The sequence below is a fragment of the Drosophila rhopaloa genome, unplaced genomic scaffold (genome assembly GCF_018152115.1).
Source record: "Drosophila rhopaloa isolate 14029-0021.01 unplaced genomic scaffold, ASM1815211v1 contig_2, whole genome shotgun sequence".
In the NCBI taxonomy this organism is placed as follows: domain Eukaryota; kingdom Metazoa; phylum Arthropoda; class Insecta; order Diptera; family Drosophilidae; genus Drosophila; species Drosophila rhopaloa.
Genome location: NW_025335083.1, coordinates 15,182,159 through 15,308,825, shown reverse-complemented (window position 1 = coordinate 15,308,825; position 126,667 = coordinate 15,182,159). Strand labels below are relative to the sequence as shown.

The window sequence follows — 126,667 nt, the reverse complement described above, 5'->3', positions numbered from 1 at the left end:
TGTCTGTTTCTACGCAAACTAGTCTCTCAGTTTTAAAGCTATCGAATTGAAACTTTGCACACACCCTTCTTTCCTTTGCACGCAGTATATAAGTCGGAACGGCCGGGATCGGCCGACTATATCCTATAGCTGCCATATAACTGAACGATCGGAAATGCCATAACTTTGGTGTTTGTAAAGTTAGGAAGTTGGGATTTTATATGGGTGTTATATTTGGCCAATCAATCCGACCTACCAAATTTCATAAGGATCGGCCGACTATATCCTATAGCTGCCATATAACTGATTGATCGGAAATGCCATAACTTTGGTGTTTGTAAAGTTAGGAAGCTGGGATTTTCTATGGGTTTTATATTTGGCCAATCAATCCGACCTACCAAATTTCATAAGGATCGGCCGACTATATCCTATAGCCGCCATATATCTGATTGATCGGAAATGCCATAACTTTGGTGTTTGTTAAGTTAGGAAGTTGGGATTTTCTATGAGTTTTATATTTGGCCAATCAATTTGACGTACCAAATTTTATAAGGATCGGCCGACTATATCCTATAGCTGCCATATAACTGATTGATCGGAAATGCCATAACTTTGGTGTTTGTAAAGTTAGGAAGTTGGGATTTTCTATGGGTTTTATTTTTGGCCAATCAATCCGACCTACCAAACTTCATAAGGATCGACCGACTATATCCTATAGCTGCCATATAACTGATTGATCGGAAATGCCATAACTTTGGTGTTTTTAAAGTTACGAAGTTGGGATTTTTTATGAGTATTAAGAATGCATCATATGAATAATTTTGGAGAATATAATTTACAGAGTATTCTGCAAGGGTATATCAACTTCGGCTCCGCCCGAAGTTAGCTTTCCTTTCTTGTTTAATTATTACTTCACTTCTTTCTTTTGTGAATTACCAGTAGGTATTTGATTTTAAGGGCAATCCATTATAAAGAATACACTTTTTGGGGATTCTTTAAAATGCCTTTGATTTGTTATATTCATTGTCTCTGATTCTGGAATTAAATTTTTTTAATCTATTTTGCTTTCTCAATTTAATGTATCAATAACGCCAAAACTCTTTAGGAAGTTTTAAAATATCCTTTTAAAACCTTTCAATTTTATTGTTTCTAACACATTTTCAATTTTCAACACATATGCTCTTAATCCATATTCTTAAAGTATCTACTTTTCAGTGCAATTTTAATTTCAGCAATAACTGATTTTCTGCTTGCTATTCTGACATTTAATTGTATAATAAAAATAGTTATTTATTTTGATCAAGAACCAATTTCATAAAATTCGGTCTCTCCTTTTTTTGTGTATTGGAAATAATGCTGATAGCCGATTTGGCGCCTTCCCAAGCCAAAATGTTTGTCATTTTCAATTGGAAATTCTGTCAAAATTTCAGCATGCGAGGGGAGGGGAGGGGGTTAAGTGGTGGGGAGGCGGCTCTTGGCTCAACTTGTGTGCCGGGGGAAAATTCGCTTAGCCAGCCACTCCAGTGAGCTGCTGCATCTACGGGTTAAATTTAATTTCCAAAAAGTTCCACTTTTGTTATTCCTTTTTCTTGTCGCTTTTTTTTTTGTTTTTTGTTATTCGCGGCGCTTTGTTTTTGTCGTTATGCCAAAATCCCGCACAAATCCTTTGAGCTAGCACACGAACAGCTGCTTTTGGCCAGAGTCATATTGTTGTTGCCTCGCCGCTTTTGTTGTTTTAAGCGTTGCTGCTTTGGTTGCAGATTTACGCACCAACAAATCGTGGAATTTTATTTTGCAGCAGAGTAGTACGGAATTGGTTGGGAAAAAAAGGGGCAAGGGGGCAACCCAAAGGGCGCGACATTTTCAATTTCGCAGCTGCATTTCGTCCAACATACATCCCAATGCCCATCGATCCGATCTTGATTGCATTTTGTAAATACAAACAGCAGTAGGCTAGACACAACACACACATATAGTGCAAATGTCTCCCAGTTGCGGCAACAATTCAATCAATTTGGAACCTGATAATTAAGTTCAGGTGACACTTCTCAGCCGGTCTCTGTATCTAATTTGTCTTGAACAATCCTAATTATTTAGCTTCAATAGCTGTTTATTTTCAATAAGTTTATGTGGTCATTTGGTTAGCCAACAATTAAGACATTACGTTTGAAGTTTCACCAGCACCACTTTGAAATTGGCTTAAATTTGGTAAAGTTATGGACTCTCGAAGACCAATTTTATTGTAAATAACTAACATGAAAATGTGTCAAAAATTTGATCAACGTTAAATTGAAAATTTCGAATGCATATTTTTTGAGAATCGAGTCACAAGTCTTTAGAGGTATGCCACTTTGGAATCGACTTAAATTTGGTAAAGTTATGGACTCTCGAAGTCCAATTTTAAGTCACTCTTTTACACGACATCGGAAAATTAGAAATAACTAACATGAAAATGGGTCAAAAATTTAATCAACGTTAAATTGAAAATTTTAAATGCAGATTTTTAGAGAATCGAGTCACAAGTCTTTAGAGGTATGCCACTTTGGAATCGGCTTAAATTTGGAAAAGTTATGAACTCTCGAAGTCAAATTTTAAGTCACTCTTTTACACGACATCGGAAAATTAGAAATAACTAACATGAAAATGGGTCAAAAATTTGATCAACGTTAAATCGAAAATTTTGAATGCAGATTTTTAGAGAATCGAATCACAAGTCTTTAGAGGTACGCCACTTTGAAATCGGTTTAAGTTTGGTGAAGTTATGGACTCTCGAAGACCAATTTTAAGTCACTCTTTTACACGACATCGGAAAATTAGAAATAACTAACATGAAAATGGGTCAAAAATTTGATCAACGTTAAATTGAAAATTTTGAATGCAGATTTTTAGAGAATCGAGTCACGAGTCTTTAGAGGTATGCCACTTTGGAATCGGCTTAAGTTTGGTGAAGTTATGGACTCCCGAAGTCCAATTTTAAGTCACTCTTTTACAAGACATCGGAAAAATAAATAAAAGAGTTTTCTAATCACTTTATGCTAATAGTTCCAATGCTTTAGCACGTCTTTTATATATATATAGATATTTTGCAAGTAATTTATTTTCCAGTAACCGTAATTTCAAGGACCCTCCATGAGGGCTCGAAACGTTTTTAATTTCTAAATAAACTTTGCGGCTGTGGGAAGGATGCCGTGTTGGCGATGGCGTGTCAGGAGCAGGTCCTGCCACCGGGAACAGCCTCCTCTGCGGGCCGTCGTCATTGCAGAGCCTTGCAATCTAAATAAAGCCGAAAAATAACCCCGAAACCCTTGAACCGAACTTTTCCCACTTGCAGCGGCGCAAATGAAGTGCCACATGAGCAAATGCGAATGTGAGTGTGAGTATGGGTGTGGGTGCGGGTGTAAGTGCATTTGAGCGAGTGAAGGGGCGAGTGTGATTGTGCAAGTGTTTTTATTAAAACCGAATGACAAAGTTTTCCCTCGAACAGAAGCCAGCGTTTTCCACAGCCGGAGAGCCCAAAACCCAACAACGTCAACAACAGCCAAAAGCTAATTTACACTTTTGTTGTTTCGGCTACTTTATAGACGGGATCGGGTGTGTGTGTTTGTGTGTGTGTGTGTCTGTATAACGCCATAATGGAAAAACTATTTTGCGAGGAACAAATGTTGTCAAAAAATTTGTGAATGCTAAAAAACAGTCAAGTGACTGTGAAATAAAGGAGGCGGGTCTGCGGTTCGTGGGAAAAGCGGAGAAAAAATGTATAAAAAAAAAGCGAAAACGGAAGGAAAAAAACAAATCAAATGTGTGAACTTTAACACTATTTACCGCCCAAAGAGTGTGCAGCGGAAAAAGTTTATTCATTTAGCTCAACGAGCGCAGACGGCAGCAGCCAACCGCCAATCCTGTGCCACGCCCCCATTCCCCATTCAACTCCTTCCACTTGATGTATAGAGCATTTCGAGCTCATTTTGCACACAAGTGGTCTCAATTTAAATTACGTATGCCGTGTAAGCTCATTAGACTTGATACTGATACTGATGACAACATATTCACAGAGAAAGTTTTTTTTTATTTTCAGCAGGCTGTTCTTTGTGGTCATACCTTTGGCAAATGTCTGGCAAAAGGGATAAGTCTCAATTAAAATGTATTTTTATAACCTTCATTATAGCATTTCATTTTAATTTCGAGTGCTGTTGCTTTATGGTAATGAGATCTCACTAAGATTAAAATCGTATCGGTAAAAGCAGTATTTATAATTTAATCTATACAGATACAAAATAGATTATGTAAACCTTAACTTTAAACTAACAATTCTCTGTATTAATTTGTGTATAAATATACTCAATGGTAACCTCAATATATCTATATTAATTTGATGAATATACTTACTAATAATAATTCTTTAAAAATGTAAATGTATGAATATTGATCATGATTTCCTAAATCTGATTTCTGGGCTTAAAAATAATATATGTTTGCTTCTAAAAACATGTCGCCCACACTGGTTATGTTGTTGGCACCCTGTCAGCGTTGAACAATTTATGTGGATGTGAGTGGAAAAGAAAACTAGCCACCTCCCACGAGAATGAAAACGGGGAAAATGCTACAAGCCAGCCAGTGGGACAAAAAGAGCCTGCTGTCCAGGAAAGTGTTAAAAAAAAAACCGCGAAAATCTGTGGCGAGTCAATGTGGGTGACCAACTCTTTTCCATTTTTTTTAGCCAGCGGGCTAAATTTGTTAAGGTGTGGGTGGTCATAGTTATTCTGGCGCTTCTAGTTGTCCTGATTCAACTCGCTTGGGTTAATTGTTTTTATTTCGCTAACTCGCCGCGAGGAGAGTGAAAAAATTCAACGAAACGAAACCCAAACAAGAGAGAACGCTATAGTCGGGTGCCCCGACTATCAGATACCCGTTACTCAGGTAAAGGGAGTGCGAGGGAGATGGAGATAGAAACTTTAATCACGCATAACTTTTTAACGAATGGTCCGATTTGAAAAATTTCTTCTACATTTCGATAGGTATTGATAAACACAATAAAACTGCATTTTTACTTTTCCGAAATATTTAAATTTTTAAAATCGTATATAAGCGATTGTGGGCGTTAAAGGGGGCGTGGCACCTTTTTGAAACAAACTTGCGCTGCGTAGGAACTCCTAGAATCTACATGCAAAATGCCAATCTTCTAGCTTTTATAGTTTCCGAGATCTCAGCGTTCATACGGACAGACAGACGGACAGACAGACGGACAGACGGACAGACGGACAGACGGACAGACGGACATGGCTATATCGACTCGGCTAGTGACCCTGATCAAGAATATATATACTTTATAGGGTCGGAAACGCTTCCTTCTAGCTGTTACATACTTTTGCACGAATACAATATACCCTTTTACTCTACGAGTAACGGGTATAACCACCGCAGAGCTTTGAATAACTTTCAGCTGCCGCAAAATATTGGCTTAACGTGCCGGGCGTTATATTTTCGGTTTCCATGCAAGCCAAAAAAAAAAGTAGAGTCAAACAAAGAGAATATAAGTAAGAAAGAAAGAGACCCGTGACTAAGCCGGACTCTGCGGTGTGGCCAAAAGGGCAGTCTCCTCACCAGGACCCCACCACCCACGTCCAAGTTCATTTGCAGTTTTTCTTGGCTGAGCCAAGTACAACACAAATAATGTTTAGGCTTCTCAGGGACTCAGGATTGCAGCAGCAAAAAGTTATGAATGGGGCGAATGTGAATGATGAATAATGTTGAGCTCAGACTGATCCAAAGCCAATAGCTTCCGTGCATGATAAATGTAAAAGTCGTGACATAAAAAATGTCCTACGGCTGTTTTAAAGCCATTCAAATTTTGTGCAGGATCCAAAGTTCTAGTGGCAAATTAAAAAAAAAGCATCTTAAAAAAACAGAATTTTTAGATCAAAATTCATTTCGAAATATTTAAAGATATTTTAAATATAATTTGCATCTAATTAATTTAGCTGAAAAGAAAATAAAGCTATTTGGATAAAAGATTACGTGATTGGATATTATAACCTATTTTGACTTTTAAATTATATATTTAATATTATACCTATCTGCCAGCCGATCAAACAAATAGATCTATAAATTTATGAAGACTATAGCCCTACTTATGCCGTACTTAAAAACTATTACTCACACGTCTGATGGTGCAGAAAAGTTTATAGGTTGTTTGTATCCGATTGTTTAGCTAATTTTATATAATTGGAATACCAAACAAACACATTGGCTATGAAATGCAATATCAGTTCGAGTAGTTATTTTAATCCTTTTAACAACTTACCTCGCTATTGACTTAAATGTATTTATTTTGAGGCCTTTTGTTGGCTGGTTTTTGTTTTTGGGTGTTCAGCGCAATTACACAGTCGCCTATGTAGTTAAGCCCTTCTTTTTTCTCTAGCATTTTCTCGTTTTTCAACTTCTCCATTGCAATGGCAACAATTGTTGTTTGCTGCTACTGTGGTTGTTGTCCATTTCTCCCCTAGAGCACATGTATTCCCTATAAATTTTTTACGATTTTATGCAATTGTATAGTTTGCGAAAAGTTTGTTGCAGCCATTTTTCGGTGCCGTCGTCGTGGCATTGTTTTTAACAAAAACAACAATGCCGACTACAATGCACCAGTCGACCCAGAGCGACACGCCCACAGGCCGCCCAGCCGCCCTTTTACATCCTTTAACCATGGGCCACCGCAAACGCGCCGAACAAATGAACTCGAATGTCCTTTATATGCGTTCAGTGTTTATTGTGCCATTTTCTATGCTTTTCTGTGTCCTAGGCTCTGCGCTAGAAAACTTGGCAACAATTTGTTGTAGCTTCTGCTTCTGCTCGGGCTGTTTTGCTTTCGTTGTTTGCTGGCGAGAACAACAAAAAAAGAAATGCATCTTCAAGGCCCCACCGCGGGCCCACCGACCAACATCGATCCGTTTCGCAAAAGCTTTTGGATTAAATTCTACATAATTCATGGCATTTCTTGCGTCCCAAAAAAACCCTAGACTTTAATGCGGCCAAGTCCTAGATGAGTTCGGCCGGAAGTTGGAAGTTAGCGGAAAACTTTGTGACACATTGTATCCCTGCTTGTTTGCTGACAAAATGTCCTTGCTTGCCCTTTTACTTGATTGCACTAGTCTGTGTTGTTTTGATTTAAACGGAATTGATCTTTAAGAAGTTATATATTCTTTCAAAACTCCTGCCATTGTTATATTTTCTTAATCTATTTATTTTGGTTGTCTGAAATATAAATCGCGTTAAGTATTGACAAGGCAAATCAAATTTGTGACATATTAAAGTAAAAAATGGACTTTCATTTAAATGCTCTCTTATGTATAAAAATACAAATTATACAGCTATCTGACTCGTGTTTTTTATTTGAGAAAAATCCCGTACCATTACTGATCTTTTCACTTCTTCGCTGAAAACTATGCATATTTTGTTTGGCATTAAAAAAATACAGCATTCTGCCCCATCCATCAATTAAATATTTCGCTTGTTCAGCTATGTTCCGATGGGAAGGGGGATATCGCATTTTTTAAAGCTTTATTAAGCAACTGCAATGGATCCGATGTGGAATTATATTGGCACTGCCAGCCGCCAACTCCCCCGCTCCCCTTCTCCAGTTGTCGCGGCATCCTTTCATAGACAAATATTGCACTGGCAGATGCCCTGCGGCGGACTTTCTGCACTTTACCCATGAACAGGCACGTACTCCTATACCCTCGCAGTGGATATTATATTTTTTTGTGGTAGTGAAGACATTTCTGGTTTATAAAAGTCATTTCAGTCAGATTATTATTTTATTACTTAGTCACTCTAAAGATATTTACGATTTATAGCAAATGTTAGGACAACTGAACTATTGCCTTAGTTCTTATGGAATAGGAAAAGGCGTACTTTAGTCCACATAAATATGAATAAATGAATGTATGTTTATTCTGGAGCAATATTTATGAGTATATTCATATCAATGCGAAAACTATCATAGCTTTTATCTGAAGACCATAATAGGTTTGTTAATTATAGAAGCACTTTAAGTATTGAAAAACCTCAAAAAAATTAACATAAATTCAATGGTCTGAAAAATGCTTCTATAAAATGCATCATACTATATTTGGGGTCTTCTTGCAGTCTGATTTCTCGTGTGAGATGATACTTTTGTTTTATAAATATTAATCAATCAACTAAATATATAATCACAATTAAATGTTCAAATACCAAGAAGAAATTTGCCTCCGAAATTAGACTGTATAAAAAATGTTTTAATAATCACAAAAATAGGGTAATTTGGGTATAAACGAAGTAAATTTAGGGTATATAAACTTTGCCTTTTCAAAGTGAACCGACTTTACCATTTTTTTAATGCCGCTTTCAACGATCTGTGGAGCCTCACATGCCACCATGTTCAGCCCCCATTTTCCGAGGGCTTTCCCCCTTTTACACAGCATGGAAATGTCGCGGCTTTTGCTTTCCTCGGCTTTTATTTCTGCTGATTTTTTTATTATGGCTCTCTTTGTTTTGCCGTGCCGCTGTTGTATTGCCGTTGTGTCCCTGGCGGTGGTCAGTTACGGCCACGATGGTCACGATGGCCGCGGAGAACGTTCGGTTTATATTGAAAAATTTGAATGCTAGTTAAAAGTTTTAATTGTCGCCGCCACGGCTGTCACATGTTGGCCTGCATGGCGGGGTCATTTAAAAATGCAGCCGCCACCGATGCCGCCGCTGCCTGTTATTGTTAACAATATTTTTCAATACAATTTTCCCTTGATTAAAATATGCAATGCACTTGTTTTCCGCCGGGGCATTCGGCCAATCTATGCCGGCTTAAAGTCACTCCTCCTTCTCCTCCTCCTCGTTTACTTAACATTTAATAGTTTTTTATGTGCTGAAGAGCATGTGCCGAATGCAAGAAGCATTTAAAATAAATGTACATTTTCCAAATAAATCTGCCAGTCTTATTGGCCCAATAAGTTTTCCCCATCCTGCTCCAGTTTCATGTTTCCGAGAAAAAATTTCTCGCCCTTTTCGTTTACTTTGTGCATTTATAATTTACACTCTTCGCCTTGTCTTGCTTGTTGTTTATCTCCCGGCTCGAAAAGTTCGAACTGGCTAAAAGTTTTTAATGAGCAACGACGTTGGACGTCATCGTCTTAGCCCGCTTCTCTATCCCACCAATTGCACGCGGAATTTCTTGCTGAAATTTGTTGTGCATCTTTGCGAAATTTTTGGAGTGAAATCGTGACAGGATGATGGGTGGCTTTGCGGGGGACAAACAATTATCAATAGCTTTAAGTTTTCACAGAAATGTTATAATTTAATCAGAAGCTTATCCAATTACGTGTGCAGACAGTAACTTGGTTAATCTTAATTTACCTTCGATACATTGCAAAACAACTTTAATTCATTTTTAATACATTTGAACAACCTACGTAAATAAATCATCACTGGTTATAGCCACAAAAAAGTGAGTGTACTCACAGTTGCTTTTAAAGAATAATAGAGAATAATGCTTTTAAAAGTCGATTCAAATCTGTTAGTTAGCGGTTTTATAAATATCATATGTTTATAATGAACTTTATTCAAATATTTGTTTAATAACTCTTTCAAGCTGTTTATACGTAAATAAAAGGAGCAGTTTGGCTCAAGTAAAAGTCATATACACAAGGTTGTTTTTAAACTTAAAAAGAATACTGTCTTTTAGAACTAATATTAACTATTCAAATCAATGTTTCTTTAATATTAAACACATTTCATATATTCCATTTGCACTTGGCAATAACTTTTTGCAATCAGCTTATGACGTACATCACATTCTCGCATTCAGCTTTGTCCGAATCTTTCTAGATGATTTCCTGTATTTATCCTGCTGACTTCACATTTAATCATTCAGGTTTTCAAACGGCCGGCTTGGTCTGCAGTTCTGCTCTTTATTTATTATGGATGTGGGCGCTGCATGTTAATCTCTTAAGGTCCTGCATCCTTTCTGGCGGCGGAGGACGAAGTGCATTCAATTCCAAGTGCAGGTCAAGTGGCCGCCAAAGCAAAAGCCGCAACGTGAGCACATGGACGAAAACAAAAATCTCTCCTTCGCCAAGGAGCAGGTTGCTCTTTTTAGTCCTTTTTAGTACATTAAAAGCTGCACATGCGCAAAGAGTGTAAAATTATAGTGGGTTGTGGGTCGTGGCCACTTTGGGGGGATTACTGCTCCTGTCTTTGGTCTTCACTTTTGCGGATATTTGCGGCATTTGTTCAAGGTGACGGCGGCATCTTTGTTCGCCGGCAGCGCATGCAAATCTGTCAACAAATTGGCGGCGATTAGAGACACTGGCCACTTCCCACTCCCACGCAACTGTCATGTTTGCCGGTCCGGTCAACAATTTAGACATAATTTGAAAGCCCCGCTTCGTACCACACGCAATGTCGCTTACGCAATGGCCACACACATCCAAATTATGCATAATGGCAAGTGGGCAGGTGGGTAAGCCGCCAGGTGTGATGGCCTCCAAATCCACCGTTCCCCGGCCCATGACCATGTTAGTGCCCCCATAAATTGGCATTAGTCTCGGTCGTGGTGGCCATTTTTAGGTGCAACATCGCCGGTGGGCAGCCATCGGCAGCTTAATAACTTTTATGCGTGTTTGCATATCGCTCATGCATCGAATTTGATGGAAAATAAACCTCTTTTCCCCAATGCACCGCTGGGTACCATGAACAAATTGCTAGGAAAAAAGTGCTTCAAAGGGATTGTGTTTGGGGAATTCGATTAAAAATTGTAACCAATGAATTTCGATAGAGTTGATTGGTGTCCGAATACCAAACCGATTTCTTTCATAGCTTTTTAAGTGGATTTAAACCTCTTTCAAAACCCAATAAAAATCCAGCCGTTCACTTTTTAAGCAGAGTTTGAAAAATGTGGTGTATTTCGCATTATTCAGATTATGGTATGAGCGATATTTATCACCACACTTGCACCACACTGTCACCAGCTTATGATGAAGTGAACGTTACGAGGGGTGTATGTAAGGCAGAATATGTTAAACAACTCCAGGTGTTTGACACTTTATGATGGGTACATGTAATGCAGAATATATTATGATACGCACAGGTGTGCAATAAACGGCAACAATGGAGAAAAATCAACGCCAATTTTATTATTATATTAAGTAGTTGATTTGTTTACCGGGTATAGTCGGCATCAGGATTTTGTTGACCCATTACATGCATGGACAGGGTGTCACTCTTATCTGACGTACAGCAAAATAAATATTGAATATACATCGTATTATATTATCATATTTGGGGGTAGAGTGTTGCACAGTAGAGTCCTACTTCTCCGGCACATTGCACTGCTGGCAATTCTCCATTGTGGCCACATAGTCCTCGATCTGGATGGTCGTTTCGAAGAAGTTGTAGCGCAAGTGAACCGCCGAGGTGGCTGCATCCAGGATTCGTTTCGGATTGGCATTGGTTGCTGTGCGGAGGAGAATGGGAAACGATTAGGCGGTATCAGAAGGATTACACTAATGGGGGGCAAGTCCATTTCTCTCGCGCTCACTGGCTCTATCAAAATTGTCCACGCTTAAAAAGCCATTTCAAAAATAATTAAGCTAATTGCTCACTGTCTGCTCATGGACATGGGGGAGGGGGTCAAGAGGGGGCCAGCTTGGAACAACAACAAATCCATTGGGATAATTACCATCCATGACCAAAAGTGCGACCCCACCAGCCACCCAAAAGTCCCTCACCCCCTTCCCACTCCGACAAACACATGCATCAGGGCCAAAGGCCGCCACCCAACGACCTTTCTGGTCTGATTCGGTTCGGTCTGGTCTGTTTTGGCCTGGCCCGTTCTGTTTTGGTCGGAAGAGGCCGGCCTGAACGCCGGGGGCAGCTACTTACCAATGGCCAAATGCGCAGATAGCGCCACTTTATTAATGCTCAGCGCCCAGATGCGCAAATTGTGCACCCGCTCAACGCCCTCGATGCCTTGGAATATCTGCAGCACCTCGGCATAGTGCATGTAGTTGGGCGTCCCCTCCATAAGCACCTGCGGGGATAAACAACAAACAGGTACACGGGTTTACAAGTGATTTGATAAATCTTTGTGAAATAGTGAATTCAAATGAAATAAGTGCAACAAATTATACGATTTTGTCTAAATAGGTGAGACGGATATTAAAAGGATATTATTTTCTTTTATAAAGTTGACTGTTTACTATAAGGGGTGTGCTTTAGCCAAATAAATACTTATATTCACATTTGAATCCATTTATTTAATTGCAGAGTGGCTTTTAATGGTAATAAATAAGTAAATTATAAATAAATGCTGAGCCTATAGTTAAACTTAAATGTGTTAAATAATGAATGCCTTAAAATCTTAAAAAATCTTTTGCGAGATCGATTTCCATTTTGCAATTAGAGTAATGGAGTTAAGCCGGCCAACTTTTTGGGGTATGAATTATTACTAGTATATTAATAGTTTATTTATTGTAAGTTTGTTCTTTTAAATTTAACTTTTTAAGTTTTGTTCAAAATCATAAATTAAAAGGTTAAATTTTATAAAAATAAACAATTAAACTTTTGCCAAAAAAAAAATCATAAATAAAATAATTCATATATGTACATATATACATATTTTGTATGGTTCAAAATATTGTCACATGCTAATTATTCCTAAGCTATTAATTCCCAAACTATGAAATAAAATTCTAATAAAATACCCATTGAATTAGATTGATAAATGATGAAGAACTAATCATCAGTAAACTTTCCCTGACCACAATCTTCCACTTACCAGCAGGGCATCCTTCATAATCGTGAACGTGGTGAAGAGGACAATGATGGAGAACACAAACGTGCAAATGGGATCAACGATGGAGTACTCCGGCCAAAAGTAGATGACGCCGGCGGCCACAAAAACGCCCACGCTCTGGATGACGTCGCCAATCACATGGATGAGGGCGGCCCGGACATTCATGTTGACCGCCTCGCGTCCAGCCGCTCCGCCGTGATGATGTGATCCGGGTGCTGTCTCGGCCAAAACGGCGGCAATTTCCAAATCCAAAGCGGGATCCACCAGCTTGGCATTTTGGTAGGAGAACGTTGGCAGTCCGCTGCCGGGCAATTCGGCATCCTCGGGCGCAAAGGCCACGCCCCCCTCAATCCGCTGGTTGGGCGAGGCGGAGCAGGGCGTGGACGTGGCATGGGCGTGGGATGGAATGGATGCGGGGGTCTTCTTCTTGGGCTTCTTGGAGCCACCGCCGTGGCTGTGGCCATGCCCACCACCACCACCTCCTCCCAAGCCATGCGAATGACCGTGCTGCAGTTGGACGCCCATTCTAGCCGAAAAACGAGTTGGAGAGAGAAATTGGAAACGTTATCACAAATATTTAATATGCTTGAAAATGTTGCAAGCTATTTTTGTGCCAGTCCTGCAGCCTCATGCCCCACACCCACAACCAAAAAAACCCATTCCTGTCTGGGGCACGTTAGCCTGGCCACAGTATGGAAACAAAAACGCACCCAAAATGTTTTTTTTTTGTTTGTGTTTTCTTTGCTGGCTGAACAGTGATGGGGAGGGGGAGGGGGGTGCTTGCAACGGTATGCGGGCAACGCTTTTGCATTGTTTGGCATTTTATTTCAGCATTTTAATGCACCAACAACAGTCGCACCACACAGTCAAACAAACACACCCAGGTCACGGACAGTGGACCCAAATGACCAAGAAAGTCCCCAAATGGAATCTTCAAATGGAATTTAAAGCTCAAACTGTCTGTTCTTGCACAAGACTTTAATGAAAAAGATTTCGGAATGGACATGACCTATATTTATTAAATCCAATATGTTTTTTCCTATAATATATAAAAATAAATAATTATTATATTTATTTATAAGCTGAGTAGAAAACATTCAGAAAATAACTACCTTAGGCACACTATAATATTCATGACTTCTTGTTAATAAGTTGATAAAAACCTAAAATGGCTTTTACATTTTCCTATTAAATCTCTATATATTTTGTAATATTACAATATATTTTTTTGGCTGTCCTGAACAATTTGTATTAAAAACGGATTGCTTATAAAAATATACATAACACTATATTATCATTTTTTTCGCAACTTTTATTTTATAGCCCATATTTGTGAGAACCCTTTAACTAGACTTTATAGGTTGTGCAGTCATTTCCATAAATCAATTACACTTTTCTTTTCAAAATAAATAATTTTAGGCACTGTACAGTGTGCCCTCCACGCTCTCTTCTCCTCCTTCTGCCCGATGCACCATCCTGAATCCTGAATTCTGAATCCTGGGTTCAGTGTTCACTGTTCACTGTTTTGCTGCTCTGTGTACCGGAAGGTGTGTGCGAGTCCTGTGCAAGGGATCCTCCGAAAGAGCCGACCGGCCAAACTAACCGCTCCTGTCCGATGATTCCGACCCCAGGCCCATCTGGGCTGCTCCAGTTGAGTACGTCCGGACACATTGCCGCATGCAAATACAAATGTATTGTCGAAAATGGCAACCGGTTGACCAGGCCATACCCCACCATCTACCCCAACCCCTCAGCTCACGGCATGGATCGGCAGTTAATAGCTCGGCACATTGACTTTTTATTCATTTTAAATGCTCCGACATTGCAGATTTATGGCTTTTCTATTTGGGGAAAAAGGCCATGGTCGACCAACCCACCGACCGACCGACCGACCGACCGACCGACAAGCCAACGGACTCTCCGTCCGTCGCCGTCGGCTGCACTTAGCCGGCTTTTTGGGGAAACAATGCAGTGCCGGGCATCAATAAATAAACTCGCATAAATTACGCACAACCATTGGCGGAGGAGGAGCAAACACAAAGCACAAAGTGAGCAGCCACGGAGCGGAACCCACCATCTAGCCATTCTTATGGACCAGGCCAAAACCCCCCCCACCCCTCACCAGTGAAGCTCTGCCACGACGTCGATTTGCGGCTAATTGACGTTCCCAATTGATGACTCAAAGACATTTTGATGGTCTTAAAAAGACTTTATGCTGTACGTAACATTCATTGATGGAAAATGGCTTTCTTTTATGGGAAAGTTACGTAAGCGTATAAAGAGTATTTTTTCAATAAAAACGACATTTTTTGCATTCCAATAAAGTATTAAAACTCTTATATAGTATCTGAATGGACGGTTTTTATATAGCGCCATAAACGTGTCGATTAAAAAAACGAATTCTATTCATAAAAACCATTTATGTCAGATGCAAAGTATAAGGTTTAAGAACCGTTTAGTAATGAAACTGAATTAAAGGCTTAAAGACTTATTTATTACAATAATTGGAGGAAATAAAATAACATTATATATACCAGCTTCAATTGGATAAATGGAAAGAACAATTGATGTTTTAAAATAAACTAATTACTAAATTAATAAAGAGAGAATCCGAAAAAATGTAAAATCCGAACTTTAAATAATAATTATTTAAATTTTATACTTTGACTAGTGAGTACTCTGCAAAAATAAATATTCATTATAGAAAGAAATACAAACAATTTGTATTCAATAACATTAAATAATTAGTAAAGCACTTGGCAAAACATTGGCTACCTAAGGGCTTTCAATCTACTGTACAAGTTAATTTGAAAACTATTTTTTGGGAGATTTGCAGCGGCTGTCTCAGACACACCACTAGTCAAATAAATAACAGCTCTGGGTGTAAAATGCGCGTTACGATGAGTGCAATAAACGTGTCCTATTGTCGTTATCCCTGGTTTTGCTCCATGGCTCCTTGGCCCGGCAGCTTAACGAGCAGCTCATCCGGGTGACATACCACACCGAGACCGAGACCGAGACCAAGACTAGGACCAGAGCCAGGACACCAGCACACCAGGACCGGAGCTCCCAACATGCCCCAAGTCATCCTTAGTGGCTGGAAATCCTGGCAACAGTCACATACGCGACCAAAGCCAAGGCGAGCTGAGTCAAGATATGCGCTAATATTTATGTTCCTGTCAATTAAATCAGGACATGGCATATACGCCACACAGCCGGAGCTTTCCCTCTTGGTCCTTGGGCACTCTGCCGGGTCGCAGGTCCTGGCTCGCAGCTCACAGCTCACAGCTCCCGATTTTCCCGACTTTCCCGACTCCTGGTGTTGTCATGGCTGCTGTCGTTTGTTGGCCACTAACGAGGCGAGTAAAGATGCCGCAAAATCAAGGGGAAATGCTTCATTGCGCGCTACAAATTACAGCGCCACAGTTGGAACAACAATGCCGGGTTGGCGGGACATCCAGAGTGGGAAGGTGGGAAAGTGGGGAAAATGGGGGGCTGCTGATGGCTGGGGAATGTCGCTCGCATTGGCATTTTTTGCGCTCGAGGACACACAACGCAGGCGGGGATCGGCGGCGGGGGAGGAGGAGAAGTGGCCGGGGTAATGCCTCGGCAATCGGATGTTCAAAGTCGAAAAGCGTATGTGCTCGGCATGGAATCCCTGGCGCCAACATGGACCGCCATCACTGACCGACCACGTGGCCACGCTGGTTAGGAGCAAAAAAGGCGGAGTTAGGGTCCTAACAATGTGAGCTATTTTTGGGTACTGCAAAATGCTGTTCTAGGCGGACCGAATAAACTGTGTTTTGTTAAATGTTATTTAATATCGTACACAGATTCTATTCTTAAACATATTTGAATTAATATTTTAATTGAATTTCCATTAAAATTAATTTGTTTTAATACTCTATTAGACATACTTTGCTGTGAACCACGACTAAATTTTATTTTTGCATATATTCGAGTTAATATTTCAATTGAATTGCTATTCAAATTAATTTGTTATAATTCTTTATTAGGCACGATTATAAATACATTAATTGCACAAAATTAGATTTCAGATGTTCATTTTATTTTATGAACCATAACAATAAATTTCTGGCCAAACAATGATACTTTGACTATTTGCATAATACCTTAATAAACTTTAATTCTTCAAAAATAAGAAGAAAATTTGTTCCTATGCTTTTATGGCAGCTTTTATCCAAATCTGAATGGTTCTAAGTTCCAATAAAAAAAATTTAAAAAGTAGAGAAAAGAAACATAAAGGCAGACGATTTATAGTCTTATATTTATAGGGTCATTCAATAAGTTGCAAATACCCGATTCTAATGAAATGATATCGGTGTTTTGCTCCACTGATTACGATTCTATGTTTGTCGCTCCCGTAAAAAGAGCTGATTTGGCACCACTACCACTGACTCCTGCAACTGGATCTGGTGCTCTGTACAATTTATTTAGTGCCCATCAACGAGATGCCCCACACGAAGCGGCAGCCAGCGCTTCTCCTTCTTCATCACCGTTTATATTTATTTCATCCTTGTGTTTCTCTCCTGGCGTCTCCTATTTTTTTTGCTGTTTGACAAATTATGGCCACATTTGGCCTGGTAACTTCTTCGAACCGAGCTGGCCCGACCATCACAGCGTGGTCTTAAGAAATTGAAAATGAAATTGAGTTGTCAGGCTAACAAGCTTTTGGCCAGCTTCGGTCTCAAGTGGCTGGCCAAATAGGAGGATGGATACTGAGAGCAGACGACCAGGCTCAATATTCACATAGTGAACACTAAACATAAACAAAAATAAAATATATCAAGTGGAAGAAGAGAATTTATAAAAGAAAATGTGGAAAATAATGGGAGCAAAAACAACAGCATTTTTAAATTCTTCGGTATTGAAAATTAAAACAAAAACATTTTCAAATACTAACTAACAATGTTTGTAAATTATTTACGGCTTATTTAAAACGTTTATAACGAGCTGATAAAATGTTCAATAAATTCAGTTTTCTTAGGGTGAAAACTAAATTTATTACTTAATTTAACTTTTCAGCTTTATGCTGCTCTTAAGTCTATACACATTTTAGATTTTATCTAAAACAAGCATTTTTCTTATTATAGAAACAAAATAATTTAGAGGTCTACATTTTTCTATTCAGAAAATTAAAAAGTTTTTAACATACTATTTAAATTATTGTTATAAAAAAGTTATAATCACCCTTCTAATATTAAATGTACAAAATAATTCAACTCAATTTAAGTTTAGATTAAATATTTCTCGTTCTAAACCCCAAAAACAAACGATGCTCTGTATCAAATTTATTTGATTGCTTTAAAGAGAAATATCGTTGTGCATTCATCCATCCGTCCTAACTGCCATTCCCATTGCTAAAGAGCCTTCATCTCCGCACCCTGCTTGTAATTGCTTTAGCACCTCGCTGCCCCAGTAGTTGCCACCGCCTTCCCCACCAGAATAAACCTCTCATATTTCACTGGCATTTGCTCTCGCTAATGTCCCACTTGCAGTTTAAGGTCAGGCCCTTTGAGAGTTCGAGTGTGATTTCGCACAGTACGAACTCTAAATAGCAATCAACAAAAGTATGAAATTATTTTTAAATTAACAACATGGTATTTAACCAAGCAACAAATGTATTTGATTTTATTTAAATATGATTTGATTGGAATGGCTTATCATAAATAACATTTATAAAAGTTTTGTAGAAATACAAAAATTAAAGCTTTTGTGGAAATACAAAATGGAACCATTCCCATACAATGACTTTAATTTGGGGTTCCCTGATGTGGCGTGCTATTGAAAAAAATTTTTACAAAAATTACGGTCTTTTAAAAACAAAAACTCGTTTGCTTAGGTTTTATAAAATGCATTATGAAATTTTAAAAAAAAACAATTCCGGTGCCCCTAAATTTAATAGGCTGAAATTTAAGTCATTCAGATTTTCAATCCTAGCATTTTAAGAAGTTCAAAATTTAGTTTCGGGAAAAAAACATATTAAGTGAAAATATAAGAAAAATTGTTTTGCCCGACCTTATATGAACAAATATCTTGAGAAAATAAATAAAATAATAATAATAACATAAAATCAATAGTATGTGGCAATTTGTGTTCGGAATAATTAGTTTGAGCAAAAAGTGAAATGAAATGAATATCGAAGCCGAGGTTCATCCTACGCAATATTACGGTACTTGGGTTAGTTCACTGTTTCTTCTTCTATTTCTCGTTCTGTTCCTCCATTTTCCCCGCTTTTGCCCTAATGGGCGTTTTAACGATGTGAAGTCGACGGACGTCGTTGGCGCCACTCAAAAGTTAACCCAAAAACAAAACACAAAGCGAATCCGGGGAATCCTGTGCGTGTGCGTGTGTGTGTGGGTAAAGCGGTTGCGAGCTATTTTCGGCATTGTGCTAATTGAACTAAAAACTCGCAAAAAATAAAATCCAGAGAGCGCTCAACAACTAAATGAAACTAAGTAAAAAGCCTTCAATAACAACGAGAGCAAGCCGGACTGAAAATAGTTGAAACTTGCTGCAAACTCGTTTGGTCGAACGCATAACGGTAAAAGGTGGCCATTTAATTCCGTTGTTCGAACACAGGTCGAAGGAACACTGAAATTAAATGCTGTTATTTTAAAAACGTTTTTATTTAATATAACAAGAAACGGAATTCCTAAAAAAATCGTTCAGTATTCAAACATATTTAAAAAGTTTTATACAAATTTTTGTAACTGAATTTTTGGGAAGTTGATAACCTATAAATGGATAAGTCGGTCAAAATTTTTATCAAAATTTAATGGCCATACTCTCAACCGCTAACTATTCGTTTTGTTTTATTTTTGGAAAAATTGTATTTAACGTTTATTACCCATACGCCCTGTCGCCATGGTGTCGTATACGTAATTTTAACAACAATCTTAAGAATATTGCGCAACGCAATGAATTTTTGATATAATTCAATTAGATTTTTTTGATCTATAATTTTTAAAAATAATCACATATTTCATTGCAAAAATCGGTAGAAACTTGTTGATCTATAATTTTAGAAACTAATTATAAGTTTAATTGCAAAAATCAGTAGAAACTTCTGTGGCAGAAATAAACGATACATTTGAAGTCTAAAGAGTATCTTATATCAAATTTTTGTTTTCTATGTAGAAGAACAGGAGGAAGCAGCCGTATTGACTTGACTTAACTTCCTACTTTTATGGCAGCTTCCAAAGATGGCCACAGCCACGCCCCCCGGACTGCGCCCATCTCCACCAAGTCCGGTCATCTTCTTCTTGGCCAAATCTGTAAGCCAGGAGAGTTGCTACTGCTGCACGTTTTTCACAATCAATTCACGTAATCAAACAATTCAAGTGGCAAACACTGAAAATGCCAACGTCAACTGGAAAATTTTTGCGCAACCGCCCAAGTACCAACAACAACAGCTGCACAACACTCGTGCAGGAAAATAGGTGAGCTGAGATGGGCGTGCCATGGGGAGGGGGATTTGGCCGGTAGGTGGTGAGTGGGGGAGGGGAGGTCGGGGAGGGAAACATAACGTGTGTGTGAGCTCGGCATTGAACGTTGCGATTTATGCGCCAAAAACTATGCTTCGACAGCCACATGAATGAGCATCAATGGGGGAATGGAGGCGGCGGAGGGGGCGTGGCAGGACAAGGGGCGAGGGTGAGGCAGATGCTTGCAAGTTCTGCACTCGACGAAATCAAAACAAGCGAAGCGATTAGTAAATGATTAAACGAACAGAGAATACTCTTTCACAAACAATTGTTGTCGACCTTAAAAAAATACTAACCACGTTTTCTCGTTTCAACAGTAAACTAAAAGTAAGTAATTTGTAGTTTTAAACCTACTATTAGTTTATCATAAACACGAGAAATAAATTATCTTTTATAAAAAATTAAAGGCTGTCAAAACGTTTTGCATGCCAAATTTTACCTCCAGTTAAAAAGCGCAGCGACCAACATGCTAAAAAATTATATCATTTAAACAACTGATGGAATTTTAAAATAAAGTGTTTTTAAAGATCGTACAAATTTAGTCAAGTTCTCTTCTAAAGATTTCTAAAAATCTTTCGAATAATAGCAAATTGAGTTATACATTTTTGATTAGCCCCACTGTCCTTTCCTTGAATTCGTCAAAAGAGTCAATTGAGAAATTACAATTAAATTAAATAAAGCGTTAAACTTTGCTGGCCTCGATTTATTTTTAGCTACCCGAAATGAAATGAAATCCAATGGCTGGGGGAACTGCCGTTTGGGGCATTATCGAAACCCTCCTCGATGGCACGTTACCCCATCCCGCCTAGAGAATTTTCCACCTTTGCTGCTGGCCAACGCAAACACAAGCAAACTCCTCGACGCCGCCGCTTTTGGCTTTTGTTGACGAAAAAAAAATATATATAGAAAGGAAAAAAATCCAACAAGAAGAATTTCTAAACTTGTGGAAAAAGTTGTCGCTAAATTGTGGAGAAAGTTGCCGCAACAACTGGCGGATACGTAGGGGAATGCCATCCAGGAATCGGAGTGGTCCTGGGATTGGGATTGGGATTGGGATCGGGAGACATTTGCAGTGCACTGTGTTGACCCATTTGGTGGCCCAAGCCCAGGACAAGTTGATTGCGGCAATTGCAATTGGAAAACTGCCCAGGGGAAAACGGGAAAACTTTGCAGTCGCACGGGCGGGCAGACAGAGTGCCATTTCCCCAGACGTCCAGCAATCAAAGATCTGCATATCAGGGGGAAATACTATATACTTTACTTACATGACATTTACCAAGATAGCCAGGCCCGAGGTGATCAGCATGATCTTCGCATTCACTTCATAGTCGCCGCTAATTAGACGTCCGATGGCCAGCCAGACGAGAATCCCTGTGATGACCCAGATCATGAAGACGGAGGCCATGGCGCCAATAACCTCAGCCCGATACCAGCCGAAGGACATCCTGTCAAAGATAAAAGGGAGTCAGCTTAATTAATGTGAAGGCAGGTGAAGATAATGAGTTTGCGATGGGAAGGAGAATAATTTCTACTTGCCACACGATAGCGTTGGCAAAACTTTGTTAGTTTGGCGAGAAAATAACTTTTCGAACTAATAGTTTGTTAGTTGTGCATAAAACTAGTCCGCTTTAAATTTTCAAGTAATTATTTGGTTTTTAAACATTTTATTTGTTTTAAATTTTGCTTGATTTAAATATGAAATTCTTTAAATTTTATATACTTTCTGGTAGTTAAATTTCCCGTGCTCCAAAAATTCTTAAATTATTTATTGTTTCCACGTGGTATTACAATTTTCACTCTTCCACAAGTTGTGCATCTACTAAGTCTTTACTAAAAGTCTTTTAAACACGACCCAGCTAAAATAGCTTTATGTTAATACATTCCTTTAAAGTTATAATTTATATGTATTTTATATTTTAAATAAATTTGACAAGCTGTTTATGTTTAATCAATAAGCCCAACATTCATTCGTCACAAGTGAAACGCTTTCCAATTACCGAAATGTGTCGCCTTCAATAAAATGATATCCTCTTTAAAAGCATTAAAGCAAATCGGATGTCAAAAGCTGAACTTCTCAGCCACAAAACGAAACACAAATTTCTGATGACATGAAGTGCGGGAAATGTGGGGTAGTTAAAAATTAACATGACTTGATAAATGTGACCAAAATTTGTCAAATGCTATTTTAATTTGAGTTTGTTTGGGGGCGCGGCAGGGCTTTTCCCTCAGATGATAACTTTTGGCAAGGAAGTGGGGAGTGTTCCCGAATTTCCCTAATGTAATGAGCGTTTTGCATGTGCTGCCCCCCTTCTCATTTTTCGTGTATTATTATTTTTATACCATTGCAGATGGTATTATAATTTCAGTCAAAAGTTTGCAACGCAGTGAAGGAGACATTTTCGACCCTATAAAGTATATATATTCTTGATCAGGATCACCTCCTGAGTTGATATAGCCATGTCCGTCTGTCCGTCTGTCCGTCTGTCCGTCTGTCCGTCTGTCCGTCTGTCCGTCCGTCCGTCCGTTTCTACGCAAACTAGTCCCTCAGTTTTAAAGCTATCTGCTTGAAACTTTCCCAAAAGTTGTCTTTCTATTGCAGGTAGTATATAAGTCGGAACGAGCCGGATCGGGCGACTATATCATATAGCTGCCATATAACTGAACGATCGGAAAAGCCATAACGTTGGTGTTTTTAAAGTTAGGAAGTTGGGATTTTCTATAAGTTTTATTTTTGGCCAATTAATCCGACCTACCGAATTTCATAAGGATCGGACGACTATATCCTATAGCCGCCATAAAACTGATTGATCGGAAATGCCATAACTTGGGTGTTTGTAAAGTTAGGAAGTTGGGATTTTCTATGGGTTTTATTTTTGGCCAATCAATCCGACCTACCAAATTTCATAATGATCGGCCGACTATATCCTATAGCTGCCATATTACTGAACGATTGGAAATGCCATAACTTTGGTGTTTTTAAAGTTAGGAAGTTGGGACACATACATCATATGAATGATTTTGAAGAATATAATTTACAGAATATTCTGCAAGGGTATATCAACTTCGGCTTCGGCCGAAGTTAGCTTTTCTTTCTTGTTTGTATTTTTTTTGGTTGGGTCAAAGTCAACACCTGAACGGCGACGGCGACCAAGTCGAGGGTTGTTCAATTAAAGCCCAACCCAGACCAGAAAACAAACCAAGCCACATCAGAACGAGGACCAGGAACAGGACCAAAACCAAGGACCAACCGGTAACCGACAGGTGGGGAACGAAGTGGAGGAGGGTGACTACCACTCTCGTTATAAAATTGAAATAATGGCAAAAGGCAACAATTTTGCCAGCCTGCTAACTAATGCGATGCCAGAAGGCAGCAGGCAGCAACAGCAACGAATGTCTCGCCATAATAATACAATTTAATTTCCAGCAAACATCCGTCGTATCCCCACTCCACCGCCCGCCCCTAAAAAACCTTCAAAACCCCCCACCCAGCAATGCCAATGTATGGCGGAGCTTTCTATATGTGTATATACAAATATATACGCAAGTTAGGGCTTGCAGTTGGCGTTGCAAGTGCAGCCATTTGCTTAATGACCGCCTGCTGCTGGCGGCCCACCCCCTCGTCCTTCGGCCCTTTCTATTCCCAGCGGAGGAGCAGCAACATCGCTACCTCAATGGCGGTTCCGGGCACACTGGGATCGGGTGCGATAATTAAAAGAAAGTAGCCAAAACACTTAATTGGGATTAGCGATAATGAAATATGGTAGTGTGTCCCGCCAAGCAAACATTTTGGCACGGAACAAAATGAATTAAAGGGCACTACGAAGTAAAAACAATGCTATTGGTAACACACACAAATATTCTTAAGGTTATTGAATAGTTTAATAAAATCTTCATTATTTCACTTTCTTTCAATCAGAAAACTCTTGAATTTAAGAATGACTATACAATATACTTCTTCAAATCAGCCCTTTTGAATTCCTCTGCAAAAATTGTTTGCATCGTACATTAATGAGAAAATAAATTAATTTCATAACCATTTTAACATAAACGATATTGAAAATTATTTTTCAGAATAATATAATCGTTTCGTAATATAATCTATGTTTGCCTTAAAACATTTCGAAAAAATATATATTTCTATAGTTTTTATCTTAATAAATAAAACTGTTTGAAGATTAGTTCTATAATTCAAATTTCGTTAAATAAAAATTCTAGTAAGCAAATGCACTCCAAAAAACATATATTTCCATCATTCATTAGGACGAAAATTACGGTTATAATTGAATCAATCCACTGTACCGTCCCTAGCTTTTTCCTCGCTCTGCTCTTCGTTTTCTGCGTTTGCCTTTGCAATTGTGCAAATGTGTTTTGTTTTGATAAATTAGGCTTGTCAACTCGGCAACGGCAAAATGGTAGGTGCGGGCGCAGGAGCCAAAAATAAGGTAGAAGGCTGCGAACCGCACTGAAACCAAACCCGGCCAGAGGACCAGGCCCAAGGAGAGTGGCATTCAGCCAGACTGAGACTGGGACTGCTGCAACATGCAGCAGCAGCAGCAACAGCAGCAACAGCAGCAACAGCAGCAGCAGCAATAGCAGCCACATGCAGCACAAGAGCAACTGGAACAGAAACAGAGGCAGAAACAGAAGCAACATCAACGCACAGGAGACGAAGGAGACCCAGTCTGAGAGTCTGGTGGCAAGAGCGAATTTACAAAATTACCATGCAACACGCTTGAAATTGCAAAAGTTTTTCATTATTCACTTTGTGGCTGCAGTCGAGTCGTCGAGTGAGTGAGATTTTTGCATGAATGAGCAGAACGTGCCGCTTTCCCTCTCCTTCTTCTAGTTGAGCCCAAGATGGATGCTGTGGCGGAAAGAGGGGGCTGGAATGTGGGGCGTGGCAGATACAGGAGCGGGGGCAGGGAGGGGACCTCCCAAAGACCAATTGAAAAATGTGCAACGGCCGAATGTATAGTGCGCAGCAGCAACAGCAGCCAACAGTGGTGCCAAAAATCTTATTTTTTTTAACCAGAAAGATCTAACAAATTCAAATGGATATAGTTTTATGAAATTTAAAAAAATATCTTAATCTTTTTCTAAGTTTTTCAGCTAAAGCTTTGTTTACCATCAGATTTATATATTTTCATCGAAACCGTAAATAAATAAATATTCAAAATATTAATAAATATTGTAATTGACTTGTTTTAAGCATTTTTATTACTTCCTCATTTCTGCAATGATTTTTATCTCAAATTACTTAAATTAGAGAAGGTTAAAATAAAGAAGAGTTAGGGATTTTTAAAATTTTACAGAATTTGAGACCGTAATGAAATCTCCCAGAGACTTTAAAAAGTGAAGCCATATGCAAGTATAAAATATGACGATTGTCAATTTTATAACTTTAAGGTTTTTAATTTATATTTGAAAGTATATTCCCACTATTATAAAATAAATAATAAAAAACAAATCTTGCAAATCCAAAATTCCCTTAGGCGAGTAGAAGACTACTAACTTAAAAAGGGTCAAATCGCCATCTCTTTCAGCAATAGCAACAAAACCATCCACAGACGCTGGAGGAAGGCACTGAAAATTTGGGAACAGGCTTTTCGCCTAATTAGACGATGGCGAATGGGAAATGCAGGCAGCAGCGAAGGATATGGAGGATGGCCAAGTCGAGCGACAGAAATTATGGAGGCAGCGCAGCCATATAAGAGTGGAATATAAATTGCAGGGCAATGCAGATATACTCGTTAGAGGGCGACATTTTCTCTAAGAGCTTATTTTCTATAAGAACTCATAGAAATAAGTCCTAAAAAGATATTATCACTAACTAAAATTGCTATTTCATACAAAATATTTTATATATAAGTATACAATTTTTAATATTGGTTGGCATTCCTCCTGATATTTCCTAGTATAACAGTGACTATTGTAAGGTATATTTATATACATAATAAAACATTGAAATAAAGATAAAATTTATATTCATTTAGGACTTTTCAGAAAAGCAATAGCTTACTGTCGTTTGAAATTAAGGCTTTTTAGTTTCCTGAGTCTTCTTTAAATGGCTATACCCCAGCTGGAGTTAGTATATTCAGGGAATAGTTTTATGTTATTTCCCTAAGCGGGCTCTCAAGTCACCCGTTTCGGTGATAAAGGAGGACGCACACGAACCGTCTCCTAAGGAGTTTTTGGCATCAGCCAGGAACAAAAGGAAATGCGAAAAAGATTGAAACTTTACGTTTTATTGATTTCCCTTACCGGCAAACGACTTTTGGCAGTGTCTTCATTTGGCGGGTAGTACTTACCGCTGCGTAGATGGGCGTCCGGCAATCCAGATGGCAAACAACGAGATCATAAAACTGGCGAAATCGGTGAGCAAATGTGCGGCGTCTGTTGCGATGGCCAGACTGTTCGATAGGACGCCACCTGTTCCAGGTTCCGGGGTGAAAGTAAATAAATGCGCAAAAAATTAACTCGGCAATCTGTGGAACTTGTGGACGTTGATTGGGGGCTGAATGGAGGAACGGAGGAGACCGGGTGACAATCCCCCACCGGCTTAAGTCGGAAAACATTAAAAGGGCGGGCAGCTGGATCTCTTTCTCTCTATTTTCCATTATCGCAACAACGATTTCGATTTGAAAGCGAAAGAAAAGTGCAAAGCGGGTGGCGCAAAAAAAGGGGAGAAATCCTTTCGCCCCAACTGGGCACCACCTCCTTTTCGTCCTTGGTCCTTTTCCGGGCGAACATTGTAGGTAATTGCAAAGCGATTAACGGCAACAGCCGTCGAAGCACCGACGACGACATCGTCACCACTCGAAAATTAAATGTTTATTGTATAACCAACCCCAGTGTCGTCATAAATGGGGGAGGGTTGACAGGGCAGACAGTAAGCCCTTCCGGTCGCCATATTGTTGCACTTCCGGTCCTCAGTTTTTAATCGTCTTCTCGTCGTCGTCGACGTCGTCTCCTTCGTGTCCTTTTTCCCTTATTCCTTCCTCGTTGCCCGCATTGTTTGACTTAACTTTTTTTCGCTTTTCAGTCTTTACGTTTTGTTTATTTGTTGGCTCAGATTCTCAGAGGTGAGCAAAATTAGTTTGGGAATTGAGAGGCAGACAGAAGAGAAATTGCAAAAGGAATTGATGGAGAAAGAGTCCTTTGTAAAGGATGAATTGGGAGCAGACGGCAAACGAGGGCCCAAATGTCGGAAGTTTCCCTAGTACATATATCAACTCAACTCACCCACGATTTCGGCAATCATGAAGACCAAACAGAGGATGCTAGCTATGATCAGTTTCCGGCGAGCCTTCACGTCCACGCCCTCGCTGCGGGCCCGATGACAGTGATCTCGGACTGAAAAATAATTAAAAACGGGAAATTAATCATAACATATTTTAAATTAACTAAAATAGCAAAGGGTTTATAACTAAATCTCGTTTTAAATTTCTACTTTATCATTATTATTATTAAAGTATTATTTACTACACATAATTAGTTAGTTAAATATATTTTAGTCAAAAGTTTGCAACGCTATGAAGACTATCGTTATTTGATAGAGAAGAATAAATATTGGTTTTAAGTATTATTCAATTTTTTAAATGGGACCTTGAAGAGTTAGTGTATTGACTAACAAACTTTTCTTATAAAAACTTCGTTTTGCCGAAGCTACCCTTCTTTCTTGTTTTTTAATGTACAGAATTAACTGATATCATGAAACAAGACATTTATTTATAACTTATTTGTACAACAATAGACTATCATTAAAGAACAAACTTTCATTTCATCCCAACTCAATTACAATACATTTTATTTCCATAATTGGATTGTAACTTTAACAATAATGAATCGCCCATTTTTATTGATTTTAATTATTTGTTGTCGTTTACAAACTTGATCGCCATTGAATAAATTTCATGATCTTCTTAAGCCCGGCTTAAAACTGTTAAGCCTTTTTTCTGCGAAAGTGTTAAATTAACAATGTGGCACTGCACACATGCAAAGCGCACTGGATTCCCTTTGGGGGAATAAGTTTTCCCTTTTGCCCATCTGTTATGCCGCTGAGCATGCAATACATATTTACAAAACAGGCATTTAAATTTATTTAACATGGTACGTGAATAATGACCACCAGCGCAGCTCCAGCTCCAGCTCCAGCCCCTGATCCTGCCACGCCCCTCTCATATGGATACGGTATATGTATATGGCCCATTTCCGGGAGTTTCCCCGCTTGTTTTTTATGTTATTTCTACATTTTTTTCCTGTTGGTTTTATTCATTTTGGGTGTCAGTGACAGGCGAAAGTTGGTAGTTGGTAGTTGCTTGGCTTGGTTGGGTTCGCCAGTTGTGCTGGCTGGTTGGTTGGTTGGTTGCTCTTGGTCGGCTAGGAGCAGTCTATTAAATACTTTATTGCATTTGTCGCAGCCGTATTTCATGCTTTGTCATTTCCGCTGCATTTTCTTTGCACTTGCTCTGGTCGCCACCGCCCACTCCTCGATTTTCCTTGCAGCGCAGCTTTCCATTGTCCGGAGCGGGAAAAGCGGTAAAAGCTACAGGAGCACATACATGTCCGTATGCATATGCTCCGGTGGCTAGCTGCTCTGCCAGAGGAAGCCATAGAGATGAGCACTTGCTGACTAGTTTAGCTTCTATTAATTTGTATGATGTATACTTAAATTTCGCTTTCATGATAAGGCAAAAGTAGAATTTAAGCAGAGAAAATCAACGGTTTACTGATATATTTGCAATAAAAGATAGCTTTTAATTATACCCTTGCAGAGGGTATTATAATTTTGGTCAAAAGTGTGCAACGCAGTGAAGGAGACATCTCCGACCCTATAAAGTATATATATTCTTGATCAGGATCACCTCCTGAGTTGATATAGCCATGTCCGTCTGTCCGTCTGTCCGTCTGTCCGTCTGTCCGTCTGTCTGTTTCTACGCAAACTAGTCTCTCAGTTTTAAAGCTATCGAATTGAAACTTTGCACACACCCTTCTTTCCTTTGCACGCAGTATATAAGTCGGAACGGCCGGGATCGGCCGACTATATCCTATAGCTGCCATATAACTGAACGATCGGAAATGCCATAACTTTGGTGTTTTTAAAGTTAGGAAGTTGGGATTTTCTATGGGTTTTACATTTGGCCAATCAATTTGACGTACCAAATTTTATAAGGATCGGCCGACTATATAGTATAGCTGCCATATAACTGAACGATCGGAAATGCCACAACTTTGGTGTTTGTAAAGTTAGGAAGTTGGGATTTTCTATGTGTTTTGTATTTGGCCATTCAATTTGACGTACCAAATTTTATAAAGATCGGCCGACTATATCCTATAGCTGCCATATAACTGATTGATCGGAAATGCCATAACTTTGGTGTTTTTAAAGTTACGAAGTTGGGATTTTTTATGAGTATTAAGAATGCATCATATGAATAATTTTGGAAAATATAATTTACAGAGTATTCTGCAAGGGTATATCAACTTCGGCTCCGCCCGAAGTTAGCTTTCCTTTCTTGTTATACCCTTGCAGAGGGTATTATAATTTTGGTCAAAAGTGTGCAACGCAGTGAAGGAGACATCTCCGACCCTATAAAGTATATATATTCTTGATCAGGATCACCTCCTGAGTTGATATAGCCATGTCCGTCTGTCCGTCTGTCCGTCTGTCCGTCTGTCCGTCTGTCCGTCTGTCTGTCCGTCTGTCTGTCCGTCTGTCTGTCCGTCTGTCTGTTTCTACGCGAACTAGTCTCTCAGTTTTAAAGATATCGAATTCAAACTTTGCACACACCCTTCTTTCCTTTGCACGCAGTATATAAGTCGGAACGGCCGGGATCGGCCGACTATATCCTATAGCTGCCATATAACTGATTGATCGGAAATGCCATAACTTTGGTGTTTGTAAGGTTAGGAAGTTGGGATTTTATATGGGTGTTATATTTGGCCAATCAATCCGACCTACCAAATTTCATAAGGATCGGCCGACTATATCTTATAGCTGCCATATAACTGATTGATCGGAAATGCCATAACTTTGGTGTTTGTCAAGTTAGAAAGTTGTGATTTTCTGTGGGTTTTATTTTTGCCCAATCAATCCGACATATCAAATTTCATAAGGATCGGCCGACTATATCCTATAGCCGCCATATAACTGATTGATCGGAAATGCCATAACTTGGGTGTTTGTAAAGTTAGAAAGTTGGGATTTCCTATGGGTTTTATTTTTGGCAAATTAATCCGACCTACCAAATTTCATATGGATCGGCCAACTATATCCTGTAGCTGCCATATAACTGAACGATTGGAAATGCCATAACTTTGGTGTTTTTAAAGTTAGGAAGGTGGGATTTTTTATGAGTATTAAGAATGCATCATATGAATAATTTTGGAGAATATATCTTGCAGAATATTCTGCAAGGGTATTTCAACTTCGGCTCCGCCCGAAGTTAGCTTTCCTTTCTTGTTTTAAATGAATTAGCTCAATTTATAGTTCATTTAGGCTTACATATGACGACTACAGAATATGTTATAGACACAAATTTTTGATAGAAGGATATGAAACCTTAAGAAATTATAAATTCTCTACTAAATTCATCACCTAAATTTTGAATGAAAATTATAATTTCGAAATCAACAAGAAAGGAAGCAAACTTCGGCATGCCGAAGTTTATATACCCTTGCAGTTATAATAATTATTCAGTGTATTTATTTGGTCAGAAAGAAAATGACAGCCATCAAATCGCGTAAATTGGCCTTATATTTATACCCGTTACTCGTAGAGTAAAAGGGTATATTGTATTCGTGCAAAAGTATGTAACAGCTAGAAGGAAGCGTTTCCGACCCTATAAAGTATATATATTCTTGATCAGGGTCACTAGCCGAGTCGATATAGCCATGTCCGTCTGTCCGTCTGTCCGTCTGTCCGTCTGTCCGTCTGTCCGTCTGTCTGTCCGTCTGTCTGTCTGTCTGTCCGTATGAACGCTGAGATCTCGGAAACTATAAAAGCTACAAGATTGGCATTTTGCATGTAGATTTGAGCAGTTCCTACGCAGCGCAAGTTTGTTTCAAAATGGTGCCACGCCCCCTCTGACGCCCACAATCGCTTATATTTTAAAAATTTAAATATTTCGGAAAAGTAAAAATGCAGTTTTATTGTGTTTATCAATACCTATCGAAATGTAGAAGAAATTTTTCAAATCGGACCATTCGTTAAAAAGTTATGCGTGATCAAAGATTCTATCTCCATCTCCCTCGCACCCCCTTTACCTGAGTAACGGGTATCTGATGGTCGGGGCACCCGACTATAGCGTTCTCTCTTGTTTTATCATGTTAATATATAGTAAATGAACCTATTTAATTTTATCGGATTGTTGCTAGTTTCAGTGATATTTATTTCGAAATTCACGTACTCAGCCCCCACACCACGACAAGGTCTCAATCCACGAGGGGGAAACTATATTTGCTTAAATAATAAAGATAAATACAATTAGAATATATATACAATTATCTTTTTACAATTTATATTATATCTATTTATTTTATTTATTTACAATTGAGCGCTTATTATATAATAGTTATATTTCTTTACAAGCTATAACTGAGGAAAATTCCATCATGATGACTATATGGTGTTTCATATATGAGGGCGAGGGTTTCCGGAATTCGAGCATCAGTAAATATCCAATCAATCTGCGTAAGGTGTTTTGTTGTTGGAGAGCTGTTTGTTCCAAAAAGGTTATACGCATTTAAAATTGCCTCCAGAGAATCAGTTCTTAAGTATCTGCAAATATTAAAATCTCCTAATATTACCACTTTATTATTATCTATTCTGCGTACTTTTTCGACGTCAGCTTTAATTTCATTTCGAAATCTTGTAATAGGAAATCTAGGACTCCTATATACAATTAAAAATGACGTGTCAAGAAATTTAAATGCAATTGATTGATAGGTGCTCATCGGGCTTATTGATTTAGTTGTTTCGAACAAAAATACAACATTTTGCGAAATACTCTGCTTAGCATAGATGAGTATTCCGTTCTTCCCAATACCATTCAAACGATTGCTATCTATTCTCCTTATAATGTCAAAATCTCTTATATTATACTCTTCATGTGGAAGAGTCCAGGTTTCAACAAAACATAAAAAGTTTGCGGAACAAATAATTTTGTCGTTGGCAATATCTTCGTGATGAGCACGAAGAGACTCAACATTGTGGTAATACAATGAGATGGCATAATTTCTATTGAACAAGAATTCGTATTGCGTAGTCAAAGCCTTTTCCCCTCTTAAACATTGAAGTTCTTCTTGGACATTTGTTGCTCCAAATCTAGTTGGAGGAACAAAGTCTCCTAAAAGGAAAAGACCCGATGCGCATGTTGCCCTGCTGCATCCTACGTAAAGCGAAGCTCGCTTAATGCCTCTTTTAAGATGCACTGCGACTTTGCTGTAGGTTGCTCCTTGGCTTTTGTGGATGGTAATAGCCTCAGCAGGAACAACTGGGAATTGCTTACGATCAATCGAAGAATGTCCTGAATTTCCGCACTGAAAAACTCGGGCTGTTTTCTGAATGGGAGTCCAACCGGGATTATCATTCCTTCGAACTTTTGACCTGGCTATGGCCCCAACCGTAGGATCTGAAAACTTTATCCACAGTCCTGTAACTATATGGGAGCCGTTAACCATGCAATGGTCAATTTGCATTAATTGGCCAGTTGCACCATTTAGTAGTCCGTCATTTGTGTCTATATTGACGGTAACCATATACTTTGCCGTTGTTTTTAGCTGAAGAATATATGGTAAGCCCTGGGTTTCTGAGGTTTTCATATTTTGGGCCATTCTTAACGTCCTGACTCTATTGCTTTCTGACATATTTGCTGATTTAACAGTATCTATGGCAGTTGAAAAGAACTCTTCAGTCTGAATTTGGGCAAGCTTAAAGGTATTATAATGGGTAACCTCATCATTAGAGCAGAACAAATGAATTGCGTCATCAGCAACCTCGGTGGGTGAAACAACTCTTTGCCTAAGAAGCTCTACATCTGCGTCTGTCATATTAGCCTCGGACATATTATTTAATGCCAAAGCAAACGCGTGATCGTCCCGTTGTCTCATTATTTCAGTTAACTCAAAAAACTTAAAATTATTCCAAAGGTTAGCTCCGGCAAGAATGTTATAGGGGTTATTACTATTTTCTAGGAATATCCACCGATCCCCAACTGGGCTAAGCTGCTTCAGATCTCCAAACACTATTATTGATTTTCCACCAAAAATTAGATCTTGAGTTCTAAAAATTTGTCGAAGTCTTTGATCTAAATACCCAAGCATTTTCGATCCGACCATGGAAATTTCATCTATAATAATTAATTGGATGTCAATTAACTTGCAATGCAAAGTGTTTAAAGAATCATTATTTAAGGGTCTTAACGGACCCGAAGATTGATTAACAGGAAGGGAGAAAACAGAATGAAGCGTAAGTCCTCCAATCCCAAAAGCAGCTTTTCCAGTAGGAGCACAAAGTAAAACCTTTGCAGAATCAGTTGCCCCAGGAAGCTTATTCGCCCGCCACGTTATAGACTGATATATTGTTGAAATCAGCCTACTTTTTCCGACTCCAGCACCTCCACCAACATATTCATAAAAAATGTTCTTTGCTGCAACATTATGCATTACATGGGCGTAATACTGGCGTTGCTTAAAGTTAAGCGACCTAGTAAGGGAGCAAAGTGTGTCTTCAGATACCAAAGGAGGAAGTCTAATAAGTTGAAGTTCTCCATCCTCTGGGTTATTTTCAATGTCATCTTGGAGTACATTTACGTTTTGCCCAACGTTTGGTACTGCCAAGGCTCTAAACTCTTCATCTAGGTATTGGGAGGCAAGCCCCTCAGCAAGATGACTGTTTGGTTCTCTATCAAAATTTTGCAATTCTTGAAGAACCCTCTCCAATTCCATATCATCAAACACATCATATTGCTCTTTGTTGGCCTTGATTATTTCAAAATTATTTCTGAATGTACTTTCATTGTCATTTAAAATAAGTTCCGATTCCTCACTCCTCCACGGAAAGAAAAGCATTACATGCTCTCTAAAATAATCAGATGGGGAAGAGTTTAAGCTAAAGCGAACCCATCTAAGAATTAAGGCATGCTTACGCCTTTTCACACTACCAGTCCCATCTAGCAGTGCGAAACATTGTTCAGCAATGGCGTTTTCCTCATCTGGTTCCAAGTCGATCGGTTCATCATAATCTTCGTTGGACCTTTCTGTTCGAGAGTTGGACTTGCCGAATTTGTACCAAGCCGCAAATTCTGCAAGACATATTGACTCTAATTGTTCATGCCTTTGTACATACCGATCAAGTAAGTTTTTCTCAAAGATATCAGTGGAGTTTTCAGGAAGCTGTTCTATTTCCCTATTAGATCGCACTATCCGCACTCTTTTATCTGGATGGCAAGTGTTAACAAAAATATTTCCTTCGCTAGCCTCTGACATGTGTAATCCCAAAATGTTGTAGGCTGCTTCTTGGGCAGAAATCTCTGTAGCGTTAATGAACTTGCTCCCGAGATGCTGCAGTTTTCTTTTAACTGAAATATTTCCGTGACTTATTTCAGTCATTGCTTCGCGAAGGAGTTGCGACACTCCACGGTTGGATTTGTTAATGTAGTTAACTATATAACTACAACACGCGTACGCATCTAGGATAAATTGAATATCCATGTTTGCTCTATGTAAGCCCAAAATATTTTTGTTGTAAGCATTTAACAACCTGTCGGAAAATTTGCGACGAAGAAATATCTGAGGTTTTTTTAGGCTGGAGCGAATGGCAAACTTATATTCTTCAAATGTAGTATCAAGGTGGGTCAGGAAAAGGTTAAAATTATTAAAAGTGCCTGCTTCTTCATCGGAACTAGACTTTAAAAGCTCTTTAATTTTTTTAAACAATTCTTTAGAATGTTCAACATTGGTTTCGTTTTCTTCTAATGGATATAACACCAATGTTTCAGGCATTGGAGGGTATGGCATATTGAAGCGGCAGAATTCCTGGCCACGCAGCTCTCTTAAACATGAAGAGCTGTGCTTATGGCGCTGGTATTGAATAAATTCTTGCAATTCAGGATCTTCTCCGCTAGTAGTAATAAACCGATCAACAAAACGTATAACTTGATCGCAATTCTCTGCTCCGTCCAGCCTTGGAGCTTCAGAAAGCCAGTACATGCCATGAGAGTGTGGCGATCCCCTGTGCTGAAACTCGATCCTCCAATAATAGTGGACTAGGGTATATTCGCCAAATATCTCAGAACTTTTGAAAACTTTCAGCAATTGTCGGAGCCTGTAGTCAAAGTAACGGGAGCATGTTACTGGGTCAGATCGGATTAAGCGAGCTTTTTCGGTACTCGAAAGAGCTGCCGCTTCGTCCTCATTTATATTTTTGCCATCCACCAAAAGAGAAATAATAACTAACAGCTCATTCCATCTAGATTCAGCAGCGGAAAGAGTTATGAAAAATGTAGGCAACCCAAATTGTCTTATCATGGCAATAACTTTTTTTTTTTCAGCCTCCCAATGAGCTGGGGCGGAACGTAGACCTTTAAGAATATGATACCCGTCGTCATGCTGTACAAGTCTGTCAACAAATGATTCATCCCTTATATTTGCAGCAGTTACCGCACCTGACTTTTTTCGTAGGGCGATGGAAATTGTGTTTTGAATTCGCTGCATCTCATAAAACTTGTACATATAAAGGACTTTAGGTACCACTGCACAACGACGGTCGTAGAAACGAATCTGTGATCTAGCTTTCTTTGCATAGGTCACATTGGCCTTAAATATTTCACCGCAAGATATAGTTGGGAACGAAAGTTCTTCCGCATCTTCATCTAGGGTTAGGTTTGTTGGACGGCGGCCTTCCCCAGGGGCCAAAGCAATACGTTCGAGCTCAGTATTGTTATTTTCTAATAAAGTTTCATGACCGCCTGGATTTAGCTCTTCTTCTTGTTGATCGATTTGTTGAGAATAAAGCTGTTGTCGCAATAGTTGTTCAACTTCTTCTCGATCAGATTCATCTGCGATAAAAGGTAATTCTTCCCTATCGCCAACTTGGTTAAGCCAGTCATTATCAAATATGATATTGTGTTTTCTGTACAGTTCAGTGTTAACTAAATACCGTACAGCTTCAAGGACCCGAGCTGGTCGAATAGTTTCTGTCATAAAATTATGGGAGTATTCCAGTTTCCTTTTAAGGTGAACTTGGATTACATGTGTGGAATTAAACGATCGGGGAAGCGCACTTACAGTGTCTGGGACAGAAATAGGAACATTTACCACCGCTCCTCTTATTCCGCATTGCCTTTCATATCCTAAGGAGATAATGCGCATAAACGGAATTCGAGGAGAAATAAGGCGCTCTTCCAGACACGTTAAGTTTTTAAGGCACTCCGGAATTTCTGGAAAGTCTAAGCCATTGGAAAGACAAAGAGATGGTAGTCTGCCTTTGGAAACAGCTTGACGGCATGTACTGCAGAATAGATATATACCGGACGGACTCGGAAATTTCCTACTTAAATAAAATGAGTTGCCTACGTTCATATTGGGGAACTTAGAAGATATAAGAAATTGATTCAAACCACTTACCTGGGATGAAAACCATGTTCCTCCACAGCATGTACATATTTTTGTTGGTCCGTCCTTAATGTTTCGAAGATATTGTTCCCGCGCAGTGTTTCGGCTCCTCCGGCGCTGTAATTCCCGTTGATCCTCCCTTTCATCTGCGGAAAGTTCAGCTCTAGCAGCAATATTTCGCTGCGACTGCCTTAAAGATTCCGCCTGACGATTTTGGGTACTGCTCCTATATGTGATTAATCTTTCCGCGGCCATTTCCTGAATTTGTTGCTCTCGAAGCCTCCGCTGTAGGCGTGTCTCCCGGCTACGCAATGTGTTATAGTGCTGCTGATGCGCACGAGTTATGGGGTTATTCCTAACGATCCTGTGAGCATCAGCGTCCCTTACGCGCTCTGGTCTGCGATTTTCTTCAACGGCCCTCCAGGTAGCGCGATTAGCAGTATTTTGTGACTGCTGTCGTCGGCGCTCCTCGGAGTTTGCCCTGGCAAGAGCGTGCGCTATAGCGTCCTGTTCTCGCTCTGGCCTGCGATTTTCTTCCTCCGCCCTCCAGGTAGCGCGATGAGCAGTATTTTGGGACTGCTGTCGTCGGCGCTCCTCGGAGTTTGCCCTGGCTAACGCGTGCGCTGCAGTGTTTCGGTCCTGCTGTCGTTGACGTTCCTCGGAGTTAGCTCTGGCCTGAGCGTGAGCTATAGCGTCCTGTTCCCGCTCTGGCCTGCGATTTTCTTCATCGGCCCTCCAGGTAGCGCGATTAGCAGTATTTTGCGACTGCTGTCGTCGGCGCTCCTCGGAGTTTGCCCTGGCTAACGCGTGCGCTGCAGTGTTTCGGTCCTGCTGTCGTCGACGTTCCTCGGAGTTAGCTCTGGCCTGAGCGTGAGCTATAGCGTCCTGTTCCCGCTCTGGCCTGCGATTTTCTTCTTCGGCCCTCCAGGTAGCGCGATTAGCAGTATTTTGCGACTGCTGTCGTCGGCGCTCCTCGGAGTTAGCTCTGGCCTGAGCGTGAGCTATAGCGTCCTGTTCCCGCTCTGGCCTGCGATTTTCTTCATCGGCCCTCCAGGTAGCGCGATTAGCAGTATTTTGCGACTGCTGTCGTCGGCGCTCCTCGGAGTTAGCTCTGGCCTGAGCGTGAGCTATAGCGTCCTGTTCCCGCTCTGGCCTGCGATTTTCTTCTTCGGCCCTCCAGGTAGCGCGATTAGCAGTATTTTGCGACTGCTGTCGTCGGCGCTCCTCGGAGTTAGCTCTGGCCTGAGCGTGAGCTATAGCGTCCTGTTCCCGCTCTGGCCTGCGATTTTCTTCATCGGCCCTCCAGGTAGCGCGATTAGCAGTATTTTGCGACTGCTGTCGTCGGCGCTCCTCGGAGTTAGCTCTGGCCTGAGCGTGAGCTATAGCGTCCTGTTCCCGCTCTGGCCTGCGATTTTCTTCATCGGCCCTCCAGGTAGCGCGATTAGCAGTATTTTGCGACTGCTGTCGTCGGCGCTCCTCGGAGTTAGCTCTGGCCTGAGCGTGAGCTATAGCGTCCTGTTCCCGCTCTGGCCTGCGATTTTCTTCATCGGCCCTCCAGGTAGCGCGATTAGCAGTGTTCAGTGCGCGTTCCCTAGCTCGAACTCGATCACTTCGCCTTCTGACAAGGCGTGCTGCCGTATTTCGCGTGCGTGCGTCCTCAGCTAGTTCCAAATTACTTGCGCGGGTCTCGGCAATATGTAAGGCATTCCGGGTCCTTATCTGCGGTGCATTTTGACGATATTGGGCTCGGCTGCGCCTCAGTGCGGCTTGGCGGCGTTGTTCCTGAGATAAAGAAGATACGCGTGGCATTCTCTTTTTTTTGCTGTTTAAAAAATCGTAAAAATAAAAATTTAAAGGGATTATACGTGTTTGTTATTAAAAAATTTTAAATTCAGGGAATTTTGAAATTGTGATAAAATGATAAATTTATGTACTATGCCCCGTATTTGGTTTACGGTTGATACATACATAATTTTATAATTTTCTGATAGATAGACAAAATACTGCAATTGTTATTATTTAATTGTGGAAAATTGTGGAAAATATAATGTGTATTAAAACAGCAAAGGGAGACAGAAAATTCGGACAGTTTTAACAAATTAACGGAAACTTACCAATTATCAATTGTAGGAGATATCACTTTAAATCACTTTTTAATTTAATTTTTCACTTTTGAATAACAAAAAGTACACAATACAAGTAATATAGGCTTCACAGAAACAGGTTGTTATACGGCGACTGTTATTTACAGACTAATCCATGGATTAGGCATACGTGTCAATATAAAGGCTGGTATTTTACCTGTTGACAGCACAAAGGTCAACCCTTTTTCTCACGAAGAATCCCGTAGTGCAGAAAGGTGCAGGTAACTACTTTGATTATGCAATTAAAGGATTGTGTACGTGTACATTAGTGAATCAGTTACCTTACCATTTGACCTGTATGATGTAAATCAAGAATTGGAAAAGTCTAGGTAGACTGGGTTGCAATATGAAATCAAACTATCGGGTTGTATATACCTGCCCTTGATTCATAAATGTAAAAGTAAATTAAGGTGACTTTCTGTAGGGGCGTAATAACCTGCATAGTGTTCGGCAATATTTGTAAAAGTTTTAGTATGTAGGGTTACAAATAAATATAAAATAAAACTATCAGAGAAACCCTTAACCAGTCGTGGGGTATCAAACTTTAATACATAAAAAAAAAAAAGACCTTTGTAAAATAGATGACAGATGTTTTGTATATTTAAAATAAAAAAAAATAATAATAACTGAATCTGAAATCTGGGAATATGTTGAAAGGAAAAGATTATGTCAGTATGCCAATCTTATTTGCAAGATCTATATGATTTGTATACAATCTTAAAACATATGATTTCTCCAAAAATGTCAGTAAATGTTTCAAAACGCTTAAGCTGTGTTGATTTGCCTGTTATTTAATGATCATTCTAAGACATCTATATGATATAGTCTTAAAATTTTTATAAAATTAAAACTATTATTCTGAGATTGCTAAAATTTACTATATCTTGGAGTATATGGAAATATTTTAGGAAACGACAAAGTTATAGTTACGAACTGACGGAAGATGTATTCGAATCGCCTGATATAACAATGAAGCTAGGTCGATTTTACTCTCAAGTTTTCGGTCATTTCTATGAAAGCTATATGATATTATTGTCCGATTTCACTAAAAATTAAAACGTAAATCTAAAATATTCAAGATTTACTATATCTTGAAGTATATTTATTTAAATTATTAAACATCGAAGTAATAATTTTTTTCTCATTTATTTCATATAATTGTTCCGATTGTTCCTATGGGAGCTATATGATACTGTCATCCGATTTTAATAAAATGAAAACCGTAATTCCATAGTATTTAAATATTAACAAATCCTGAAGAACAAAAAAATTCTTAATACTCATAAAAAATCCAAACTTCCTAACTTTAAAAACACCAAAGTTATGGCATTTTCAATCGTTCAGTTATATGGCAGCTATAAGATATAGTCGGCCGATCCTTATGAAATTTGGTAGGTCGGATTGATTGGCCAAATATAAAACCTGTAGAAAATCTTAACTTTCTAACTTTACAAACACCAAAATTATGGCATTTCCAATCGTTCAGTTATATGGCAGCTATAGGATATAGTCGGCCGATCCTTATGAAATTTGGTAGGTCGGATTGATTGGCCAAATATAAAACCCATAGAAAATCCCAACTTTCTAACTTTACAAACACCAAAGTTATGGCATTTCCGATCAATCAGTTATATGGCAGCTATAGGATATAGTCGGCCGATCCTTATGAAATTTGGTACGTCGGATTGATTGGCCAAATATAATACCCATAGAGAGTCCCAACTTCTTATCTTTAAAAACACCAAAGTTATGGCTTTTCCGATCGTTCAGTTATATGGCAGCTATATGATATAGTCGCCCGATCCGGCTCGTTCCGACTTATATACTACCTGCAATAGAAAGACAAGTTTTGCGAAAGTTTCAAGCAGATAGCTTTAAAACTGAGGGACTAGTTTGCGTAGAAACGGACGGACAGACGGACAGACGGACGGACAGACGGACGGACAGACGGACAGACGGACATGGCTAGATCGACTCTCCTGGTGATGCTGATCAAGAATATATATACTTTATAGGGTCGGAAATGTCTCCTTCACTGCGTTGCAAACTTTTGACTGAAATTATAATACCCTCTGCAAGGGTATAAAAAGACCTTTGTAAAATAGATGACAGATGTTTTGTATATTTAAAATAAAAAAAAATAATAATAACTGAATCTGAAATCTGGGAATATGTTGAAAGGAAAAGATTATGTCAGTATGCCAATCTTATTTGCAAGATCTATATGATTTGTATACAATCTTAAAACATATGATTTCTCCAAAAATGTCAGTAAATGTTTCAAAACGCTTAAGCTGTGTTGATTTGCCTGTTATTTAATGATCATTCTAAGACATCTATATGATATAGTCTTAAAATTTTTATAAAATTAAAACTATTATTCTGAGATTGCTAAAATTTACTATATCTTGGAGTATATGGAAATATTTTAGGAAACGACAAAGTTATAGTTACGAACTGACGGAAGATGTATTCGAATCGCCTGATATAACAATGAAGCTAGGTCGATTTTACTCTCAAGTTTTCGGTCATTTCTATGAAAGCTATATGATATTATTGTCCGATTTCACTAAAAATTAAAACGTAAATCTAAAATATTCAAGATTTACTATATCTTGAAGTATATTTATTATACCCTTGCAGAGGGTATTATAATTTTGGTCAAAAGTGTGCAACGCAGTGAAGGAGACATCTCCGACCCTATAAAGTATATAAGTTAATCACAGAAATATTTCTACATTTTTTCCGAGAAATATTGCAACATTGTCGATGGCAACATTGCAACATTTCAATACAACGGTCAAGAGCCCGAAAGTTCAATAACATAAACACGCCAAGAACCCCCAAGTTCAATAACATAAACACACGCATCCGGTCAGCAGCCACAGCGCAGTACCAAAATGCCGATTCTGCAAACCTTGCAGTTTCAGCCGCTCCACCAGAACTAGGCCACCGCCGCGGTCTCTTCCGCGACGTCGACGTCGCTGCCCCAACCCACAGCTTAGATCAGGGAATTTTTAAATGAATAAAATCAGTCTCAAATTGAACTCCGAATAAATCAAACGTTCAAAACTTATTTTTTGGGTTTTTATTATCCTGGAAATTAACTGGCGCCCGAACAGGGACCAACGCGAGGAAAAACGATTAAGTTCCTTTTAGTGCAAATAATTAAAATATTTTTGTGCGACTCCGTTGGCCCAAACATAAAACCTGAAATCAGAGAGACTCCTTGGCAATTAATTTTGCAAGCTGAAGACGGTAACCGGTCGGTGAAAAACAAGTTTACTGATCCATCGGTGGACTACAAGTACTGTCAGGTACGCCCGCAGGACAACCTCTACTAAGTGTGAATCGCAGGATCCCCAGTAGGAAACAAAAAGGAAGACATCCGGATCACCAGGAGGTGTAGCCACATCATGATAAGTTAAGTGAATAGTGAATAAGTGAAGGCAACCAAACCAAAAGTTAAACCAAAAATAAAAGCGAAAAATTTTCTACACTAAAAGAAACATCTTAATAAAAATCAAAAGTTACAAATTTAAAATAAAATTTTAAAGTTAAAGTTCTAAAATTTGAATTCCATTTAAATTTTAAGTGAATCTAAAATTTAAAATTAAATTTAATTATTTTCAGTTATTAAAATTTTATTCATATAAATTTTAATTAATAACCATTTTTAAATACCAATTGAATTAAAGTATTTTAAAGTATTTAAGTGATTTAAATTTGATTAAACATTTCTACTACTATTTAAATTCGAATTAAAATTACAAAATTAATTTAAGCAAATGAAACATTCATTCCTTATCATATAAAAAAAAAAATAATAATTAATTTTGAAACTTAATATTTATAAGAATTATACTTATCAACCATTTTTATCGTAAGACAGACCCATGAAAAAAATCTCCTATGGCCAATCGGCATAATCTTATACGACCACCCGTCATTGATTTACAACCTCAAGAACAACCTCAACATCAGCCAGAACAACTTCAAAATAATAATTTAAATCAGGTAGAACAACATCCAGCTAACATAGTTCAAAATCAAAGACAAATTCATAGACAGGAATTACATCAGGAACACAGAGACAATATGGCAGCATTAGAGTTACAAGAAGCAGTCAGACAAATAATTGCTGAACAATTACCGGTCCTATTACAACAAGCTCAAAACACAGGATTCGATTTTGCACAGATTCCAAATCAGGAAATTTCCTATGAAAATCGAGCTAACCTCGAAGGTTTGGATAGGGTACCAGACATCGTAAAAAGCTTAAGGGAATTTTCTGGCAACCCAATAGAATTCAGTTCTTGGAAAAAGGGTGTGGATAGAGTTCTTAAAACATATGAACACACTGTAGGCACATCTAAGTATTTTGGGATTCTACATACCATACGTAATAAAATCACGGGAAACGCAGACACTGCGTTAGAATCTTATAATACTCCACTCAACTGGAATGCCATTTCTAAATGTCTAACTTTGCACTACGCAGATAAGCGGGATTTAAGCACTCTTGAATACCAAATGACAACTCTATGTCAGGGTGCTCACCAGTCGGTAGAGGAATTTCATCAGTCAGTCTACAAACACCTTTCGCTTATTCTTAATAAGGTTGGATGTATGGAATTAGGAATGGAAGCCGAACAACTCATGACGAAAATGTATAGGGACAAAGCCTTAGACACTTTTGTGCGCGGACTTCGCGGAGATTTATCTCGTCTTCTCGGTATGAAGGAACCAACCGATCTTCCTTCAGCTTTACATCTTTGTTTAAAGCTAGAGAACCAAGCGTTCCGTGCAAACCATGCAGTTAATAGAGGGCAACAATCCGGATTTAGAAACGTGCCTTCCCAAAACTTACCACATTCACAACCAACCAGACCACAGCCAAGCAGGCCACAGTGGTCATTCCCCATTAATAACCAGTATCAAAATCCTCTAGTTCCACCTAGACAAAATAATAATATGTTTAATCAACCACGACCCCAGTTCTACAATAACAATCAAATTCCACCAGTCCCACAATATACTGCAGTTCGACCTTCAGGAAACTTTCCTCCGACTCGACCTTTGGCTGTAAAGCCACAACCACGACCAGAACCCATGGACATCGACAGGACCATGCAATCAAAACATATCAATTATATGAACAAACCCATACGTTTCGAGGCCGGTAAAAGACCACCAATGCCTCTAAACGAAGCCGTAAAAAAATCCAGAAATTTTAATATTCAAGCAGCCCCTCACACTTCTTCAGAAGTGGAAGATGAAACACCAACCCTTGACGAATATAACGAAACCATAAAATCACAGGACGAATCACAATCTGAATATCCCGAATCCCTAACAGAATATTCTGAATCCATAAACCAAGCCGACCAAGAATACCAATATGATTATACCTACCTTCATTTTTTAGACTAACAAACTCCTCATTGCCATATTTTGAATGCAAACTGAGGAGTGGAGAAATTTTAAAAATATTAATTGATACCGGTTCAAACAATAATTACATCTTGCCAAAATTCGTAAAAAATCCTATAGAAAATAAATCCCCGTTTGACGCCATCTCGGTTGGCGGAAGTATTAAAATTACACATCACAAATCAGCCAATTTATTTAACGACCCTAATACAACAATTAAATTTTTTTTATTACCGACTTTAAAAACATTTGATGCCATTCTGGGAAACGACAGTTTAAAAAATTTAGGAGCAATAATTAACACTAATACCAAATCTATGCACTTAAAAAATGGAAAAACAATCCATATTAAAGAAAAAAAATTCAAAGCTGTAAATTTAATTATTCCTCGGACAGATCATCTTACTGGGACACAAAAATCAGACCTTAACCAACTTATTCAGAAATATCCGAATCTTTTTGCAGAACCAAACGAAAAATTGACTTACACAACAAACGTGAAAGCTGAGATACGTACAAACACTGACACACCAGTCTACTCGAAATTTTATCAATATCCAATGGCACTCAAAGACGAAATTGACCGACAAATAAAAGAACTTTTAGACACCAATATAATACGACCCTCTAGATCGCCTTACAATTCACCAGTGTGGATTGTACCAAAAAAAATTAGATGCCTCCAATGTAAAGAAATATAGAATGGTAATAGATTACAGAAAATTAAATAGTGTTACAATAGCAGACAGATACCCGATACCAGACATAAATGCAGTTCTTGCACAACTGGGAAATAATAAAATGTTTTCTGTGTTAGATCTCAAAAGTGGGTTCCATCAAATTCTTTTAAAAGAAAGCGATATAGAAAAGACAGCCTTCTCCGTGAATAACGGAAAATTTGAGTTCACAAGACTTCCATTTGGACTGAAAAACGCACCATCTATTTTTCAGCGTGCCCTAGACGACATTCTTAGGGAACACATAGGGAAAATCTGTTATATTTATATCGATGACATAATTGTCTTCAGTCCAGACGCACAATCTCATTCAAAAAATTTAGATACAATATTTGAAACCTTAAATAATGCTAACATAAAATGCCAATTGGATAAATGCGAATTTTTCAAAAATAAAGTTGAATTTTTAGGATTTGTAATTTCAGATAAGGGAATAGAAACTAATCCAACAAAGGTAGAGGCCATCGCTAACTACCCCATTCCCAAAAACGTTAAGGAATTAAGATCTTTCCTTGGACTGTCAGGGTATTACCGACGATTTATTATGGGCTACGCTGCACTAGCAAAACCACTCACCACATTACTTAGAGGCGAGGATGGGAGAATTTCGAAGAAAGCTTCATCGAAGAAATCTATTCACTTCAACAATGAAGCCATTCAGGCCTTTAATAAATTAAAAAGCACCCTAATTTCAGAAGACGTAATATTACAATATCCAAATTTTAACGAGGAATTTGTATTGACAACAGACGCCTCCGATCACGCAATTGGAGCAGTACTTTCACAAAAAGACAGACCTATAGCTTTCATATCTAGAACACTATCTCAAACCGAAGAAAACTACGAAACGGCAAAGAAAGAAATGTTAGCCATTTCATGGGCAGTAAAAACACTTAGAGGATATCTCTACGGTGGAACCAAGGTTAAAATCTATACTGACCACGAACCACTTACACACGATTGTAATTGGAAGGGAGGGATAGCGATCAAGAGATGGAAATCATATCTTGACGAATATAATAAAGAATTACTTTATAAACCCGGAAAGGAAAACATAGTGGCCGATGCTTTGTCTAGGATCCCCATAAGCAACCAAATTAACTCATTAACAGCAACACAACACAGCGCGCAGAGCTCTGGTCATAACCTTATCCCCAGCGTCGAAGTACCAATAAATGCCTTTAAGAATCAGATATTTATTTACAAAGAATACCCCCCCGACTACAAATTTACTATTCCGTTCCCCACCTTTCATAGACACGTTATAACTCGACCAGACTTTCAGAATATTGATCTTATTGAAATATTAAAAAAACATTTAAATCCGTCAATCCTAAATGGAATTTTCACATCAGAAGAGATAATGGGAGAGATACAGCGAATTTATCCGGAACATTTCGGATCCATTAAAATCAGATTCACACAAAATAAAGTAGAAGATTTGACAGAAGAAACTAAGCAGGAAGAATTAATATTAGAAACACATAACAGAGCACATAGAAACGCAGAAGAAAACAAAAACCAACTTGCAGAAAAATATTATTTCCCCAAAATGAAACAAAAAATAACAACATTAGTCAAACAATGCAGGGTATGTAAAGAAGGCAAATATGATAGACATCCCCCCAATCCAGAAATTAAAGAAACCCCAATTCCTGAATACCCTGGACACATAATCCACATTGACATCTTTTCAACAGAAAAGAAATTAGTATTGACTGCAATAGATAAATTTTCCAAATTAGCACAGGCAAAAATTATAAAATCCAAATCCACTGAAGACATTAAAAAACAGTTACACGAAATAATATTCTACTATGGAGTACCCAAATTTATAGTAATGGATAATGAAAAAGCTTTTAATTCAGCATCTATTACCTTTATGATGAGAGATCAATTAAATATAACCATTTTTAAAGCTCCTCCCTACAAAAGTTCAGTTAACGGACAGATTGAACGATTTCATTCGACCCTTTCGGAAATAATGAGATGCCTTAAAACCAAACAAATATACAACACCTTTGAAGAATTATTAGACAGAGCCATTTACGAATACAATTACACAATACATTCAGTAACGAAGAAAAGACCATTAGAAATTTTTTTTTGGCAGAAATATTAATACCGACCCAGAACAATATGAAAAAAGCAGGCAGGATAACATAGAAAAACTTAAACAAAAGCAATTAATAGATTTAGAAAACCACAACAAAGAAAGGAAACCTATAAAATCATATCTACCAGGACAAGAAATATTTGTAAAACAAAACACCAGACTAGGCTCTAAATTATCCCCACGTTTTAAAAAAGAAATTGTCAAAGAAAACAGGAATACAACTATTTTAACAGAAGCAGGAAGGGTAGTTCATAAAAGTAATATTAAAGGTAACTAAGTCCGAAAACTCCTTAGGAAATTTTTGTCCACGTCAGTCCGAAACTAAAAAAAAAAAACTTAAAAAAAAAAAAAACAAAAATATAATAAATAAGATTACCTATAACGTTTACAGCTGTTGTCCGCTTGGGGTTATCAGTCCGTTCGTGAGTGATCGGCCCATAACCCTACAATACCGTTGTTTAATGAGACATTTTTGTAATTACAGGATGTTGTTTTTAATAACGCTGATACCAATGGCAATCGCGACCACCGACATAACAAATTATACCGATGCACATACCATAACAATTCATAAGGGTATAGGAAAATTACAGATATCAACAATAAAATTAATTCACGTCATAAATTTAAAACAGATTGAAACGGAACTATTACAAATAAGAGAACACACAATAAACAGATTACAAAATAGTTTACATTATCACACTCTGACACACGAAATAATTCAATCACTTTCTGCTCTAAGCACACTTACCCTAACAACAAAAAGCCGTCGAGCTAGGTCAATAAATATGATTGGCTCAGCTTGGAAATATATCGCAGGTAACCCAGATCACGAAGATTTAGTTATGATAGAAAGTAACCTCAATAATTTAATTAAAAATAACAATGACCAAATTATTATCAATAATCAGCTTCAAGACAGAATAAATAATTTAACAACCACTTCCAATATGCTAGCAAATTCAATTCAAAAAGACAGATTTTTTAATAATGATATTGCGTCGAGCTTGCAAACGCAAGTTAGACTTATGAAAGAAGAAATAGGAAACATTAAATTTGCAATACAATGGGCTAAAATTAACGTAATTAATACTCTTTTATTAAACGAACCTGAACTTAACGAAATAAATAAAATATCTCAAAAAAATAACATTACCTCGTTTTCAATTGAGGAAACACTGGAATTTGTTGATGTGTCTGTCTTACATAATAAAACAACCATAATTTACTTAATAAAAATACCTGAACTCGAACCAACTAACTATGAAAATCTTCTTTTAAAGCCTGTCATCAGAAACCAATTAATAATACATTTAGAAACTAAAGAACTTTTTATATCAAACAATGTAATACTAGGCCTACCCCATGATTGTAAAACTTCGAACTATGTTAAAATTTGTAAAAAAGGAAAAATTGTTAATTTAAGTAATTCAAAATGTATTTCAAAACTAGCTCAGGGAAAGGAATCGCTGTGTGATTATAGTAACTCGGACCACATTGAACCAATAGAGGAAATAGACGATGGCATACTACTCTTAAATGACTTTAACGGCAGCCTAATTTCAAACAATATTTCACATCAACTCAGAGGAACTTTCATGGTTACCTTTTTAAACGAAACTATAAATATAAATGGAAAAAATTTTACAAACAAAGAAAAAGTAATAATGAAACCCGAAATCCCACGAATTCAAATTACCCCATTGCAAGCACAACGCATTCAAATTCTGTCATTAGAAGCATTGGAAGCTCTACATATCAAAAATAGAAAGCACTTACAAACCTTACAGAATGATTCTACAATAAACCGAATAACCACAGTAACATTAATTTGCGCCATTGTTCTTGCATTGATCGTATTAAAAAACTGTATTCACAGAAAAGAAAAAGTAATCCTACATATTCAAGAACCGCCTCCACAAATTTTAAACAACAAAACTAATATTATATCAATTCCTAAAAAAATAATACCAGAATTTAATAATATTCCCTATTTCTAACACCTCTTGAGGACAAGCAGGTTTTTAAGGAGGGAGAGTTAATCACAGAAATATTTCTACATTTTTTCCGAGAAATATTGCAACATTGTCGATGGCAACATTGCAACATTTCAATACAACGGTCAAGAGCCCGAAAGTTCAATAACATAAACACGCCAAGAACCCCCAAGTTCAATAACATAAACACACGCATCCGGTCAGCAGCCACAGCGCAGTACCAAAATGCCGATTCTGCAAACCTTGCAGTTTCAGCCGCTCCACCAGAACTAGGCCACCGCCGCGGTCTCTTCCGCGACGTCGACGTCGCTGCCCCAACCCACAGCTTAGATCAGGGAATTTTTAAATGAATAAAATCAGTCTCAAATTGAACTCCGAATAAATCAAACGTTCAAAACTTATTTTTTGGGTTTTTATTATCCTGGAAATTAACTTATATATTCTTGATCAGGATCACCTCCTGAGTTGATATAGCCATGTCCGTCTGTCCGTCTGTCCGTCTGTCCGTCCGTCCGTCTGTCCGTCTGTCCGTCTGTCCGTCTGTCTGTCCGTCTGTCTGTTTCTACGCGAACTAGTCTCTCAGTTTTAAAGATATCGAATTGAAACTTTGCACACACCCTTCTTTCCTTTGCACGCAGTATATAAGTCGGAACGGCCGGGATCGGACGACTATATCCTATAGCTGTCATATAACTGAACGATCGTTAATGCCATAACTTTGGTGTTTGTAAAGTTAGGAAGTTGAGATTTTCTATAGGTTTTATATTTGGCCAATCAATCTGACCTACCGAATTTCATGAGAATCGGCCGACTATATCTTATAGCTGCCATATAACTGAACGATCGGAAATGCCATAACTTTGGTGTTTGTTAAGTTAGGAAGTTGGGATTTTCTATGGGTTTTATTTTTAGCCAATCAATCCAACCTATTAAATTTCATAAGGATCGGCCGACTATATTCTATAGCTGCCATATAACTGAACGATTGGAAATGCCAAACTTTGGTGTTTTTAAAGTTAGGAAGTTGGGATTTTTGATGAGTATTAAGAATGCATCATATGAATAATTTTGGAGAATATAATTTACAGAGTATTCTGCAAGGGTATATCAACTTCGGCTCCGCCCGAAGTTAGCTTTCCTTTCTTGTTTAAATTATTAAACATCGAAGTAATAATTTTTTTCTCATTTATTTCATATAATTGTTCCGATTGTTCCTATGGGAGCTATATGATACTGTCATCCGATTTTAATAAAATGAAAACCGTAATTCCATAGTATTTAAATATTAACAAATCCTGAAGAACAAAAAAAATTCTTAATACTCATAAAAAATCCAAACTTCCTAACTTTAAAAACACCAAAGTTATGGCATTTTCAATCGTTCAGTTATATGGCAGCTATAAGATATAGTCGGCCGATCCTTATGAAATTTGGTAGGTCGGATTGATTGGCCAAATATAAAACCTGTAGAAAATCTTAACTTTCTAACTTTACAAACACCAAAATTATGGCATTTCCAATCGTTCAGTTATATGGCAGCTATAGGATATAGTCGGCCGATCCTTATGAAATTTGGTAGGTCGGATTGATTGGCCAAATATAAAACCCATAGAAAATCCCAACTTTCTAACTTTACAAACACCAAAGTTATGGCATTTCCGATCAATCAGTTATATGGCAGCTATAGGATATAGTCGGCCGATCCTTATGAAATTTGGTACGTCGGATTGATTGGCCAAATATAATACCCATAGAGAGTCCCAACTTCTTATCTTTAAAAACACCAAAGTTATGGCTTTTCCGATCGTTCAGTTATATGGCAGCTATATGATATAGTCGCCCGATCCGGCTCGTTCCGACTTATATACTACCTGCAATAGAAAGACAAGTTTTGCGAAAGTTTCAAGCAGATAGCTTTAAAACTGAGGGACTAGTTTGCGTAGAAACGGACGGACAGACGGACAGACGGACAGACGGACAGACGGACAGACGGACAGACGGACGGACAGACGGACGGACAGACGGACAGACGGACATGGCTAGATCGACTCTCCTGGTGATGCTGATCAAGAATATATATACTTTATAGGGTCGGAAATGTCTCCTTCACTGCGTTGCAAACTTTTGACTGAAATTATAATACCCTCTGCAAGGGTATAAAAATGATGTGAGTATTATTATACCCTTGCAGAGGGTATTATAATTTTGGTCAAAAGTGTGCAACGCAGTGAAGGAGACATCTCCGACCCTATAAAGTATATATATTCTTGATCAGGATCACCTCCTGAGTTGATATAGCCATGTCCGTCTGTCCGTCTGTCCGTCTGTCTGTTTCTACGCAAACTAGTCTCTCAGTTTTAAAGCTATCGGATTGAAACTTTGCACACACCCTTCTTTCCTTTGCAGGCAGTATATAAGTCGGAACGGCCGGGATCGGCCGACTATATCCTATAGCTGCCATATAACTGATTGATCGGAAATGCCATAACTTTCGTGTTTGTAAAGTTAGGAAGTTGGGATTTTCTATGGGTTTTATATTTGGCCAATCAATCCGACCTACCAAATTTCATAAGGATCGGCCGAATATATCCTATAGCTGCCATATAACTGATTGATCGGAAATGCCATAACTTTGGTGTTTGTAAAGTTAGAAAGTTGGGATTTTCTATGGGTTTTATATTTGGCCAATCAATCCGACCTACCAAATTTCATAAGGATCGGCCGACTATATCCTATAGCTGCCATATAACTGATTGATCGGAAATGCCATAACTTTGGTGTTTGTTAAGTTAGGAAGTTGGGATTTTCTATGGATTTTATTTTTGGCCAATCAATCCGACCTACCAAATTTCATAAGGATCGGCCGACTATATCGTATAGCTGCCATATAACTGATTGATCGGAAATGCCATAACTTTGGTGTTTGTAAAGTTAGGAAGTTGGGATTTTCTATGGATTTTATTTTTGGCCAATCAATCCGACCTATCAAATTTCATAAGGATCGGCCGACTATATCCTATAGCTGCCATATAACTGAACGATTGGAAATGGCATAACTTTGTTGTTGTTAAAGTTAGGAAGTTCGGATTTTTTATGAGTATTAAGAATGCATCATATGAATAATTTTGGAGAATATAATTTACAGAGTATTCTGCAAGGGTATATCAACTTCGGCTCCGCCCGAAGTTAGCTTTCCTTTCTTGTTTTTTTATTGGTTTTAATAAATTTATAATTTTAATTCTGTAAGAGGATATTAAACCAATAAATAGATAAATTTGAGTAGATAGTTTTGGTTTTTAATGTTTTAAAAGAATTTACTATCCACCGAAATGATGCGAAAACTTTTAATGACATAAATCGGCTTTAATCGATGGATGATTTTAATTTATCCACTGTTTTATTAATTTATGACTTTTCCGTGCGTGACACCCAACATGTGGAGTCTCTCATCACTGACATGGTTGCGTTGTGAACGCGGTTTCTTCATTTGAATTCAGCACAAGGCCACCGACGCCTGGCCTGCGTCTGCTTCCTGCTCCTGCTGCTGCTCCTCCTCCTGCTGCTGCCTCCTGCCCCTGCTCCTCCTCCTTCCACCTCTGCATCCTCCACATCCTTCGCTTCCACATGCTGGCCCACACTCACACAATGGCCGTAACAATGCCGGCAGCGAAATTAAATTCCTGTGCATAACCAAGGCTCCGCACTCTGGAGGAGAAGCAACTGGCATTGCAACTGCAACGGCGACGATTGTGGCACGTGGAAATTTCACCTATTAGACCCGCATCCCGGGTTCACTCTTTTCGGAAGGGCAGCCACTGATGCAGCCAGCTGATGCATAAGTATCGCCATACTTGCAATTTAAACAACTCCGATCCATCTGCATCTTTAATTGGTCGCCTTGGACCGTTCCGTTTCGTACAGTTCGTCTTGTTTGTTTGCGCAATGCGGAAAGTATGTTGGATTCCCGGGCAACTGAGGTTAATGTCGTATACGGGGTGGTGGATATGGGCGGCACATTCACTGATGTGCTCCTTCTCCATCTCCATCTACATCTTCACATCCATATCTGGTTCTGCCATGGCAACAATTGTACTGTGTACTTGTTCTTATAAATAATTAATGGAGGCAGGGCAAGGGCAACGGCTGGGGAATGGTAATACGACGGAGGCGATGCCAAGTGCAGGCGCACAGGCATTAATTGGATAGAAATAAATACGCGACAAAAGGCATTCCATTATGTGCAAATATCAATGACATTGTTATGGCAGGTGACAAGAATGTTCGTCAACTGAGATCTAAAGACGATCCAACAAGTCATTGACTATGGAAACATGTTATACTCTCTAATTGAAAGCCACAAATTTGTCATTGTTATGGGGAATTCTCAACTCTTTAATCAAATGTATTGCAAAACAAGTTTAAGAAACATTTTTTTGCTGTTTAAAAGTTTTTTAAAAGTTTCAGAAGTGTTTATAAAAACAACTATAAAAATGTGAAAAACTAGCTTAATTTTCCCTTTAGTAATGTAAATAAAACAAGAAAGGAAAGCTAACTTCGGGCGGAGCCGAAGTTGATATACCCTTGCACTCTGTAAATTATATTCTCCAAAATTATTCATATGATGCATTCTTAATACTCATCAAAAATCCCAACTTCCTAACTTTAAAAACACCAAAGTTATGGCATTTCCAATCGATCAGTTATATGGCAGCTATAGGATATAGTCGGCCGATCCTTATGAAATTTGATAGGTCGGATTGATTGGCTAAAAATAAAACCCATAGAAAATCCCAACTTCTTAACTTAACAAACACCAAAGTTATGGCATTTCCGATCGTTCAGTTATATGGCAGCTATAAGATATAGTCGGCCGATTCTCATGAAATTCGGTAGGTCAGATTGATTGGCCAAAAATAAAACCTATAGAAAATCTCAACTTCCTAACTTTACAAACACCAAAGTTATGGCATTTCCGATCGTTCAGTTATATGACAGCTATAGGATATAGTCGTCCGATCCCGGCCGTTCCGACTTATATACTGCGTGCAAAGGAAAGAAGGGTGTGTGCAAAGTTTCAATTCGATATTTTTAAAACTGAGAGACTAGTTCGCGTAGAAACAGACAGACGGACAGACAGATGGACAGACGGACATGGCTATATCAACTCAGGAGGTGATCCTGATCAAGAATATATATACTTTATAGGGTCGGAGATGTCTCCTTCACTGCGTTGCACACTTTTGACCAAAATTATAATACCCTCTGCAAGGGTATAAAAATGTACCCTTTCGGAAAATATATTTAAATAGGACTTTGCAAGTTTTTTTCCCATTAAAATACTCTTCTACATTTTTAATGTCCAAAAATTTGAAAATAATCAGAATGACCACAAAAATGAATTACCTCTGCTCTACTGCCTTTAAAACAGCATCGCAAAAAGTTGGAAAAAGCATCTCCACCAACCGAACTTAAAACCTGCATTCAAATGAAATGTTATTTTGCGCATTCAAATCCAAGTATGATTTCATTTCGAGCAACTACCTTGTGTAAACAAATGTTTTTGATATTTGATATGCTAATTGTAGCTAACTCCTCAGCTGAGATACCCCAATTATATCATCTTTCGTCCTAATTAGCAAGTTACCTTTGTTCAGTTCCGCCTTCCTGAGCTTGAGCACATCCATGACCCGGAATCGGAATAGGAATACGCGTCAATAACAATGAGGAGGTTCGCTCGGGGGAACAATGAACGGACCTATTCGAACTGCTTAGAATTCCAGCATTTGCAAATGGTCCCATCTGGAGCGCGTTTAACGAACGACTAACTACGGGCCAGGACAAATCAAAGCAGCTGCAGCGAGCAGCTGCACTTGGCTAGTCAGGCCATCTAATGGGAGTTAGTAACTCAAACTATGATTGAATGCACCGAGAGCCCCAAGACGATTACATAGTGTACATTACTATATATCTGTCTGTGGCAGTATACGGAATATACGGCAGCAGAAGCTCTCAGAGGCGGTTCCACCTCGTCTAGACGCAAGTTAATTTCATTTCGGGCTCGCTCGTCTGCCAATAAATCGAATCATCACCAAAAAAGAAGGTATAAAAAAGTATTATTTATTCGACATTTTCGACTACCAAATGCCCATTAATCAGGTTTTTTGACTAATAAATAGCAAAAATACACTAAAAATCGTTTGCTATTTAAAAAACTATTATATATTAAGAAAACTGATGTAAATAGTGATATAGTGTAACGTAATACTAGTAACGTAATATTAGTAGTATAAAAACAGCGTTAGACTTTTTTATTAGTCCTGTTCTCTTACTAAGCTTATGAAAATATAGTCTTTTATTCTATTTTTTTAAGATTTAAAAGATATTTTCATTTGAATATTTGTAAATTTTTTTTTTTTTTTTGAGGACATTATAACTGGTGTTGAATTCATCCGAAAATTAAAAACAAACTTTTTCTCAAAATTAACAAACTTAATTATAACTTAGAAAACATTTTTTAAAAAAAAACCCGAAATTGTGCATAGTTATTAGTAAAATTAAATACGAGCAATAAATACTGCTACTCTTACCAAAATGTGTAAACATATCGAAATAAGATATATAAATACAGACACTAAAGGGTATCCTGGTCGTCGATACAACCCACAATCGATCGGCTCCTTGAACTTAAACTATATTTGCCGAGTGTAAAAAATGGAGCACCTAGCAGACTTTGCAGAGGAAATTAAAATATAAACTTGACATAGCCACATCGATTTCCAGCCATTTGACCCTACGTAGACATACTCTCTTAAGGGGAAATACGAAAAATGAGCCAAACATTTATTTGGTCCATCGACGTTGTCGTACGAAAATTACGTTGGCTCCTCTGGCGATTTATGACATATGGCCATGGTGGGATGCGGTCTGCTCCCAGCAGCGGTGTGTCAGCAAAGAGCATAAATTTTGATTATACCACAGATGCTGGAAGGGGGAGGCAGTGGCAGTGGCAGTGGCAGTGGCAGAGGCTGAGGCGGATCGGCCCAGATCCACAATAATTTGGTTTGCCGACCTCGAGAATCATCAGCTGATTGATGACAGAGGGGCCAGAGCCAGAGCCAGAGCCAGAAAACGCAAAAGTGGTGGGTGGGAAATAAAGCTTCGAGTGGGTGGTAAGTTGTTTGCTCACCATATTCGTGCAGCATTTCCATGCGGCATTTATCCAGCGAAGTCGCCGCTTTCCTATACAGCCGGGCATCATTCATTTCCGACGATTTCCGTGCCGTCTGCCAATTAGCGAGCATTTACCCGATATTACAGCTCCTCACTCAGTCGCCCATATAGCTGAATGCACGGGTAAATTGCAGAGAATTTTCGATATTCCCCGAAAGAAAACAAAAAAAAAACCAAAAATAAAGAGGAAAAACGACAACAACAAACAACCGCTTAAGAACAATCAAACATCTACAATATTGCGAACACAGCCAAATAAAACACGAAAATAACAATGTGAAAACTAATTTGGTTGATTTTCGTTGTTGTCGATTTTGATTTGTTTGCATTTGACTTTTAGTGCAAAATGCCGCTGCCTGCTGCGTTTTCTTGATAATTTATGAATGACTGCAAATTGCTGCGAGCTAGTAGGTAGTCCGCCCTGATTGAAAGCGACACGAAAGTGCCCCGCAGTTTGTCACAGTCACCTCTTAACCCCTTGCTACTGCCCCCCTCTCTTACCTTCAACGTTGTTGGACCGCCCGTGTAAACAAAAAATTTGCGCAGGTGTCGAGGGCGTTGCCGGGTGATTGTTGTTGCCATTGCCAATGCCTCCGTTCGCACCTGGTTGTCCCTGCTCCAGCAGGTGGAACGAGGGAGCCGTGCCATAGTTGCTCCGACGCGTCCGATCCGAGTTGCGTCTGCAAGAAAACAAGGTGTTTGAGTCCACTGCTAATGCACTATACCTTATGGAAGCCATTTCAGCAAGCTGAGGAGAATTAATTGAAATGATATTAAATATTAAATATTAAAACCAATACTAACAAGCATTGAATAAAATTTACTTTCGACCTATCAGAGCTTGTAAGTCTTTTGATATTGAAAGAATTAATAAAAGCTCAGTTTTAGAATCCTTAATTGATTTTGAAAAGGAAAAGGAAATACAAAATTCATGATTTAACTCTTTAATGTAGAGGTAGGAAAGCAAACAATTTTGAACTCGACTGAAAACAATTGACCAGCATGGGAAATAAATCACTTTTGTTCTATCACAACTTGGAAGTCTTATTCTGTGTTTTAATCCCTTTGTGATTCTTAAAGGGGAAAGCTTTTTAAAAGACAATAAAATTTAATATTTTCCATTCAAATATAGTTTCCGAAGAATAAAATATTTTAATTTTCAGCTTGCTTATGCGACCGTCTTTAAGTTTATGAGAAAGTGAAGAGTTTTGTAGTTTTTTTCCGACTAAATATATTTAAACAGTATTTAAAAGAGTAAATATAATTATTTTATTCTGAACACTGTCTTATTCATTTAAAATTAGTTCAATAATTTTTTTGTTTTTCATAGCCTCTAAAACATAATTTTTCTAACTTCCTAAGAGAACCGAATCTAAAATTTAAAATTTTGCGAACACAAAAAAAAAGTAAATAGCAAATTTAATGTTTATTGTGTTGTAAAATAAAAAATTAAACTTTAGAAATTTAGGGATAATTCGTTTTATGTTTGTAAAATCTAAAGGCATACAGGTTTTATTCCAAATTTCCCAAAATTCAAAGTCAAAAATGAACCAAAAATACATGCTCAAGGTCCACACAAAACTCGTGAGGCATTTCACAACTAATTCTTTAATTAAAATGTGCCATTCGTTAGAGTTTTTGTTAGTCAAGTTTCTATAGAAATGTACTTGTTTTCCACGGTAAACAAGTGAAAGAAGCCCGAGAAGAATGAGAAGTAAGTGCAGCCACAGCAGGAAAAGTTTTTTGGAGGAGCTTCAACTCCAAAAACCTCAACAGAGAATTAAAACGTACCGTTGCCGGTGCCAACAGAACACTGCGGCATTTAAGCAGACACAATGTGCCGTCGCCCAGTGGCCCCCCGAAAAATCCCCGGGAAAAGCCCTACCCGCCGTCCATCAGCAGGCAGTTCCCACTGTAATGAGCTGATGCTTCGAAAAACGAAGCGAAACGCTGCAAAAAGGGTTTTTTTGATAGGTGCTAAAATGAAAAGTGCTGCGAAAAATTCAATTTGAAGTTTTGTTACTTAACGCAAACTACGATGACTACTTAAAGGCCACGCCCACTCCGCCGCCACCGCCACCGCCTCCGCCTTTATCAGGAGCACGTGTGTGTGTGTGCGTGTGATGTGCCCGTTGATAAGTTTTCCCTTCCACGTATGTGTGTGTGTGGGTGGGTGTGCCAGAGCAAGTGCGCGTAATTTTTACTACGAAAAGTGCAAATGGCGCTAAACTACTTGCTCTGCAACTTTCCAACGCAATTGCACAAAGGAAAAAAAATAGAGAGGGAACGCAAAAAAAAAAATTTAAAAACAAGAGAGAACGCTATAATCGGGTGCCCCGACTATCAGATACCCGTTACTCAGGTAAAGGGAGTGCGAGGGAGATGGAGATAGAAACTTTGATCACGCATAACTTTTTAACGAATGGTCCGATTTGAAAAATTTCTGCTACATTTCGATAGGTATTGATAAACACAATAAAACTGCATTTTTACTTTTCCGAAATATTAAAATTTTTAAAATCGTATATAAGCGATTGTGGGCGTTAAAGGGGGCGTGGCACCATTTTGAAACAAACTTGCGCTGCGTAGGAACTCCTAGAATCTGCATGCAAAATGCCAATCTTCTAGCTTTTATAGTTTCCGAGATCTCAGCGTTCATACGGACAGACAGACGGACAGACAGACGGACAGACGGACAGACGGACAGACAGACGGACAGACGGACATGGCTAGATCGACTCGGCTAGTGATCCTGAACAAGAATATATATACTTTATAGGGTCGGAAACGCTTCCTTCTAGCTGTTACATACTTTTGCACGAATACAATATACCCTTTTACTCTACGAGTAACGGGTATAAAAAAAACAGCAAAATACGTTAGCTGCCCTGCTTTAAGCTTTCAATCCAACTTTTCGAGGCCTCTGCGCACCTTGAAAATCCCCAAGACCCCAAGACCCCGAATAAACCGTCAGTTGTCGCCGCTCCCACGCGGTCCGCTCTTACGCCTATTTAACAAATCAGCAGCTCATTTGGCGCTTTATGTTAATTTCGCCCCAAAAGAGATTTTATTTTCGGCCAACTTTTTGCACAGGGAAACGGGAAAAACTTTTGCTGAAGAAGTCAGAGGCGATAGATAAACCATTTCATCACGCCCCCCCTAAAAAACTTACTTAGCAATCGGTGTATCCTCGTTCTTGGACATTATTTTCTGAATTTTATATTATTTTTTATTTTTTTAACAATTAAAGACACAAACAGACGACAGCAGCCACGTTACAACACAAGATTCGAGCGACAAGTGTTTTCTACACTATATGCGCGATCACATATCCTCCACTGCTTCAGATGCTGTGAATGATAAGATCGCAGCAAATACCAGATAAGCACGTTTAAACTTACAACTTTTTTGGATCTGAGAGAGCCGAGTGCAGTGCATGTGTTTGTTCTTGGAGCGGGAGTAGGTAATGAGGTGGATCAATCTGGAAGGTGGAAAAGGGAGAGGAGAGGGACAGATGCCGGCCTTATCAGCTGCTATATTAACAGAATATAGCACACGGACCGTTCAATGATGGTAACGTGCGGTAAGACAACCAACCAACCAACGGGACTTGTTTACTTTTAAGAGCAGGCCGGCAGATAAGAATATGAATGGAAAAAGATTTCTCTCGAGAACTTCTAACTTGGCGCTTTTCGACGGGTTGCCAGATAAATGGAAAAAGGTTACATTTGGTATATTTTTGGTATCTATCAGGGTCTCTAAATGAAATGTTTAAACAGGTGTGTCACTTGCTAGGCAACCTCTACAGTGGTTTCTGGCTAAGACGTTATACAAAATATTTTTCGAAGTAAAATATAAGACCTAAAATTGTTATATTTGTGTAGTTCAATATACTTTTTTTTTGTCATTTTTTTTTTTAAGTTTTCTTATAAAAATGTACAATAAATAAAGAATGCTTTTCTATTAAATTGCAGTCTGCAGTTTCTGAACTTGAATTTGTAAAAATTACGAAGAAGCTAATGTATTTGAAACAACATGACTAGATGCAACTTTTTATCTTTTGATTATTTATTTCCCATACATCTCCTCAATTAACATTTGTATGCAAATGAGGTAGAAAAGGTAACCGGTTTATTACATATTTTGTGTATTTAAACTATTTTTTTTAATGTCCGAATCCATTTGCGAGGAATATGTGTTTGCCAGGATAATAATGTATCGTTAGAAAGGAAGTGTCATCACCCAAAATAACGGTAGCTCCGAAAGTCCACCCCTAAGCGATAAGTCCGTTACGACTGGCACATCGCTGGCACGAAAGGCGATGTTTAAAAAAATCAATATGAAGGCCACAACGTGCGGGAGTTCGTGAAAGTTTAGCAAACGTTATTAGTCAATGATGTCGGGGCGTTGTGCACTCAAATTACACTCGATAGCCAATAATTCGCCAGGACTGCCGCGGCCGCAGTGACAAGATGGCCAACTGAACTGAAAAAGCGAGCCAAAAGCACCAATCAGTCCCCAAGTGATGGCCTCCTCCACATCCTCCGCGCGTGTGAACAACAAAGCTGCCACCACCGCTCCACCCGTTTCCTCCTCCTCCGCTTCCGCTTCCGCCTCCTCGGCTGCTCCTGCCGCTCCTTCTACCGCTCCGCCAGCTGTGACATTAGGTGACCTGATTGGCCAGCAGCTAAAGCAGTTAAATCCCGACGAGCTGCTCCATAAGGATGAGCTACAGCTGCTACTGCTGCTAACGCCCGTGCAACGCCGGAAATTGAGCCGGGATCTGGACGATGGCGGCGACATCATGGCCAGCACCTCGGCGGCACCGCTTTCCCGTCCCGAAAACGCCGAGGAGGATGACGACCTGATTGGAGCGGTGGGCGGACTGGGTATTTCGTCCCCAACCGCAACCAAAGAGCCGCTGGTGGATTTTAGGTGAACAAAGCTGTGGTTTCGATTGTGACAATTAATGGGCCTATTCCAATTCTATCTACAGATTAATAATCTATAATATTTATGTCATTTTCTGATCCCATGCTTTGGGTGAAAGGACTTTTAGTCATTATCTACACACAAAAAAATTAGCTTTCTATTTATTTCCAGTTGTACCTTACCATTAATGTGATATTACTATCCATTATTAAACCGAATCTACTTTATATATTAACCAATTTTTTTTAGTAGAATTACTAATTTTAATTGCTTAACTATTCATTGTTTATGTACCGTTTCTGTGATAAAACAATTAACAAATACATTATCAAATTAACCAATACAATGTTGACAATTTCCAACAGTAATTTCCAAAGTAACTCTAACTAAAAAAAGTATATTATCGAATAGATTGAAGTACATATCACTGCATTGGTCAATTTGACCAACGATTTTTTTTGTGTGCAATGGCCCAATATGGGTTAAGTGCCAGGGGCGGGTAACGGAGCCATTATGCAAATCCATAATTACCCTATGAAATTAAATTAATTTATGGGAGTTGATTTTGCACCCCTGCACACTGGTTTAGATTTCAGACAATTCGGCATAAATTCGAAAAACTCATTTTTCAAAACTATAAATAACAAATTTGCAAAACATTTAAGACATACTCAAATGTAAAAAAAATTATGACAAAATGTGACCGATATAAGAACATTCCCTATTCTGATGTTAGTTTAATATATTAAAAAACCTATTTTTTACATAGTTATATAGTTATATACCGCAAAATCGAAAACCTCGACCAGTGTGGACTGCCTACGCCTGTTGTTTCGGTTGCATGCATTCGTACGTTTAAGTTAAGGAGCATTGTTTGCTGTCGAACTCGGAATTTGGGTCACTTCGTTTTGACATTTGCCGTGAATAATTAACCAACCACCCTTTTCCAAATCGCACAGGCCACATGTACTCAAATGGTTTCAACAGTTGCGCCACCAAACGGGCCACTTCAAGTCGGAGGAGGAGTCGCGTCGACTTCGGGAGGCTGGAAACGACTCGTACCGCAAGGAGCGGCATCCGCTCAAGGCCAGCGATCTCTTCACGGAGGCGATATTCCTGGCTCCGGCCCGGAATACACTGGCAGCCGCCCTGGCCCACGCCAATCGCTCCCTGGTCCTCTTCGACTGCGGTCTTTATGCGGTAAGATGTTCATCTCAAGAACCGTCATTAGGATTTTTTATTTCATTATCTACAGTGCTTCGAAAATCCCGACAAGTTTTAAATCACGTTTAGAGGTTTCTAAAAGTATGTTTTGATACATTTTAAACCGATGGACCAATCGTGAAAGAAGTTCTTTTGTCACAGCAATCATTTAAAAACAAATTAAAGTAGTTTAAAAGCTCTAGAGATTACAAATTATATTTACTGTGCCTCAAAATCCTCGATGATTTATAATCCTTTAATCTATAGTACGAATATTTTTTAAAAATAAATGATATAACAACATTTTAGAGAACTAGATCTCCTGTTTAAAATGTGAATATCCTGTTAATAAAATTTGAAATGCACCTTGCAGGAATCCTACGATGACTGCCTGTGCGCCCTGGATCTGGGCTATCCGGAGGAGTATTTGCCATTGATCAAGCTGCGCCAAGCCGCCTGTGCCTTAAAACTGCGTAACTTTGCGCTCTGCGAGGAGCATCTCCACGAGCTCCTGCACATTGAACTGAACCAGGTGTTCGAAGCGAGGACCCACGAGCTCTGGCACCAATGCGAGGTGCTCAAGGTGGAGCGCTTCGAGATGGCCGTTCAAACGGGCGACGATCTGGATACCAACGATTCAAAAGCGTTTGAAATGTGAGTAAGAATCAGCATAACCATTAGTATAATCACTAATTACTTTTTTGTATTGAATAGAGCCTGGTTGGACAACTCCTCGTCACTGCACACAACCCGGGCAGTGGCCAAAAACGCATTGATCTTCGAGTCGGAGGCAGTGGCCATGGTGCCGAGTGGTAATTGCCGGGTGTGCGACTACTGCGGGATCACCCAGTTTATTCCCTTCCCCTGCATTTACTGCTCCAATCGCCTGGTGGTCTATTGTTCCCGTCAGTGCCGCTTCAAGCACGCTGCAATACATGCGGTGGAGTGTTTTGGCCACCAGATCGAGCTGTTCGAGTCCTTTGGCGAGGTCTTCGGAATGCCGCGCCTCCTGCAGCTGGCCCTCCGGATGCTGATCACCGGACTGCCGGAAATGCTGGGCCATTGCCGGAAGAAGCCGACGCTGAGCAAGCTCTGGTCGGCCATCAATGGAGGGCTGCAGGAGCGGCAGGACATCGCCTACAGTGCCGTGCTGCGATTGGAGCGTTTGAGGGAGGAGCGACCCTCGGACACCTTGATAGCGTTGGCCCTGGCCTCCCACATCCTGGCCATTTACCTGAGCAAGTGCACCACGTTCTTCGAGCAGCTGGAAAAGAGCCTGCCCACGGCGTCCAGGATGTCCAGTGCCGAGTGGGAGTTGCTGTGTGCCGCTCTGCTGATGCGGCACATTGGCCAGTTGCGTCACAGATCGCTTACCGCCAGCCGATCCTTCGTCCTGCCCGCTGATCCTCATGTCTTCTCGCCGCTCAACGAATTCCAGCTGTGGGCTGCACCCATGCGTCTCCAGGAGGGACACCTCCACCTGCTGGCCGGCGAGGTGGCCGTCGTCTCGTACTCCGTCTATCCGGAAACTCTGAGCCTGTGCCGCCACAGTTGTTCCTCTACGATCTGCGCCAAGTTTTCCGGCCGCAAGGTGACCGCACTGGCCCTTCTCGATCTGCCGGCGGGTTCGGGAATCTACAACTGCTTCGCCGGCGGTAACTTCCAGCAACTGCCGCGGGAGGAGCGCAGCAAACAGCTTCAGGAGCGCGGCATCCGGTGCCACTGCAACGCCTGCCAGCTCTCACACTCGGATGACCAGTTCGTAAGTCAGGATAGCACTTCAGCTTAGGCTTTCTTTATAGAGATTAAAAAATTACGTTACTTAATTACTTTCCTTACTTTTTATCCTGCAGCACAAATTTCATCGCTACCGTTGTGATAACCCAAAGTGCATGGAAATCTTCACACCCAACGCCCTGCCACATGCCACGAATCTGCGTTGGTGGCTTTCCGAGGAGTACACCCAGCCGGAGTGCAATGGCGCCGAGCTGATCCTGTGCCCCCACTGTGGCGAGGCCCAGAAATTGGAGTGGTTCTGGGCCTTCACCACGTCCCTCATCGATTGCGAATTGATCGAGGAGCGCTGCAAACTTTACGCGGCCATCGAGCGCGCCGAGAACCAACTGATGGATTTGCACGAGTGCAAGGTGGCTCTGGCCAGGCTCCTCCTGGAGCAGTGTCTCATGGTGCACCGTGGTAGGTCCTTATATAAGAAGTAGAAAAGCTTCATTTACTTGATTTATGCTCATTACCAGCTCACTCTTCTCTCTTGGTTGCGCACCTTCCTTCTATTCAACCCAACATTTCATTTTAATCATCCTGATTATCCATATTAAAAACTATTTCGGTGCTTTCTGTAATCATACTTTCGCTTTTGCTAAGCAGCTTTAAAAAGTTTTTTTTCGCGAAGCTTTTCTAGATTTCACAAATTTAAGGCTTTACAAGATTTTAATTTATGCAAAAATTAAATTTACCCTAAAACTCAATATAATTCCAAGATTTCTTTTTTCAAGAATTTGTTAGAAATTTGTGAAATAATTGATTTGAAAAGTGATAATAAAATAGAAATTTGAGTTCAAAATCTTTACCGAGAATTATAAAACAGTTTCATTTTATAAAAATAATGTTATGTGTTTTCACATTTAAAGAAAGCAAGCAAGTCAGAGTTATTTTTAATAGTATTTACTTAAGTAATAAATAGACGTTACTATCCCGAATGTAGATCACCGAAATAGGCTTAGCTCTCTCAAAATAATTTCAGCTTAGTCCTCTACTTTCACATCCTGGTAAACTATCACTTCTGATCTCTATTTCTCTGTCTGCTCCTTCTACCTTTAACAACTCCGGCAACCAAAAGAGGGGGCCACTGTTCTGGACGACTGGGAATTTAACAAACTGGGCTCCATCCTGCGAGCCGTACTGCCCAGCGTGATGGCTCAGTACGGCGGACAGTCGATCGAGTATGTGAAGTACTTCGCCTACTTCTGGGATGTGATGGCGCTGAGCAACTACAAGTGCAACGATCGGGAGCTAATGCAAATGCTTAACGCTTTGGAGTTCATCGCCGATGAGTTCAAGGATATATTCATCAACTACTACGAGGATTATATTGCGCCCAAATTTGCTGAAGAGTCCTATGGCGGTGTCGTAGATACGCAAGTTTAGAAAGGAAAACGAAACAAATGAAACGAGCAAAAGTTAAATAACTTAGATATATTTTACTCTGTAGCGAAAACGAAAACAACACCCACAAAAAATTCTAGGAAAATTCTATTGTTGACCCATACAAAACATAAATGCATATATACTTTGTGCTATTATTAAAAAAAATGGTGCTGAGATATTAAATTGTACGAAACGAATGTTACATTCATTTAGGTGATTAAGTCAAGGCAAATAGCGTGCGAGAGAAATCAAAACGATCATATTAGTAGAGTCATATCATGCACACATTATGTTCATATCACACCTAGGAAATGATTAATTATTAACTGATTGATTTTATAGCAAATGACTTTTTCATTTTGCATTGCGAGCAATATTTATGAATTAACAAAGCTACAAGTGCAACCCCTTGGGATGGCCCACTGTATGTTCATTAATCATTTTAAAGCTTCAAAATTTAGTAAAATTGTCAGTCGAACACGAACTTGAAACATTGGATACATAGCCGATCGTACAGTGAGCAGTCCCAAAGCGGGAAACTTAATCGGTAGTTAGGCCGAAGCAAAACTAAGTGTAAGCATTAATTTAGCTTCTGAGAAGCTACTACCTAAGTGTAGCCACTGATCTCGATTGTTTGCCAGAAACACGATAAATTGTTTTATCCACACCCTAAAAAACCCTTAATCAATCACTTACATATGTATTTGCTTGCCATCGGCAGCCTGACTGTAAGCTTTTAATGCTTAAAAATCAGATAGGAATCAAACGCAATCACTGCAGAAACAAAACAACAAGACAACAAATGAACAATTTAAATTAATGAATATTCAAATTATATGAATGAACAAGTGTTTTTCAAACCTCGCCTTAATTTTTTAAAGTGTTTTGAAATACGGTAAAGATAAAGAGAATGAAGAAAATACAACACGCACTGATAAAGCATAGGCCAGGCAAAATTCACACCGACACGCCCACACACACGGACACTAAATCAGACACGCGAATCTATATAAATAAATATATACAAATTACAAACAAGATACTCAAACAACTTCTAGCAGCTATAAACAAATGCAATAAATTCTTTTTAACAACAAACCAACTGTGTTTTGAATTTTCATAGATTAATTCTATTAAATAGATAGAACCTCTTGTGTGAAACCAGAGAGAGTTTGAAAATTAAATGGAACGTTACTGCTCTGATATGGGAGAATAATTAGTGGGTATTAAAAAGGTTTCGTGGTCTAGCGAAAACCAAAATATTAAATATTGAGATTTGTTAAATAAAAGTTTTCAATTTATATATATACCTTATAAGCTGATAAGTATTAATATATTAGTAGCTGCCTAGTTTTTAATCGAAGCTTATCAGGATCTCCCTCCTATTTAGACTTTTTTTAACCAGTTAGTTATATTTAAAAATGAGCATTATCATTCCAACTCATATTTAAATTTATTAAAAACAAAAAAATTAATTTGCTTACTTAGTATATAACCTTAACAACAACATTTAATTCTTCTTGGCAAAGAAGTTCATGATACCTGCTTGCTTTGTTTTGGGCCCATCTTTTCCAGTTTTTCCGGCTGAAGGAGGCGATTTCTTTTTATTAACAGGAGCTGAAGTCTTGGGGGAAACCTTTTTCTTGACGGGTTGCGGTTTTGCCGGCTTGCGCTGTGTGATAACAAATCCATCCTCATCCAAATACGTTTCGTTGGCTGTCTCCGTGTCCATTTTGTCATCGTCAACGGTCACTACTTCTTTTTCGGCAGTTTTCTTGGGCGGCTGCTCCTCGTCCTCAGAATCGCTTATACGTCGCCGCTTGGTGGTCGAAGGCTTTTCCTGATCGGATTCGTTGTCTGATCCTATAACATTGCGTCGCAGCTTGTCCAGCTTCTCCTCCTCGTCGGAGGATTCGGCGCTTTCTTCGTCGAAAAGTTGGACGGAGGTGTTTGCTGGTGAGGGTTTTGTTCTGGGAGCAGGTGACTTCTTCTTGGATGATTCCGTTTTGGGAGGAGCGGTCGATTCCTTCTTGGTTTTTTCCTCCATTTCGGGTGGCGACTTCTTAGCTCCCGGCGGTTGCTTCTTGAAGAAGTTCTCCATGGTGCTGGCAGCAGGTGATTTGCTGGGCGTGGCCTTGACATCCTTTGGTTTGCTGGCCGCTGCTGTAAAGAAGCTATTGATGCTGCCCTTCTTGGCTGCTGCAGGCTTAGCTTTGGAGGCGTTTTCCTTGGGCGAGGTCTTCTTGGATTCCGGAGAGGGTTTTCCCTTGCTGGCTGCAGGTTTTTCGACCTCTGCCTTTGGTTTTTCTGCTTTGAGCGAAGTTTTTGAAGGCTCCACTTTCACCGAAGATTTGGTGGAATCTGGCTTTGAAGCCCCTGACTTGGAGGACTCCGATTTGACGCCATTGGTGAGGGGCGCACCATTTGAAATGGGAACAGTCTTTTCCGCTCCAGGACGCTGCTCCACTTTGGCCAATTTCACCTCCAAGTGCTGCATGGGCTTGAAAATTGCAGCTGGCGATTTGGAGCCCCCGGCGATTTCCACGCTGTAGAGCTGCGACTCGGCATCCTGAACTTTCGCCAGCCAATCCTTCAGCTTGCTCTCCTGCACCACGGAGTATAGCTCCTCGACGGAATCGGATCCTTGCGTTTTACGCTTGCCGTGAACCAGAAATCTCTTCTCAAACTTCGTGCTTGGTTCCTGCGTTTTGATGTAGGCCTCCAGCACATCGTTCACCTCCTTGTAGGGCAGTTTGTACTCCTCCAGGAGATCGGTGACCAGCACACGGCGATCGAAATCAATCAGGCAATCATCGAGAGCCTTTTTAAGCGACATTTTCGTTCTAAATTGGAAATCGGAAATTGTTTGGCAAAAAAAAAGCGCGAAAACGAATATTGTGATGCGGGACTGCCAACTCGTGGAAGTTGAAAATGTACTAAAACATTTGATTAGCGAGTTTTCCAGCCGGTTTATGTGTTTGCTAATATTTTTTCATTAACTTAGCTGTAACCCAAACAGCGCTATCCGGCTTATAAAATAAATCAATACAACGGGACTCATATACGAATAAAAGCTTGGGGTTACATTTTCATTAAATATGTATTCAAGTTTAAAAAATTGTACACGAATTTTGACCATTTTAATGATGTTCATTTCGAAATTGAAATATGTGCAAAACGGGACCTGCACATAACTTTACCTTTTGGAGTTGGGCCATTATGATAATAGCTTTGCAGAAAGGTGTCCCAAACATTTTTCTGAGTTTTTGAATAAAATTAAAATAATTCAATTTATTTATTAGTTCAATGGAAATAATCTTAATGCAAATAAATACAGAAGAAAATCGTAAATGTTTATAGGTTGAATACCGAAGAAGATATCGGTTTCGAACGGGCCATTTGGGTCACCTTTCTGCAAGCCAAACAAATGTAGCTGGTAAATAAAAGCCAGATATGGCTTTCAAATAGCTATGTATTCAACACTTCCGCTTATCGATAACAACATTTCGCCGCTATTTTAAAGAGAAGAAGCAAAACGTAAACAGAGGTTTCTTACCATCTTATTTCTTAATATTCTAACGCCCTTACAATGCAAATAAAATCCACAGAAATTCACAGGATGGAGGAGTAAGTAAGATACACCCAAGAGAATCCTCTAAAACTATAAAGTTATTCCAACAGACAGGCTGCAAATCAGACACGCATCACGCAGATTGAGGAGTTTATTAACGAAGTCCTGAAGGAGGACCTCCGGCAGCTGGAAAACTTTATAGGTCAGTTCAACGAGGAGATCATGGAGTATGTCCAGCTAAAGAACACCCTTCAGACATTCGACACCCATCTGCCTGATGGTTATAAGACGCAGGTGAACATCGGCAGCAACATCTTCATGCAGGCTCGCGTCCGCAAGATGGACCGCATCCTGGTCAACGTGGGCAAGGATGTGTACCTGGAGATGACCATTCAGGAGGCAGAACGCTTCAGCGACACCCGTGTCAAGATTCTGACAAAGCAATCCGATGTCCTGCGTGAGGAAAGTGTCAAGAAAAGAGCCCAAATCAAGATGGCCTTAATAGCAATTAGTGAAAGAGCCAAACTAATCCAACAGGATGACGGGAAATAGGAGAAACTCCTACAGATTGAGGATAAGTACTAGATACTCTATTAGAGCATTAGTGGCTTTTGTTTCTAGTACTTTGTGTTTACCTACATAGAATAAATGTTAAACATGTTACTTGGTGTTCTGTATAAATATTAAGCAATAGTCTTATATGTGAATAGATAAGCTTAATCACAACCTAGTGATAGGAAATCTTTCTCACGACAATACAAGACCACTCAAAGCTTTACAAGCACTTGGTATTATTTAATTTCTACCACAATTTACAAAGATAATTTACAATTTACGCGCTTCGAAAATGTTGTTAGCCTAGGGATTTTGGGTGTGAACAATGTTAAAATGGACGGAGGGAGAAGCTTGACATTCCGGGACACCATGGAATTCCTGGTTACTCTTACGACAAATCGTCTGAAGATCGGGTGGGCCTCAATGTGGATTAGGCCAGCGGATTGTCCTGAGTCCTGAGGGTCCTGTTCTGGTTGGAAATACGTTGAGAAGTGCTGGTCAGGTTCTGTAGTCGTCTGGCCATCTGCGGGATTCACGGGATAAGTCATACATATGCAAAATACTTATTCTATGACAGCTGCCTCTTTTTAATGGTCCAATGATAATCCAAATTGGTATAATTTTGAAGACATAATGGATGAAAGCAAGCAATAAAAATAAATATCAAATAGTATTCGGATAACTTTTGAGTTTTGTACGGACAATATAGTGTAAATTAAAAAGAAGACCATAAAATGTTTAAGGTTTTTAAACTCACATCGTTTCCCGCCTCGGGATTCATCCGTCCGCCACTCTGCTGAGGTGGACATCCCATCGAGGAGCTGGACACGTAGTTGACCGCCTGCTTGACCCGATACATCTCCTTATCCAGAAGCGTGTGGTCCCGGAAGAGGCAGCGGTACTCCTCGGCCAGCGTCCGGTTCTCGTCCAGCAGCATGTGGATGTGCTCCTCGGCCTGTTTGGCGCATTGCCTCATCGCCTCGTCGGCCCTGACCTGGGCATCCTTCCACTTGCGAAAGGAGTCAATGATCTGCTCCTGCTGCTCGTTGACCTCGGTCTGTTGCCTACCGGGAAGAGAGGAGATGGCAGCTGCTCTTATATGGATGCACTCCATCCCGTACGGACTACCTACTTTAGACGGATCTGCATACGCTGGCACTCGGCGGCAAGGCCGCCCATCTGGTCCCGCAAGGATTGATTGGCATCCTCCAGCTGCAAAACACTTTCGCGATGCTGGGCGTCCTCCCTCTGCAGATGAACCTGCATGTCTCGGATCAGGTGACGCATCTTCTCCACCTCCATATGGCCACTTTTCTGTTGCTCCTGGAGGGCCCTTTCTCGTCCCGTTGAGACGGCCTCCTTCTCCTTCAGGGCGATCACCTCCTCCCGCAGCATTTTGCGCTGAAATAGGCAGTTTTAATATAAATATATATTTTTGAAAATATGTCCACAGCCCAAACCCACCTCCGTTCTCAGCTCAACCTGCAGCTGCTCCACTTGATCCAGTCGCGTCTGCAGACTCTGTACTTTTCTCTTGGCTCCCTTGAACTCCTGGCACTGATCCTCGAAGCTGGTCATCAGGTTCTCGTATTTGGAGCACAGCTCCACGCGCTGCTCCTCCTGGTTGTTCAACAGGCTCTTGAGTTCCCGCATTTGGCGGGACAGATCACCTGGAAAAAGGGATTTTTATTAATCCAAAATCAATATTGGTATATATGCAGTAAACTGTTTCGAACTGTTTTCCGAATGTGATTTATAAATTTATGAAGTATTCAAGAATTTTTAAATACAAAAAAAACGGCTTTTTTGTAGTTTTAAAATATTTAAAAGTTCATAAACTTAAAAAATAAATAAAATTTTGTAGTTCATTGTATAATTCAGTGTTAATACAATTGCAATGAAATGTTTGCACTCTAATTGTGTGAGTAATTTGCACAACATTTCGTTGTTGAAAATTTTCGAAAGTCTTCATTAAGAATTTTGTAATTTTTTAAAGTAGGTTACTATTAATTTATTTTAGATTTAAAAAATGTAAAGTAAAAACATTTAAGATATTTTTTAAATTGTTTTGTTAACTCACAATTCTTTTGTTTGAGTTCATGGATCTCTCCTTTGAGTCGATTGTTTTCGCTGAAGTCGGAGTAGCTCTTGATCATGGACTGCAGTTGATCAATCTGATTATCTCGATCCTGTAAACTGCCCTGCAGTCCTTGAATTTGGCAGGCAAGGTGTTCGTTCTGAGGAGGAAAAAAAGGGGGAAAAATATATTAAAATCAATTCTAGGAAACATTATATGTATTTTTTGGGCCAACTTGTATCTCTAGTTCGCAGTTAATCCGTGGAGGATCCACACAGTGGAGCTCTGGCTCTGGGCAGGATTGGCTTGTACTTTGTGTACTCTGCTGCAGTTGCTGCTGTTCCACCTGTTCGGTCAGCTCCTCGAGATCCCGCTTGAACTCATCGATGATGCTCAGGTAGTTATCCCGGGTGGCCTGGAGGATTTCCGACTGGGTCTGGCAGTGGAGCAGCGTGTGCTCCAACTGCTGGCGATGGGGGCAATCAGAGGAGCTGGCCTCTGCGTTCTACAAAATCAAAAATGGAAATGGGACAGCTGTTCTCGATTTCCCCGAGGACGAAAGGCTTACCATGGCAAGTCAAAAATCTGTAACTAATTGCCCAAAAATCCGCGCACGGAATCACCTGTCAGTTGTCAATTGTCGATTGTTTATACATATAGTATCTCTGTATTTAAATCGCTTTCGGTGTCGAATGCTTGAAAACGGAGCCTTCGTGTCGGCCTTAGAAATATATCTCGCATAACCCAGACGAATTTTGGCTTCATTACCGTTTCATTTCATTTCAATAATATTGCTATTAAAAGTTTGTCACGAAAATAAAACCAATTCGAACCGTAGGTGGCAAGGTTTCGGGTTTCAAAGTTTCGTTTCTTTGGCACTTTGGCAACACAAGTTTTGGTGGGGGACTTCCCCCCAGTTTTATAGATATTATTATTTGCCCGGCCCGACTGTTTGACACGATTTGAAAATAAAGTTGCCGCGGATGGCAGCGAATAATATCGTCTGTCTGACTCTTGGTTGGGTTATAGTAGTTCTTTATTGAGAGGGGAATTCGTGGGGAAAGCGTGGCTCCGCGCACTTAAAACACTTTTAAAGGCATATTATAATGGGGCGGGGGCGAAGTACGAATTCGATAGCCTGGGGAAATGTGAAAATCGATTAAGACGGGGGCAATGAATTGTTATGATGCCTTGTCTGTCATTAAACCCATTAGGGCTCCCCCTTCACATTTCAGTTTTCCACACCTTTTCACTGGCTCAATTTGCACATTTACAGTTTGCACTATATTTTGCCACCCACTCTCGAAACACTCGAAAACAATTTGCACTTTTGGCCAACTTTTGCCTCGCGTTCTCAGCGGAAAACTTTCCAGCTAATTGCACGATTTTCCTTTCGCTTTTCGCGCGAAATAAATTCAAATTGGCTGGCTGGGCGCGAGGTCGTCTAATTAGGGGTCGTAAATAGTCTGTTTTATGTCCGGGTTCAGCGAGGACATAGCGCGATATTCCCGGTGCCGATTCCTGGCGCTTCCTTGATTTGTTTCACGCGACTAAACAGCAACCGCCGACGGATGACAGGATTCTGAAGCGAACTACTTCTCGACTTGGGCTTCATGCCGAGTTGTGTTTGATTTTGCGCCCAGCCGTTTGCCAAAGAGATGATCACGTGAGGGGCTTAACATTTGGGCAGTCTAACTCCAAAGCAAGTTGAAAAAATTTATTTACTAGTTTTTTAGTTATATCTCAAAAATATTTACTTGGCTTATCAACTATTGCATTGACAAAAAAAAATAAGATATGAAAGTATTTTTAGTACTTAAAAATCTTTAAAAAGATCAAAAAGATATTTATTCAATTTTCCTTTTACAGTGGCTTTTTTTTAAGTTTTCTTTACTTTATTTAGGAAGTGTTTATTTAATTATATTATTTTTAAAGTAATCACATTTTTATATTTAAACATATAAAAAATTCTTTAAATGTTGCTTACAGTGCAGTTGTGCTTTTTATGTAATTCTTTTGGCAACATGCTTTAAATAAAATAGAATATTGAAAATTTTATATTTAAAGGGTGGTAAGTTTCAAAAAGCTACTTTCGTGTATAAAAGTTGTTATCTAGCAAATAGGGAAATGCAAGCAAGAAATAAGAAAAAGATTATTTCAAAAAAAAAATGGCCTTAGGAAACATTGAGTATTTTGTTCAATCCCGGGTTCCTTAACCTCCCGCTCACGAGGATCACGAGCAGCTCTCGTCACTCGAGTCCTAGCCCAATCCCGTGGCTCTCATCGATATGCATATCACTGCTCGCCTGCCTCGCGTGTCGATTGTGGGTAAATAAATAACACGAAACCTATTTCCGATTCGCCAGTTCCTGGGGTGAAGGTAGATCTGGATGGAGGGCAGGAGGAACTCCCTCTCCGGGCAATTGCAGTTGAACATACAGCCGAGTTTCCACAATAAACACATTCGCAAGCGATTTGTATTTGTCGAAGGTAGACAAAAACCCAAAGGGGGAGTGAAATGGATCTCTTACGTTTGCGTCCAGGCCAAATATATGGGTAAATAAATCAGACGACTCGAATGGCAACAATATTTGTTGTCATTCCCGCCAGGATATGTACATAAAGAGTATATACATATATATATGGGGCTTATTTCTCGAAGGCGAATGTCGTTTACCATATAAGAAAATTCAATGTACGGGGAGGAAAATGTATTTCACGCCAGAGACATGGCCATTAGTTTAAGCAATAAAGATATATTTTAATTAAAGTTAAGTAATCATAACTTGGACAAAATTAATTATTTCGGGAATTTAAAATTAATAATTAATTGTTCTAGTTTTTGATATCCCCTTTCGACTGAGCTTCTGGCTTTTTATTTTAGCCACATACATAGATTTCAGTTTATTTGTGTACACAAACAAACTGATTTGTGTACATAAACAAACGATTCTTTCTTTCTTTTTCTTCTGTTAGTTTTTGGCGGGAACTATTTCGATGATAAATAACTTTACAACTTCGACGAACTTTAAGCTATACTTAACTACACTTAACTTGGCTTAGCTTAGACTAAATGTTCAGGAGGGTCAACAAGTGACATAGTTACTTGGAGGTCCTCGCTTTTGTCGTTGTTTTCGCTGTTATAGTTTTAGTTGTCGTTGGCTTAGTTAAAGGTTTAGTTGTTGATTTTGTTTTAGCTGTGGCTGCGGAAGGTTTGGTTGCTTTGGTGGGCTCCCTCTTTGGGGTAGGTGTTTTCGTATCGTTTTTCTGCATTTGATATGACAACCGGGGTTATTGGAATCACTTAATTGCACGGTAATCGAAACTGTCAGATACTCACACATGCCATTTGTTTTTGCTCCTGCTCGGATCTCTGCTCGAACATTTCCTTGATTGCTATACAGAAGGGGTTATCCGTCGAGGACTCATCGTAGACTTCATTGTATGAGAAATCCGAGGAATGCTAAATTAAAAATGGATTTTAATGCCAGTTGAATTCAACAATTATGTGAATGGTATTTATGATATATTTATTTATCTATGATTTTTTTATAATTAAAAACAAAAAACGATTTTGATCACATTTTGCAGTTTCTAATAATTAACTCAAAGATTATACTACTGTTTATGAGTTCAAACTAGAATTATAGCTTTCAGTTAATAAGATATTATTAGTAAGAGATCAGTTGATAAGTAAATTGATATCTCTAAATGTTATAATAAAGAATAAAAATCTGAGCTTACTAATTTGCAAATTAGATCGGCAATCTCCTTTAGAATATCCGAATTTCTCTGACTAAAGCCGTTGTCCGATTCGATCTGGGCCTGCAACTCTGAAATTTTGACTTTTTTCAACGTTATAGCGAAACTCTAACGTATTCGATAATCAGGAATACGAACTTTTTGATTCGGTATCCAAGCGCTGACATTTTCCGTGCAATTCCCGGTTACATTGGTCGAGGGAGTGTAGTTTCCATCGTAGGACTTCTAGCATCTTTGTGTCCGGATCATCGGGCCCTGTCTCAGGACTATTCGAGGTCAAGCAGGGTTGTTCGAGGTCCGATTGGAGGATCCGCAGATGACTACGAATGTTCTCCAGTTTTCTCACCGTATTATCGCGTTCTGTAGTCTAGAGTAAAAAGAGTATCTTTAGCATTAATTTCTGATAAAGATACGGAAATTCTTACCAACATTTCGAAGAAGCAGGAGAGACGCTTCCGGCGACAATCCATGGCCTGGTACTCCTGTTTGCTATGCAAATCGAAAAGTTCGTTGAGTTCCGTGTTCAGCAGCCGCAGCATCTCGCTTTCCTGGGTGTCCTGTATCGAGAGATTCTCTAATATGTCGTTGGTTATCGTATCGACGGTCGCCGTATCGCTGGAGGATGTCTCAACAACCGGATGCTCCTGTTTCACATCCTTTGTGACATTCATCAAAGGTCCATCGCATGGCGTATGCTCCGACATGGTGTAAAAGCACTCCGTGATCTCCTCCAACTGTTTTCGGGTATACGGAAATAAAATGATTAGTTGGAAAATTCAGATCTGTTATGTTGACTACACTAAGAATTTTCCTATAGCATTGACATTCTACTGAAACGTAAGATGACCGGGTTTCCGATGAGACGCCGCTAAAGACGATTAAGCGATAAGAAAAATATTCCAATTAATCTATTAATAAACTAAGCACAATAATGAGTAACGTCACTAGATCACCTGATAGCCATAAAAACCAGATGTTTTTTTAAACATTAATCTTGGTTTTAATAAAAACAAATGTCAATATGGAAAGTATAGGTATTTATAGTATTACTTGAAATTTAATTTGTACAAATATTAAAATGTATAGTGCAAGAAGTTTTTTAAATATTTAGTGGTTTGGTTTGGAAAAAAAAAAATATTCCTAAAGTATTTATACCTGCCGATTGAGCTGGGCGATGCACTGATCCTTGAGATGCAGCTTCTGACTGGCCGTGTGCACCACTTCCTCCAGGGCGTTGATCTGCGATTTTAAAAGACAGACCTCGTCGTGCTTGTTGGCCATCTCGTTCACCAAGGACTTCATGCACTCGCCCATCTGCAAAACAGTAAAACTCCATTCAAAACCAGGCTTAAAGTGGTGGCGAAGAAAATGTAATAATTTATTAAGCAAAAATCAGAAAAAATTAACTTATTCAACGTGGTAACTGTTTTGAAGCGTTTCCGGTTTTCTGAGATTTGGACGGGCACTTGCACTGGAAGTCACCGCTGCCCATTTCGCTCAAGGATTTATGGCCTACCTTCTCGCTTTCACTTTCCGGCCGGACCTGATCACTTTTCAAGCCGAGCAATTGCTGGACGGTCAGGGTCTCCAGGGATATGCCCTCCAAATCCCAAACGTTGTGGTGATAGGCACTCTGTACAAGTTTAATGATCGAACCGATGTCCTTTAGCAGCTTGCGATTCTCATCCAGGGCCTGTTGCTGTTCGCCTTTCACCGACTGGAAGCAAGCTGCAATCTTGCCGTAGGCCTCCTCCTCCAAATCCGACATGTTGCCCAGAATCACGTTGTTCACGTGGAGCAGGAAGTCCACCCACTCCTGAAATGTGACCAGTCGCAGCTGGGAGCTTTGCTATAAGAAAAGGAAAAAAGGCTTTGTTTATTACCTTTTAGTTCGTGATATTTCTTTCTCTTTTGATAAATATATTTAAATTAATTTTCTAGTCAATTTCCAAGCCAATTGATACATTTCTAAATTTCCTCTATGACATTGCCCCCAATGGATTACCTATCCGCTCACCATTGCATCTACGCCCTGCCCAGCCAGGCAGTCAATCTCGTCCAGTCGCTTGAGAAATATGTTGTTCAGCTCGAAGTTCACCTCGGAGGCGTCGCCAGTGGCGTGCCGTAGTTTTTGGAGCAGGCAGCGGTAGTAATCGGTGGGCACGGAGTCCGTGCTGACATTGCACTGGGCATGCGAAGATGCCTCAACGACTGATCCTTCCCTCGTCTGGATATCTAGCTTGGAGTTACTGGATTTGTCCAGCTGCTTGGCTTCCTTTTCCGACTGCTCCTGCTCCTTACACTTTGGGCTGGCGGCTGGCGCACGTGACGGTGATGGCGGTCTGGAGGGATTCAGGCCCATTGTCCTGGCGTCCAGGATGAAACCAGACCGGCGAGAGCCCATTACTACGATTCACAATTCGACTACTTCCTCCTTCCGTTCCAACTGCGAGATATCATTAAATTTTCGAGTTCTTATGCTGCCGATTTAAAGCCGATTTAGTTCAGCTGGGATTAGCTTGTGTAATTAGACATGTGTATAAGGTTTCCACATCGGAACGTTCACTTCGAGAGCGGCAATCTCAAGGCACTGCTGATCGGAAAGAGTGAGGGCCTCGAATGCAGTTCTCCTCCCCTTCAACCGCACGCAAATCACTTGGCCGAAAAATCACTCACGACAAAAAAAAAAATACACAACAGTTGTAAAAGTTGTAAACTTATCAAAAAACAACACTAAAATGGTTGGAAAAAAAATGCGAAAAAAAAATAATATCTGATTCGAACCTTGGCGGCGACGTCAGCGCTGCGTTCATATCTTTTGTTTGTAGTCTTCTGACGTAGCATGTAGTTTTGTTTATTTATATTTTTCTTGTTTTTTTGAGCTACACACACGCGTATTAAGTATACGGTTTCAGCTTGTTGTTTTTATATTTTTTTACCCCGTTCCGATCCAAATTCCGCGAGATCGGCGAACAACGTTTCGCCTGGGGACCGTAGCAAAAACTGAAACCGAAACCGAAACTGAAAACTGAATCTCGATCGCTAACTAAAGCGAACTGAGCGGTTCGTATTCGCTCCCCCAAAAACCCGGAGAACACCATCCATTCTCTCTCATCCACTGGGGAAACTCGACTCCACTCTCTTGCTTATCAGTGCGTCGGATCGCATCGAATTGGATCGCTCGGTGTTTACCCAAGAACTTAGCAGTGCTGAATTTCTGCCCCGGGCTCCCGATATACATAACTTAGTATATCCGCAAGTCATCGATGTTTGCCAAAGTTGCGGTCTCGGTTCGGCCAATTTCGTATATTTGTTATCTCGTTTGGTGGGGTATTTGCCATTGGATAAGTTTGTTTGGCCGAATTGGTAACTCCGATATGGGAATGGTCTTGCTGCCCGATAAGCTGAGCATTCAAAAAGGTTGCACAATCCCTTGAAACCAGCCGAAATATAACTGAGTTTTCTTCCTAAATTAATAAGGAACATTTTTGTTTAATCGAAATAAATATAGTTTCCATAGGTTGTTAAAAAAATGGTTCAATTTTGAAAAAAATTTGTTACAAACTTGGCACTAAATAAAGCAAGTCAATTCGGCAAACATAACTACAAAACATAATGCCCAAATTTCAGTAATACCTAAGAAATTATTTAGAAAGCTTAATAATAAAAAATAATTGAAAATCTTTACCCAATTTGTGTCTTCCATTTCTACAAAGCCTTTACTAAGAGAATTGCATCATAACCCACCCAACATTTTATGAGTAGCAAGAGTTTAAGCACCAATTTATACAATATTTTTTGTGGATAAAAATTGTTACCAAATTAGTTTTATTTTACAGGCGAATATAAGCATTCCATTAAAAATTTTTAAAAATCCTTTTAAAAGATAGACAACAACTGTTAAATGTTAACGCTCATTATACGTTTTATTTATATCGATTTCTCATACGTAAGAACAAAAATGTATTTACAATATTTAGATCGCGTTTGCTTCCGTTTCATGCTTTTGTTCGGCGTTATTTTTTTTATTTTAATCCAAATGAATTCTTTGTGTCCTACTTAATTCAAATCCATTACAGAACTGTTGCCTATATACTTGGAATCGAATCCACATATCAACTAATAGATAAAACAACTTTCATACAGATTATCATAATCACTGCACGTTAAACACTTGCTTTGGGCGTACACAAAAATAAAGATAGGAATAATCATTGCAATCTTTAAGTTCTGTTCACATAAATCTCAAAATGTGGCTTGAATGTTTTAGCAAAGGGATTAGGACTTGGATTTGGGTCAGACGTATAAATTTACATCAAACGCTCACTAAAATTAATAATTCATTTATAAATTTATTATTTTAGCTATATTTATAGTTATTAATATTCCTTTTTGCTTATATTTCTGTTGTTGCTTCTTTACTTTTTACTTAGCTGCTTACAATTAGGGCTGCATTATGCATTATTTCTCTTATCTTGCTTTGCGTACGATTCTTGTGAGTGGATGATGAAGTGGCTCTGAATTGGGTGTGTGGGTTGGGCTTACTGCTATACACTTGCTATGCGCAATGAAATGACCGTAAACAGTGTTTAGAGAATATCAAGAAATATATTAGAGGGATAATAATTGTAGTGTGAGGCTTGCCTTATCCGATAGCATTTTAAACTGATCAATTTTGAATGTCAGGCTTACAAAAAGGGTTGCGAATCGAAATTTCACAATTCGGGGCGCACTTATTGGTATAATTATGCTTTTGGGGTTATTGGCTGGCGGTCATCTATAATCGTGGTCAAAAATATCATTGCTGCTCGTGTTATCATGCGCATGCGCTATCCGAGCTGCGCATTTGTTTTCAGTGTTCTAGCCCTGGCGATTTGAAGTTGAGTGTGATCCGGATCCTGATCAAGATGCTGTTACTGCTCCACGTTAGCCGCTTAGGCCAAGTAGTTGTAAACTTTGCGATCCTCGGGTGATCGTTGCAGATACTCGCGCTCGATAAGGCCCTCTATGCGCTTCTTGATAAACACGGGCGAGGGCAAGAAGCGCGACTTCAGCTGCGACGTCACGTCCGACACAAGCAAGTTGTGCTAAAAAAATACAAATCGTAATAAATAGATAATTGCATCTAGGCAAGCCAAGATGGGTTTTGCAACCCCAAGTACTCACAGCCATGCGCTTGCGCGCCTTCATGATGCGCACAATGGCCGCTTCGATCTCATGCTTACGATCCTCGTCGACCTTACCGCGCGTCTCCTTGCGCTCTGGCTCCGATTCGCCCTTGGCGGCCACAGTTTGGATCTTTACCCTGAAATTATGATTGTTTTTTCAAACATTAGTCATAGTTGTTTCTAAATAAATAAAAATATCTCACCTGTGGAACTTGGAGACAAAGGCATCATTTACGTAGAACTCGTCCGTGGGCTCGATGTCCTTAGTTTTCGTCTTGGAATTGCGCACCAGCAAACGCTGAGCGGGTTTACCCATAGACAGCGATTGCAGAGCTCGCACCAGCTCCCGTTCCGGTATGTCCGTCTCCTGGTGGATGTCATCATAGGTGAGGACGTCACGGTTGTTAAAAAGCAGTAGAACGCACATCTATTTTGGGGATATTAATATATTTTAAAATATCCTTTCTAGTTTTCATTATAGTTCGATTTAGATAGGCAGTATTATTTGGTTTGGATTCAAAGAATATACATTTTTAAACTCACCTGGTAGGTGGACACTTGCAGAATGTGCTTTCGTGTGGTGGTGGGCACTGCACAACCGCTCGAACTGGAGCTGGGTGCATCTTTATCTTTTTCACTTTCGGCTGCTTTGCGGCCATAAAACACAGCGTTAATATAGGCGGTTCCTATTCAAATAAAAATTGTTAGAAAACGGTATTTATTAGGCATGTGCATATCTTTAGCTTACCCATTTGTGGCTGTAACGTCAACTGACGCCCTGAGTGCTTATTTAGATAGAAGTTCTTGAAAATGTCAAAGGCTTCGCGAGGTGCGGCGGGTATGTTGCAGTTGGGAGTTGCTGTCTGTTAGGGAAATTGAATATAATTAACAAATTTTCAAGACATATCCGATTTTTCGAACTTACCTGTGTGGGCCAGAAGCCAGTGGTTAGTATGCGTACCGTTAACTCAACACCGCCGAGGGATAAATTGTTATTATTTACAAAGCTCTTAAACTCATCCATGATCGTATTGGAGACTGACATGTCTTTAAACATCCCCTCTAGCTTCGAGGTGAATTGACAGCCGCATTCAGTCTGCAACAAAGATAAAAACAATGAATGTATGTTGCGTAGCTATTTAAAAGTTTGTGCCCACCTTTAGTTTGGATATCATGTTCTTTTCGAAATCATCAGAGACTGATTTGTTTAGCAGCAATCGCTTGGCTAAATGCGTCTTGTAATAGCGCTCAAAGACATCTTTCTCCAATAGGAAACGGAAGAGCACCATTGTCTTATCCAAGATGGACTCAATTTCCTGCTCGCTCATCTGTAAAAAAATAAAGACTTATAAATGTCACAAAGCATATTGTAATGGAACACTCACTCCCTTGCCCCCCTTTTTCAGTTTGTCATCGATGAAAAGTGATAAATACTCCGGCGATTTGTTGTTAAGGTTCAAAAAATGCTCGAAATCTGACGAGATGACGTTCTTGAATATGCGATCGTTGGCGAACGAGTGCACTAGAAATTGGTCGAACCGATCCTTGAGATCCAGCAAGTTCTGCACGAATGTGATGGGATTCGTGTTGCCGTTTTCCTCCTCCTTGACCAGCATGCGTCCCTGCTCTCGCAGATATGCCGACATGGTGTCCGCTATCACCTTGAGGCCCTCTTCCTTCAGGCGCGAGAAGAGCTTGTATGTGCAGGCGAGGTCCTCGGTCTTCGAATTCTTGATCATGTATACCACGCCTGAGTTCTCCATTTCGACAATGGGGCGCATGTGCTTTTTGATCAGTTCCTCTTCGACAACGCGCACGATGCGCGGCTCTGTGTCCTTGTCCAGATAAAGCGCTGCCCGTGAAGATTCCTCTGTGATGCGCGCCTCGACTTTCTTGATGTAAACGCCAGCGTTGTTCTCGGCAAGAAAGTTCTGCGACTCGAATTTGTAGAACGCTGCCGACTGGGCAAGGAAGGGTTTCTCAAAGTCCTCCTCGTAGACAGTGCGCGAGTTGATTCCCAGTGTGATCAGCATGCTGCAAGCGTTCTTGATCGCCAGATGGTTAATGGCCTCGCCATGTCGTTCCTCCATCACCATGCCTAGCAATTTCTCCCGCAGGGCCTTTTGGATCTCCGAGTAGCGAACGACCTGGTCATCGATAAAGTTGGAAATAAGTAAGATGCAAATTAAAATTCGAATTTAATTCCTTACCTGATCTCTAAACAAAATCAATCCAAGATTATATACGTTGTCCACCTCACGCTGCTGCACATAGACCCTGTCCATGTACATAAGTATGTCGCGTATCATCACCATGGAGGTCTGGTGGTCCGTCCAGGCCTGGTTAAGCTTGGGCAGAAAGTTGCTGTGCAGTGCCTCCAGCACGTCCGCCCGCACCTTATGCTCCAGGTGCTCTGAGACGACTTCCCTCAGGCCGTAGTACAGTCTATTGCCGTGCTTGTGCAGCACCATGTTGTACGCATTCCGGTAGAGCTGCTCAAACGACAGCCCGGAGTTGTTTTTCTTCTGTATCTCCTGGATAGCATTTTTCAAACTGGCCCAAATGGTCTCCACGTACTTCTCGTCCATGGAGGCCTGAAAAAATATAAGTTTATTAGTTTGTACAGAGCAATACATTTGGTAATCAGGGTCTAAAACTAAAAAAAAATTCGGAAAGCATTTTTGGGATTTCGCTTAAGGTTTAAATTTGATTTGATTAAACGAGTTGGATACCAGTATCGCATATACCGATGAAGCATACATAAATACCTATTTAATTACAAACTTTCTCTATTTCGAGGTTTCTAATGTATAACCGGTTTTACAAGAAATGGATTTTAAAAATCTTTTACACTTTAGTCCTTGAAACATAAAAAATAGATACTCGTTATTTAAAATTAAAAACCGGAGTTGTCGATAATATTACAGTTACAGCTTTGGTATCGTTCAAAACAAATATTCGGTTTTGATAGGAAGGGTCATATGATTATTTCTATACTTAAAATATAAACTGAAAGGTTCTGAGGTGGTTACTGGACTTTAAGTTTAAGTCTCTGTTTTTCAGGTATTAATATTTGTGCTAACATTAAAGGCCTTTCGCTTGTACTCGGGTAGCCATAGCGGATACCGTCCGATTTCTTTAATGCGTGTTCCCACATTTTCAACGATCACTGGAGCGGCGGTTGGAGGAGCGGTAGGGTTAGCAATAGGTGTAGTTTTAACGGTAGCAGGAGCAGCAGGAACTGGAGGTGACATGGGAACCGGCGCAGGAGCAGACGTTGGCGCGTGAACAATTCTGATCTCCGTCCGCACTCGATCGGCTCCGCCGGAAATGTGGTAAGTGCGCATCTGGACAGCAGCTAACATCTGGGGCTGGCGCTGTGACGAGGAGGCGTTGGACACGTTGATGTTCATATTCCGTGCCTGTTGCCTGGCAATCCGGAAAGCTGCATTGTTGTCCACATTGCCCACATTTGAGGCACTAAAGTTGTTGGAGCCGGCCACCATGCGATTGTGGTAGCGGCCATTAGCGTTCAGGTTGTTCAGTGGCTCCGGCTGCTGCTGGCGTGGATCGCGGCCGTGCATGAGTCGGCTACGCTGGTCCAGCTCACTTGTTCTGCTCCGGTGATGGCTCCTCTGATCCTCGCTGAGCGCCAGAGGGCGACGGGCTGGAAGATGGCCCGCTGCTGAGGCCGGTGCCTTGCGGGACCGACTTTCGTTTGTCGACTTAATGGTGACGGCTTCTATACCACATCCGCCGCGCGGTCCTCCTCGTCCGCTGCTCCTCCTCCTCCTCCGTGCTCCGGCCAGAGTTCTTCTCGCGTTTCGGGTCTCGCCCTTCACCCTGCTCTCCACATACAGGTGTTTACAGACTTTTTGTGTGTGCTGTTGGGGAACAATAATTTCTCGAAAACTACGATTGAATTCGTTGTAACTTAAAAACTAAAATGTGTTTGAAACTTCCCCTAGCCCCGGTGGGTGTTTTGATGTTTTTATTTATTCTACTTTTGTTAGGTTTGCTTTTCTTGTCGCCTGACATTTTGGTCGAATTAAGGTTAAAACTCACTCATACATATTATAGAATATTTTTTAATACATCAACGGGATAAACGACTATTGGGGGTTTGAAACTCTCGTTAGGGCAAAGTACGCGCAAACTTTGCAACTATCTTATCGGGAAATTTTGCAAGTTCACGCTGCGATCAACAGATTTTTTTTTGAAAAACTGTCATCGTACATCTATTATCAAAATAATTAACTGCAAAGCCAGTGAAGTGGTTTTTTAATGTTTGTTTGGTTATTTAATACTTTTACAAAATACGATTAGGAAAATGGACATGTATCACGAAAATCTCTATAGATTACAAAGTATAATATGGTTGCTTGTTATCAGTGGCAAATAACTTACTTTTAAACCCGTACATTCAAACCAACTTGCATAAATAGTTTACACAATGGAGAAATTAGAGTGTTTACCAGTATGTAAATATGCATACTTCAAAGTGTAGTGCATGTAGTTTTATCAGGAATTTTTGAATAAAGAACAAAGGTGTTGTTCACTTTATAATTCCTTATTTAATAAATATTTGTGTTATTTTTTAATTGTAATAAGGTACATATGAATTTGATCAACAATCTTTTAAGTAATTAAGGCAATAAAACGATTTTTGGTTTATGTTAAGATCGTTTATCAAATAAGTTTAACAATAATGTATTCCAATACCATTTTAAATTAGTTAAGAACAATTACATCGTGGTGAGTCTTAGTTATTATAGATAGTAGGTTTTAAAAATGCTCGTTAATAATCAGCTTAAATCATTATTCGATTCTGTTTAATATATCCAACTAAATTTGTATTTCGGAGTATTTCTGTATTCATTTTTGGGTTCTTACCGGAAAAGCGCGAATGCGCATTTTGCCCTCCTTCTTGGGAGGATTTCCCCGTAGATTCATGCTTTGCAAGCGTCGGCACTGCTCCTCCACTTTATTGGCGGTCCGGACTCCGGAGCAGGGAGCTGCAGGTGCAGGTGCTTTTCCGACTTTTCCGATGACGGAGCCTGCTTTCTTCGGATGAAAACAATGTTCCACAAGAAAAGAGCACAATTCTCACGTTCTTCGGTAATCCTATAAGATACAAAAGGGTATTACGGGTTAGTTTGACCAAAGTTTCAATCGATTGTTTATAAGATAATCCATGGAGGGTGCTCCCGAGTTAAGTTTTCTTTTTTTACGCAAACATTCCACGCAAAATGTTAGGGTGTCAAGCGCGATTATACATATATATACACACAACCATATGTCCGAATGTGTGTATGTCTATTTGGGGAAGCGGCGATTTTTATTTGCAATAGTTCGCAATTGCGAATATCCCGGGCTCGCGGGGGCGGTAATCCCGATCGTCGTACTGCGCCGCCACTTCCTTTGTTGCATATATCACATATATTGCAGAAATCGGGGATATATATTCGCAGGCACAGCCGATCTCTCCGTGTAAGAGAAACGGAGAAAAAAAACTCACACGGCGACAATATAATTGTTATGTATATACATATAGGTGCAATTAATACAAGAACCGTTGTTTCACTCGCACGGTCGTCCGATGACCGATAAATACATATCCAAAATAGGTCTATCTAAATGCCAGACGGTAGCGATTCAATACTTTTATTTTTCAATTTGTTGCTCGCTTTATTTTCTTTACAGTTTCTTCTATTTCACTTTGTCATGGAAAAGACGGGTTACATGTGTGCGTGTCTATGTCTGCGCTTGTGTGTGTATGTTTTTGTACCTGGTCTTTCCAAGCGGCTTTCCACTGTTTTTTCCCACGATTATCGCTTTCCCAAAAATAGTTTCACTGGTGCAAATGCACTAATACTTTAACTGATATTATTTTGCTCGATTTGTTGCTGTTTTCTACATTTACTGGCATTGCATATTGATTGTAATTCGTAATAGGGATGGGCGATAGTCGTCGGTGTGTTGTTGTTTTTCGCTGCGAATGGTTATGCCTATCGATGTTTTTTACTTTGTTCCGATAGTACAATAAATCCAATAATTAACATGTACTTGTTTTTAATATACCATATATAATAATTAGGTACACAATATAATTTTCTCATTATCATATTTAAGTTCAATCTTATATATGTTTAAGTGATCTTAATATCCGTATCTTATGTAGATTGAAATAATTTTGTGCAAGTTAGTTAATACCCATCCCTAGCTTGCAGTGCTGCACACTTCGGATATATTTTTGTGATTGGCAGTGTTGTATAATTGAAGCCCTAAAAGTATGCATTACTTTAAAATCGCGCAATATTCGAATTGTTTATGACTATCAAACATTTTTAAAGAAATTATAATTTTTTATTGATTTACCCGAAAAACATAACTAAAAAATAATTTATTGGGAACATTATAGAGCATACATTTTAAGAAGCGTCGAATATGTACAATATTTTTATTTGTTATTAACTTACTTTCAAGTAAATGTATTAAAATTGAAGACTTTTTTACTTTGAAATAATGAGTTCGGATTCTTACTCAAAATTTGTAAAGGAATGTTTTTTTATGAAATATCTTAATTATGTTTTTTGAATGTCAGCGAGTGAAAGCGCAGTTTAACAACTAATTACCCTGCGGCAAGGTTCCGCTTTTCGGATAATATTTTAATTATGACAACTTACATTTGGCCGAAAAACATATGTAAACTGATATCCAGCGTTGGCTACCGCATGTGGCTTTCTTAATTGGCCAACGAGACGCGACCCGGCCCACTGCCTTGGCTGATAAGCAAATTGGTAAAAATGTACAACAGAATTATGCGTTTAATTTTGGCGCAGGCCAGTGCGTGTAAATTATGCGCACTTTCACTTCACCGCTCGAGCGGAGGATAGGATCCCTTTTCGGCTTCATTTGTCGTGCGTCGAAATTAATTAGCCGCACTTCAAGTTCCCTTTTTGCGTAGGTGTTCGTCCCTTGTCGTCGGATCAGGCGTATTTATTACCATTTATTCACGACTGTCGGCTGATGCGCCGCGAATTAATTACACGACGGGCACATCATCATGGATGTTGCACGCTGCGGGTGCAACAATGTCAAAAAAAAAAAAATTGCTGAAAAATGAATGGTTAGCCGAACCGACAATTGGGGAAATAGTCGCGACCATATAGCCACCATATAATCGTGCCGCATCGCAACCACTCATATTCACACCAGGCACTCGCTTCAACAAGGACAATAAATCATCCAAAAGGCAGCCGAGTGCAGACAAATTCACTGAAATTTAAATAAAAATCAAAACAAATGCTAGACAAAACACGAGTCCGGGAGTCGGGGTCCATAAAAGGCGAAAAGAGCCTGAAAGGCAGCCGCATCAATATGGAGCATACAGAGAAAACAAATCGGATTTGGAAATTACTAGTTTCTTTAAAAAAAAAAAGGTTTAATATGCACAAACCATAATTTTATGGTTAAACTCCTTATTGTCATATCCAAAAAGGTGTCAGAAATGGGATTTATTAATGCCACCTGTCTTCAAAGATCATTAAAATCAATAGTAAACTATATTTCTAAGTTGGATTGAATAAATATAATCGAAAATATATAACTACATTTTTTTTCAGTGTATGAAGCAATTGCAACAACAACTCCACGTCGGCATTATGAATAACTTTTAAATTTGAATGTGAAATAAACGCTTTGTCTAAGCGGGCTACCGTTAGCAACATGCTGCTCTTGCAACTGTTGCTGCAATTGCTGTTGCCAGTGATTTATGCAGCAACATTTGATGAAATATAATACAAAAGGCGCACAGCAGCGGCAGCAACAACAAAGATAAATTGCCGCACGCTAAATTGTAAACTATATAAGGTTTAAATGCAAAGTGTGTTGTCCGTTGCCTGTTGCACGTTGCATGTTGCTAGTTGCTGGTTGCTGGTTGCCGGTTGGCCGCTGCATGTTTACATAACGCCGGGCAACAAATGTTGCTTGGTTTTTATGGCTTCATTTGGCTACAGTGCTTTTTTTTACTGAGTTCACCTTTACTCATTCATCGCTCGGTAATATACAAAAATTATTCGATTATAGAATACGATGAAATTACTAACATACCGTTTTTTAAATTTATACATGTTAAAATATTAAAATATTTAAATATTTTATTAGTATTTGGTTATCAAAAAAAGGTAATGATAAATTCTTAAAGAATATTTTAAAACCATAAAAAATAATAAAAATCTGGTGGATTTTTTTTTTTATTTTGTACTGACACACATATGTATGTAAATATAAATTCATGACACATTAACATTTACAAATTTTTTCAAAAATTAACATAGCAATTTAAGATCAACAGTTTTTGCCAGGTTGTATATTATTTTCAATAATTTTTCATAAATATATTGAAAACATTTTTCTCAAAGCTTACTGGGTTTTGATTGTTATTGCACGGTTTTGGTTTCGACAGATCCGGTCAAGGCGATGCACTCGATCTCTACCAGAGCGTCCATTGGTAATTTGGCCACCTGGAAACAACTGCGGGCCGGGAATTCCTTATTGAACACTGAAACGGCAGATAAGCAAACATAAAGCATATAGTTTTTTTTTGAAAACACAACAAAAATAGCTATCATAAAATGTTTACTGTAAACAATAAATAGAGTGATAAGGGGCTAACGATGCCGATTGCCTTATCAGGCGACACCGATCAAAAGGCCGGTATACAGTAGGTATTGCTATATAAGCTTAATTAAAAAATAATGCTATGTAACGTCTAAAATTTCGGCCGGCTATAAGAAAATATAATCAACATTTTATAATAGTTTTTAATGCGTGAAGAATCATATTAAAGTGATAAATATTCTATTTTTCAAGTCCAAAGTAACATTTTCCTTAGCTCCCTAAAGATATTTCTAGAGCCACACTGTTTAAGACAAAACAAATTAAATTAAGCAATGCTTTACTAACTTGAAAATTAGGTGTTATTTTTATAGAATCAGTACTGTACTTACCTTTCTTGTAGACCTCATTAACGGCCCCGAAATCGTTGAGATCCTTCAAGAAGACTGTGTTCTTGACCACTTTGTCCACTCCGGAATCGGCTGCCTTGAGGATCGCCTCCAGATTTTCCAGGGCCTTTTCCGCCTGCTCCGTTGGCCCTCCAGGAACTAACTGCATGGTATCCTTATCGAGACCCAGACACCCGGACACATACACAGTGCGATCGGCCACAACAGCCTGACTATATAAGCAATTAATAACAATTAATTAGAAGGTGTGCATATGGGTTTTATATTCAGTTTTACTTACTTGTAGGGAGCCACAGGCTTGGCAGCATTTACAGTGCTGATAAGTTTCCTCACAATCGTCGACATTTTGATCTTGGATATTATTTAGTGACAAAGAGTAAAGTCAAGTGCAGCAGCTGAAAGTAAACTGATGGAAAGCTTTATTTTTCGTTCAACAAGTGGCTTTTCTTATCAGCTTTTGCTTTTCACAAGCTCATTCGCTTTTTTCCCGCGCAAACAGGTGCTCTCAGCTGTTTTGCTGAACAGCTCTTTTATGGATCTGTTAATATTATGCAAACAGGTGCTCTCAGCTGTTCTGCTGAACAGCTCTTTTATGGCTATGTTAATATAATGTTATTTATTGTTTTAATAAATGTATAAGAATATACCAATATTTGTGTCATTATATTTAATTGTTTAGAATTAATTACAAAGATAATAATAAGTCTATTATATAACATATGTTTATACATATTTTATATAAATGTAAGTGTTAGCATATGGTCTCATTTGACTAGTATTATAGATTAGAATAGTGTGATGAAAAACAAACTGTTTAATTTATAAACAATTAAACTAAATAATGGTAATATGTGAAATATATTAATATTTAATTAACTCAATACAACATTTAACCTAAATGTCTTAAAATAAAAAAGATTTAATTGAAATAAAGCAAGTTGAATAAATAAAATGGTTAATTTAATGGGCACCATTATTCAGGTCAAAACCTGACAGTAATATTAATATATTAAGTTAACTCATCTGCTTTAATATCTTAATTAACATTTTTCTGTGGAATTAATAATTCCCGATCTCCGGAAATTTGGGTCGCACCCGCTTTCTCTAGCTGGCGGACTTTTTTGGCCAGCCGATATTTGATTTAACGCCATGAAAAATGCAAGCCATGTCACTTTGCCACGCCCATCTGAGCCGCCCCGACTAATTATTTATTATTTGGCAATTGCTGTCTGTCAGTCGCTGTCAGCCGGGCCAAAAAGGTAAAAAGAAAGCCCCGGCCACAGAGTTCCCGTTTCGAGAATCTTTACGCATGCCAAAAAATATCGAAAACAAGAAAGGAAAGCTAACTTCGGGCGGAGCCGAAGTTGAAATACCCTTGCAGAATATTCTGCAAATTATATTCTCCAAAATTATTCATATGATGCATTTTTAATACTCATAAAAAATCCCACCTTCCTACCTTTAAAAACACCAAAGTTATTTCATTTCCGATCAATCAGTTATATGGCAGCTATAGGATATAGTCGGCCGATCCTTATGAAATTTAATATGTCGAATTGATTGGGCAAAAATAAAACCCATAGAAAATCCCAACTTCCTAACTTTACAAACACCAAAGTTATGGCATTTCCGATCAATCAGTTATATGGCAGCTATAAGATATAGTCGGCCGATCCTTATGAAATTTGGTAGGTCGGATTGATTGGCCAAATATAAAACCCATAGAAAATTCCAACTTCCTAACTTTACAAACACCAAAGTTATGACATTTCCGATCAATCAGTTATATAGCAGCTATAGGATATAGTCGGCCGATCCTTATGAAATTTGGTACGTCGGATTGATTGGCCAAATATAGAACCCACAGAAAGTCCCAACTTCCTAACTTAACAAACAGCAGAGTTATGGCATTTCCGATCAATCAGTTATATGGCAGCTATAGGATATAGTCGGCCGATCCTTATGAAATTTAATATGTCGAATTGATTGGGCAAAAATAAAACCCATAGAAAATCCCAACTTCCTAACTTTACAAACACCAAAGTTATGGCATTTCCGATCAATCAGTTATATGGCAGCTATAAGATATAGTCGGCCGATCCTTATGAAATTTGGTAGGTCGGATTGATTGGCCAAATATAGAACCCACAGAAAGTCCCAACTTCCTAACTTAACAAACAGCAGAGTTATGGCATTTCCGATCAATCAGTTATATGGCAGCTATAGGATATAGTCGGCCGATCCCGGCCGTTCCGACTTATATACTGCGTGCAAAGGAAAGAAGGGTGTGTGCAAAGTTTCAACTCGATAGCTTTAAAACTGAGAGACTAGTTTGCGTAGAAACAGACAGACGGACAGACGGACAGACGGACAGACGGACATGGCTATATCAACTCAGGAGGTGATCCTGATCAAGAATATATATACTTTATAGGGTCGGAGATGCCTCCTTCACTGCGTTGCACACTTTTGACCAAAATTATAATACCCTCTGCAAGGGTATAAAAAGAGGAAAATACTCTGTAATTATGTGAAGACGATGGGGATCCTGAAATGTGGCAAAGGGTCTTAATCCCAGACTGAATGCTGCACCCAACTGCAGCAACCAGCGTAGGTGCAACCTCAGAGCAAAGAGAACACGCCCAGCAAAACGCCGCCTCAAGATTGATTGCAAAAGCTTTGTTGTTTCTCTGGCTAACTCACTGAAAAAAAATATTTTATTAATCAATTCCCAAAAAATACGGTCCAGTTTATATGGGACTTAAGTAATTTTATTTAAGCCAAAAAATGTAATGGGTTATACACGTTCAAAAAAGCGGTTCAAATGCCTTAAAAAATGCAATGATTAATGAAAAATCATTTTTCATTAATAAAAATATACGACAGTTTATCAATTCATTTTCGGACGTTGATGCACTATAATATTATAGGTTTTTTTACAAGTCTAATAGTTAAAATAATAAAACAGAAATATAAACTCCGATTATATGCTCTCAGCATAGTTTTGATCTTTTTAGTAAAGTATACTTTTTAAATTATTATTTTAGATAAATGGCTTTATTTATATTTATATTTTTTTGGGAAAAGAATCTGTTTTGGTGAAAGAACACAATATATTTTTTGTTATTGAATCCTTAAATCTTGCTATGAAACTTATTTTTTTCAGTGGTGCAGCCATCCCACGAAGCTGCAACGAAATGCCGAAAGAAATTTCTTATGGCTGCCTCGGCCTGAAGCATTATGATGTCGCATTTTAGTGCATTAATTACTTTATGATCCACTTTATGTGCATAAAATATGCAAGTTTTTTGGATCGGTAAAAGCAATTTCACAAGGTCCATCTTCGTGGGTGTTGCAGGGTTTTATGTTTTGGTTTCTTTTTTGTAAGTCAACAAAATCAACATTGATATTAATTAGCCGCATCCCAATATTGATTTATACACACAATTTACTTTGTTTAATGATGGCCCCTGGCCTGGGCAAACAATTTTACATTAAATGCTTTAATAAATAAAGCTCTAAATAAGCCAAACGGCAACGAGAAGATGCCATATAATTACCTGGTAAATAACAAATTGCCTCTGAGTTGCAGCACTGCCAAGGTGTGCATTAAGAAAGGGCCGGACCGGAGCCAGATTTTGAACCCGATTGCGAACCCTTTAGGGTCCCAGAACACCGGAGATCTGAGAACAAGTTGCTGGTTGTCCAATATTTATGGCACTTGCTGGCGGAGTTGCAAAAGCTTCAATCCTGTGATTGCGACCATATCGATGTGATTGCTAACAGGTGCGGATTTTGGACCTCAAAAGGGTACAGTGCTATAAGATAATAGAGGAGATTGTTTGGGTTTTAGGAACTCAAATTAATTTAATTGCACTAAAAGTTGCAGTTATTTAATATATTTTTAATTGTAACTACTCTACATTTATACATACAACATAAGTGTTAATTATGGCTAATAGAATAGAGTTTTGTGGTTATTTCTTCAAATAATCAAACATATATATTGAATAAAAGTTGTCAACTAATAATAAGGCAAGCAAAAGACGTGAACCGCGCCTGAATATAAAAGATCAACTTTCCCTTTCCGCTTGACATACTCCTGGGGATGGCTCCCCATCATTTTGTGGCTGCCATTTTTTATTGGCTCAAATAACTTCATTTGTTTAAGGCTTTATTGGAGCGCCTCTGGCTAAAAGCGATGCTGGGACAGGTCTCTCCGCGGCGCAAATTACAACAATTTCTCAGACGACCAAGGAGCCGCGGCTACCGCCACTTGCCGGTCTGGTTATTGGATACTCTATAATTTGCATGTGATTTTTATGGCTTGCTCGATTTTCATGCTAAGTTATTTGATTTTAATTTGCTGCGTAATTGCCGGGCTTTGACTTTGGCCAACTGGTAGTCACGTTGTCTAGGTCCACCTTCCTGCATATTAACCGGCAGATTTATGTTTATGGCACTATTGACGCGACTAATCGGAAAAACGATGTTGGGCCACTACATTTCTCAGAAATAGAATGGAAGCAGTTTATCCAAAAGGGGGTGGACCGAATCGGATCGAATCTCAAGGACGATCCGTGAAGAAACGCAGCTGGCGATTAGGATCGTAATTGCAAGGGCCCTTAATGTGAAATATGTGGGCTATAATTTAGTTTTGGCACTGAAGTTAGTACTATGATTCTGTTATTTCACGCATAGGAAAAACTTTCAAGTTTTAAGTTCTACTAAGCTATTTAGAGTATTTCACGAAGAGTTAATATGACAATATTTGCCATTAATTCATTTTACTTTATTTTATTTCATTAGATAATAACTGAGTAAAAATTACTTTATATAATAGCCCCGTATAAATACTGACAACTATATAAAATATCAAGTTAACATATTTCTTTAGACCATAAAAATTTTAAAGTGCATTAAAGACAAAAAGAGGACCTTAATTCCTAATTTTATATATATTTCTTCTTCCGCCTAAGCTTTATTTTACAGCTTTTTAATTTCATGATGTAATTTATATTTAATTTTATGATAGTTTATAATTATTTCCAGGCTTATATATAGATGTACTGCTAATAAATACACAAATAAACTAAGCCATAAACTGTTCTTTATGTGAATGCTATTACTTGTGAATTTCCCAGCCCCATTGCTACCTTTCTATTGCTTTTTCCCTCGCCATTTCGACGGTTCGAACCTCTCATATCCACAACGCCCACGTCGGAATCTGTCAGGGGCACCTCTCGACTGGCTTTAATTACCGCCGACCCAACTCCGCCCATATTCCGCCTCCTTTCCCCCCATTTTCCCTCGACCGCAAGCCAACTCCACAGGATATTATGGGCAACGGAGTTGACATGCAACTGCCAAAACGATGCTCAGGAAAATGTTACGGTCGTCGCGCAAGTGAAAATTGCACTTTTAGTGTGTGCTTTATTTTTGTTAATTTGCAATGCAAAATAGCTGCACGATCCCGATCCCGATCCAGATGCAGTGCCACAACATTGCCGAGGCCGAGGCACACGCCCTAAACGCCACAAATGAAAACTAATGATTTTCACTTTATAACTTCGACGGAAGGGAGGGCAAGTGGAGTTGGCTCACGCAAAAGTCGCCGCACGGAAGCGAATGGGATTGGGATTGCGGGCTTCGAGTTGCTTTGGGCTTGCATGGAAAATTTGAAATTTAATCGCTGGCAATTAATTTGGTCCAAATGCAGTGAAAAGCGTTCCAAAGGGGGAGGCAACGGAGGCGGCGGGCGGAGTGGGCGGGGCTAGGACTGGCGCCCCCACAGTTGCAGCAGCTGCACCGCCCGCTGAGCGTCGAGGTGGGTCAGTCGCATGTCCACCTGTATCGATTGGGAGCAGCAGCCGCCACGGGAGCAGATGCACTGCCAGAAAAAAGTACATTCTTTACAAAACTTTGGCTTGAAAAAATGTATAGCCCCAACGACCCATTCCTCAGCACTTTCAAACAAAATAAAAGTTTCTTTGTAGCTACTTTAAACTAAGAAAAAAAATATTTTGTTTTTCTAAAATTTTACTTAATTATATTAATTTTATGTATTTTTTTTTACTTATTTAAGCTGATGATTTACAAAAACTAAACTAACAAGAAAATGATAATTTAAAATCTATTGACTCTAGATTAAGCCATGCAATTTTCGATTCAGATTATACTATTATATACTACTATTATACTCTTCAAATACTATTAATGGTATTGTTACATATACAAGTGAATTTATCATAATATATTAAATTAATTAATAACAGTGTTTCTCAAAAAAATATATTTTGTAGTTAAGGTTAATTTTGTCATGATTATGAAAAGTGCGTTTCCTCTTCTTAAATGTTAAATGGTATTTAAGATTTTCGATTTAAGAAATTAGATATTATAAATTCCCTGAGATCAAGTGTTTAATTCCTTTAAATATAATTAATATTTTAAATTCCTGCCAATAATTCTATTAACACAAAACCGTTAGAAATAGAAAAATAAATATTTCATTTTTTCTAAGTGCACCCCAGCCCAGTTGGAGCGGCGTCTGTGTGGTCCAAGGGGTCCATCGGGTCTGTAGTCTCGAGTCATGAGTCTCTAGACTCGATGACAAACGAACGTTCAGCATCTAGCATTCGGCACCGGACATTCAACATTCGCATTCGGCATCCAGCATCCAACATCTAGCATTCAACATCCAACATTCGACATTTGGCAAGTGGTCAACCGCTCAACGTCGCAGTCGGTGGGCAGGAAAATTGAAAAATTAACAAGTATGAAATGTGCAATTAAAGTGGGCTAGTCCCGTCCCCCACATTACCCGTGGGTAATTCGATCCGCTCGCCCGTCTTTATTTTATAAACGGTGGAAGTCTAGGAAAGTGAGGATGACAACGACATCGACAACGTTGTCTACACCTGAGCTGCTCCTCCGAACCGAAGGAGGCGAATTATTAATCTACTTTTAATTGCAGCCACCCGGAGGAGCTGCTCCTTAGCTTAGTTACTAGGTACTTGTTGTGGCACTTAACTCCACCCCGGGATCATGCCCCATTGATTAATGTGCGCCAATTGTGAAATAAATGTTTCCCTGCCCCAATCCGAATCTGAATCCCTGCCTTCCTGCTGGCCCCTCTTGCTCCCTAATTGAATTATTGGCAGGGGCAAATTTGTGGCAGACACATATTCATATAAAGTTGGGCGTGGCCGCTGCCTTATTGATCGTTGTTTGCTCAAAGGCGGAGTGGCAAAAGAAATAATATTGGGGCAAGGAATGAGGAGACGCGTACGAGATATGAATTCTGCCAAAAATGTAAATGGTTGGCACAATTTTTCAAGAATTTTAAACGAATTTCGCTGGCTTTATGGGTTTTAAGATGAGACCGGAGTGTTGAGTGTTTTAGGTCTTTAATTCTAAACAGGGTTTCCGATCCTCTACATTTTTCTTCATTTTTAATAAATAAATATAAAGTCATTTTTTCACAATTACAAAAAAGGCTCTAGTAAAATATACATTTTGGGGTCTGCAAATAATCACATTTCTTACTAACACATCTTTTCTTAAAAGTTCAAATGGTTATCAAATGTTCAAAATTAATTTTAGATTCAATGACTTCTCAATAAGCACAAGAAAATGCTATATGTCCAGAGAAAATAATTTCTCCCAAAGCAAGCCACATCACGTATGACCCAGCTGGGCAGAAACATTAGTGGTACCTCGTACCAGCCCACTAGATTGCATCACATGACCCAATTCGATCATATTTTCCAACGCAAATATTGACTTATTTTTCTGGGTTTTCACCCACTTTGCCTTTGGCCTCGACATGATCTCGGTGGGCAAAGTGGCACACTTGGAGTCGGAGTTGCAGTTTCCAACTGGGAAATGCAATTGCAGCAAATTGGCCAGCAAAAAACATGGAACAAGGCAACAGCCACAATAACCAACAAGGTACAACGAGGTCAGTCTAGGGCGATGGCGATGGCGTCGATGTCGATGGGTCCATGGGATGCGAGTCGCCAGTGGTTGCTCCTCTTGGCCATGTTCTCCCTAATGTCAACTCATATTGGCCTACTTGGCAAAAAAAAAGAACTCACTGAAAAAAAATGTATGCAACAAGTGTTAACTAAGTAAAAAATAATAAATAATAATATATATATTATATATTATATTTCAATATATTTAAGGCAATAGACACATTTATAATTAAATTAAGGCAAGTTGAACAATATAAGACGGAATCTCAAAGTAGTAACTATAATTTTATGTATCGCTTTGGGGCGTATACTTAATTTATTTATAATTTTGTTCATTGCTTATTGGCGTATACTTAATGTTTGTATAATTTTTTTCCAGTGCCGAAATAGCAGAAAAATAGCTGCTATATTCGCATTGTTGGAGGTGGTGTCACTGGGCAAACAGACACGAATTTTGCATTTGGTTCTTTTCTTCTCAATTTGGCAGTCTTGCCAAAATGTTATAAACTTGACCATAAACACAACAATTGAATAGGCCGCCGGTGAAGGACAGAACAAATGCATATTCCGGATGGATGCGAGTATTCAGGGCGTTGCCGGAGCTGTTGAATTGTGGAACCTGGTCATGAAAAACCCCGCCCAACTCCCCCCGATGCTCGATTGATAACACCCAAAATAAAGGGAAACTCGAGGACCCGAAGGCGACATGCATCTGCAGTTGTCCCCAGAGTATCTCCCTACCGCCTTCGCCGGCCTCTTGTTTGCTGTCACTGGGTGCAGAAAAAGAAAACGACGGAAAAAATTCATTAAATTGAAAAAAGGGTACCAAGTGCAAAAGGTTACAGGTAGAGCCAACCACACAAAAAACAAACGAAACGAAGAAAGGGATAAGAAATAAAAATCACAATAAACCAAATGAAGTAAGCAGGAATGTTATTGTATCCATGGTGGTACTTTTTATGCTCTTACAATAAAAATAGCTTTTTAGTAACAATAATAATAAATGTATGTATTTTTAATAATTGTAATAAATGTATGTATTTTTAATAATTGTAATAAATGTATGTATTTTTAAAAGCAGTGTTTTAGTTATTTAAACAATTAAAAGTTTATGACAAAGCTGGCTAAAATTTTGAACTATTCTGACATTTTATTATTATAAAAACGTATAAAAGATTGAGAACAACAAAAATTTGAAATAGGACAATTGAAAGGGAAATTTAAATTAAGTATTTTAAATAATTGAAATAGAAAAACTAAATAACTAAAAAATAAAAAAGACCCTTAAACACATAGTATGGGAATAGTGTACACTATACAACTTGGCCGAAACAACAACACCAGCAGCAGCAGTTAAAAGAAACACCAACGGAACCGAGAAATAAATCTGACAAAAGTTTTTCAGTCGCAGCTTTGACTTTAGAATGGCCCGATGTCCGATGATGAAGTGATTTCCAGGGGCGGGGGCGCAGGCTCTTTCTGAGGGGGAGGGGAGAGGGGGTGGACCAAGGGGGACTGCAACTTGAAGCCGGTGGAGCGACTTTAATGCGCACGCGCTGCCTGCCACTTAACGAGCGGAGGCCACAAGGAAAGAAAGCTCCTGCTGCCTTCGAGGGCGTTGTAAGATCTCCTCGACGGCTGCAAAAATACAAAAAAAAAACTCCGAAAAAAAGGGAAAAAAGAGGTGACAAAGTCACGAAATTCTTGTCAATTTTCAACTACAGACCAATTTGTTTGTCTTCTCCCGGTTGCCACAAAAAAGATAAGAAAACAAAAAAAAGCCGAACCGCAAGGAAACCAGAAAAAAAAGCATCGTGACAAATCAAGCTACCAAAATTGGAAGCCAACTCCGCGGCTAGAAGAGGCTGTAGTTGGTTGCCCCGGGGCAATCGACCCATATTAATAACTTTTTCCCAGCCCAATTCTTTCCCAACTGCCTCAGTTTTCCGCACAGTTTTCTCACATGGCCGATTTTGGTCGGCCATAAAGCCAAATGAAATCGTCTTGGCTAAGTGTTTTCCCCAGTATCCCGGCCATATATAGTCGATTGATTGCTCCACTAAGCGACGATTCTTGCCCATGGCGGCAAAACACTCTTGGATCTCCGATCTGCGATCTATCCCTCGGCCATATCAAACAAAATAATTTGTGCAACACTTGCGGCACAATAAATTTCAATTACAAACGTTTTAAGGCACTTTTACTGCCACCAGAATTTGATGTTGATGTAATGGTTACTGCCCCAGTGTGGGAGGTGTGAACGGATATGGATTTTGCAACCAAATATGGCTAAAAACCTATGCAAGAGCGTCATAGTGTCTACATCGGTTGGCATTAGTTTTCCCAAAAATATTTGGCATATTTTGCACACCGAAAAATATATTTAGTCCAATTATGATTGTTATTAAAAGATTTTATATCTGGGTATTTTAAACATAAATTTAAAGTTTGTTTTACATTTTTATATTTTTATTAAAATACTACATAATATAAATGATCTGAATATATGTCTTTATTAATTAAGTAAGATGCACTAGTCAATGCTCATGACAGTTTTTAATATGAAAATATTAAAATACAATATTATAAAATACATATGGTTTTGTTTTATAATTTGTGAAGTTGAAAAACATAAAATGTGTAAGGAAAACCCAATAAAATAATACGATTTTACAGTGCACATTACAATGGCGATGAGTGTGCCAGTGCCTGAGTGAAATATTTTTTTAGAAAGTACCCAACTGACCCCAGAGAGGCTGCCATTTTGGCCGGTAACATGAAAAATCAATCATGTCAGGACGGGAATAAGATGTTGACAACGGGCCAGATCAAAAGGCAGGATCGAAAACATTACGACCGCATTGTGTGTGCAACTGCTGGCTGGGTAGGAAAATGCGTAACGAATTTATGGGCCCAGATGGGGATGACAAATCCACCAAATCCCGAGCCAATCCGATCCCATTCTGGGCACATATCACCGCGGCGACCACACCCGAGATCCGAGATCCGAGATCCCAGTTCTCCAGTCGGCCCACTTGATCCTGGCTGGAAAACTGCAAGCGCCACATGTTCGTGCCTTGTTTTGATTTACTCTGGCGGTTGGTTTATTTATAGACGCCTGCGACGGGCTCCCTGTTGCGTCATCTGGGGGCGGCGGTGGGTGGCTCGCGACTCACAACTCTCGATCTCGGGCTCGAAACCACCTCCCAGCTGCCCCCCAATAATAAACAAAATAAGAAAAAAAAAACCTTCTTGGGCCCGCCGTCGCTGACGCTTTTTAATTTGGCAAATTTATACACACCAAGCGGCCACAGAAGTTTTGCCCAGTCGGTTGTTACTTGTCGGCAATTGGTTTATTGTGCCCAGCACAGTGGAAGTAACCTACTATGCAGGGTAACCAATATAAACTATGCAGATGGCAGAGAAACAATAATTAAAATAATACACCCAAAAGGATTACTTAAAATAAGCTTAATGTTTTTAAAACTACTATAATAAATAATAAAGCAAGTGATGAACATATACGACATTTTATTTTTAAAATGTAAATGAGTAAAACGATGTCGAAAAACTATTTACCGATTAGTAAAAAGTAATAAGTAGCTCTTTACCACCTTTTTGAAATTATTATTATGTTAAATAACATTATTAATTCTTAAGGTAGGTTGGTTTTTATGCCCTTGCAGAGCAGAGTACATTTCTGCTATAAGCTAAAAGAGTGTATGAACTTATTCTTGTTAAATTAAATTAATACTAATTTCAAAATTCAAAAGTATGAAATTTGATTTCCCTGCACCACTGTACTGGCAGTTGATTCATTCAGCCGAAAAACCGTTTCAAATCCGGACCACCCACTGTCTTAAATTTCAGCAAATTCATTCGGAAACCGAGACCAGACTCTCGACTTGAACTGGGCATATTTATCAAATTGTGCAGAGAAAAAGGAAATCGCAACAGATGCTAAACAAATGTCGGCTTAATTAATAGATTTATTGGTTTTGTCTTGCATATTACAGCGGCGAAAAATTGTTAACGAATTAATCCTTTCAAGGCGTGCAAATTGCGGGGCATTACTCATACGCCCCGATGCGCCCCCGAATCAACTAATGAGCCACTGGCTGTTCGCCTCCCTCGGGTCAATAAAAATGGATAAAAACTGCATTGGCCATTGCCAAATAAGGAAGCCTGCGAGCCTGGCAGGCGCATCTCTCGCGGATATTTAAAATTTATGTGAGCCACCGAAAGGTTGTGCCAGTTCCAGCGAAGCGGACAAAAAAGAGCAGCCATTCAGGCACTCGTAGAGTTGGCCAAAACTGTGGGTCGCGTTCCGCCTGAATCTTCGACAGGCAACACATGTTAGGCCTGCGCCTTTACTTTGCCCAGCTTGCGTTTATCATGCCACAGTGAACATCATGATGACGGCGGTTTCTACGCTGCACCAAAAGTTAGAGAGCCTTAGAACCTTGAACCTCTTCTTTTTGGTAGAAAAGTTGTTTGAATGGAATATTGGTAAGGGTACTTGCTAAATGAAAACTAAGCACTGGCTCAGATTTGCAAAGATTTATTAGAATTATCCTTTATTGGTTATTCTTATCAGTCATAACTCTGCTTATGGTATCAAATATTAAGCTCCTGTTTAATTAATTGTTTTCGAATTGTTAAACGCAATTTGAAATAAGCTAACTTTTCAGGTGGTCAACAAGTGGCCATTTAATTAAATTGTGTTTTTAATAGTAATTGTAAAAAAAAGAGTTGGGCGTTCTTGACTAGCTAAAAGTGGCTTTTAAACTAAAACAAAATTTTAAAAAGTATTTTATAGTTTTATACATTTTCTCAGCTTAAAACATACTTTTAGTTTGCCGTGAAGATGACACAATAGGCTATATGGGCAATTGTTCGCTTTGTTTAAGTTTTAGCCATGTAGAGCTTTTCAAACGTAAGAGATAATATTCCAAGGAATTTCTCTGAGTGCATCTGCACTCTGCTACTGTTCTCTGGTCTAGGGACTGGCACCTCCACTTCAACTACAACTGCTACTGTGCGCAAAACTGTCAAAAAGCGAGGGAACAACTGATGCTGGTCGCATGGCCTGAACTCCATGTGGGCTTGATTTAGTGCTACGTTCTCGGACTACTGATGCTGATGCTGAGGATCGGGGATCGGGGATGGAAAGGGGATCGGGATGAGGATGAGGAGGATCGCTGAGTTATGACTTGAACTCTGCTGCTTTGCTCTTGACTTCGGGTTACGGACCTTGATCCGAGTGGAATTTTTCAGTCCTGCAGTTTGTGGGTCAATAACAACTCGAGTGCCAGTGCTATTGCCCTGGAATTGGGTCTTTCATAACTATCATCGCAAATACCTAAACCATTCTCTGCCAACCGATTGGATATTGAATTGACCCTTATCAGTCAAAAAGGCTTTTCATTAAATGGGACTTCAAGTGGAAGATTGAGTGCTTCAATTATTTATATATTACAGTGGCTATTGGCATAATACAACGATGTTTAATTTGTCCCATTTTAGCTACTCTCAATTGAAAAACAAATTAACATTAGTAGAGAACATAAGAGGGGACAATGATACAAATTTTTTAATGTCAATGGTAAGAAGAAATTAAGTTTTTTAATTGATTTAAGTTACATTTGAGTTTTGTAACAGTCATATGTAAACTACTGATTGCTCTCCTTATTCGTGATTACCTCGGAGTATAGGCAATCGAGTGGGCTTTTATCACTTGAAGAGGTATGCGCAATGCAAAAAGTGTTAGCCAACTTATCACATTAATAATAAACACTCAATAGTTTTCATATATAAAGCGGACTTATCAACTGCCAAACAGTCACAAATCAATCAAAGTTCATAATGGCTGCATCTACGAAATTTGTTCTAGTTTTTCAATTGGCTTTGGCTTTTTGTCTGGCCGAAGTCCTGGCCAAATATCCCAGTCGTCAGGAAGCGGAGGAGAACATGTCTAGGTTCATGAGGGTACTTCGGCAGGAGCAGTTTAGTGCCGGCTCGCCGCGTTTCAATGATGTTCTGGGCAACGCCAGGACCGAAATCCAATACCAGGAAAGGGGATTCATTGGAGTGCGCAGCATTTTCCAGTGGATGACCAGCCCGAATCAGCGCAACGATGGCGTATATAATTTCCTGCAGTTCTACACCGCCGAATCGAGTGGATATATAGGTTTGCAAAACTACGAAAAGAGCTCCAAATACACGGTTCTTTTTTCCGTTTGGGATGCAACATCTGCGAGACCGGGTGACAATTTCGAGTGCAGTACCTTCGGAGGCGAGGGCATCGGGTATAAGTGCTTTAATGGCACTTTCCCGCTGATCAGCAATGCCATATACTTCCTGGATGTGCAAATCGAGGGTTCTACCTTTAAGGGATATATATCAGAGCCCCAGGAGAATCTGGACAGTGTGACCAGCAATGAGGTGACCCGCCATTTGATTGGCGAGATCACCACTCCACATGAGCAACTGACTAACCTCATACCCTTTGGCTACTATAATGAGAACTATCGGGATAAGGACACCTGCAGGGAGGCCTTCGAACTCGTCACCGTCAACCAGGCTCCCCATCAATATACAAAACATGGCCATGCCAACACTAAATTCACCGATGCCTACCTCTACAATTCGGAGTGTGAATCGGAAAATATTTTGGTCGCTCTCACGGCGGACAAGAAGACCAGCATCTATTTCACCAGGCCTACTGCCTTGGATCTATACAATTAAATTAGTTTTACTTATCCATTGATAAGGTACTTACAAGAGTTAAGTCATTGACAGTACTCATTTGTTTTTATTGATTACGTTCTCATCCTATTATATTTTTGTTTTTTTTTCGTTATATTTATACATTTATGTTAAGCAAGAAAATGATTTAACATATATCACAAATTCTAATAAAAATATATTTATTAAATACCGCACCTTTTATATTTTAACCTTTAAACACACACAAATATTAATCAAGGCTTTTTCACAAAGCCTTTCTCTATGCAAATACTAGTCTATTAATAAAACAAAGTTTAGCCCTTGAAAAAATAGTCCATTAATCTTATCAGCATCATCTTTGTTTATCCTCAGTTCAAACAACTTTTGTAGATCATCGCGCTTTTACATAAAACGCAGGCTCACTTGTTCTTCACCTAGATATGTGTACCTGGCGGTTTTCAGGAAACTTATCTCGACCACACTTCGCAGGCAGCTCCTTTTTGTAAGTCTCATTTCTGCTCATTAAGACCGATCCCCTGGCTCTATGCGTTTTTAGAATGTCCTACGCAGTCCGGCACTAACTTTTTATTGTCAGTGCGGGCTGGCGGACAAAAAGTGGTCGAGGAGCGAAAAAAATAAATGAACCGACCCATTGTCTTCTGGGATTAGGGCTCCTGCGGCCCAGCTGTAGCTTCTGGCTCGGTCTCGGGGCTCCTGCTCCGATGGTGGGTGATAAATGTTGAGAGGCGAGCGGCACAGACTCCATTGAAATTAGTTATTCACGCGGATCGTTTAAGGCAATCCAACACCAGAAGGCAAAAACCTGGTAGCTGCCTACTGCTCTACTGTTGTATTTATTTAGGATACCCTTTAATAACAGACACGAAAGAGTATGTACAATTTGCAGAATATAAAAAAAGCAGTTGAAAGTAATCGTTGATCTGTCTAAATATCTTAGTTCTATGTTTAATCTATCTGTTCAATAGCTATTGGTTTTTAAATTGAAAAACAAAATACATTTATTAAAATTTGTTGGAATCATGTAATCATATATAATATTTTGCATGGATGAAATCCCCCAACACTTAGTTCTTAATCATTAAGTATTGCATACTTTTTGGTGACTAATTATTTTTTCGACTAGGTATTTTGAACATTACATAGAATAACTTAGTAGTAAATAATCTACATCTATTCTGACTGAAATATTTGTTCGTTTATGCTAATATTTGGTATATAGATAAGATAAACACGGGATAAATAAACCTGAAAATCATCCTTTGAGATTATGGATGATGTTGGCTTAAGCCGTTTTAAGAAATTGTCTAGCGATTTTGTATATCTTTCTATATAAATAATACTAATAATAAGAGAAAACGGTCCCTAATAATTGTATTAAAATAAGGAACAAGCTGTGAATACCAGGTATCTAAAAGTCGAAAACCCCATAAACAGTCCACCCCGCTTTTTGTTGGCCATTGCTCTTGGTCATGGCTTGTCAGTGATGGCTCCTCGGCCGCCGCTTTTGTTTTAATGATCGTGCCCGGGATGCTCATTTACCGCTGCAGTTGGCCAACTGCAAACGGCAAACTGCAAACGGGATGACTCCTTGGCTTTGTGTCTCTTATCAGTGCAACATTTTGCATGTTGGCCAGGAAAGCGCAGTGGCCACAGCCACGTCCTCCTCCTCGAGCTTGGGCATTTGTCACAGTCCTTCCCCCGCTGCAAAATCAGGCACAAACATACACACTTAACATGTGTCTTTTTATGTATGCTTTTAGCCAGTTTTATCGCCGGCTTTTGGCTACTGCGGCGCTCCAGAGTCTCTTGGAATCCCCTCCTCTAATGGCTCATTTCCTCGAGCGGCCAACAACAACGGTAATTAACCTGTGCATGTTAATGAACTTCAAACTGCAAGCTCCTTTTCCACCACACTGAGGTAAAAAGTTAAACAAAATAGCAGAACATACTTAAAATTGTTAAATTACATTGGGTATAAAAAAAAAAAATTTAATTCAATTTATGTAAAGCATTTGAAATATAATATATATATTTTTGTCAAAATGCTTTATGTTAAAAAAAGGTTTTTTTTATAATTTAAAAACGCAATAAATGAATTTAAAATTTAATAAAAAATGAAAAAAGAAAATATCATAACTACTATTACAATTTTGAAACACTTTAAAAAATTTAAATCACAAGATTCAAATTTTGTATACAAGGGCCATTTTCCATTACAATTTTTCTTATATTGATTAAAACCTCTTATCTATTTAGTTCAGTGCACTCCAAACGACCAACTGTCCAAAGTTTATGTAGATTTTTGTCTTCTCTCCTCACGTTGGCGCTAATGCAAATGTGAAAAGGCATTTTGTGAGCCAAAATGAGGTTGTTGTCGTGCCGCTGACAATCTAATTAGAATACAAAATGCTTTTAGAGGCAACTGAAACTTTAGTTTCAGCTTCTGCTCCTTAGTTTCGTGTTCCAGTGGGTCTTCAGTGGGTTTCAAGTTCATGGTGTTGACATATGTAGTGGGTAGTTGGGTAACCCCTTATATATCCAACTCTCCTGTTGAATAACATTTTGACAGCACATTCGCTGAGATTTGATTTCACCGACTAGGACATTATTGTGATGAGATGGCAAGTCGGGAAAGTCAGAGTCATTTGATGGCCGCGATTGAGATGCAGCCATCGATGAACTGCGGGCCAATATTGTCAACTTACATTCATAATGAATGGAAAGTTGAGGCAGGCAAAAAAAGTTATATAGCAGCCAGATTATCTATAGTTTTTTAATGGAAAATTAATTCGGTTTACAATAGTCTTCAGGCATTAACCTTTTGTTGATTTTTGCTGCTTTTCAGTGTGCAATTAATAATATTTATTGATTTGGCAATATTACCTGGGTTACGATAATGAATCGCATTTTGGAATTAGATGTATATATCAAAGATTTCTTCAAAGGTGACTGTTATATATATCCGCAGAAGTAAAAATCTACTACGATTGTGCGAACAAAAACAAATTCATACATATATTGATAAAAAGGTATTATTGTGTTCTTTAAATTTAATTTTAATAAGTTGGAGCAGAAAGCTTTTTAGTAATTATAAGTTTAAATCAACTTTAACGAGAAATGAAAGTCACAAGACGTGTGATCGTCAACAGAAAACATTTAAGATTTTCAATTTGTGACAAAAAAATTGTTTTCCATTTACATATATATATGTATTAATATTCAAATTATATTCGCGCAGTGCATTCTGATTAAGTTCATTTCGAATTGATCTGCCCATATATACATATATATGTATAAACATTTTTACAATAGTCATCGGTTTCAATATGTTTTTGGGATCGTTAATTTCCAGCCAGCGCTTCAATATAGAAAGGCCTTATCAAATTATTTTGTGTAGCTGAAACGTTTAAAGAGTCAAAGCCTCACCCAGAATGAGATTACTGAGTGGTGAGCCTCCGATTTTGGAATTTCCAAAGTATTTGTCTTTGCAGACGCTGCTCAGGTCAAAGACCAATGAATTAGTCCCAGAGAGCAGGAGAGACTTTTCGAAACAACACTAAAAACAACGTCGTTAACATTATAATACATAAAATATATTTTACACTAGGAAAAAATGTAGCCCTGATTCGCCAATGATTTAAGTTGCCAATGGCGACTCGCCGTTAATAAAATAACCTTTTTAAATAGACAGTATACCTTTTTATAATCAATTACTTATTTTTCTCTTTCTTATTCCTTACTAAATAAAAATTCTAAGGTAAAATTTCTAAAATTTAAGAAATGACTTATATTATCAAAAAAAAGGTTTCAATTCAATACCGTTGTAAAATTACATGCGATTTTATAAATTTTGTTCTTATTGTAGCCAACAAGCCGAAAAATGGAAAACAAATTAATAAAAATAAAGATCAGGCTCAAGGTCTTCATTTCTGATTAGAATATAGCTTTGTTCTGTTAAAAATTGTGATGTCTCATCGTAGACGATTAATCTAATTACGAAAAGCGAATGCCGCTTGGGGTAGATTGATTTGGAAATAACATTAAAAAACACAATCATTTAATTTATTACTTTGTTTTGGTTGGCATTTGCTGCAATCTTGCTATAAAAGCCTGCCGCCCAACGTCGAATTAGTTAGAACGCTTTCGACAGTGTAAACATTCAATCAACCAAAATGAAATTCTTCGTAAGTTTTTCGAAGTCTTCAACAAAAATTTTGGCGGAGCAAAGGCTTAACGATTGTCTCTTTCTTCATTCCTTATAGATTGTCTTCTTCGCTTTGATCGCTGTGGTCTTTGCTGGTGGATACGGACAACAAGGCCACGGACAAGGAGGCCACGGCCAGCAAGGCTACGGACAGGGAGGCCACGGCCAGCAAGGATTCGGACAGGGAAGCCACGGCCAGCAAGGATTCGGACAGGGAAGCCACGGCCAGCAAGGATTCGGACAGGGAAGCCACGGCCAGCAAGGATTCGGACAGGGAAGCCACGGCCAGCAAGGATTCGGACAAGGAGGACACGGCCAGCAAGAATTCGGACAAGGAGGACATGGTGGACGCGGCCAACACGGACACGGTGGACGTTACTAAAAAAAACGGCTTAATACTGGCTTACTTAAACCAAAAAAATAAATAAATTGCGTTCCTTATGTTACAAAAGATATCTTTCTCAATTTTTGTCAATCAAGATACAGTGGGAAGTTGCTTAAATACCAATTAGCAATACAAACAAAAACAAATTTTAAGTGACAATCGCACCACCTTCAACATCAAATATAAACCACACTGAATTTTGTAAAATAGTTAATTTTTAAATTTTCTCTATCGGCCCGCTAAAGTACAATCTTTACGCTTATTGCTTATATAACATAGATGTGATCCCTTACTGCGTGCCGAATGAGAAAATTGTATAAAATGTTGTATTTGCTTACACGAATATCACAGATATTTGATGATGAATATGCGATCGTCTTGCTTGTTTAAGTGGTGTTTTTATAAAGAGTGAATGTCTTATTATAATTTAAATGAACTGAAATATATAAACTGTTTGCGTTGGATTTTTATAATTAATATTTGAGTAAGATTTGTTTAACGTCTTAATATTAATGAAATACAAAATATTCTTGCATAATTTCGTCGAAAGCAATTTCTTTTATACCGCCTATGGCTTATGCGTCACGTAGTTTACCCCATCTGCTCCACCTTGTACAACAAGTTTCAACTTTGAACTTCTACAATCGATTCGATGTGCCCACTCATGCCTGCCCAAGTGTTTTTTTTTTACCAGGAACTGACATCACTTTGTATAGCATATGGATGGAGGTGGAGGTGGAGCAGGAGGAGATCCCAGCACGTGCAGGGAGTCAACAAGGCAGACACACACATATCGGGCTAATTAAGCAGACTTCAAATGAAAGCCAACAAAAGAAGAGATCCGATCGTGGGCCAAGCGACACCACCTGGAGCTGAATCTTGCGATGGAGATGGAGCTGGAGAGGGTTTGTAGAGCACCCACAGAGATCGGAGCACTGCGGAGCACCCATGGCACGCGATAATCAATCAAAAGCCATTAAAGCCAAGCGTTTCAGTCGAGACAAAGACAATCAGTGCGGAGTAGAAAGCATTTCGCTGGAAAGAAAAGGCGGAGAAAATGGAGTAGTGGCAAAATCAAATATGCGTCAAGACAAGTTAAAGATCAAAATCAAGATCAAATAGAGCACGAGATCAACTGAGTGAAAAAAAAGCAGTTGCAGCGGATGATTGACAGAATTAGAATAGGAAATCGTGAACAAGGAGCGGGGGAGACCCCTCTTTACGATTAAGAGTATTATTAAATGACCCAATTGCGGCTAAACGGCATTTTGTTTGGCCCAAGAAAAAAGTGAATGGAGAAGAATGTCGCCTGTCTGGGCTTCGGATTCAGTTTCAGTTTCAGTCCCAGCCCCACATCCCTCCATCTTCTCCGCTGGCCAAATGTCGCTCAGAGTTGGCAAATGCAAATTAAACCCCACCACCACATCGACTTCCCAGTGCAACTTTCTAAATGAAATTCCGATCGCACTAGGTCCACCCTCTCTCGTCCCCTTCCGTATAGCCCGACTTTTCCGCTCATGTGTGCACAAAATTAAAGAAATAATTTCGAGTAAAAATATACCAGCTGATTGTCACCTGGCAGGCAGAAATAAAATTAGACCAGAGACTTCATGGCTCTGACTAAATCAAAGCCTTGACATCTCGAACTCCTTTCTAAAAATGTTTATGCTTATTTCAATGTGCAACTGCACCTGGAGAGCTTTCTATAAATTTTCAAAATTCTTGTCAATCATCTACACTAAATTTTATGTTGTTATCATAAAGTTAGATCATGATGAAATTAGAAATTAGATACAATTTTGTTTGCAGATATAGTTTAATATGGTAAAGATGCAAATAAAATAACACAGGCACGCTAAATTAATATTTTTGTAGGCTAATTTAAATGTGTGGAATTTGGGAGCTTTGCAAAATAACACAATATTTAATCGTTTAAATTTTAACAACTTCGAGAGTGGGTACTCTTCTTAATTGAGAGTTTAGAAGCCAATCTTTATAATTTCTATCACAACTTTAGTGCAAATAAGGGATTTGCATGGTTTAGTAGTGATGTTAACCTGTAATTCCTATTTTTAAAACCTTTCACCCAGTCTTGAGAGGGTTACATTTTTGCTGCATCCAGAGATGCCTCATCCAAATTTCCCACAGTGTATGGTTTATCTACCAATTGTCCCCCCAGTGGGCTCAATTAGAGACGCATTCGCAAATTGCCTTGCACTTTTATTGTCACCACTCGCGAGACGCGTCCGTGGATCTTGGATTTGAGTGCGGTGGCATTTTGTCGCGACGCCTGCGACGACGATGTCTGGGTCCCATCATCAGTCACTCCTGGACACTCCAGGTCCAGGTAATTGCCCCCGACATGCTCCGGCAGCCCAAGCCCCTACCACTTGTAGTCATTTTGTTTGACTTGGATTATCGCTAAGTGCATGGGTTTAACATTCCGCGGATGTCCAGCTAAACGACGGATTAAGCGGGACCACTTGTTTGGTGTTGTTCAGTGTGGTCCCGACCTTGCATTACAAGGAATTATTGAGAGCAGGTTCTGGGCGACGAGGAGAGCCACCACTCACAACTCCCAGGGAATTTAATAGCATTTTTTCTGTGTTAATTTACAACATTTTATAATGTTTTGCAACGCTAAGCAGCATCAGAAATCATTAAGTCAAAAATACTGCAAACATATTTCCAACTTTTAGTTCAAAATCATTTTAAAAGCTTGCAAAGAAATATAGAAAACTTAGAAAATTGGTAATCCTATTTAAATTACTATTGTTTTTATATACTTTTCAACATTTTCATCTGCTTTTTTATCAAAGATAACTTAATCTAACCTTTCTCCGATAAATTTTAAATTATAAACGAAATAATATGCTCCCCTTTCAAGGTTTATACAAAATAATTCACCCATAGATCGGCGCAACAACAATTTAAGGCCAATCTATTCGGCGCATTCACACTCATGATCCCCGTAAACGGAGTACCCGCATCCCATGCCAAGTGCCCATTAAGCCGCATATATAAATCACCATTAATTTGACAGTGGATTTTTACATAACTCAGGCCAACAGGTGAAAGCGAAAAGCGCACAGCTGCCGGAGGACAGTGGAGAGATCATGGTGTGTCATGGAAAACTCGCCACTTGCACTCGTGGAAATTGACTGGTCCCCCTGGAGACCCTCTTTTCGCGGAGGTTGGCATGCAAAATCGAATTGTGTGCTAATATTTGGCCAAAATGCAAAGAGCCCGCGGTTATCGCCGCACCACGAACATGACGAAGTGACTCCAGATGGGGGAAGTTTTCAATGTTGCCGCTGCAGTAATAAAAATCATTACTTTCAAGCCCAAATTGGCAAATGTTGGCAGGGGGAGAATGCGGGACTTTTGCCTGATCGACATGCAATGTCAGGGAAATTGCTGTCAAATGGGTAAAAGTTTTGGTTAACACTGAGAAAAATAATATTTACAATATAATGGACTTGTTTTTGTTAAAGCTTCATTGTATCGAATGTTTAAAACTTATATCTGCATAATATTCATACAACCAATCACTTTTAAAATAAAATACACACTGTTGATTTTGTGTGTACAAGATATTATTAAAATGCAAATAATGTCGGCATTAATCTAAGAATGCTTTATAAAAAGAGTATGTATTCACCCAATTTGAACAGTTTGTCTTTGTGAAATGGTTCTTTTGGTGTATGGAACTGGTTTTGATAGAGCTAATTTGACGAAGAACCATCTGGGATAGAACTGGGGTTTAACCCGCTTAACCCTTTCGAGAGATGCCACAAAAGAAAGCTCATACGATGAATAGCAATGGGAAAACTGAGCCGTCGAAAAACACGGCTTTTGTTTTAGCCCTCAACGCAGACAAGATGTCCCAGCTAAAAGCTTTTCCCGAAAAATTCCAGACCCCGATCCCCTGCACATGACAGGCACAATTTCTCAAATCGTTTTGAGGCAAATAAAGAGGTCTTTCACTTTCACTGACGACGCACATTCTTGGAGCGCCGAGTGGCCTTGATGGAGGAACCATTAAGGAAGGCAGCCGCCTCTAGATCCCGATTCCAATCCTCCTCGGTATATTCATGCCGAAAACGACTACAACATTCGCCCAAATAGGAGGTCATTTGCTTTCGCTGGTTGAGCATCAACGAGGTGCGGGACTTGGGCAAGACGAGCATGTTGACCAGGTGCATCTGCATGCCATAGTAGAGTTCCCTACTGCTATCGCGTTCCTTTCCCGACTTCTTAGCCGGCACATCCAACTCTAAGGAGGTGTTCGACTCATCCGAGGAACAGGAAAGGAAGCTCACATCAGAGCTGGTTTTGACGCAGAGCGACACAGTAGATTTTGGGCCATCAAGTGCCGGGAACTGCCCCTTCCTGAGCTGCGTATTCTGATCGATCAGGATGGGAATCCAGGACTGCAGAGAGCGCACGCCATCCGCCAAGGTGTCCAAGTGAGTCTTTAGACTGGTCAGAACCATACTGGGCGTCAGCTTGTCCTTTAATTGGAGGGACATGGCGTTCGACGGTTGCTTCAATAGCTTTTCCTTGCCTTCGTAATCCGGTGCAAAGGATAGTCGTACTCTTTGGGCGAGTGCTTGAACCTTAGCATCCCTGACCCAAAGCTCCATCCGGGATTCTCTAGCCACCGCCTTTTCCTCCTTGACAGTTGAAGTGTTCTTTTGTGGCCTTGGTCTGGATTTGGAGAGGAAAGTCATCGATACTGTAGGAGTTACCACAATGGGACCTTCGGCAAGTCCAGCAATGCGCCGCCTAATATCCGAAGGAATGGGTTGCTGGCAAGTGGATGCAGCTGCTCGTCCAGCTATCCTGCTATCGCCCATACCCTCTACCTCTCGATAATTGTTGGCTGCTGATTGATACTCATTTCCGTGGGCCTTTATGTCCTGGATCAGATCCGTTGAAAGAGGTACAAGACGCTGGCTACGTCCAGGTTCCACGGGAAACATCTTACTGATGTTTTTTCTGATACTTCTAATTTTGATACAAACTGGGGGCCAAACTATTATATATTACTTAATCTGTTTATATGTTATGTTTGATGTCATTTTGGATTCGAAAAGTTGAGGGAGTCAGATTTAAGTCTTTTAGATCTGTCTGATCTTATGCAAAAATTCATTGCCAATATAGTAATTTAGGTAGAAAAGCTTTTCTTTTTGTTTCTCATTCTTATATTAGTTCTTTATAACGATATAGCAATCTTTTTTTATCTTTATTAATTTAAAATTATAGGTTTATTGAAACAATAGAGTGTGTGAAACACAATGATAGTTTAATATTTGAAATGTCGGCAGTTAATTTTGCATTATCTTACTATTTTATAACTCTTTTTATGATCGTTGACGATTTGGTTTTAAAACCCAGCTTTCAAAATGATGTCAAAAGTCATTTTTACATAAAATTAAAGCATATGTACACAAGACACTAAAGAAAGTCCCGGTTTTACACGAACTTATCTATTTCTTTTTTACAATAATTGATCGAGAGTGTTCCTTTCGAAAAACTTTCAAATGTTGTAGTGAACTCGAATACCAGACGACAGAAATGGAGCTAAACTGTCTTGGTAGAGATTGCAACAAGAGGACGTCAGAATTGTCACGTAAGCACCAAGTTGTAAGTAAAACTCACTCGATAACCCTTTTCATATTCATTTCAGGATGCCATTGTTTAAAAAGTTTTGCTATTGTTTTAGTTTAAGAACCGGTGCCCTGGTAGTTGCATGTTCAAACATAATTGTAGATATAACTGATACAGCATTAACTATATATACTAAAGATTATTTCTGCTATGAAATGTTGGTAATCATGATAATTTCCACCATCTGGAATATCTTTTCAGAGATGATTCTAATGACTGCAATCTTTCGGGTAAGAAATTGAGAACTGATTGTCCAATGCATTTAGAATTGAATGACTTTTTAAAAGTTCCATCGAACATGCATTTTTTTGTACCTTAAAAATTAATTCAGCAGCGATAAAAATGTGCATCTAAATGCAGCTTAGGATAAATAACTTTTCCGAACTTGAAACCAATTTTTTAAAAGTAATAATAAATAAAAATACTTGCTTTTTATCTGAGTATAGTATCCTTTTCCAGGCAAATCCAAAGTTGCTCCCAGTGCACCTGGTGACTTGTCTTGGGAGCCTGATTTTTCGAATGATCAGTCACATGCTGTCTGCCTCCCTTGGTAGGTCCAACTTCTTACTGGTAACCTATGCGTTCCTGATGGTTGGCTGTGAGTGTTCCCTTGAAGTGATGGTCTGTTCCTCACCACTTCCTTCTCATCCCGATCGATCCTTCACAGATGTTGCCGCGGACGTGTTGATCGTGCTGAGCTACTACCACTCGGAGATCTAGTGGACCGCTCCGATTACCCATTAACCCAGGCGGCCGAGCGCAGCATGTGGCGATTAGGCGCGAAAATTTATTTGGAAAATGTTGCGCAATCGGGCCGGGCATAAATCGTGGCCAATTGTCACCAGCGGATTGGCAACCGAACTCCAGCGACCTGCGTTTAATTATCGCCCCGCCAGCGCCCGGCGAGCTACATGCGTGCTAATTGACCAGGCTGAGGCCCAGCTCCAATACGAATCTGAATCCGAGTCCCAGTCCAGGTCCCAGTTCCAGTCCAAATGTCCAAATGATAACCGCGACGATGAAAACGCATGCTGAGCCAAATGAAAATTATGTTGCAATCGGTGAGCGTGCTGCCCGCTGGCTGGTCACTGAACCGGGGTTTGCACCACCATCCATCCACGGGCCTTAATTAATTTCCTTGATTAATTGAAAGTGCGCCTTGCTCGCAGTATTTACGTTTTTTTCTGACTTGTTTTGCTTTTTTTTTTTGTTTTGGGCCATGGTACGTATTTTTTGGCAGTGCAAAGTTGAAGGCAATAAGAAAAATAGCCCCGGATTCGATTCGGTAGTATGTGATGGGCGTTGCCCTGGCCAACCCTTGGCCATTACTCTTGGCCCGATTCCGTTCCTTTCCTTTTCCTCGGCGCTGGTATTCGATTGCGGCTGGAATGATGATCCCTGTGCAGGAGGATTCGGTGTAATTACTTTGGAATGCTCTGTAAAATGCAAACAAAACAATTGGGTCATTCAACAATATTTTATAATATTAAATGGTCTATTTATAATCAATATATTTAATCATTTATAAAATTGTTCTGTTCTAAGATGTTTATGGTTTAACCTACCTGCTTCCCCAAAATGAAATCTTAAAAATATGTCTCTATATAAAACCATTCAGACCATTCAACAAAGCAATTCCCATACATCACCAGCAAATCGAAACCATAATCTTTGACCTTGTCAACCCGCTGAGACCAGCAAGTACATCAAGATAAATTAAGCCTCAATTGCGGATTCAACATTGGGCCAACTAACATCCATCATTCCAGTTTTATGGCCGAACAATAGAACCCAAATACCCAGCAAGTCAATTTCCAGGGGCAACTAAGTTGAATTGCAAGTTGCAACGTTCACCGAATATTCACTGATTTCATAAAATATTACGATAAATGTCGCTTTCAACATTTATAAGCCAGAAGGATTTTAATACTTTATTGCTTATAACCGCAAAGCGACAGTAAACGCTCCTGCTTAAAGAAACAAAATGCAATCGCATCGAAGGGAATCGAAAATAAGGAAAACAAGAAAAATGAATTGTCTTCATTTTGTAATTTAATGGTATTTTATTGAATTTCTGATGGGACTGGGCAGGGACAAGGGGGATTGCCCCCATCCTTGGCTTGTGGATCGGAATCGGATTCGGAATCGGGATCCCATCCGATCCGATCTCCCCCAGCCTGTTGACATTTAAAATATGGCCGCGTGTCAATGCGACTGCCCTACGCCCATTTTTAAGTCAGGTTTACATTTCGATTTCGGTTTCGATTTTTAATTCGCCACTCGACCGAAATCCCAGCGTAAATTCAATTTGAAGGTCCGAAGGCCTGCAGAAAAATGTGCTTTCACTTGACCCGCAATGCTGCGTAAATAAATTTTATCGCTCCGCTGACACGTGCGCGTAATATTTCATTAAATTTAAACTACAGCGAAAATAAAAAGTAAAAATAAATATAATTGCGTTCGGTTCAAAACGGCAGCATAAACAAATCGGCGATTGCATCGTAACTTCGTTTTCAATTTGGCAAGTTTGACACTTGGCCAGTTAGTGAGTGTCCCCCACACTCCACATCGGGCATTCCAAGTGTCCAGAGTGCCACCTACGTTGGCCAACTTCAGTCCAGCTCCCAATGGGGACTACCTGTCGTGGCCATTGCCGCCTGCCATTCACTTGCCGGCAGTGCGTGCTGCAGTTGCTCCTGATTGCAAATGCCAATTGTTGGCGAGCCAACTGCATGCCAATGTTTATGATGGCCCATAATTTCTTTGCCCATGGCTAGTTCATAAAGCTAGCCTAGCATGTAAGCATGAAGGTAGCTAATTAATGAAGTAGAGGAGAGAAATCTGATTTAAATGTTAATTTTCAAGGTAATTAACTTTGATACTTTCAGTTACATTTACACATTAAGTCCCATAATCTACGATTTAATTAGCAATTAAACTATTTTTAATCAACTTATAGTTTATGTACTACTCATTACCTTGACATAAAAATGAATATACATTAAAATTTAAAAGTAGTACATATTTTTATAAAAGCAATGAAAAATTCTGTCAACAAATTGTGCAACATTGAGACTGCAAATACAGATTGGTGCCAGTAAATAAAAAAAACTTGGCTAAGCGAACGCCTACAAAGACAAGCTAAGTCCCAAGAGTGATCTACGCCTATTGTGAATAATTTTTAAAGACTGCCAAGAACCTCATAAGCATATGGCCATTATGCTGAACGCTTTGGTTAATGGCCCGCCTGCCACTAAGCTCACTGGGGCGGGGAATACTATGAGTACAAATGTTTCGGCTCCTCCCCGGGAAGAGCAGCAGTTCCAATGAGCTCGTAAAACTCACCAGGCGGTGGGATGACTGCTCCCAGAGCTTCTTTCGGTGCTTAGTGATGTCTTAGATGCAACTACAAGTGCTGCTCCCGCTGGTCATTAGGCGCAATGACGGCACGCACCCGGTGGAGCTCGGAGCTCGGAGCAGGGTCATTTGCGTCGACGAATGGGGCGTCACTTAAGCCGATGCTAATTTCCATAATGCACGCCTTTATGGCGACCAACAGGTCCCGATCCCAAGTGCGGTTTGTTCACTCTGCAAATAAACAGTGGGGTTAAGAATAATGGGTCTAGTTTTTGGCCTCTTAAAATGATAAAACTTACCTTCATTAGAGGACAATTAAACATGTTAAATTACAATTAATATTAATATTAATAACTTATTTAAAAAAAGTAATTTTAACCCGAAGCCAAAACTTAATCAAATAAAGACGTTTCAATAAATTAAAATCAGCATTTTTTTTTAAATAAAAAACTTATACAATAAGTTTCTTTTAGAATAAGAAGATGTTTTTTGAGTAATCGCAAGAGAGTAAACTTTTATTTAAAAGTATTAGAAAAAAGGTAAATTAAATTATTGACGTGAATATATTTGAATTTATTCCGCATTTATAGTTTGCTATTATTTCACCCACAAACGTACATTCAGGTGAAGAAAATTAATGACTTGGTAAGCTAGAAAGTTTAGCTCAAGGAGTGACCAAGTGGCAGGTCAAGTGCGGGAGGGTAATATTCTGAAATATATGAAGTGAGTATTCCGCAATCAAATGAAAGCCAAAATCCAATTTAAGATCACCTCCAGTTGACACCTCACGGCGATCAGCGTTGCGGCCTAGAACTCCACTTGATCTGGCCCTGGCCCTGGCGATTTAATGGCTTCGCAATTGGCCTGACCCATACCCATCTTGGCCAACTGCTTGGTGATCGGGGCCAGTGGACTGCGGATCGTGGAGCGGACCAAGCAGCTTTTGTCGCTGTCCCCAGCAACATGAGTATGATTTATTGTAGTTTATGTGGCCGGAGCAGCTTCTGCCCGCAGTTCGTGATGGCTTTTCTTGGCTTCGTTAGTCGCAGTCCTGGGAGCTGGCTATACCCTTTTTTGGGGGTATTTCAAATAGATTCTGGATAAGGAATCGTATGTTTTTGGCTACAAATATGAAAATATCGTTGATATCTTCGAAAATTCGAATTGTTTTTCAGAGATTAAGTGCTTAAAAATAGGTTTTTTCGAAGCTATGTAAATATAAACAATCTTTTTTGTAGAAGTCACTTATCAGAACAAAATCAAAATTAAGTTTTTGGTTTAAAGTTCCGGGATTTTCTCTATTAAGTTAATGGACGTTTTAGATCAGAATAATATTAATAAAGTTTTGTTTTCTGATTTTATAGGGCATTACGAGCATCGATTTTGAAATTTCTCTACAACTCTTCGTTTTTTGTGTGCTGATCCTGCACTTGGCCGTGCTTATGTGTATCATTTTTCTTGGCCAGCGGCTGCGATTCTACGTTATTGTATTTTTATATTATTTGTGCTTAATTTGCGGGGCACAGGTAAGGAGCAGTGGGAGCCATGCACCTGATTCCGCGAGTGTTGTGACTTTTGTGGCCGCTGGACAAGTTCGTTGATTTGCGGCAGGCAAATGACCATATACTCCTCAACTTTTTGCGGGCAGGAGCACTTGGGCTATTAGCCTGATCTTCCTCCGCCTTTTCGTGGACTTCATTGCTCCTCCTTCTTCTCTTCTTTAGCGGCCTTTCCCTTTGTCAATTCCAAGAGACATTTGCCTGGCCAAAGAACGAGATTTATGTTAGTCGGGTGTCATTTTAAGTTAATGGGTTATACTCCCCAACCAGTTATTTTTTCTTTTATTTATGGAAGAGTCTTTTTTGTGCGTCTTAGCTTCTATTTTTTTTGTATTTTTTTTTACCGTTTTTACTTTTTTTTCTTATATTTTCTTGACCAGCTGCAGGTGGATTCGCTTGAATTTATGACTTCGGCTTTTAAATTGCTTTATGGCAATTTCCGTGGCACCCACACAATGGCTGACATTAATTTATCATTAAATCCAAAAATTCAGGTTTTGCTTTAATTTTACGCTTTCCGCAGGAATATTAGTTTTTCATAAAATTGTATTTTTTTATGAATTATATACAATCGATTTCGTTTTTTACCCAGAAATAAAAGGTTTTTACCCACTATGCGGTTGACGAAGGAGCACTGAATCTATTGCCCAAATAAACCAATTTAAAACTAATTTAACACTCTAAAATACATATGTGTGTAATGTTTTCAACTTATTTAAACTTCCTTTAAACATTTCAGCCTATAATTTGAACTATTTTATTGTTAGGCAATTGTAATTTGAAGAATTATTTTAAGGCGTCAAGTGCGTTATCAAAAAATGTAAAGTAATATTAACAAATGCTCCACAATACCTGTAAGTTAGGTAAACATAAGTAAACATCTTATCATAAGATAAGCACAATAAACAATTCGTCGTATACACCACCACATTGTATTATTAACAATATCTTATTCCGAACTTTTCTTCACAAGAAACTAAAAGCAACTAAAACAGGTTATCGATTGTTTTATCGAAGCTTCCTTTTTTTTGGGGGCAACCAGTGTTGGTTAGCATTTTTGTCAATTTGGCTAGCAGTATTGTCAAGAGACTTTTGTCATCAATCACGTGCTTTATTTATCCCAATTTCTGGATCGAAATTTCAGAAAAAGTTGTAAGTTGGAAATACAAATCCTAAGTACACGATGAACCGCCACGTTGCCAAAATCTTGGATGACAAGCGGGAGAAGGATAATTCGTCCAGTCCGCCACCTCCTTACCAATCGTCATTATCCTCGCCGGAATCTTCATCGCCCACCAATGGATATCCGTTCTTATATGTGGATGTGGTGAAGAATAAGCCCAAATTGGAGATGCCTACGCCAACTCCTCCGCCTCAGCCCACTCCGCCGGAGTTCAGTATCTTCCGGGAGGATTTTCCAGCTCTGCCAGGCACTACGCGACTACCATCCAATCCGAATTCGGCGGTTCCCGACGACTGGACGGCCTTGATGAGCGATGGGGAACAGGAAGAATTTACCAAATTCAGGGAAATTGTCATGTCCAGCGATACGAACTGCAGTACCGAGGACTTCCTTAATAAAACCCAGGACCAGAACAAGTCCCGGGAAATAGAGTATCTGCCGCAGCTGTACGGCTATCTCACCAATCCGTCCCATTTCGAAGTGAGCCTGATCTTTGGCAAGCAGTTCCTGCAAGAGGGCGTGAGACAAAGGGCCTTGAGTAACGGCTACAAGAAGTCTACTCTGTGTAACGCTGGTATCAATCCTCCTCCCGGCTTTGAGAATGTCAAAATCTATGCCCGCCTGAAGACCAACAGTACGGGCATGCCACTGGGTGGAGTCAACTTCGAGCTGGAATCACCTCTTTATGATAGGATGTGGAATATGAATGCTAATTCTTCGCGCTCCACCGTAGAGGGATGCTTTGGTATGCTAGGATTGGCCAGCAAACTGGGATCGATGCAGCGAAATCCCCTACTAATGCCGCAGATATTTAACGATGATGAGACCGGAGAGGGCAGCAGCTCCTCCTTTCCCGGAGCAAGTGATGGCTACCATGTGCCATTGAACTATCGTCTGGCTGGAAAGTTGGGGCTGCAGCAGCCCAAAACAGGGCAGATGCAGGTGGAGTTGCTATTCTACTTCTTTTACACATTTACCGGCGACATGATGCAGATGCTCGCAGCAGCGGAACTGGCGGAACGGGGTTGGCGCTACCACAAGCACCTGCGTGTTTGGATCAGGCGGCAGCCGGACAATCCCAACTACTCGTATAGGGGCTTCCAGGAGTCCGGCGAGTACAACTACTTCAACATGTGCCAGTGGAAGATCCTGCCGCGTCACTTTCAACTGGATCCCGAGCAGCTGGAGCGGACACAGACCAAGGAGGAGTTGTACGAGATGTATGGCTACCACCCGCAGATGAGTAGCCCGTAAACAAATATGAATCGCCAGTCTTCACCCATTCCCCAGGGGACTCAGTGGCGCTTCAATTTGTTTCGTGGCTGTCTTATGTTTTATACAAGCAAAGATGTAAACATATTTTAAATCAAATAAGAATTTTTCTTAAAAAGAGGTAAGCGTTTTATTTAATTGGCTGTGATGGTGATTTTTAATTATCCTGGTAATAAAATAATACAATATTCTATCTTAAGAATTACTTGATGAGCCTCAAAATAAAATAATTTAATAATAAAATTGTCTTTATATTTATCGATTTCTTTACAAATTAAATTTAAATGCTAAGGGTACATACTTCTCAAAAATTATACATTTCTATTTTAATTGATGGGTTTCAAAAGAATTTTTCTTTTAACATTTTGTAATATTTTGTTGTTTTAAAGATGAGCTTTGTTAGAATAGTTATTTTTTCTGCTAAGGAGTAAATATTTAAAATAAAGAGTTATGTGAAAATATATATTGTTATGTTTACCATAATTTTGTTCTTACTGAACATACATGTGCAAAGAAAAATCTGTTTAATGAGCTGTATCTTGAAAATTACCAAGCAGATCGCGAGCCTCGTTGGACGATCACTACAGTTAGCTATTTAGCTACTTGCAACATTGTCACCTTGCAGCTACCAACTGACCTACCGCCAAAAATCTAAGCAACCACACCCTCCAAATGCCTTCGCACTACATAGCACACAAAACCACTGAGCACTGAACACTGAGCACCACCTCTTAGCCAAGCCCCAAAGATACGAGTAAAATCGCAGCGCTCATTAGCAAAATGGAGCAGCGGCAGACGGACAGTTGGACATTTGGAGTCGCAGCTTTCCGCCCAGGCACGATCTCTTTGGCCAAGTGTCGCCGTCATTTAGCCCGCTAATTGCCACGTAAATTTGCAACCATTTTTGGCAGCTCATTAAATTTATTATTAAAACAAAAGCCGGTGCCAGTGGCGGAGCCAAGTTAATTGCCATCAAATTGACATGCGAGCTTGCCGGAGACGGACGACAACACCCGCCTGGAATGGCAGCTTGGGACTCGCAACTCTGCGCATGCGTATTAATTGCCATGGAAACTTCATAATTTCATGTGGAAAAATGTGAACGTTAGGCGTGCTCGCCAACAACAACCATTGCCGGTATATAAGCAACCACAAGTACAATGTGTAATTTAAGCGAGGGAGACTTAAAAGATTGGAGTGGAACCAGGTTTTTGGATCGGTCCACTTGGCGGCTTATTTATGGCACGGCGAAGTTTGATTGAAATGTGTTGTCTGTGAAATTGACAACTTGGGTGAGATTTGCACGGCTTACAGCTGGATAGGTTTCGGGTTTGGATTCGCTATTCGGTTTCGCTTTCGGGTTGGGGCACTTAGAAAAGTTATCCCAAACTCTTACATCTTAGCTAAAATTTAAATCAAATAGTTTATAATTTGTAATACATTTTAATTAAATAAATTAGTTACTGAGCGGGACATTGGAAAGGGAAAAGTAGGTACATTTATTTTTAAAAAATCGTGGGATATTAAAATTCCTTCAATAAAAACAATTTAAGTGCTTCTTACTGTATTTCAAATAAATTTTGACATATTTTATAAACATAAAAATACGAAAATTATTAAGAGAAATGTATTTCTTAGAAATCTAAACTAATGGTATTATTATTATAAATTTATTTACTTCTAGATAGAAATACGTATTCAATGGTCATAGATACATAGGTATCTTTCTAAATAAGTAGTATATTTTGCAGTGTGGCTTTCTGGAGCCAATTAAGCATGAATCATGCCCGAAAGACTCGTGGCAGGAGCGTTGTGCAACGAACGCTCTGATTAATAAGCCGCCCGCACATGGCCAGGAGTAGGCCGGGAATTAACCCCGAATCGGATCCCGAAGTACTCGAGGTGCGAGCATAATCGCGGGGCATATAACCCCGGCACACGCATGTGCAACTGCCGCAATTACCGTTACCCGGGCGGAGGAGCGAGTCAGGTAGGGTGTCAACACGGTCGTAACTTGCAATCAACTTAAGATGACAGGGGAAATGAAGCATTGACGCCTCGCACGTACCACATAAAGCCGGGAAGGAAGCCGCCGAGGAAAGTGCAGCGGGCCAACCACATCACATCCCATGGTCGGTCCACTGGTGGGCTGGCTAAATAAAAATAAATATAAAAAGGCGCTGCTGCAATCAGGTTTCTCCTTCTTTTCTTTTCTTGTCCACTCCGAGTGGGTACCAAATTAGACACATTTTATTATTAAAATCCACTTGTGTTGAAATAAAACACGACTTTCTGTGTCGCACATAATGAAAATATATGGCAAGTTAATGTCAGAATTTATTTATCAGCACGACTGCACTGTGGGAAGATGGTCTTTGGAGGGGAAACTATTTCTTGATGTGGCTGGTAGAGGATCAGAATTCTTTTGTCCTTGTAACTTTAATTGTAAGTTGTTTTTCTAGTGAATAAGACATTTTCCTCTTTGAACCCACCTAAATTAGCTTTTTTATTTGCTTTGCTTTATAAAATTGATTTAATTTTTCATTTAAAGTGCGAAGCAAATGTGGTTTACTTAGATAAACATATTACATATATACCAACAAATACAAAAGTTATATTAAAATTTTGTGTTCCAGAAAATATTATTCAACACCTAATACGTTCTAATCGTTTTAGATTCATTTCCAAGCCACTGTTCCCTGCCACAATTGGAAGATCGCCAGAATACCCAGCATTTTTTCGTGGTGGCTGCAACTTTGGAGCTCCGACTTGGCAACAGCCTCTGGCGATGGATGCAAGAGCGGAGATCAATGAACGCTCCGATCAAGGATTTTGTCATCGGGGGAGCGCTTTCATTCAAGTCACGTAGCCGTCTTTATGCATATATCAATCCGGTAAAGAACCTAGCCCAGCGATGCTAATTGACGGAGCCAGAAGAGGCGTCTTCCTTCTGCCCAATGCTGCTGGGCGAGGGCGAATTTGTAATTTTAATTATTGGCCGTCGAGGGAGAGCCCCACCACTCCAGATTTGCATGCGAAGATCGCGTCAGGTATATTTCGATTTTGGCTGGTATTTGCTTATTTATTGATTTATCTTGCGGCTTTTTCGGCGGCTGCTGCCAGCGGCCAGCGGGTTCGTTGTCTCATTCATCAGAGACGTCTGACTGTCTGGTGACTTCGCTGGGCATTATGCCATAGCCAGACCCATGGATATACACATAGCCATAGCCCTGGCAGAGAGTTCAAAGACACAACGGGACATTCAACCTGGATGGGGGAAGCGACAAGGCCACGCCAACGACACCACGCTCCACACCCACGTGTGTCCAGTGGCTGGGGAGTCGTTGACCAGGCGGGTTGACTGAACTGGAGCTTCAACACGCACTCGAAGAAACCATAGGAAAGTTCATGACATTCTGCATTAGTCCAATCCTTAAAATTTATAAGTTTCCAAGCAAAAACAAATTTAGAATAGCTTTTTGCAATAGAATTTTGATTGACCACACTTCTTTTTTATAAAAGAAAAATTCAATTTAAGTTCTTTCCTAACATAAAAATTAGATGAGTCTTTAGTGAATTTAATTTATTAAAATCAAAATTAGATTTATTGAATATTAGTAATTGAAAATCATACGTAGAAAATTTTCTGTAGATTGAAGTATAAGCTTGTTAACATGTTGTTTTGCTAATAGTTTCTTAAATTTAAATAAATATGCGCGTAAGTTAATTCATTAAAATTTCAAAAGAAGAAAATTAACTCGGTTTTTTTTCGTTTTTTGCAGTGTGGAAAACGGAAAAACATCCCGCAAAGAACTGTTGTTGCTGCCTGCCCCAACAAATTGCAGCAGTGAGAACTATGGGCCTGATTTGCAATTCAGCAGTAGAACAATGGTCCCAGCATCCGCATCGATCGCGGAACGGTGATCTGTGATCGGAGATCGTCTTCCCGTAACAATTTCCCTTCTGCTTTATGCAGCATGCACGGAATTAACGGATCTCGAACCGATCCGATACGAACCGATCTGATCTGATCCGGCGATCCCTCATAGCTGGCCACTGAACTGCAGCGTGGAGAAATCGCGGATCGAGAAAAGCGAGCAACACAAATGTAGGTGGTGTGCATATTAATAAAGCGAAAGTGCAAGAACCACAAAACAGCCGTTCATTGTGCTACAATGGAGTGCACCACCCCCACGGAACCGACCACCCCTCACAATTTGCCCAACAACGCTCGGCTGCATAATAAAGTTGCTACATTTCCT

At 39.3% G+C, this 126,667-nt stretch overlaps 12 protein-coding genes across 23 annotated transcripts; 6 read left to right on the top strand and 6 right to left on the bottom strand.

Moving 5' to 3' along the window:
• Window positions 1-11,120: 11,120 nt before the first annotated feature.
• Window positions 11,121-59,935, bottom strand: LOC108038928 (zinc transporter 2). Of its 2 annotated transcripts, XM_044460504.1 has the most exons (8): window positions 59,757-59,935; window positions 57,086-57,264; window positions 27,553-27,663; window positions 26,619-26,739; window positions 21,576-21,755; window positions 12,785-13,328; window positions 11,890-12,037; window positions 11,121-11,461 (listed from the first exon to the last, which is right to left on the bottom strand). In XM_044460504.1, the coding sequence occupies exons 1-8, from the start codon at window positions 59,786-59,788 to the stop codon at window positions 11,316-11,318; spliced, it is 1,461 nt and encodes a 486-aa protein (XP_044316439.1). In that variant the 5' UTR covers window positions 59,789-59,935; the 3' UTR covers window positions 11,121-11,315. The 2 variants fall into 2 exon arrangements, with proteins under 2 accessions (XP_044316439.1, XP_044316440.1); XM_044460505.1 differs by lacking the exons at window positions 57,086-57,264; window positions 59,757-59,935 and adding an exon at window positions 56,541-56,892.
• Window positions 59,936-60,917: 982 nt separating this feature from the next.
• Window positions 60,918-66,982, top strand: LOC108041604. 2 transcript variants are annotated; one of them, XM_044459861.1, is made up of 7 exons: window positions 60,918-61,519; window positions 62,476-62,716; window positions 63,093-63,373; window positions 63,434-64,481; window positions 64,573-64,915; window positions 64,975-65,000; window positions 65,156-65,668. In XM_044459861.1, the coding sequence occupies exons 1-7, from the start codon at window positions 61,110-61,112 to the stop codon at window positions 65,240-65,242; spliced, it is 2,436 nt and encodes an 811-aa protein (XP_044315796.1). In that variant the 5' UTR covers window positions 60,918-61,109; the 3' UTR covers window positions 65,243-65,668. The 2 variants fall into 2 exon arrangements, with proteins under 2 accessions (XP_044315796.1, XP_016975055.2); XM_017119566.2 differs by lacking the exon at window positions 64,975-65,000 and having other exon boundaries at window positions 65,577-66,982.
• Window positions 66,983-67,097: 115 nt separating this feature from the next.
• On the bottom strand, window positions 67,098-68,794 carry LOC108041636 (DNA polymerase delta subunit 3). Its single transcript, XM_017119614.2, has one exon. It carries the CDS (start codon window positions 68,718-68,720, stop codon window positions 67,395-67,397), a length of 1,326 nt encoding a protein of 441 aa, XP_016975103.2. The 5' UTR covers window positions 68,721-68,794; the 3' UTR covers window positions 67,098-67,394.
• Window positions 68,795-69,397: 603 nt separating this feature from the next.
• On the top strand, window positions 69,398-70,118 carry LOC108041645 (protein UXT homolog). 2 transcript variants are annotated; one of them, XM_017119640.2, is made up of 3 exons: window positions 69,402-69,421; window positions 69,503-69,511; window positions 69,566-70,118. In XM_017119640.2, the coding sequence occupies exons 2-3, from the start codon at window positions 69,504-69,506 to the stop codon at window positions 70,005-70,007; spliced, it is 450 nt and encodes a 149-aa protein (XP_016975129.1). In that variant the 5' UTR covers window positions 69,402-69,421; window position 69,503; the 3' UTR covers window positions 70,008-70,118. The 2 variants fall into 2 exon arrangements, with proteins under 2 accessions (XP_016975113.1, XP_016975129.1); XM_017119624.2 differs by having other exon boundaries at window positions 69,398-69,511.
• Window positions 70,119-70,228: 110 nt separating this feature from the next.
• LOC108041598 (early endosome antigen 1) lies at window positions 70,229-78,832 on the bottom strand. 8 transcript variants are annotated; one of them, XM_044460008.1, is made up of 13 exons: window positions 77,867-78,832; window positions 77,366-77,698; window positions 77,005-77,163; window positions 76,275-76,583; window positions 75,988-76,216; window positions 75,832-75,932; window positions 75,428-75,550; window positions 72,323-72,592; window positions 72,091-72,247; window positions 71,475-71,680; window positions 71,143-71,411; window positions 70,768-71,074; window positions 70,229-70,593 (listed from the first exon to the last, which is right to left on the bottom strand). In XM_044460008.1, the coding sequence occupies exons 1-13, from the start codon at window positions 78,251-78,253 to the stop codon at window positions 70,579-70,581; spliced, it is 2,865 nt and encodes a 954-aa protein (XP_044315943.1). In that variant the 5' UTR covers window positions 78,254-78,832; the 3' UTR covers window positions 70,229-70,578. The 8 variants fall into 8 exon arrangements, with proteins under 8 accessions (XP_044315943.1, XP_044315941.1, XP_044315942.1 ...); XM_044460006.1 differs by having other exon boundaries at window positions 70,229-70,533; XM_044460007.1 differs by having other exon boundaries at window positions 70,229-70,533; window positions 75,832-75,920.
• A 917-nt stretch (window positions 78,833-79,749) lies between these two features.
• LOC108052698 (cullin-3-A) lies at window positions 79,750-86,981 on the bottom strand. 2 transcript variants are annotated; one of them, XM_017135144.2, is made up of 11 exons: window positions 86,806-86,981; window positions 85,911-86,141; window positions 83,228-83,611; window positions 82,403-83,164; window positions 82,175-82,345; window positions 81,943-82,113; window positions 81,766-81,880; window positions 81,561-81,703; window positions 81,221-81,444; window positions 81,016-81,154; window positions 79,750-80,936 (listed from the first exon to the last, which is right to left on the bottom strand). In XM_017135144.2, exons 2-11 carry the CDS (start codon window positions 85,968-85,970, stop codon window positions 80,784-80,786), a joined length of 2,322 nt encoding a protein of 773 aa, XP_016990633.1. In that variant the 5' UTR covers window positions 85,971-86,141; window positions 86,806-86,981; the 3' UTR covers window positions 79,750-80,783. The 2 variants fall into 2 exon arrangements, with proteins under 2 accessions (XP_016990633.1, XP_016990632.2); XM_017135143.2 differs by lacking the exons at window positions 85,911-86,141; window positions 86,806-86,981 and adding an exon at window positions 84,101-84,959.
• A 2,273-nt stretch (window positions 86,982-89,254) lies between these two features.
• On the bottom strand, window positions 89,255-90,472 carry LOC108052692 (rutC family protein UK114). Its single transcript, XM_017135137.2, has 3 exons — window positions 90,327-90,472; window positions 90,029-90,258; window positions 89,255-89,580 (listed from the first exon to the last, which is right to left on the bottom strand). Exons 1-3 carry the CDS (start codon window positions 90,389-90,391, stop codon window positions 89,459-89,461), a joined length of 417 nt encoding a protein of 138 aa, XP_016990626.1. The 5' UTR covers window positions 90,392-90,472; the 3' UTR covers window positions 89,255-89,458.
• A 13,395-nt stretch (window positions 90,473-103,867) lies between these two features.
• On the top strand, window positions 103,868-105,081 carry LOC108052694. The gene has a single exon (XM_017135139.2). It carries the CDS (start codon window positions 103,888-103,890, stop codon window positions 104,767-104,769), a length of 882 nt encoding a protein of 293 aa, XP_016990628.2. The 5' UTR covers window positions 103,868-103,887; the 3' UTR covers window positions 104,770-105,081.
• A 3,787-nt stretch (window positions 105,082-108,868) lies between these two features.
• Window positions 108,869-109,429, top strand: LOC108052695 (ctenidin-1). Its single transcript, XM_017135140.2, has 2 exons — window positions 108,869-108,956; window positions 109,035-109,429. Exons 1-2 carry the CDS (start codon window positions 108,945-108,947, stop codon window positions 109,356-109,358), a joined length of 336 nt encoding a protein of 111 aa, XP_016990629.2. The 5' UTR covers window positions 108,869-108,944; the 3' UTR covers window positions 109,359-109,429.
• Window positions 109,430-112,946: 3,517 nt separating this feature from the next.
• LOC108052693 lies at window positions 112,947-114,407 on the bottom strand. Its single transcript, XM_017135138.2, has one exon. It carries the CDS (start codon window positions 114,344-114,346, stop codon window positions 113,351-113,353), a length of 996 nt encoding a protein of 331 aa, XP_016990627.2. The 5' UTR covers window positions 114,347-114,407; the 3' UTR covers window positions 112,947-113,350.
• A 400-nt stretch (window positions 114,408-114,807) lies between these two features.
• Window positions 114,808-116,222, top strand: LOC108052696. Its single transcript, XM_017135141.2, has 4 exons — window positions 114,808-114,996; window positions 115,054-115,264; window positions 115,494-115,632; window positions 115,702-116,222. The coding sequence occupies exons 2-4, from the start codon at window positions 115,055-115,057 to the stop codon at window positions 115,752-115,754; spliced, it is 402 nt and encodes a 133-aa protein (XP_016990630.1). The 5' UTR covers window positions 114,808-114,996; window position 115,054; the 3' UTR covers window positions 115,755-116,222.
• A 4,823-nt stretch (window positions 116,223-121,045) lies between these two features.
• Window positions 121,046-122,525, top strand: LOC108043574. Its single transcript, XM_017122336.2, has one exon. The coding sequence runs from the start codon at window positions 121,134-121,136 to the stop codon at window positions 122,385-122,387; it is 1,254 nt and encodes a 417-aa protein (XP_016977825.2). The 5' UTR covers window positions 121,046-121,133; the 3' UTR covers window positions 122,388-122,525.
• Window positions 122,526-126,667: the final 4,142 nt, after the last annotated feature.

What these genes read in the sequence shown, in the direction of transcription:
- LOC108038928 (XM_044460504.1), bottom strand. Translation starts at nt 59,788, where the DNA reads ATGTCCAAGAACGAGGATACACCGATTGCTAA. An exon ending in GGACGCCCATCTACGCAGCG is followed by an intron (nt 21,756 to 26,618) that starts GTAAGTACTACC and finishes TATCTTTGACAG; the next exon opens with GATGTCCTTCGGCTGGTATC. An exon ending in TTATGAAGGATGCCCTGCTG is followed by an intron (nt 12,038 to 12,784) that starts GTAAGTGGAAGA and finishes TTATCCCCGCAG; the next exon opens with GTGCTTATGGAGGGGACGCC.
- LOC108041604 (XM_017119566.2), top strand. Translation starts at nt 61,110, where the DNA reads ATGGCCTCCTCCACATCCTCCGCGCGTGTGAACAACAAAGCTGCCACC. An exon ending in GAGCCGCTGGTGGATTTTAG is followed by an intron (nt 61,520 to 62,475) that starts GTGAACAAAGCT and finishes CAAATCGCACAG; the next exon opens with GCCACATGTACTCAAATGGT. An exon ending in GATTCAAAAGCGTTTGAAAT is followed by an intron (nt 63,374 to 63,433) that starts GTGAGTAAGAAT and finishes TGTATTGAATAG; the next exon opens with AGCCTGGTTGGACAACTCCT.
- LOC108041636 (XM_017119614.2), bottom strand. Translation starts at nt 68,720, where the DNA reads ATGTCGCTTAAAAAGGCTCTCGATGATTGCCTGATTGATTTCGATCGC.
- LOC108041645 (XM_017119624.2), top strand. Translation starts at nt 69,474, where the DNA reads ATGCAAATAAAATCCACAGAAATTCACAGGATGGAGGA. An exon ending in GAAATTCACAGGATGGAGGA is followed by an intron (nt 69,512 to 69,565) that starts GTAAGTAAGATA and finishes TTATTCCAACAG; the next exon opens with ACAGGCTGCAAATCAGACAC.
- LOC108041598 (XM_044460006.1), bottom strand. Translation starts at nt 78,253, where the DNA reads ATGGGCTCTCGCCGGTCTGGTTTCATCCTGGACGCCAGGACAATGGGC. An exon ending in CGGAAAGTGAAAGCGAGAAG is followed by an intron (nt 77,164 to 77,365) that starts GTAGGCCATAAA and finishes ACTGTTTTGCAG; the next exon opens with ATGGGCGAGTGCATGAAGTC. An exon ending in TCGCCCAGCTCAATCGGCAG is followed by an intron (nt 76,584 to 77,004) that starts GTATAAATACTT and finishes ACCCGAAAACAG; the next exon opens with TTGGAGGAGATCACGGAGTG.
- LOC108052698 (XM_017135143.2), bottom strand. Translation starts at nt 84,601, where the DNA reads ATGCACGGCCGCGATCCACGCCAGCAGCAGCCGGAGCCACTGAACAAC. An exon ending in CTGGCTTCTGGCCCACACAG is followed by an intron (nt 81,881 to 81,942) that starts GTAAGTTCGAAA and finishes TTTCCCTAACAG; the next exon opens with ACAGCAACTCCCAACTGCAA. An exon ending in GACGTTACAGCCACAAATGG is followed by an intron (nt 81,704 to 81,765) that starts GTAAGCTAAAGA and finishes TTATTTGAATAG; the next exon opens with GAACCGCCTATATTAACGCT.
- LOC108052692 (XM_017135137.2), bottom strand. Translation starts at nt 90,391, where the DNA reads ATGTCGACGATTGTGAGGAAACTTATCAGCACTGTAAATGCTGCCAAG. An exon ending in AAGCCTGTGGCTCCCTACAA is followed by an intron (nt 90,259 to 90,326) that starts GTAAGTAAAACT and finishes TTGCTTATATAG; the next exon opens with TCAGGCTGTTGTGGCCGATC. An exon ending in TAATGAGGTCTACAAGAAAG is followed by an intron (nt 89,581 to 90,028) that starts GTAAGTACAGTA and finishes CTGCCGTTTCAG; the next exon opens with TGTTCAATAAGGAATTCCCG.
- LOC108052694 (XM_017135139.2), top strand. Translation starts at nt 103,888, where the DNA reads ATGGCTGCATCTACGAAATTTGTTCTAGTTTTTCAATTGGCTTTGGCT.
- LOC108052693 (XM_017135138.2), bottom strand. Translation starts at nt 114,346, where the DNA reads ATGTTTCCCGTGGAACCTGGACGTAGCCAGCGTCTTGTACCTCTTTCA.
- LOC108052696 (XM_017135141.2), top strand. Translation starts at nt 115,055, where the DNA reads ATGCCATTGTTTAAAAAGTTTTGCTATTGTTTTAGTTTAAGAACCGGT. An exon ending in TAATGACTGCAATCTTTCGG is followed by an intron (nt 115,265 to 115,493) that starts GTAAGAAATTGA and finishes ATCCTTTTCCAG; the next exon opens with GCAAATCCAAAGTTGCTCCC. An exon ending in TGCGTTCCTGATGGTTGGCT is followed by an intron (nt 115,633 to 115,701) that starts GTGAGTGTTCCC and finishes GATCCTTCACAG; the next exon opens with ATGTTGCCGCGGACGTGTTG.
- LOC108043574 (XM_017122336.2), top strand. Translation starts at nt 121,134, where the DNA reads ATGAACCGCCACGTTGCCAAAATCTTGGATGACAAGCGGGAGAAGGAT.